Source organism: Lolium perenne, chromosome 2 (assembly GCF_019359855.2).
Source record: "Lolium perenne isolate Kyuss_39 chromosome 2, Kyuss_2.0, whole genome shotgun sequence".
Taxonomy (NCBI): Eukaryota; Viridiplantae; Streptophyta; class Magnoliopsida; order Poales; family Poaceae; genus Lolium; species Lolium perenne.
This window is the reverse complement of record NC_067245.2, coordinates 99,176,027-99,320,205: the sequence shown is the minus strand read 5'-3', so window position 1 is coordinate 99,320,205 and position 144,179 is coordinate 99,176,027. Positions and strand designations below refer to the sequence as shown.

Here is a 144,179-nt window from a genome sequence, read left to right as displayed (position 1 = left end):
ATTCCGGCGCCAACGTGGAACCTGCACAACACAACCAAAGTACTTTGTCCCAACGAAACAGTGAGGTTGTCAATCTCACCGGCTTGCTGTAACAAAGGATTAACCATATTGTGTGGAAGATGATTGTTTGCAGAAAACAGTAGAACAGTATTGCAGTAGATTGAATTTCAGTAAAGAGAATTGGACCGGGGTCCACAGTTCACTAGAGGTGTCTCTCCCATAAGATAAACAGCATGTTGGGTGAACAAATTACAGTTGGGCAATTGACAAATAAAGTGAGCATGACCATGCACATACATATCATGATGAGTATAGTGAGATTTAATTGGGCATTACGACAAAGTACATAGACCGCCATCCAGCATGCATCTATGCCTAAAAAGTCCACCTTCAGGTTATCATCCGAACCCCCTCCAGTATTAAGTTGCAAAGCAACAGACAATTGCATTAAGTATGGTGCGTAATGTAATCAACAACTACATCCTTAGACATAGCATCAATGTTTTATCCCTAGTGGCAACAGCACAACACAACCTTAGAACTTTCTCACATGTCCCGGTGTCAATGCAGGCATGAACCCACTATCGAGCATAAATACTCCCTCTTGGAGTTACAAGCATCTACTTGGCCAGAGCATCTACTAGTAACGGAGAGCATGCAAGATCATAAACAACACATAGATATAACTTTGATAATCAACATAACAAGTATTCTCTATTCATCGAATCCCAACAAATGCAACATATAGAATTACAGATAGATGATCTTGATCATGTTAGGCAGCTCACAAGATCCGACAATGATAGCACAATGGGGAGAAGACAACCATCTAGCTACTGCTATGGACCCATAGTCCAGGGGTAGACTACTCACACATCACACCGGAGGCGACCATGGCGGCGTAGAGTCCTCCGGGAGATGATTCCCCTCTCCGGCAGGGTGCCGGAGGCGATCTCCTGGATCCCCCGAGATGGGATCGGCGTTGGCGGCGTCTCTGGAAGGTTTTCCGTATCGTGGCTCTCGGTACTGGGGGTTTCGTCACGGAGGCTTTAAGTAGGTGGAAGGGCAAGTCAGGAGGGGGCACAGGGGCCCCACACCATAGGCCGGCGCGGCCAGGGGGTGGGCCGCGCCGCCCTAGGGTTTGGGCACCCTGTGGCCCCACTTCGTTTCGTCTTCAGACTTCTGGAAGCTTCGTGGAAAAATAGGCCCCTGGGCGTTGATTTCGTCCAATTCCGAGAATATTTCCTTACTAGGATTTCTGAAACCAAAAACAGCAGAAAACAGCAACTGGCACTTCGGCATCTTGTTAATAGGTTAGTTCCAGAAAATGCACGAATATGACATAAAGTGTGCATAAAACATGTAGATAACATCAATAATGTGGCATGGAACATAAGAAATTATCGATACGTCGGAGACGTATCAATGGGATAAAACCTACATCCATGTGGAGGAGGACGAGGAGGAGGGACCCCTTCGAAGATGAAGATGAAGAAGAGGAGGAGGAACACAAGAAAGAAGAATATGATGATGAGGGAGAAGAGGATCACAAGCACATAACCAATGTTGAATTCAAGGGGAAGCTTTACCCCCTCCTATACCTCTTATTATAGTGAGGGTGGTGTCTCCTCCTAAGAATTTTAAGCGCACTGCTCGCATGAGTACTAGCGGAAAAGCTCCAAGAAGCTACGTGGCCTCTAGAAATCTTGCTGCTAATTTTCATCGCAGGGAAAAAGCAAAGGAGGAAGGTGTTGGAGATATGCCCAAGAGGCAATAATAAAAGTGGTTATTATATATCTTTATGTTTATGATGAATGTTTATATACCATGCTATAATTGTATTAACCGAAACATTGATACATGTGTGATATGTAAACAACAAAGAGTCCCTAGTATGCCTCTTAACTAGCTTGTTGATTAATGGATGATTAGTTTCATAATCATGAACATTGGATGTTATTAATAACAAGGTTATATCATTATATGAATGATGTAATGGACACACCCAATTAAGCGTAGCATAAGATCACGTCATTAAGTTATTTGCTATAAGCTTTCGATACATAGTTACCTAGTCCTTATGACCATGAGATCATGTAAATCACTTATACCGGAAAGGTACTTTGATTACATCAAACGCCACTGCGTAAAAGGGTGGTTATAAAGGTGGGATTAAGTATCCGGAAAGTATGAGTTGAGGCATATGGATCAACAGTGGGATATTGTTATTTTGTACCCGCGTTGAGCATGAACATTATATCCGGATCTTGTTTAATGCAAGACGGTTATTCATTCAAGTCTGAGAATAATGGTTGTTCTATTTTTATGAATAATATCTTTTATGGTCGAGCACCTGAAAAGAATGGCTTATTTCTGTTAGATCTCGATAGTAGTGATACGCATATACATAACATTGATGCTAAACGAATTAAATTGAATGATAATTCTACTTATATGTGGCACTGTCGTCTTGGTCATATTGGAGTGAAACGCATGAAGAAACTCCATACCGATGGATTACTTGAATCACTTGACTTTGAGTCACTTTATAGATGTGAAGCATGTCTAATGGGTAAAATGACTAAAACTCCATTTTCTGGTATTATGGAGCGAGCTACTGACTTATTGGAAATCATACATACCGATGTGTGCGGACCAATGAGTGTAGCATCACGCGGTGGTTATCGTTATGTTCTAACCTTCACAGATGATCTGAGTAGATATGGGTATATCTATTTCATGAAACATAAATCCGAAACTTTCGAGAAGTTTAAGGAATTCCAAAGTGAAGTAGAAAATCAACATAACAAGAAGATTAAATTTCTACGATCTGATCGCGGAGGTGAATATCTGAGTTATGAGTTTGGCATGCATTTAAAGAAATGCGGAATACTTTCACAATTGACACCGCCGGGAACACCTCAACGAAACGGTGTGTCCGAACGTCGTAATCGAACTCTCTTAGATATGGTTCGTTCTATGATGTCTCTTACTGATTTGCTGTTATCTTTTTGGAGTTATGCATTAGAGACAGCCGCATTCACTTTAAATAGAGCACCATCAAAATCCGTAGAAACGACACCGTATGAATTATGGTTTAATAAGAAACCTAAGCTATCGTTCCTTAAAGTTTGGGGTTGCGAAGCCTATGTAAAGAAGTTACAACCGGACAAGCTAGAACCCAAAGCGGAGAAATGCGTCTTCATAGGATACCCTAAGGAAACTATAGGGTACACTTTCTATCACAGATCCGAAGGCAAAATCTTTGTTGCTAAGGACGGAACCTTTCTTGAGAAAGAATTTCTCACTAAAGAAGTGACTGGAAGAAAAGTAGAACTCGATGAGATTGATGAATCTTTACTCGTTGATCAGAGTAGCGCAGTACCGGAAACTGTTCCCGTGCCGTCTACACCGGCAACAGAGGAAGCTAATGATAATGATCATGAAACTTCGAACGAGGAAACTAGTGAACCTCGCAGATCGACAAGGGAACGTGCCACTCCTGATTGGTATGATCCTTGTCTAAATGTCATGATTGTGGACAACAATGATGAAGACCCTGCGACGTATGATGAAGAGATGATGAGCCCAGATTCCAACAAATGGCAAGAAGCCATGAAATCCGAAATGGGATCCATGTATGATAACAAAGTATGGACTTTGGTAGACTTACCTGATAGCCGCAAGGCTGTCGAGAATAAATGGATCTTCAAGAGAAAAACAGATGCTGATGGTAATATTACTGTCTATAAATCTCGACTTGTTGCAAAGGGTTTCCGACAAATTCAAGGTGTTGACTACGATGAGACTTTCTCACCTGTAGCGAAGCTAAAATCTGTGAGGATTTTGTTAGCAATAGCTGCATTTTTCGATTATGAGATTTGGCAGATGGATGTCAAAACGGCGTTCCTTAATGGAGACATTGAGGAAGAGTTGTATATGGTACAACCCAAAGGTTTTGTCGATCCTAAAAATGCTGACAAAGTATGCAAACTTCAGCGTTCAATTTATTGACTGAAGCAAGCATCGAGAAGTTGGAACCGACGCTTTGATAAGGTGATCAAAGACTTCGGGTTTATACAGTGCCATGGAGAGGCCTGTATTTACAAGAAAGTGAGTGGGAGCTCTGTAGCATTCCTGATATTATATGTAGATGATATATTATTGATTGGGAATGATATAGAACTATTAAGCAGTGTAAAAGGTTATTTGAATAATAGTTTTTCAATGAAAGACCTTGGTGAAGCATCGTATATATTAGACATCAAGATTTATAGAGATAGATCAAGACGCCTAATAGGACTATCACAGAGTACATACCTGGACAAGATTCTAAAGAAGTTTAGAATGGACGAAAGTAAGAAAGGGTTCTTACCTATGTTACCAGGCAAGGTCTTGAGTAAGACTCAAGGACCGGCTACGGCAGAAGAAAGAGAAAGGATGAGTCAGATCCCCTATGCTTCGGCAGTAGGCTCTATTATGTATGCCATGCTATGTACTAGACCGGATATAGCGCATGCTGTTAGTTTGACTAGCAGATATCAAAGTGATCCAGGAATGGAACACTGGACAGCGGTCAAGAATATCTTGAAGTACTTGAAAAGAACTAAGGATATGTTTCTTTGTTATGGAGGTGACCAAGAGCTCGTTGTAACAAGTTACACCGATGCAAGTTGGAACACTGATCCTGATGACTCTAAGTCACAGTCTGGGTACGTGTTTATATTGAATGGTGCTGCAGTAAGCTGGGCAAGCTCGAAGCAGTGCACGGTGGCGAAGTCTTCAACAGAATCAGAGTACATAGCGGCTTCAGAGGCTTCATTAGAAGCGGTATGGATGAAGAGGTTCATTGTAGAGCTCGGTGTGGTTCCTAGTGCATTAGACCCACTAGTCATCTACTGTGACAACATGGGTGCCATTGCCAATGCACAAGAACCAAGGTCACACAAGAGGCTGAAGCATATCAAGCTGCGTTATCACTCGATTCACGAGTACATCGAAGATGGAGAAGTAAAGATTTGCAAAGTACACACTGATCTGAATGTAGCAGATCCGTTGACTAAAGCTCTCCCTAGGGCAAAGCATGACCAACACCAGAATGCCATGGGTGTTAGGTTCCTTACAATGTAATCTAGATTATTGACTCTAGTGCAAGTGGGAGACTGTTGGAGATATGCCCAAGAGGCAATAATAAAAGTGGTTATTATATATCTTTATGTTTATGATGAATGTTTATATACCATGCTATAATTGTATTAACCGAAACATTGATACATGTGTGATATGTAAACAACAAAGAGTCCCTAGTATGCCTCTTAACTAGCTTGTTGATTAATGGATGATTAGTTTCATAATCATGAACATTGGATGTTATTAATAACAAGGTTATATCATTATATGAATGATGTAATGGACACACCCAATTAAGCGTAGCATAAGATCACGTCATTAAGTTATTTGCTATAAGCTTTCGATACATAGTTACCTAGTCCTTATGACCATGAGATCATGTAAATCACTTATACCGGAAAGGTACTTTGATTACATCAAACGCCACTGCGTAAATGGGTGGTTATAAAGGTGGGATTAAGTATCCGAAAAGTATGAGTTGAGGCATATGGATCAACAGTGGGATTTGTCCATCCCGATGACGGATAGATATACTCTGGGCCCTCTCGGTGGAATGTCGTCTAATGTCTTGCAAGCATATGAATAAGTTCATAAGAGACCACATACCACGGTACGAGTAAAGAGTACTTGTCAGGAGACGAGGTTGAACAAGGTATAGAGTGATACCGATGATCAAACCTCGGACAAGTAAAATATCGCGTGACAAAGGGAATTGGTATTATATGTGAATGGTTCATTCGATCACTAAAGTCATCATTGAATATGTGGGAGCCATTATGGATCTCCAGATCCCGCTATTGGTTATTGGTCGGAGAGAGTTCTCACCCATGTCCACATAGTTCGCGAACCGTAGGGTGACACACTTAAGGTTTGATGTTGAAATGGTAGAACTTGAATATGGAATGGAGTTCGAAGTATTGTTCGAAGTCTCGGATGGGATCCCGGACATCACGAGGAGTTCCGGAATGGTCCGGAGAATAAGATTCATATATAGGAAGTCATTTTATAGATTTAAAATGATCCGGAAGATTTTACGGAAGGTTCTAGAAGGTTCTAGAAAAGTCTGAAAGAAATCACTAAGGAAGGAGTCCCGGAGGGACTCCACCTCCCTATGGCCGGCCAACCCTAGAGGGGGGAGTCCACCTTGGGCTCCACCAAGGGGGCCGGCCAACCCCCCTCATGGAAGGGGGGAATCCCACCCCAAGTGGGATTCCCACCTTGGGTAGGTTTCCCTACTACATGGAAGGTTTTGGGTTGGGGTCTTATTCGAAGACTTGTAGTCCAACACTTGGGGGTTCCACCTATATAATGAGGGGCCAAGGGGAGGGGGCCGGCCACCCTAAGACCACAGCCTGGCCGCACCCCCTTAGTGGCCGGCCACCCCCTCCCAAACCCTAGCCGCCCCCTTTCTCCTCCAACACTCCCGCACGCTTAGCGAAGCTCCGGCGGAGTTCTCCACCACCACCGCCACCACGCCGTCGTGCTGCCGAATTCAAGAGGAGCTACTACTTCCGCTGCCCGCTGGAACGAGGAGGTGGACGTCGTCTTCATCAACACCGAACGTGTGACCGAGTACGGAGGTGCTGCCCGTTCGTGGCGCCGTGATCAAGATCTTCTACGCGCTTTTGCAAGCGGCAAGTGATCGTCTACCGCAGCAACAAGAGCCTCATCTTGTAGGCTTTGGAACTCTTCAAGGGTGAGCCTCGATCATCTCCTCGTTACTACCGTCTTCTAGATTGCATGTTGGCTTGGATTGCGTTCTCGCGGTAGGAAATTTTTTGTTTTCTATGCAATGAATCCCTACAGAAGGATCAACTCAGGAGTGGAAGCCTAGTAAAGGCAAGTTAGAAGATAAGATTTAGGACCTTGCCAAGAGTACTCGGGAATTCAAGCAAGCCTATAACCTCATGATGGCCTTGCTTCGGAATCTTCAAGACCTTCAAGATCCTAAGGAGCCGGAGAAGAAGAAAAAAATAAGATCTACATCAACACTCAAGCTTGGGGGAGTTATATCAAGTCTTTTATACTTTCTAGTTTATCATATCGTTTTTAGTTTGTCATCTTAGTTTGGTTTTTATTTCATCTAGTAGTTCTCAAGTCTCTCATAGTTTGAAAAGCTCTTAGAGCATTATCATCTATCTTTGGTCAAGTTGTTTTTAATGAAATTTGAAGCATGGTGTCATCCATGATTATTTTCAATGGAGATTTATGGGTAACACTCATGCAGATGTGTTCCTCATATTTAGAAATTTCAATCACATCTTATCTTGGACTAAATTAACTTGAGCATGTTGGACCTGCATAGAATTTTGTTAGTATGGCTTGCAACAAAGGAAAGATCCATGCAAGAATTACTAAGCATTATAAGAAAAATAAAATACCTTGAAGTTGTGTTGGAGATGTGGTCTTGGAGAACAAATAGTTAGGAAGAGGAGATAACAAGGAAGTATGAGATATTCTTGTGCTACTTGGTAATCAACGGGTAAACTGGTTGTCATGGATATTTGATACATCCCAAATGTATCTACTTTTCCAAGCACTTTTCTCAATGATTTACTCCGGAATCTCACCATACTTGGTTAAAAACTACTTGATGTGATGTTGTTTTTAGCAAAGTCTCCTTTTTGTCAAGTTTTCGCAGGAAATAAAATTGGGGAAAAATACCACGGAAGTTTTTCACCAAAAGAAGGGACCTAGAGGTGTGGATCACGAGAGGGGAGCCACGAGGCCCGAACGAGGCCAGGTGGCGCACCCTACTTCTTTGGGCGCGCCACCCAGGCCCGTTCGGACCTCGGTCGTTGTAACATCCCAAAAATTTCAAAATAAAACAAATGAACTTCCCTAGTTCCAAATTTTGGAACCAACAAAAACTTTTATTCAATTAAGTTTGATCCATAGTAATCTTGCTTAATCCTTGTGCTATTGCCATGATTGCTTGTTATAGTACTTTGAATAATCTTAAAACCTAAACCTCACCCTTCTTTTCACCACCCTAGTTAAAATAAAATAAAAGGAAATTAAATAAGAAAAAGGTATATGTGCCTATGGCTATTTTTACAAATCTTTTACCTAGGACTTTTTACCTTGTTTAGTGGTTTTGAAAACATCAACAAACCTAACCTAGTACCTACCAACCAAATCAAGTGAGAAACAAAATTCAAATAAACATATGCATAGAGGCATATGTGGCACTTAGCCATTTTTACCAAATCTTGACCTATGCCCTATTTGCCTTACCCAAATGGTTGGAAACCATGAGTAACCCTAACCAACCTATTTGAAACCCAAAACTATGATCCTTTGGATCAAAGTTAAATAAAGAAAAAGATTAGAGAAATTGCAAAACCCTCACATATGGCTTATGGCCATTTTTGAAAATCTTTAACCTAGGCTATATAAAATTGTGCCAATGGTTGGGAAACCCTTTTAAACTCAATAGCATCCTTTTTGAATCAAAGAAACCAAAATCAAATCAAATAAAAATCAAAAACCTAGTTGCATGTGATAATGGTCACATGTGACAATTTTAACATCTTACCCACTTTGAGCCCTTCTATTAAGAAATTTTCAAACCAAACCCTGCCAACTCTTTGCACCTCATCCAAGACCTCATCAAGATGAACACTTTTGATGTTGACCACTTTGACCAGAGAGTTGACCATTGCGTAGTACAAGGGTGCCAAGTGGCAACATTGAAACCAAATCTAGATTCCCTCCAATTTTCGAATCTTCACAAATCTTTTCCAAAATTCAAACCAAGACCACCAATGAGTGCCAAACATTATGTAGACCACTCCCATGCAGCAAGTTGGTCAAAATTCAAACCCAAGTGAGACCATTGCATGTGACATTTTAGTTACATAGAGTAAAATTAGGGTACCACCACTATTCCAACCACCTTGTACCTCCTCCCCTTTTTCTAGCTTGAGCTCATCTATAGTGCTTGGTACCTCTAACCACTCCCTTTGACATCACCCCTCCTTGCCATGATCACCCTTGCACACCACTATGCAAAGTACATGCATGTGTCACATACACTTTGCCAAAAATGTTTTCTACAAGCTCTAGACCTCTCCAACCAGGATAACCTTGTCAAGTAGTCTGGTCTCACCCTACTTGACCAAGCCATGGACCCAGAGACCAAATTATGGCACCGGAACACCAAGGACATCACCATGCCGGCCACCATGGTCACCACTTTGTCACATCTGCTCCCTCTCTTCCCCTCTCTCTCTAACCATGTCACAGCTCTTCTCCCCACTCCCCTCGACCTGCTGGTACACGCCAATGCCACAGACACACACCACACCGGCCACCACGTACGCGCCCAGTCACGCCCAGGTCATGCCAGGATCGGCATGGACGCGCACGGACACCGCCAGAGCACGCCAGTACGTCGCCCGTCCCCGTTGATGTTGACCATACCTCGCCCTCTCCTCTCTCCTACACACTCACCTCGACGTCAGCTACCTCACGGACAACGCCGCTTGGACGCGCTCGCCCTGTAGCCGTCGTCACGGACGACGACTGTCCGCCGCCGTGCTCGGGTACACGATGATGACGCCGTCGCTCCTGTGCTCCATTTTCAACGCCCGGATGCCCGTCGTGTCCGCCTCGATGCCACCAACCCTACAGCACCCTCGCCCGTGACGCTAGCTCCCTGTAGACGCATCGCCGGTGATGACCTCACCCGCAGCCACGGCCACCACCTCGCGCTATAAATAGAGGCCACCCCAGCCCTCAGTTCTCACACCATTCTCGTCGCCTCTCTCCCTTGATCAAGCTAGCTAAGCCACTCCTCCCAATTCGGCCTCTCCCGCCGGAATTTGGCCGGAGCCCGCCGCCACAGTAGCTCCACGCCGGAGAAGATCCCGACCACCTCAACTCCTCTCACCACCACCAATCGAACCGCCGTCGTCTCCAACGTCAAACAACCGCCTCGCCGACGCTCGCCCGCCTCCAGGTAGCTCCCCGACCCCCTAGTCTGGCCGCCGCTAGGGTTACCTCTCGCCGGCGTTATGTCGAGGATGAGGATGACGGGTAGCCGTCCGATCATCGCCTAATCTAACGGTGGTGGTCGCGTACCGTTTCGGAAATGGCTACGAGCCACTGACAGCGGACCCCGCCGTCAGGCCCCTCACGCCCACGTGGCAGCTCAGCTGGGCCGGCCCATTTAACCTCTCCAGGGCCCAATCTCGTTTCCCGCCTAGCCCAGTACTTTGAATTTGAATAAAACCATTTCAGTCAAAATTCAATACTGATGCTGAATTAGAAATTGAATATTTTCAAAACCACTGGGCCAAATTTGATGAATTTAGTATTGTTGGAAAGCTTGTCAAAAGTTCTATCCAACCCCACTGGTCTCACCCTGAGTTTTGTTTTAGAATTAAAGTAGCAAAATAAACAAGGCAGGGACTTTTATGTCTTCAAACAATTGTTAAAATTCAACCAAAAATGCTTTTGAGTTGATTCCAACTCCAATAATCCACATTTCACTTACATTAATTGTTTCTGCAAAAATATGCCATGCTTACTTTGAATGATCATGGCCTAGTCTAATTAGAGGACTATTTGGCTATTTCTAGTCAAAGATATTGTCCAAAACTATTTAAAAATCTTATGGGAGTTTGTCTCTCACTTAAATCTTGTCACAAACATTCCATTATGAGATAGAGACTCTGGTCATTTAGTTATCATATGGTTTGTTTGATGATATTAAATCATCACCATGTTAGGATTAAAATGTATGAGGTGCTCCACCTCATTTAAATCATTTTCTTAAATGATAAGTATGAAGAGGTTGACTTTGGTCAACCTAGGTCATATATTATTCATGAAAGAAATTAAATCTTAATAAGTTAATGAGAGGAATTTATTTCTCTAAAGAAGGAGAAGAAACACCTAAATTTAGTATGAGAGGAAGTTATTGTTTCTTAATTAAGAAAACAAATCCACCAACTTAATAGTAGTGTTTGATGATAGCCTAGCTTGGGTGACTTATGTGTGAGCTTAGTATAGTATTAAGACTTGTTTGGTGATTGTATACCTCGTATTCAATTTTAGACGCTAGTACCGGAGATTATCAGGAGGAGGAGGTATTCTACCAAGAAGAAGGAGAAGAAGATCACTTTGATCATTTCCCCAACCAAGGCAAGCTAATACACTTGCAAAGTGCAAAGCTCTCAAGAGCAATGCATCACCCTCTTTTACTTTATGCTTAGTGGTCCTATCCCAAGTTTTTACAATGCAAGTTTTATTGATGTTGTTTTATCAGAGATACCTTTTGATTCATGTTTCACTTGGTCTAGAGTAGCACAAGAGTACCACCTTAGCCTAGAGCAAGAAAAGCTAAGTTAGCACCCCTCATGATTAGTGCTATTGCTAACAAATAAAACTTGACTACTCTAGATGGGAACTTGGTGAAGTGAAGTTGTTTTTGAATGATTTTTGAAAGGTGTTATGACTAAGAGAAGATGGTGATTTTTGATTAAAACTGATATTGGTTTGGATGCGATACCTTTCCAATTTACAAGTACCCCCACAATACCTGATTATGGGTAGGGCTTAGCTGGAAGTTTGTGTGTCTTAGTATGGGTTCCCTCTAAACAAGCGTCATCGGGGTTATGCCGAAAGCTGCCTCTACAACAAAAGAAATGATGTGATATGATGTGATATGAGGTGAATGTCCGGCCCAAGCCCTGTGCAGTTCCCAGGCTGACTGTCTGTCTTCACTGGGAGGCCAAGCTCATGGGGAGAGGTGCCTATACTAGGATATATAAGTGAAAGGTTAAGGTTGATGATCCGCGTACTGAGTTACGATGATTCGGTTATCCCGACGGATGTAATCAAATGTTGTGGCACAAGTGTGCAACCTGTAGAGTGTAAACCTATTCGAATAGCCGTGTCCACGATTACGAATGATTGGAAAGGCCATACAGTTTCCGGTGTCAGAATTTCTTGAAAAGGTTGAATGGTGAAGGGTGACTTGACTTGAATCACAACTGAGTTGTGGGAATGACACTAATGTTCCCACTTGAGTAAGTTAGGCAAATGAAGAGGTTTTGTTTACTAAAGTGCTTATGAAATAAAATTGGCTTTATGCAAATGAAACTAGAGCTTAGAACCCCCTTATTATAGTTGATACTACTTACATTAGTATTAGTTTGCGAGTACTTTAAAGTACTCACGGCTGTGTCCCTGGCTATTCAAATGGCCAGACTATGAAGAAGAGTACCGGAACCCGGAAGAAGGACAGCAGGACGTCTACGACAACTAGGATCACTCCTGACGTCAACAGTTGCCTGTGGAATAGATGGACTACTACTACGCTACTTCGCTTCCGCTATGTGTTTTGTAATTGATCAATAGATCAACTAGTATTGTAATGAGACTGGATCATGTGATCCCTTGTTGTAAGACAATTATGCGTTGTAATGAATGATGTGTTGTGATATTAATCTATTATGTCTCGCAAAAACAATATTCCTGGGATTGCGATGAATGGCATAATAGGCATCTGGACTTAAAAATCCGGGTGTTGACAAGTTGGTATCAGAGCCATTGTTGACCTTAGGAGACCCTAGTTAGAATGGACGTCTGTAAAACCTAGTTTCAAAACCAAAGAAGTAAATATTTGTGAAAAACTTATTCTCACTCTTATCCATAAGATCTTTTTCAGAATGAGGAATTCATGCTCTACTTTTTCTTTGTAGCACTATTCTAAAATTTTGCACACTGGAATACTTCTCTAATTTACTCCTCCTCTTTGTCATAGATGGAATACAAATGGGCGTGCTATCAGCTTGGTCATGGAGGAGAACTGCGGTTCGAAAAGGATTTGAAGCAACTAGTGGAATATCTAGGACACCCGTATCCCGAGTTCTTCGGAATACTCCGCAGCAACCACCCCGGAGAACCCCCTCGGTGGGAAGTTTCAACTGATCTACGAAGAAAGCTTGGAGCCCCGGTATGGGAAACCATCTAGTTTTCTGTAACGGGAAACACTTGGAAAGAAGGACTAGTCAGAGCTATGCAAGAAGCAATTTCCCGTCTGTGTGGACAAAATGAGAACAAGATCAAGAACACTCGCTTCATCTACTACCCAAGACATGACTCCATGGGAAGATCGATGACCATGCCACCACACCCGGAGATGAACCACTATGTAGCACACCAGGACTTCAGGCTGTACAAAACCCGCAGGGATTTGGACAATGCCCTCGCCTCTCGCCAAGCACATCACCCGTGAAGACGAAGAATCCACCCTGAAGAGTAGTATCACCCCAGCACTTAAGTAGGTGTGAGTTGTATCAGGATCCCCTTGTATCGTAGAACGAATGAATGGTTCTTCAAACCAACGGTGTGTTAGCTTTGTAATGTATGATGCTTGGTATGAATGAAAAAGTGTTGTTGGTGTTTACCCCCACAACACTACTCAAATTTTCAAGTTATGAACTTTTTAAAACTTTAAACCAAACAAACCCTAGAAATTTCCCTCTTATCTTATCATCTACCTCAATGATTTAGATGGCCCCACCAACCCGCAACGCCACCCAAGACGCCATGATGCAGATGCTACAGATGATGATGGCTGACCGGGAAGCCGAGAGAGTTGAACGCCAAGCCAACATTGCTGCACTGCAGCAGCTTGCTCAGAACAACAACGGCCATGGAAACCACGACCACCCGGGGTCAAAGTTGAAGAACTTTCAGAACACCAACCCACCCATGTTCAACAAGACTGAAGAGCCCCTAGATGCTGATGACTGGCTCTAGACAATGGAGAACAACCTAGAAGTTGCGGGAGTAGAAGCCGCAGAAAAAGTACTGTTCGCCACCCACTACCTGTCAGGACCTGCACGAGCCTGGTGGACAAGCGCCCGCGCAATGAATGCGGGACAGATGATGACCTGGGAAGACTTCAAGACTAAGTTTAGCAAATACCATGTGCCCCAAGGACTGATTAAGAAGATGAGGGACGAGTTCCGCGAACTCAAGCAAGGCAGAATGTCCGTGGTGGAATACCGCGACACGTTCCTCACCCTGTCAAGGTACGCCCCGGATGAGACCGACACCAACGAGAAGAGAAAGGAAAGATTTCTGAACGGACTGCATGACGAGATGCAAACTGTGTTAGTGAACATTCCGTTCGCTGACCTCGAAGCCCTAGTAGACTCAGCCATTCAGATGGAAGGGAAGCTGCATCAAGCCAACGAGAACCGCAAGAGAAGAATGATGAACCAAAATGGGCCCAACAATGCCCAGAAGTACCGCAACAACTCCTCTGGAGGATTCACCCCGAGATACAACAAGCCAGCCGCTCAGAATTATCGACCCAACTACACCAACAACAACGGAGGACCCCCGAAGCCCGGAGGAAACCACAACAACAACAGCAGCAACAACAACCACAGCAACCCCAACAACAACAACAACAACCACCCCAATGGCAACAACAACAACCCCAATACTGCCCCAATGACTGGAAGCAATGCTGTTCCCGTCAACCCCAAGGACAAGTCCACCATCAACTGCTATGAATGTGGAGTTGTTGGTCACTACTCCAATGAGTGCCCCAAGAATCTTGCAAAGATTGCCGCCAACACCGCTGCACCTGCTCAGCAACAGCGCCGCTTCGCATCCCGAAGGAACCAGAACAACCGCAACGGCCGCCTCTACCACATGAATGCAGCAGAAGCACAGGAAGCACCTCAGGCCCTGCCAAGTATGTTTTCCTGTTAATCCAACTGCTCAATCTCTCTTAGGAACCTAACTTTTCTTAAAATCTCGAGACGAGATTTGTTTAAGGGGGAAGGGTTTGTAACATCCCAAAAATTTCAAAATAAAACAAATGAACTTCCCTAGTTCCAAATTTTGGAACCAACAAAAACTTTTATTCAATTAAGTTTGATCCATAGTAATCTTGCTTAATCCTTGTGCTATTGCCATGATTGCTTGTTATAGTACTTTGAATAATCTTAAAACCTAAACCTCACCCTTCTTTTCACCACCCTAGTTAAAATAAAATAAAAGGAAATTAAATAAGAAAAAGGTATATGTGCCTATGGCTATTTTTACAAATCTTTTACCTAGGACTTTTTACCTTGTTTAGAGGTTTTGAAAACATCAACAAACCTAACCTAGTACCTACCAACCAAATCAAGTGAGAAACAAAATTCAAATAAACATATGCATAGAGGCATATGTGGCACTTAGCCATTTTTACCAAATCTTGACCTATGCCCTATTTGCCTTACCCAAATGGTTGGAAACCATGAGTAACCCTAACCAACCTCTTTGAAACCCAAAACTATGATCCTTTGGATCAAAGTTAAATAAAGAAAAAGATTAGAGAAATTGCAAAACCCTCACATATGGCTTATGGACATTTTTGAAAATCTTTAACCTAGGCTATATAAAATTGTGCCAATGGTTGGGAAACCCTTTTAAACTCAATAGCATCCTTTTTGAATCAAAGAAACCAAAATCAAATCAAATAAAAATCAAAAACCTAGTTGCATGTGATAATGGTCACATGTGACAATTTTAACATCTTACCCACTTTGAGCCCTTCTATTAAGAAATTTTCAAACCAAACCCTGCCAACTCTTTGCACCTCATCCAAGACCTCATCAAGATGAACACTTTTGATGTTGACCACTTTGACCAGAGAGTTGACCATTGCGTAGTACAAGGGTGCCAAGTGGCAACATTGAAACCAAATCTAGATTCCCTCCAATTTTCGAATCTTCACAAATCTTTTCCAAAATTCAAACCAAGACCACCAATGAGTGCCAAACATTATGTAGACCACTCCCATGCAGCAAGTTGGTCAAAATTCAAACCCAAGTGAGACCATTGCATGTGACATTTTAGTTACATAGAGTAAAATTAGGGTACCACCACTATTCCAACCACCTTGTACCTCCTCCCCTTTTTCTAGCTTGAGCTCATCTATAGTGCTTGGTACCTCTAACCACTCCCTTTGACATCACCCCTCCTTGCCATGATCACCCTTGCACACCACTATGCAAAGTACATGCATGTGTCACATACACTTTGCCAAAAATGTTTTCTACAAGCTCTAGACCTCTCCAACCAGGATAACCTTGTCAAGTAGTCTGGTCTCACCCTACTTGACCAAGCCATGGACCCAGAGACCAAATTATGGCACCGGAACACCAAGGACATCACCATGCCGGCCACCATGGTCACCACTTTGTCACATCTGCTCCCTCTCTTCCCCTCTCTCTCTAACCATGTCACAGCTCTTCTCCCCACTCCCCTCGACCTGCTGGTACACGCCAATGCCACAGACACACACCACACCGGCCACCACGTACGCGCCCAGTCACGCCCAGGTCATGCCAGGATCGGCATGGACGCGCACGGACACCGCCAGAGCACGCCAGTACGTCGCCCGTCCCCGTTGATGTTGACCATACCTCGCCCTCTCCTCTCTCCTACAGACTCACCTCGACGTCAGCTACCTCACGGACAACGCCGCTTGGACGCGCTCGCCCTGTAGCCGTCGTCACGGACGACGACTGTCCGCCGCCGTGCTCGGGTACACGATGATGACGCCGTCGCTCCTGTGCTCCATTTTCAACGCCCGGACGCCCGTCGTGTCCGCCTCGATGCCACCAACCCTACAGCACCCTCGCCCGTGACGCTAGCTCCCTGTAGATGCATCGCCGGCGATGACCTCACCCGCAGCCACGGCCACCACCTCGCGCTATAAATAGAGGCCACCCCAGCCCTCAGTTCTCACACCATTCTCGTCGCCTCTCTCCCTTGATCAAGCTAGCTAAGCCACTCCTCCCAATTCGGCCTCTCCCGCCGGAATTTGGCCGGAGCCCGCCGCCACAGTAGCTCCACGCCGGAGAAGATCCCGACCACCTCAACTCCTCTCACCACCACCAATCAAACCGCCGTCGTCTCCAACGTCAAACAACCGCCTCGCCGACGCTCGCCCGCCTCCAGGTAGCTCCCCGACCCCCTAGTCTGGCCGCCGCTAGGGTTACCTCTCGCCGGCGTTATGTCAAGGATGAGGATGACGGGTAGCCGTCCGATCATCGCCTAATCTAACGGTGGTGGTCGCGTACCGTTTCGGAAATGGCTACGAGCCACTGACAGCGGACCCCGCCGTCAGGCCCCTCACGCCCGCGTGGCAGCTCAGCTGGGCCGGCCCATTTAACCTCTCCAGGGCCCAATCTCGTTTCCCGCCTAGCCCAGTACTTTGAATTTGAATAAAACCATTTCAGTCAAAATTCAATACTGATGCTGAATTAGAAATTGAATATTTTCAAAACCACTGGGCCAAATTTGATGAATTTAGTATTGTTGGAAAGCTTGTCAAAAGTTCTATCCAACCCCACTGGTCTCACCCTGAGTTTTGTTTTAGAATTAAAGTAGCAAAATAAACAAGGCAGGGACTTTTATGTCTTCAAACAATTGTTAAAATTCAACCAAAAATGCTTTTGAGTTGATTCCAACTCCAATAATCCACATTTCACTTACATTAATTGTTTCTGCAAAAATATGCCATGCTTACTTTGAATGATCATGGCCTAGTCTAATTAGAGGACTATTTGGCTATTTCTAGTCAAAGATATTGTCCAAAACTATTTAAAAATCTTATGGGAGTTTGTCTCTCACTTAAATCTTGTCACAAACATTCCATTATGAGATAGAGACTCTGGTCATTTAGTTATCATATGGTTTGTTTGATGATATTAAATCATCACCATGTTAGGATTAAAATGTATGAGGTGCTCCACCTCATTTAAATCATTTTCTTAAATGATAAGTATGAAGAGGTTGACTTTGGTCAACCTAGGTCATATATTATTCATGAAAGAAATTAAATCTTAATAAGTTAATGAGAGGAATTTATTTCTCTAAAGAAGGAGAAGAAACACCTAAATTTAGTATGAGAGGAAGTTATTGTTTCTTAATTAAGAAAACAAATCCACCAACTTAATAGTAGTGTTTGATGATAGCCTAGCTTGGGTGACTTATGTGTGAGCTTAGTATAGTATTAAGACTTGTTTGGTGATTGTATACCTCGTATTCAATTTTAGACGCTAGTACCGGAGATTATCAGGAGGAGGAGGTATTCTACCAAGAAGAAGGAGAAGAAGATCACTTTGATCATTTCCCCAACCAAGGCAAGCTAATACACTTGCAAAGTGCAAAGCTCTCAAGAGCAATGCATCACCCTATTTTACTTTATTCTTAGTGGTCCTATCCCAAGTTTTTACAATGCAAGTTTTATTGATGTTGTTTTATCAGAGATACCTTTTGATTCATGTTTCACTTGGTCTAGAGTAGCACAAGAGTACCACCTTAGCCTAGAGCAAGAAAAGCTAAGTTAGCACCCCTCATGATTAGTGCTATTGCTAACAAATAAAACTTGACTACTCTAGATGGGAACTTGGTGAAGTGAAGTTGTTTTTGAATGATTTTTGAAAGGTGTTATGACTAAGAGAAGATGGTGATTTTTGATTAAAACTGATATTGGTTTGGATGCGATACCTTTCCAATTTACAAGTACCCCCACAATACCTGATTATGGGTAGGGCTTAGCTGGAAGTTTGTGTCTCTTAGTATGGGTTCCCTCTAAACAAGCGTCATCGGGGTTATGCCGAAAGCTGCCTCTACAACAAAAGAAATGATGTGATATGATGTGAATGTCCGGCCCAAGCCCTGTGCGATTCCTGTGCCGACATCTGTCTTCACTGGGAGGCCAAGCTCATGGGGAGAGGTGCCTATACTAGGATATATAAGTGAAAGGTTAAGGTTGATGATCCACGTACTGAGTTACGATGATTCGGGGTTATCCCCGACGGATGTAATCAAATGTTGTGGCACAAGTGTGCAACCTCTGCAGAGTGTAAACCTATTCGAATAGCCGTGTCCACGGTTACGGACGGTTGGAAAGGCCATACAGTTTTCGGTGTCAGAATTTCTTGAAAAGGTTGAATGGTGAAGGGTGACTTGACTTGAATCACAACTGAGTTGTGGGAATGACACTAATGTTCCCACTTGAGTAAGTTAGGCAAATGAAGAGGTTTTGTTTACTAAAGTGCTTATGAAATAAAACTGGCTTTATGCAAATGAAACTAGAGCTTAGAAACCCCTTATTATAGTTGATACTACTTACATTAGTATTAGTTTGCGAGTACTTTAAAGTACTCACGGCTGTGTCCCTGGCTATTCAAATGGCCAGACTATGAAGAAGAGTACCAGAACCCAGAAGAAGGACAGCAGGACGTCTACGACAACTAGGATCACTCCTGACGTCAACAGTTGCCTGTGGAATAGATGGACTACTACTACGCTACTTCGCTTCCGCTATGTGTTTTGTAATTGATCAATAGATCAACTAGTATTGTAATGAGACTGGATCATGTGATCCCTTTTTGTAAGACAATTATGCGTTGTAATGAATGATGTGTTGTGATATTAATCTATTATGTCTCGCAAAAACAATATTCCTGGGATTGCGATGAATGGCATAATAGGCATCTGGACTTAAAAATCCGGGTGTTGACAGTCGTCGTCTCACCTCCCCCGTTCGCGAGGTGCCTTATATACCCTAAAAACCTACCCCTGGAAGGACATGACGTTTCACGAAACAGAGCACCGCCAAGACCACGATCTTTGTTTTGGGAGTCAGATTGATCCTGCTCTCCACCCCAGAGAGAGGGATTTCGAGGGCTTCTTCATCAACACCGCCACCGATGAAATCACCAACCATCATGGACTTACTCTCCATCACCATGAGTGAGTAGTTCTTTGTAGGATCAAGAGGTGGATGGGTTTTGGATGAGATTGATCATGTAATCCTCCATATGTATCGAGATTTTAGGTGTTCGTCTTGAAGATATTCTTTAATGAGTGTTGGTATACCTTTGTTATGTTTAATGCTTGCTACAAGGGCCCGAGTGACATGATTTCAGTACTAAACCTATATTGCTTTATCATATATATGAGGTTGGTATTTATCTACAAGGTGTATTACTTGTTATTATGTTGACCATGTGAATCCCTAAGGTGACAAGTGGGGGAAAACAAGGGGAAGATGTAATAATTCGAGGGTTATGTGTGTTCATGAATCTTAATGGTTCATGAATCTTAATACTTTGTTTCAGTCTATTCGAAAGGGTAGACCTTAATTTCTTGTAGTTCCAAGTTGACCCCGGTGAAATGGGCAAGCATGAGAAAAGATGTTATGCAATTTCTCTTAGTTAGTATGCATAACTATATTTGGACCACACACCTACACACAACTGAATTAGAGATGAGTGATATGTTAGTTGGATTACATTACATGATCAATATCATACATACATTACCCCATTGTTGCCTTATGCCTACGCTTTTAGCTACTGAAAGTTTCACATATATTACTTCTTCCGGTGAACACTAGAAAGCTGCTGCTTTTATTTACTGTTTGCTTTTACTGCTTTGAATCAACTGCTATAAAATCAACACTTGCTTTGTGAGTTTATTGATATACATGCGTGATTGAGAGTGATGTCTCAATTGCTAAGCTCTTATTGGTATTCTTGTGTTTCCCTTGAGTCGAACTATAAATTTGGGTACAAAAGAAGCCTGGTGACCAGGTGTATACATGAGCATGCATCCATTGGTTGACACGTGTCACATCTAGCAATCCACCATTACCATCATTGTTGGGTTAGCAAACCACATCAGCACTAACAACACTTCCAAATCACGTAGGACCCACCTTTTTGAATTTAAAATAGTGGGCCAGATGCACTTTCAAATCACGTAGGACCCACGCTAAGTACGCTTAGCGATGGATAAGACAACGTCAAGGCAATAGATCCAATTGACGAGAACCGGATCTCAACACATATCGTGTGGCATCTAGAGGGTGCTCACGTATACACCTAGTCACCAAATCCCCTCTCAATTTGGGTAATACTTCCCATCGAAGATTTCAGCGACCCCCTATACTTGTGGGCATCAACACATTTTCTGGCGCAGTTGCCGGGGAACCTAAATTTATTGGTAAGACGACTTGGTATCATTTAATTGTTGCACTTATTTGGTTCTCATCATGGGAAAAGATAAGGGACCTGCTAAGAAGGTTACCATGCCCTCCACTACAAGGTGATGAGCGCAGACTGTACACTGTTGGAGAACCCCAAGAAGAAGGTATGATGAGCACATTAGCAAGTTTGCCCTCAGTAAGAAACCAAGGTTTAATTGACAAGTAGGAGAAAGGCGTGGCTTCTGAATGTGTTGCTAGCTGACTAGTGGCAGGGCGCACTACCGGCATCAGCAACAATGTGAAACCTGCACACAACACAACCAAAATACTTTGCCCCAACTTACAGTGAGGTTGTAAATCTCACCGATTTTGCTGAACACAAAGGATTAAACGTATTGAGTGGAAAGAGATGTTGGAAGTAATTAAAGAGAACAATGCTTGCGGAAAGTAAATAGAACAGGATTGCAGTAGATGAATTTATCAGTGTAAAGGAAAGGACCGGGGTCTACAGTTCACTAGAGGTGTCTCTCCATAAACATAAATAACATGTTGGGTGAATAAATTACAGCTGGACAATTGATAGAATACCGACCATACATGACAAGATGATTGCTATGAGATTCGTTCGGGAATTACAACATAATACATAGACCGTAATACAATCGCGTCTATGACTAATAATCCACCTTCCGGTTATCGTCCGAACCCCTTCAATATTAACTTGCAAGCAACAGATTATTGCAAGCAACAGATTATCGCATTAATCAATGTGTGTAAATTAAACAATAGAATTATCCTTGGATAAAATATTGTTGTTTTATCCCTAGTAGCAACAACATATCTATAATCTTAGAAGTTATTGTCACTCTTCCAGAAAACTAGAGGCGTGAACCTACTATCTAGCATAAATACCCCCTCTTGGAGTCACAAGCATCTACTTGGCCAGAGTATCTACTAGTAACAGAGAGCATGCAAGATCACAAATAACATATGACAAGAATATATAATCGATCTCAACATAGTATTTAATATTCATCGGATCCCAATAAACACGACATGTAGCATTATATAAGGATGATCTTGATCATGTAGGGTAGCTCACAAGATCTAAACATGAGGCACAAATTGGAGAAGACAACCATCTAGCTACTTCTATGGACCCATAGTCTAGGAATAAACTACTCACGCATCACTTCGGAGGTGGCCATGGCGATGTAGATGCCTCCGGCGATGACTTCCCCCTCCGGCAGGGTGCCGGGAAGAGTTTCAGAACCCTCACGAGCTAAGGTCTGCAATGGCGGCCGTGACGGAACTTTTCGTGGATGAAAACTCGGGTGTTTAGGTTTTTCTCAAGATCGTGAATAAATAGGCAGAAGGGCGAGGTCGGTGGAGGCCAGGGGGCCCACACCTCCCCTTGGTGCGGGCCTAGGCCAGGCCGCGCCAAGGTGTGGTCTGGCCACCCTGCGCCACTTCTTCATCCCCCCTCTGGACTCTATCTTCGTTACGGAAAAATATTGACTTCGACTTTTATTTCGTCCAATTCCGAAAATATTTCCTGTACAACTTTTTTGAAATACAAAATAGCAGAAAAGAAGGAATTGGCACTGTGGCATCTTGTTAATAGGTTAGTGCCAGAAATAGTATAAAAGTGCAACGAAGTGTAAGAAAAACATATATGAATTGGTGTAAAACAAGCATGGAGCATAAAAAATTATGGATACGATTTGCGACGTATCACAAGGCAAGGTACGAATTTACCTTCTAGACCATATATTTCGCCTCAAGCTGCCACTACTCCTGTTACAAAGAATAAATCTATTGTTCATACTAGTTCACAATTATCTATTATGTCAAATAGTAATGAAAAAGATTTGCTGGATGTTGATAAGGATAAAGAAGGTGCGCCTGATTTATCAAAGCCTATGTCTGATGAACATATGGAATCGGAATCTGAAGATGTGATGAAATTTTTAATGAAAACGATAAATCTCTAAGTCCTAAAATATCAAATGCTAAATAAGATGATATCTTTACTGAAGCTTTTATGAATGCCGAGCTAGATGATTTGGATGAATTCGAAGCTAGCTTAAGTTCATGCTTAAATGATTTATTTACTGATGCTAGAAAAACTGAAGCACCTGCGATTTACATTAAAGATAAAGACTATGAATTTAATGTTGAGCCTGATAAATAGAGAGATCAGAAGCTATTAAGTTTAATGGTAGAGAGGATGAACTTGCTTGGGAACATTTAATAAATCTTTCTAAGCTATCAAATTTGTTTGGAAATATTGAAATCCAAAAGCGCTATTACTTCTTGAAATTGTTTCCCTTCTCTTTAGGAGGTGAAGCAAAAGCTTGGTTTAATTCTTTAGCACCTAACTCTATTACTAGTAAGGAAGCATGCATCTATTTGTTTTGTAATAAATATTTTTCTGCTAGTAAAATACATGCTATGGTTGAAGAAACTATTCACTTCGCTCAAGGTAAACAAGAAGGCATTCCTCAAGCTTGGGGGAGATTTAGTGCCCTCAAGAGGAAGTGTCCAGCCTATGGATTAAAGGACAACCAATTACTTGATATATTTTATAATGGGCTAACTGAAGGATCAAGATCTTATCTAGACAATATTGAAGGTAATATTTTCAGGGAAAGGACTGTGAAAGAAGCTAAGGAATTACTGAATACCATCAGACAGAACCACGATGATTGGCATATTTAAGAAGATATCTCATATGGAAGAGGTATGCATAAATTATCTAATGAAGTTATGAAAGAAGCTTCAAAGTCTCTCAAGGAGAAGGGCATTAAAACTTCTAAGTTGAAGAAAAATTATCTGAAGATGGTTATAAATTTTGTACTGATGGACCATGTTTTCCTATTAATAGAAATAAAATTACAACGAAAGAAGTGAAAAAAGTAGAAGACACAAATTAAAGTAAGTTTTAAATTCTTATGGTGTTCTTAGTGTCTACTCCATGTTCCAAGGTCACGAACATATAGTTAATGCAATGCTCTGATACCATCTGAAGCGATTTGACCATGTAAAGGTTGAATCTCTGTGAGATGCTCATAGTTGTCCATAACCGGGCACATGGCTAAGTACTTAGTTTGATACTAACGAGAGGTTGTACACTTTCCCAACACGACTTAGGCAACTCGTTCTACCATGACACTCAATTGTGATATGGTCGGGAGAAAACCAAGGAGAGACCTTTATGAAATAGAAACCCGAGCCCTCGGGACGAGACCATGCCAACCTACACCCCTTCTACATCAGGCAAAGCCAATATGATATTTTGATGTAAAGTTGTCAGAATCGTGATTCCGAATCGGGTCGGAACCTGGTCTAGTAGGATCATAAACCGTAGGATCTTAACTCTTAGAATCATAAAATCTTAGTCGATGAATCATTTTACTTAATTCGGGTTGTAAAGTCGTAGAATATTATAGTAGAATCGTGATTCTGACAACTATAGATGTACTTGAAGCTATTAAACTACAAACCTATCCAATCACATTGAGGCTAGGGTATATCTTTCAGCAGGTAGTGTGCAAAGCATAGGTCCATAAAGATGACCCCTATACTTTTCCACCAAAACCAATAGTATCTAAATTCCACAACTAGGTGATCCATTAACTTAAGTGGTTTTGTCACAAGAAACCATACTCTTTCAATATCACGCATCATAACATGAAATCCCATACCACTTATCTAAATTCAGTACAACTAAGCAAACTACAATACATTGGCAACAAAGTAAGATGCCATGAAATCATACGGCTACCGTACCTTGGTTACATTACATATGGTGTAGCATAATATTGTGGAAATAATTCTACACATGCATCACCACGGAAAATCCAACAACATACATAGGAACATACCAGGATAATGAAAGTGGCAGTTGCCTTGTTGATAGATGGCGTATAAGCACTCTTCAGACTCACATGGGTTCCACTTCGAGCAATCTAAACATTGAAAACAATTTTGAAAGATCAGGATAAGACGACAAGATGGGGAGGGATGAATAGAAGCTATATAAAACAATATCCATATTGAAATTAACGAAGCAAAAAGGTACATATATTGGCAAATAGCTACCCAGTGGATAAGTACTATGAATCACAACATTAAGAAGATGGCGAGAGGAGAGCAGATGAAAGTGTTGTCATAAATTAGATACAATATGAAGGACATGTTGTAAACAACAATGGTCAAAGCACTCGAGTTTTCAGATGACAAGTTGGACTGCATTTCTTCAACACACTGAGCATATCAAATAGAGTATGGAAACAAAATAGTAACGGGATAAAAAGTAAAGCATAGAAGTACACATGTTTGTTTCCCAGAGTTCGAGTTGTTGATATCCGCTCTATGCCTCCGTTGAGAGGGGCTCACATGCACCTATATTCAGCTGACATAACCCATTGGCATATACACCATATTCTTCGTTAGCGCAAGCTCACCAGCTCCACCTGATCATAATGGGTAGATATTCGATAGGTGATCTCCAGACCTCTCTATGGCCAATCCACACCATGGATTCTCATGGAAACATCATAGGAGATGCTGAATCCAGAGTAGGTTCTTGATCTTTTTGGCCGCAGCCTCCTTTATGTTTTGTGCTCAGCCAAACCAATGAAATCCTTCTATCCAGTTGATATGATTGGATAAATGAGAGAAAGAGTGGTGAATTGCAAATGTAGATCACATAATCTTATCTTCTCGGTTCCACCAACCTTGCCCCGGGGAGGCATGACACTATTTACATGCGCGAGGGAGGATCTAGCCATTGCATAAAGTGTTCGTATAGCCGTTGTAGAAGTCTTTAACATTCAAGACAATGCAACAATAACACGCTGCAAAGTGCTTGGGAGATATGGACAGTGCAACGGTAACAGTGACGGCTAGTCCTAATATTTTGAGGTTATCCTCGTAGAGGTTGTCCTCTCTAGCTAGCTGATGAAAAAGCAATTACGCTTCAACCATGTAAGACTCAATAGCAGCGATGAGTTCTTACTCAGAAGTATCAGTGAATAGACAAGAAACGCTTATCTCAACAAATGTCCGCGGCAGGACTTTTCATTTTCGTAATTTTTTTTTGTGGATCCGTATTGTCATTAGAGGCATTGCGTTGTTGGAGAGCCTGAGTGTAATTAATATCTCCGTGATACTAATATATTACCATTATCGGAAAAAAATGCAGTTGTGTTTCAACCACGTGGCAGTGTTTCAACATATTCAGATTAGTCTCACACACTTGAGGCCTTGTTTGGTACTAGAGTTTTAGTTGGGATTAGCGGGGATAATCCGCTTGAAATTTTAAATCCCCACTTATCCCCAATGCATGTTTGGTGCTAGAGTATGAGAGAGTTTAATCCCCACTTATCCCCACTTTTTCCCCAAATTTTAGTGTAATTTTTTCAATCCCCAATACTCTACCCCTACCTAGTGGATTGGGGATGGGGTTTTGTGGGGATTGGGTGACAGCAGTAATTCACCCAATACTCTAGAGTATTATCCCCAGTAATCCCCACTGATACACTAGTAACAAACAAGGCCTGATGGGATTTCTTGGGGTTTGGGTATTTTGTGTATAGATAGGATACGAATGATGTTTTTAAAAGGACGAGAAACCCTTTTAGTATGGTTTTCTCTATGACTCAAAGCTTTCGAGGCGCTTTATGATACGTATTTTCTCAAACAAAAGAGGGAGTATGGGACACGAAAAAGAAAATAATCTGCTTGAAAAATCCAAACATTACTCTTTAGAAGAATCCATCCAACTATTCGATGAGTCGATGGACATTCCAGACCAGGAGTTTCATACTCTGACGAAAATAATTAAGGTTAATCAAAGAGGTATCGCGTGCTTGTTGACACACCTCCACGCCCTCCATGTAGCCGACGCCAACACCCTCGCCACGAGCGCCTCCGGGTCCGCGCACAGCTCCTCCACCTCCGCCGCGCGCCGCCTCAGAGCCTCCTTGAGCACCTCATCGCCGGCCCCATAGTCCAACGCGCGCCTCCTGAGCCTCTCCGCCAGCCCCACGAACTTCTCCGCGAACCGCGCGCCGATGCCCTGGCCGGCCCTCGCCGCCGCGTCCATCGCCTCCGCCCTCGCGGCGTCGGTCTCGGGCACCCCGCCGCCGTCCATTTCCTTGGCCACGTGCTCCAGGAACTCCGTCGCGGCCGCGCGGACGAGCTCGCCGCCGTCCTTGTCCTCCACCGTAACCCCCGAGGCCGTCCTCAGGTCCCTGTCCCGCAGGCGCCGCGCGTCCGCCGCCAGCGCGTGCGCCTGCGCGCGCCGTGCGTCGCACCACGCGGCCTGGCTACGAAGCTCCGACACCAGGGCCTCCTCGCCGGCCCTCGAGGCGAACACGTCCGCGCCGTGCCTTAGGTCCTCGCCGTCCTCCTTCATCTCGCTGGCGCGCCTGACGGCGGTGTCCTCGATGGAGTCCACCCAGTCCAGCTGCGCGATCGTGGGGAACTCCGCCCTGCCCTGCAGCGCCGTGCTAACATCGGACTGCATGGCTCTCAGGCACTCCTCCACGCGTGGATCGACTACGCCGTCGTCCACCATGGACCTGATATCCTCGTCCGTGTACCGCGCCGCCGTCGCCATATTCGCGTGGATCGAGAGTCCGAGATCGATCTGTGTCTGATTTTTGTTTTTCGAGCCAACCTGTTTCTGCTATTGGTGGCCCTCGAGCTGGGTATATGTAGACAGCGGACGAGACCCCGAGGCAAAGGCTGTAGTGTGCGTACGCGGCCGAATTCAAAATACGAGTCCGATTGCTGGACGATCCACTTCTTCATTAGGCCTCGATGGCCGGCGTACCAATCAGATAATTTGCTACAACATCAGTATACCTCGCGGAACCGTAAAACGCTTATGAGATGTACCGTTCTGCCCCGTGACTTTTTTAGTACATCAGAGGTTTTAATATAAACAGGGTTTTAGCCTGAGTCATCAATATCCAAAATCAAAACATAGATACTTCGAATTAACAACAATGTTGCAATCAAATGCATAATCCAGACGATGTAGCAAATGGTGGAAGCTCGGGTAAAAATGATATGTCAGATTAAGCCATTGCCATCCTCGCCGCCGCCACCACCACCGTTTTCTAGAGCACCCACGTCATTGTCGTCGCCACCAACCCCAACATCACCACCAACACTAGCAGCTCTAGCCGCATCTTTTCTTGCCTCTGGATCCATCATCATCATCCGGTTCTTCTTCTTTTTCTCCTCGAGCCGGATCTTTCTATCCTCAAACTCCACCTTCCTCTTCTCAAAGTGGTTCCCGCTTCCTTATTCTACCGAGTTTCTTCTTTTCGTCCAACTCCTTTCTAACTTCCAATTGCTCTTCCGCCATTTTCTTTGCTTGGCCTTCATCACCTCTTCGATCTTGTTGGTCGATCTTTCTTGCCCAGCCCTTCTCTTCACCTCTAGGTTCACTTTCCTTCTTCCATTTGGCCTCCATTTGTTCTTCCTCCTCTCGGTGCATCATCACCATCATCGTCATCCAAAGAAGTGGGCCCGCCTTTTCGTCGAGGAGTCTCATGGTCCCACAATTTCCACTTCTCACTATGTTGTAGCAACTTCAAACAATGGCGAAGGTAAAATGGTTTCTTCTTGCTTGCAGCCATATCCTTGTAGCTCTCTTATACAATGCGGTCCTACATACACAAACCAGGTTGGTAATCTTAGATTGAACTCACAAATAGCATGTGACATTGAACAAGAGCGGACAAAATAGGATGAACTCACGTAATCATCATACACCCACTAGGAGGTGCATTCCTCACTTGCTCCAAACAAGCACTCCAATGGGAACAACATTGCTTGATCGCATCAGAGCGGCCTAGGAGAGATCTCATGCAGGTTGATCGTTCACTGGTCATTGGCCTCAACCAATCAAATTTGTCCTCAGTACTTTGCTAATACTTCTTTCTGGTTTGATCGTTGCCAATCACCGCGTCTCGAGATACACTCTCCCATTATCGCTTTGCAACACATCACCGGACAAACTATTTCTAACCCGATTTCAGTTTCTAAAATCATCAAAGAGGGCAAAAAGATAAACCTATTTGTGTTGATAATGCTTTCGCATAGGCATTGGGAGCGGTTGAAGTTAGGGAGAGGGTTTCTAGAGGGGGCGCGGGGCCGCGGGAAAAGCTAGCCTTTAGCTTCGTCTTCAGTGGAGGCCCAACGATTTGGACCAAACCCAGGGCAGGCGCAATCGAAGGAAGGCTCACAACGTGAGCACCCTACCATTCACACTTCGTCGCACCGGCGGTAGCCACGGGCATGTCCATGATGGTGCCAAAGACAAGAGTTGGGGGAGCAATGAGAGGCAGTGATTGGACCCCCGCGATGACATGCTCTGGTAGCGGAGGGATGTCGGAGTCCATGGCGTCGAGCGGGAGGCGGGGGTGAGAATGACGCCTAGGCGAGGAGATCCGCGACGGCAGCTCGTGCGTGGCAACTGAGATATTATCGCGCCAAGTGAACCGTGTGGATGCGCAGAACTGAAAACCTAGCCCTCGAAACCGCGTATATGCGAATTTCCGAGCCATGTTTTGGGTTTACGGCAAAAAAAATCTGGGTCAGCCAATTTTGCGGGATGCCAAAACCAGGGCACTTATTTTGCAGGCCAGGCCCATTTTACTAGAGATGCTCTTAGTATGGCCCATTTTGAGATTATGCCCTCGCATCACCGGGCTTTTAGTACAGTTCTGTATCACTGTCTGGTCTTACACGATATTGAAGTACAGAAATCTGGATGATACCTGAAAATCAGCTAGATGGTGATTAGACACACTCAAAAGAATTTAATATACTCCCTCCAACAATAGACACGTTCGAATTTAGACAAACATCAGACATCCTTTTATGGACACTGGATAAGTAGGGATTAATTCATTTGTAACATGGTTATTTATATACATTGTTCTTTTTGGAAATTAGATCCTGCCAATTTTCCATTTCAGTAAATGATAGGCGAGTTCTGCTAGGTTGCCATACAGTACGAAGTTTACATTGTCCACTTGTTGTTATAGCATTGAACTCTTGCGCCTGCACTTCATTGAGTTTGACTGTTTTGCTCAAATAGTGCACACACAATCTTGTTTTGACGTGACACAGAAAACGGGACGTGACACAGGAAAGCAACATGAGTTTTGCAGCAACGGGACGATTAAGCAGCACTTGCAGTGAAATGTGCACAAACAACACACAAACTGTAGTTACTATACACACAATAAACATCAATCAGGAATCCTAAAGGGCCCTACTATTCAGTTTCTCTACCACCGAGTCAGCTGTGTCGACTGACTACATAATCGATCAGAAAGAATGAAAACAATAATCTGATGCACATCAGCAACAAGATAGGGGATGATCTTGGCGCCAGGAGAAAGAAAAGAAAAGAAAAGGCAACATATGGGGAGCAGCTTGAGACTGGGATCATCTCATGAAAGCGTGCCTTCTCGCCCCTCTTTCATTCACCTGAAGCTGTGGCGACTTGGGCCTGGTCACCTGCTTCGTCGACCTGCGCACAAACATCAGTTGTAGGCTTGTGAGATGACCAAAACTCAATGGAGATGACATTATATGGTGGTTTATATGCTCACCTTTGTGGACGGAACGGTCTGTCAAACTTTGGGAGGGGCCGTGCTTGTGGCACCATGGTCCTCCTTAGCTGCTTCAGCGCCTTCTCTTCCTCAATCTTCACGAACAGATTACAATGTGGTTAATCGCTAGACCAGAAGAAGAAAAAAAATGTGCTGTTGCACCACTGCAAGATTTTGAGGAACATATGGATGGATATGTACCTTTTGCGCAAATTCATTCTCCTCTCGCAATCTCTTGTAACTGATCTCCTTCTCCTTTACCTGCATCGCAATGAAATGGCCCATGAAACCTCCTAATCAATCTAATGTTTTCAGAGGTATCGACCGATATTTCCCAGCTCCACAATGAATGATAGAAAGAGCACACTGGCAAAATTACTGACCATGGTATCAAATTCTGATCTGTGAATTGCCCTCTCATCGACATGCAATTCAAATTGTTGCACTTCAGTAAGAGGTATCCGCTCCTTCTCTGGAAGAGGAATAGGGTCCCTGCAACAAAATGAAAAGACTTAATTAACCTCCTCCAAGATAAATCTCTCCAAGATAAATCCAAGAGGCCTTAGAACAAGAGATTGCATATGCTACTCACTCCTTCAGTATCGGTTGTGCCCTGACAAGTCTCTTCTGAGCCTCTTCCTTCGCTATCCTCTCTCTTTCTTCCATTAATCTTTGCTGCTCCACTTCATGTCTCACCAAGCTCTCCAGCTGAAAACCTTCTGGTCTCGTGCATGGTTTCGGTTCAGGCTTTGGTGGCACCTGAGTGGAAAATATAGCTGTATGTTAAGAGATGGCCTGCAACCAGCATATACTCAGCATATATCACGCTGTACATACCACTGGATAGTCTGTGGTGTAGGGGTAGGGATTAGCTTTGAATTTTCTGGCCTTCTCTTCCTCCAGTTTCTTCTGTAAGAGTTGTGCCTCTAGTTGCCTCTCCTTATCATGACCTCTTTCCTGTAACATGGGTACACTAATGTTATTTGCTTGCAGGAGAGATGGGGAAGAATGCCAATGTTGTAGATTAGAAACACATTTCACACACATCTGTATGTAGATTGAAAGGGTTGGGTATCGTCAGTCTTGGCACATCTTTCTTGTCGTGATACGAGGAAGATTCAGAATATAGAGAAAGCTGCAAAATAGACCGTACATTACAAAAGGCAAGAAAAAATCCTGACAAACTTTTCGTTTTAGTACATTATATAAAAAAAAGGTCCTTGTATTGCCCTGGTATGACACCCACCTTGTCGAAAAGATCCGTAACTGCTGGAGGACCCAAGCGGTCATCGGTACGGAAATGGAACTCCTTGGGCATTGTTGCCTGAGACTTTGGATGGGCAAAAACACCGATGTCACCCTTGCTCTCAAGAATCTGCAAGGAATGATGTGCATCAGACTGATGCCCCAGAGCATAGTACAGTTAAATGTATAAGCTTCAAATGTGATGAAGACCTTCTTGTTCAGCGGCTTGGCCTTGAACTTGGGGGCGTTCTCCAATTCCTCGAGTTCCAATTCCTGAGAACTTTTCGCCCTGTTTAAGCTGATGTTAGAGCTGAATATATAATGTTGCAATACAGCAAAATGATTATTGTTTCTCATTAAGTACCTTGATGGCCTTGCACGCAGTGCTGTCGCAAGTTGTGGGGGTTTCGCTGCAGTCTGTTTAAGTGACCTATTACCATGACTCTACAAGATTGAAGAGTTTAACTTTCAGTACTGGTCACAATTTATCTTACTAACACCATGTACCGTACTACTATGCTTACCTGCACAGTTCCCACTGAAGAAGCTTCTGAACACGTGTCCGCATGTCGAGACGCTCTTTCCATCGTTTTAAGGTGAAACTCCTGCAGTCAATGCAAATGGACAGTTTAATTAGTGGACAAAAATGGTGTTCACAGTGTACTTGTTACGAAAATCGAAAGCATACATTGAATTCAGGGAGATGTGGAGCTGTCCTTGGAAGAGGAGGGAACGATGGAGCTTCAGAAATCTGAAAGCAGAAGCAGCAATAGTTAGGCTTCATGCCCTGAAGTATGCAATTAACTAAGTCAAAGCACAAGCTCAGGAAAAAGCTCACTTTTTTGTTAAATGGCCGTGCTCTGAACTTTGGGATCTTGGCCAGCATTTCCTCCTCTAGCTCTGAAGAGTTCTTCATCCTCACTGCTCGGACCCTGTGGGTGGTCTGAAACTCAGGTTCCTTCGGCCTTGTTAGCGTAAGTTTGGGCCTTCTCTGTAACTTAGTTGCTGCATCCTCCTGCATTGTGCATGCAATCGGATGTAAGACTCCTAATCAACTACCAAGTACTAATACTGTTTTCATCGACAAATACTCAGAGGTAACAAATGTAGGCAATTCATCAAACTCTGGGCTACTAGTGGAGATATCATGGCACCAAGAGAACAAATTATAGATAAACCTGTGAAGTGCATTGTGCATCTAGATTCAGTGTGCATACAAACTGCAATATGGAAGTAAAACTCCTACTCCAGTAGACTTCCAGTACCCATTATCAACATCAAATGCTCCCAGATTCATAAGCCTACGAAATTTATCAAACTCCATACTGCTAGTGGAATATGATACACCAAGAAAAACAAAACAGGCAACCTACTCTCACAGAATACGTGGAAAGGGATACTTGAACATACATTCGGCATTGATCTGTTGTGGTGGCTGCCCAAATCTCTAGTCCCCGACTCGAACTTTTTTACCATTTCAGCTGCTGAAATATATGGAGTTCCTTCCTGAAAAAAGAGCAAAACCTACAGTAAGTACAAGTTCACAAATAATAAAATTACATTACACTTGCAGTTTCATCTGTCCCCATGAAACACCAAACTGAACTTTCTTTAGAGTCAGGCGAGGATGTCGTCACCTTCAGAGAGTGTGTGCCATCATGGTGCTTCCTCATGGACAACCAGGATGTCATCTCAGTGCTTCCTGCTAAACCACCTTTTCCCTTGTGTGGCAGCACCCGAGTCTTGACGTTTAATATCTGGCCACAGCAGGAATTCATAAGTTGACAATAACAAGAATTTCCAAGTTCCATCTTCAATACTACAAGTTCCTGACATAGTACCTGTCTCGTCCTTCCATCATCTAGTTTCTGCTTCTTCACAGCCTGATGTTCTTGCGCAATATCATTTGCAACAGCAGCTGCCTTTCCGGCCACCGCATCACGAGCACCCCTAAGAACCAAACAAGACCAGAACATCAGTAAGCAAAACCATCTCAAAGATTGGATAGCAGCATGTTACAAGCCAGTAAGTATATATTTCTCCTACTTGATCACACTCTTCTTCAATGTCAGCAAGGACTGCGTCAGATTCGAGTGCCGCGCGCTCTTCGGCCCAGTGGATGCGTTGTTCCCCTGCACCTTGGGAGTGCGCAACTCGCTTTTCATCGTTGACTTGACGCGACTCGGCGCAGGGTTGGCAGCTTCCGCAGGTGCTGGTGGCCTCTGAATCTTCGGGGTGCTAGACCCACCACCTGCTGCTAAAAACACGGCCATGTTAGTCTCATAACAGAGCCGAGTTGCCATTCATCAAAGAAAATACTAGCTCGCTCACATTTTGCAGCCGCATCTTTGGGCAGAAGGAACTCGAAAGACTTTGGCGACTCCTCCATCTCTTCGGCTGCGGGCGGCGACTCCGACATGGCGTCCGCACAAGGAGCAGCGCTGATCAAGGCAAGCAGAGACATTTCACATGTCAAACACAAAACAAGGGAGAAATTGTTGGGTTTCTAGTAGCCAATTTTTCATGTACAAGGGGCAAATTGAGTTTCTACTAGGCGATTTTTCATGCAAGTACAAGGGACAGATTGAGTTTTGTAGTAGGCAAATTTTCATGTACCGACGGAACCAAATGAAGTTCCAATCACAAGGAGCCGGAGATATATGTATTATTTTAGAAAAATAGAAAGTGTCGAGCGCTTACCCATCAACGCTCCCTGCGAGACAGGTGCTGTTGCCCGCGGCCTCCTCGGTCGCTTCCTTCTACAGCCACAGATACCAATAGGATGATGGGGGACGAACAGGGAACGAAACGGTCCAAATTAGGGCAAAATCGGAGCAATCTAATATTTCCCCTATTTTGGTACCTTGGGAGACGGGGCCGGCGGGTCCTCCGCGTCGGCGAAGTCGCAGAGTCCGTCGATCTTGACCGCCGCTCTGGACTCCTTGATCCTCGGGGCGAACGCTGCGCACGGCGGGGGAGGGGATGAAGTCAGGGTAAATTCCGCGGATCGGCGCGGGGAAGACGGAAGGAAGGGGACAGGGGAGGAGGAGGGAGCGGGGAGGGGGTTGCGTACGTGAGGGCGCGTGGCTGGCGCCGGCCTCGAACCAGCGCTCGGCGGCGCGGACTTGGTCGTCGGTCTCGTCGGCGACGAAGTCGAAGTACTTGGGCGCGCGGTACTCGTACGCCTCGTCCACCTGGAACTGCGGCGGCGGCGGCGGCGGCGAGGGTTTCCTCTCCGTCGCCATGGACGGGCGGAATATTCTAGGGGTAGGGGGTAGGAGCACGCGAGCTAGGGTTCTGTCGCTCTCTCCTGGTGTGGTGTGGTGGTGTCTGCTCTGATGTATGGTTCTGATTTGGGAAGTGGGCGATGCGGGCGGGGGGATCGGAGCGGAGGAAGAGGCTGGGTACGTTGGAGAGGGCCGCAACGGTCGGGAGATTTCAAGTGTTCACCGACTGCCAAACGGGCAAGTCTTAACGGAGAATACTGCTGGTTGCTGGATCTGGGTGCTTCCTGCGCAACGGCTATTTTTTGGTAGTGGAGCCCAACCAGATTAATGCTCTAACAACTGGATAAGTAACTTTTTTTTTAGGGACCAACGATTAAGGAAACGGGTAGATGAGGTCAATAGGATCGATCGGTCGGGCCAGGCAAGAATCCCTGTTACCCTTGGGGTTTTCATCCAGTGAGAATAATCGCTAAACAAGCTAATAAAAGTCAAATCCAGAGATAACTTCACAAGAAAATCCTCCTGGATATGGTATTCAATCCCAATGAATACTCACGTAGACCTCTGTCTATTTTTAGGTGTCAAAAGTTTGTCCAAATTCCAATGTATCTACACACCTTTAGTATAATATAGATACATCTAAATTTAGACAAATCTTCCGACATCTATTAATAGATGCAAAAAAAAAAAAAAAATCAAAAGTTTTGTGCCACCTCAACTGTAAAAGTTCACAAAATTTTCAGGTATAACTTGCAAGATTTTGTTGGATATGGTATTCATGTGTCTCTGATGTCATACATGTACTATGTCGGTAGCAGTTACATTCGAAAATGGGCAGGAAATATGTTGTCCAGGTACAACACAACAAATCAAACAAACAGATGACAGCATAAGCCGCTGAGAACATCTAGCGGAAAGGGGGTTCTAAAGATAAAAAGAGTTATGTACACTCAGCATCAATTATACACTGAATCAGAACATGCAAGAATTCTGGATTGCCTGGATCAAACGGAGTTAAGGTCTTGCGAAACCTGGTTTTGCCACCTGCACCAATGACAACACAGCTATCACCTCCCTGTGTGTTTCGGGTGTATATCAAGATGGGAGAAAATGTGCCTCTAAACCAACCTGGTAAGAAGGAACCTCGCCAGAGGGCTTACGGTAGGAGCAGCCAATGGTGGCATACTAGCTGGTTTTCTGTTGCTTACAGGCTCAGACGGAGGCTCGGGTTTCTTTGTAAAAATTGACACTGCTGTCTCATGCAGACTTTGCAACGACGGATCTTTCGAGCTGCAAGAGAGGTATCATGAGGCACAATAAGCTGGAGAACATTGAACAAAAAGGACGGAAGCGTACACAACAAGTGTGAAGGCCGTACCTCCCTAGCCGATGTAGTAATCTACCAACCAATGCCTCACATGATCCAGGCATCTCATGTTCTAGATCCATCAGAGAACTGAGGACTGCATGGACAACAGGATCCTCAAACTTGTCACCAGTAGTCTGCAACGGGATAGCAAGCAGTCCAAAGTTGAGAGACTTTTCAGGAGTGACAATACTGTAATATACTCCAACAGTAATGGCACAGTAAACTATTTTAGGAATTTGATTATCTTTATATTCGGTTTGGCTAGTAGGAGAACAGTGAATGAGTTGAACAGCACTTTGGTCTTGATGAGATTTTAGAGATACAAACGTAAAATTAGTTTTTTACCACTCTACTCCAATAACCGAGCCACTTAGATTGGAAGAAGGGACATGCCTAATATACTTTACCTCTTTCAGAGAAGGACTTATCAATGATGAGAGTGCAGGTGAAGCTACAGAAGCTCGAGAAGCTGATTGCCCATCAGCTGGCTGCCGTGATTTGCGACCTTTTTGTGAGTCAACATTCTCACTAGAACAAAGAACATAGTTCTGTTAAACAAGGATACATAAATAACACAGGAGCAAGTCAAAACAGTGCTTAAACTAAGCTTCAAATACCTTCGAACCTCATGACTGTTTACCCCAGAAAATCTAGGTTCATGTGATTCCTTTTCATGTTTGTTGATAACTGGTCTTTCCCTAGCATTACCCTTTCTGAAGCCAGCTTGTAGAGCAGCCTTTGCCTGCATATATTTCTCAAGTGCATTATAATTATGAATTGACCATACAAGCGAGAATTTGGCAACAAAATAATTCATGTGCATTACCTCCGCAAGGTTAATAGCACTATCCTCAAGTGAAGCATTTGATGGTTTTTCTTGTATCCCAAGCCTTGACCTTGACGATCGTGGAGTTTCTGGTTCTTCACTTTGATTCCTAACAACTGTCCCACTGATAGACATATCTTCATATGAGGAGAATCTGCTGGGAGGCTAATGAATACGACGGATCAGATGCTGCTGCTTACTTTATGTCTTATTTTTAGGGCAAGGTAGGACTGTGAATATTAAGAAATAAAATTGGTATTAATGTACCTTAGAATTGTGGTTAGGAGCTGCTGAGTGAACCTGAGAAGCTCTTGGAGAGCGTAACACCACAGTTCCAGACCCACTTACAGATTGGTCATTCTGGCAAGAACCCACAGTTAAAATCAGCATTAACTATTAACCATTTACAGATTGCATGATTCTGATTAAGATCTTACCTCTTCTGTAGAACTTTCTAGTCTCCCATGATCAGTCTGAGCTTCTTTAGACATGTTTACTGAGGGTGATTCTTCAAATCCAGTCCCAGATGTTCTCCACTGATTTTCTCGATCAGCTGTACGTTTTATTGTATTTGGATTATGAGACGTATCAAATCTAGCATCTTTGGTGGAGGTTATTTGTGGTGGTCTTAAACCACCTCGAACAGTTCCTGTGCCCTCCGATCTCTCAGGGAAATCCCAGCCAGCAGATTTCCTAACTGTTGCTTGACTATAGTACGAGAAAATTAATCAGGCGCACGAACACAAAACAAAGTTTATTTGTAACTATTTTAATAAACATACCTGGAGGGAGAAGCTGCTTGTTTTGTATTCCTCTCAACCTTGATAGTACCTCCATAATCATCTTCTTCAATCTGTGGGTGACCATTTTGTGTGGCATCGATACTGCCTTTTACGGAAAATTTTGGCCGCTCTCTGCCAATATCAGTAATAGAGGCACACAAAGAAAATGATATAGATATCAATACACTTCAATTATCAATCAAACAACTATGTGTTTTACGACGAAAACATAGATAAGAAAAGAATCACATACCTTATTCTCTCTAAAAGTTTTGGAGTTTTTCTGGCATTTTTTATAAAACGATGCTTAAGAAGTTCCTTAGCATTAGGCCTCTGTGAGAATGTAATATAAAGGAAAAAAAAAACATTTAAGCAAATGGCAATGTTGACACAGACTATAAAATTGACTGGCTTTTCATCTTAGGCATGATTACCTTATTAATTAATCTCAAATAAGATGATCAAAGGACTCACAAAGAAAACTTATTCTGAAGTTCAGCATAGCAACTAAATTGGCAACACATCTACGTAGAATTATGTACGAAATTTACTACTGCCTGCAACAAAATACCCACAAAGCCTATGTATTATCCCTGTTTCTCCACAAAGCTTCCTTAGATCACATTTCATCCCCTGTTCTATAATTACATCTGGCAGAATTGGAGCCCTTCGTGGCATATTGTGATGTTAGTCATCCTAGTGGGACTCCCAAATCAATGGCCAGTACAGAACGAGTGATGTCGCAATGGATAATGGGAAATTACTAAGAGAAGTGTGACACTGCATATATTCAAAAGAACAAAGAGTGTGAACAATTCTCGGTAACTTTGTTTTTGTGAATATGGAGCTTTTCTATTAAACAAGTGCAGCGGAAGTTCTTCCTTGTACTGTTAGAACAATGAAACAAGAATATTACCTCTGCTGGATTCTTCCTTAAGCATAGTGACACAAACTCTTTCATTGGTTTAGAGAAATGGTCATCAAGCTGCATGTTAATAAATATACCACTTATGTTCTCGCAAAAAGTGAATAACAAAAGCTTCAACAAAATGCAATGAAGTTACTAGATAATATTGTAAAAAGTACTCAAATGACACCTGAGGAGGATTTTCACGAGGTATCATGAAAAGAACTCTCATGGGATGAATATCTGCCAAAGGGGGTTCACCTTTTGCCATTTCTATAGCAGTTATACCTAAAGACCAGATATCCGCCTGCATTGAGACACAAGTTTATTTAATGACGTTCAGTAAGAAGCAAAATGCTTAACAAATGTGTAAAGCACCTTTTCATTGTACCCATCAGAATTTTGAATAACCTCAGGTGCCATCCAAAAGGGAGTTCCAACAAATGTCTGGACAAATGAAAGCCATTAGGCATTAGCAACATACCATGCTATATTCTGATCTGATTTATGTGAACTGAAAAACAAATCACATTTCTTGTACATAATTCAAAGGACGAAGCAAGTTCCCTATATTAAGCTAAACGACAACATTACAGTCAAAGGGACTTTCATCTAGTGCACACTCAGTTGGTGCAAAGATGTGTGGTTGCACAAATAGAAAACATAACTAGTGTTATTTCCCTGAACCATCCACGTGTTCCCCTTTCTTCCCTACTTTCTGCCTCTCTTAACAGCAAAATCCATGTCAAGTAAGATGCACAATCATAAATAAGGCTGATTTTTTCCCTCCTGCCCGGACCAATGAGATCCAATCACCCACTTTCGCACTCACCAGATGTTACCAAGAGTAGGCCACCATTCTCCTGCTCGAATTCCATTATAATAACTAATTGTGATTGTAAATGGAAAATGAAGAGCAACACAACATGCAATATTAGTTGTTTTATTGATGAAAAAAAGGATGGCTAATTTGATTCAATGACCAGAGTTCTGAGAGGATATACAGCCCAGGACGACGAACAAAAATGTGTTCATTTTCCTCAAACTTTAGAGGGGCTCATTTAAGACTTAATCGAATGATTACCCAACAGGTAAAAAGAGCTTGTGTTTCCTCTCGAGAGATAGAGGTAGGCAAGAGAGATTTCCGTCGTTTGTAGATCACTCGGATAAACGCATGAAGTGCAACATAGCCTCAGGCCACAAGCAAGGTTCCTTACTCCAATGAAGTTGTAAAGCCAATCTAAGCATGAATTGCAAACAGGCCTGTTTGGGGTCCAGAACCATCTATTTGGGCAATTTGCTCCGTGTAAACCAGTTTACGAATAAGACTACTGACCAAGTCATACAACGATACAACATGGTTTAAAAGGGAAAACAACATGCATAAAAGTCATAATTGGTCATTATTAGTCGGTTCACCATGAACAGCCAGCTATCAGTTTCCTGAAGCAGTGGAAATCAGTATTTTGCTTTGCATGGCTGGTTAGAGGGCTGCAGCACTACCACCAAGGTACCCTATTTGTATCCAATTAAAGGCCAGCCCACATGCACTCCACGAAGGACAGACTACTAACAATGTCAACAAAGGTCCAATCACCACGCTGGGGAGATGACATACTCGTACTAGAAGACATAATTTTAAAAAAGATGTGGCGATGAACAAGCTACATTCAGTCAAGCTGGATAGGATCAGCAACTTTTGTCCACAATAGAAACTGACAACTTACACATGCAAAAATAAGAATTATTCAGGTGAGTGCAACTATGGTAAATACCGAGTGCAACTACGGTAAATACCGCTCTTTTTCAAAACTTCCATTTATTAGTATAACAACTATACATACAGCCTAGTCAATTATATCTGTAGCTGAGAAGAAGTCGACAGGTTACTGATGCATGAAGAAACACTGAATCATCTAAGGACATGACATTACATAATCATGGTTAAAACGGTACCTTTCTCCTAGACATTGTTTTAGTCAGCTGTGCAGAAACACCGAAGTCTGCAACCTATGGAGTACACGCAACTTTAGAAATATATTATATGCTACACAGTAATAACATTACAAAACATAGATAATCCACATGCTCTACAAAAGTGATACCTTCACATCTCCGCCTTCAGTCAAGAGGATATTGGCCGCTGCAAAACGTCACATGATGTTTTTATTAAATTTGTGTTATACTTGGTATTAAATAACGCAATATACAAAATATATGCACTGGAGACAACGTGCCAGTATTAATCAATCCATAATGCTTGCATAGTAGGCCATCCTTCTTTATTCTAAAATTGACTCCTAGCGCCGCGTCCATATTAATAACTAAAGGATGACAACCAATGGATTAATTATAGAAGCACTTAAAACCGTAAGATCACATGCATCACTGATGTGTTCAATCCTTAGGAACAACAGGCAAACACCTTTCTCTGACATGTGAAAAACAAGTGAACCAAAAGGCTCTAACTTACACGCAAACGAATGGATCGCAAAGGCCGGTAAAACTTTGTGGCAGGCATACTTATATATGGTTATCATTCATGCCTTTTCTTCCCTTTCATTTCTAATTCATGCATGAGTAATACGTGTATGTGCAAAATCATGGGATAGAGATAAGACCCATGAGTAGGAACTGTTTTTCGATTGCCAAAAGATCTCTTTGAGAAGTTGTGTCCTTGCCAGCAGCCTTTGATACAGTGCAAATATGATTGGTTGTTTGCCCATTGGACACAGGAGAACACGGTGATAGGTAGGGTTCAATCTGTGATTCAAGGTTAAGTGGTAAACGTACAGAGGATCACAAGAGGACGCTGTTCGGTGCTCATATATTCCGTTTCACATGGTTCTTCCCAGTGCAGGTTAAACAAAGTGGTGCTAGAGCAGGCTACGGTGGTGATGCCATCCACGGCAATAGAGGCGGGAATGGATTATCAACTACAAAGGGAGATCTAACATACGGGATGAATCTTGAGTTCCTCGATAAATTTCCCATGATCACCGGAAGCAAACACAGCTTAGTAGTAGGATCAGTTCCAGTTTACGTACTAAGAAGATTGATGCTGCTTAGGAGCTAGCCTTCTAGTGGTTACCAGATTGGCATTTTCTCAAAGCAGTAGTCAATGTTGTGATACAAATGCAGTTGAGAAAGAAAACATTAAAGGAGAGGAGTAATCAAGACCTTTAATATCACGGTGAATCTTTCCTTCAGAATGCAGATATTCAACTGCATGTAATAAGTCCCTTAGAATGCATGCAATAGATATTTCATCCAGAGGAGGGCCAGCTTGAAGCTACATATGGAGATATAAGTTGGAGCAACATCACAGTTTGAACCAACTAGTTTGCACTGATTATGAAACTGCAATGATTCATCAAATACACATGTATCTACTATGTACATGGTGTTAAGTATTGTGTTCTGTCAATCAAGATACAGAATATACAAAACATACTAGGTCAGCAACAGAACCACCAGCCATGTACTCCATTACTATCCACAGTTTGGTTTGATGAAGATAAGAACCATAATAGTCAGTTATATATGGACACCGGCATTGTGACAAAACGGATATCTCCTGCAACATGAAAGGAATCCTTTTAGGAAAAGAACTTTCTGTATTAATTGCACCATAAGTTGATACCATGATAACCTAGTACTCATAAGTTAGAAGAACCTTTTGGATATCTTCAATATCATCCTCACTGCATAGAATAGGTTAAAAATATATTAAAAAGTTGAATGAATATCTTGAATTCAGTCACCAATATGAAATAAGGTTATCCTTCAGTCTAGATTTTTTGATATTACAAAACAAACACATTTTCATGGCAAAAGTTACTTCGGAAAAATACAAACGTCCTAGAGTAAACAGAGACATGGTTTAAATAGCAGGAAATAATGCAACCAATAACACGGGTAATTATAGTGTAAATCCTGATAAAATTAATGTGCTACTTCAAGAAGCATAGACTCAAAATGAAATTTAGGCTAAGGACTCACGCTTCTTCCAGATCAATAACTTTGATTGCAACCTCCTTGCTCAGTTCTTTGTCAAACCTATGAATGAACACAAGTAAACATTCCATAAGCATTAAATTATTTCATCCCAAATAAAAGAAAAGGATTAGAAATAGAACTCATGGGCTACATATGGCTCAGCAATGTCTACTGATATATTTGAAAATATCCTCTATGGAAATAACATGTTGGCCTCTATGTGCATAATATGAGAAACGAATAACACAAGTAACACAACAGTACACTCATTTAACGTACTGACACTAGACTGGATAGCAAACTCTGACAAACTAGACCAACTCAAGTTTCGGACAGCTACTATATTCACTAAGTTACTGACGACCTAAGAAGAAGCATTTCCTACAACAATTGTCTCCCACAGGCCAAATTTATGTGCTTCAGTCCAATGCAGATAAAACCTAGATTGTAATAGCTCTAGCATCATTTCAGGACAATCAACATAACATTTGAACACTATGTATTTGAAAACAACACTTGGTTGTGCAATCACCACTTAATTGGCTTAATGAACAGGAGATGATGAAACAGAAAAATACATCACAGGGTAGAGCTATCGAACATGTGGCTTACTTTGTTGTTTCTACTACAGTAATCAGATGCAGAAAAATCAGTGCACGCACACACTGTTTCTGTCACTTGACTACTAACTCAAGAAACCCGCATTCGGTGGTATTGTGCGAGTGACTGAGTTGTGAGCTCATCGCCAATAACACATCATTAACAAGCTTTTACCAACATACAAGTATAAATTTTCTTCCTAAAAAAAGAGAACCAGCTTCAGCAAATTCACAACTCATGGGCTACATATGGCTTAGCAAATGTCTACATATTTGAAAATATCCTCTATGGAAATAACATGTTGGCCTCTATGTGCATAATGTGCAAAACGAATAACACAAGTAACACAACAGTACACTCATTTAACATACTGGCACTAGACTGGATAGCAAACTCTGACAAACTAGACCAACTCAAGTTTCTAACAGCTACTATATTCACGAAATTACTGACGACCTAAGAAGCATTTCCTACAACAATGGTCTCCCACAGGTTAAATTTATCTGCTTCAATCTAATGCAGATAAAAAATTATTAGTTCTAGCATCATTTCAGGACAATCAACATAACATTAGACATGGAATCAAAATAACCATTATGTATTTGAAAACAACACTTGGTTCTGCAATCACCACTTAGTTGGCTTAATGAACAGGAGATGATGAAACAGAAAAATACATCACAGGGTAGCTATCGAACAAGTGGCTTACTTTGTTGTTTCTACTACAATAATCAGATGCAGAAAAATCAGTGCACGCACACACTGTTTCTGCCACTCGACTACTAACTCGAGAAACCCGCATTCAGTGGTATTGTGCGAGTGACTGAGTTGTGAGCTCATCGCCAATAACACATCATTAACAAGCTTTTACCAACATGCAAGTATAAATTTTCTTCCTAAAAAAAGAGACCCAGCTTCAGCAAATTCGCAACTGGGAATGATATTCAAAATACGGACGGATTCTCGCACTAGATTCAATAGAATCGCAGTCAGGTACCCTGCCATCTCACACTAAATTAGTACAGATGTGTGTGCCTATCTGATGTAGTCATAAACTTGACCCGATTAGTACTGCTTGTTCCCCTAAATCCCCCACCCAGCATTCACGACGAACCCTTTCCACGCAGATCCCGAACAAACCACCAATGGCACCTTACTAACAGGACCAAATCAGTGAAAACCGTCACGAGCGGCACTAGATTGGCCACTTGATCGCCACAATCCTGCCCCCTGATGCCCAATTCGACATGAGCTGTACGAGTCCCCAATGCCGCTCGATCAAACGCGAAATGGACGGCTGCCGCCGAGACATACCAGCTAAAAATTCTGCGTGCGAGGGAGGGCAAAAAAAAAAAAAAAACTATGTGTTCGTGAGCGGGGATCAGCGAGCCAACCCTCTGTAGACATCGCCGAAGGAGCCGCGGCCGATGAGGTCGCGGTTGCTGAAGCGCGCCTCTGTGGCGGCGGCCATCGACGCGGAGTCCGACATCCTTCCCCGCCCCTCGCCCTGAGATCTCGCCGCCGCCGCCGCCGCTGCCGGGGCTAGGGTTGTTGGGGGAAGAGGAGACCGCCGGATTGGTCGTCCGCCGGGGCTAGGGCTTGATTCGGGGGTGTCGCCTACCCTGTCGTCGGCGGCTCGCTGGTTCCGGCTTGGACCATTTTTACATGTCGCGAGATTTGGTGCTGTTCATCTGGCCGGGCGAGTTGGAGTGGCCAAGGTGGTGGGGCCGCGTGGAAGAGCTGGAAGGTGGGGCCCTGGGGTCAGAGGCAGGAAGGGTTACTGCGTCTGCATGGTGGGGACGGCATAATGCTATGTCCCACCTCCGTGGATCTGCTCTGCAACGAGGTGGCAAGCGCCTTTGACAATTTTTCCTTCGATTCGATTTGCGCATGAGTAATGCTAGGTCTACGGACAGTTTCTACAAAAAATACTTACGGACTCACTGCAGGCAGGTGAACGTGGTCCGATATTTATGCAAGGAACAGAAACTCCACCAATCAGCTCACTCCAGCTCATCCCGTAGGATTCCCGTAGCCTAGACTGTCCGTAAGTCTAGGATTATTGTTTGCGCATGCCTTCTAGGTTTTTAGAATTTAGTTTTTAGTTTTTGGCTGGCTTATAAGTCATAAAAGTATTTGTAATTGTTTCTTACACATTTAAACATAAGACACATTAAAATTTTAATGTATAGAAATATAGTCACACAGCTTTAAAAAAAATTATACTTTGCTTGAAATGTAATTTGACAAGAAGCTATAATTTTAAGCAACCTAGCTAATGCATGTGTGTTACTATATAAAAAAGTTTCTATTGATATAGAGACATGACAGTTATTACCATGTGGCAACGAACATCATTTCCATTTTCCGCCATCTCATGTGATTTGTGCATTGCTTAGAGAAAACTAAGATGTATAGATATTGATCAAAATGTACTATGTGTGCATATGAGTGTAGAAACACATGCGAAAGAAACCCTGGCGTCTTTCTCTTATTCTCTCTCCTTCACAACCCGTTCCTCTCATGTGGTTCCGCAATTTCTCTATCCCCGCACTGAGATGACAAGGCGTAGTCCTTCACCCTTGATAAACACTCTTAATCCAGCTCCATCTATAGTATACCATCCCTCTCTCCTGCTTTGTCACCCCAAGTCGTTCCACACTCAAATACCACTGAAAAGAATATACATAGGGAAGGTACTTCATAGTGACCATGCCGGTACAATACACTATCTCATCTCACCTCATTTTACCGTGCTCACTGAAGGTATCCATGAGCATGGATGTCGCCCCATATCCAAACCCGCCAGGTATCTATTGATATCCATACGCACTATGTACATCTACATAACAATGTTATCCATACGCACTATGTACATCTACATAACAATGTTCCAGCAACACTTCAGTAAATAATAGCAATATATGATAATTATATGGGCATCTCAACAACAATAATAGGAATATTACAACAACAAATATTTCAACCACTTGGTACTTAAAATATAAAAAAACTCACACGATCACACCACAAAATATATAATTATCTCATCTCAATCTCATGGAACATAGCCAATGCTTTTTTATTACAAGTTTCCAACACAACAATTCATGCATTGAAAAGATATAACAAAAGATAGCATAAATGATAAGTTGAATCGTGGGTAACTGAAGAGATATTACAAGTTTCACCCATGGTATACGGGTATCTGTTGGATATCCAAAGAGCGAATCCTCTACATGTGCCCAGTGGCAGAGGTACAACAATATTTCTGGGCGGGCCAGGCTGCACCAAAACACTGTTTTTTTTTTTTTAGAAACGAGAGCTTTCTTGGTCCGGCCCAGCAAGAATAACGAAGGACGGGATAAATCTTGGGCGGGCCACATCCCATGTCGGCCCTAACGTAGCTCCGCCCCTGCATGTGCCATCACGTGAGTTAGCGGATATCCATCCCATGAATCATGTCGATGTAACTATCCTTCCATACCAATATACCATTGCCGGCTGGCCGGATATCCGTGGACACCGGGATCAGTGGATAAAATGCCATTTGTATCTCTCTCCATCCACATACCACTACTAGTGCATTGACTTGTGTTTTGTTGCGAACATTTGCACCTAGGTGAGGTATCTTGCCGTCAAACCACCCTTGGTGTGAACTCGATGGTAAGATCGTTAGCTTGGACATGCCATATCATCAGCCATGACACAGCCTCGCCATCTCAATCTCCATCGATCCTTTCCATCCTCCACGTAGTGCCCGCTAGATTGCCATGAGGACTTGCGTGGTCGCCTCTAGTAAGTGTGATCAAAACATGAATTTTATATTATTATCGCATATTTCAACACATGACTAAAGAAATTGGGCGTTGTAATACGTAAAAAAAAAAACCCGAGCTTGCCAATTGCCATGAGGACTTGCAGGCTAAAATATTGGTAAGAGCATGTCTAACAGACCCCTTAAAAGGGGTAAACCCGTATAATAACCGCCACAATACGGGTTTCGGCTCTACCCGGCCGTCTAGCACGCCCCGTAAAAATGGTCCCCGCTCCGATTTTTGCTGTTTTGGATTACGGGACGGGTCTTCGCCCCCTACTTGTGCGGGGTGGGAGCGGGGATAGTGGGCCAAACCGGTATCGTCCACTCCACTGCGCGCGAAGGGTTTCGCTGAAGCCAACCGCCGCCGCCGCCCGATCTCCTCCGCCCCGCCCTTCCCGGCCGGATCCCGCTGCCATGAATCGTCCGCAAGAGCCGCCTACCGCCGGCGGTGCACCTCCTTCGGCCGCGGTGGTTGATGTCCCCTTCGGAGGTCCGCCGAACGCCGGCGTCGTCTCGGCCATGATCTCCGCCACCATCCCGTCGAAGAGGAAGAGGATTCCGAAGCAATTCTTCGAAGCACCTGCGGCGGCCGCAGCTTCGCCGGTCGAAGCCCCGCCGACTGCCAAGAAGGGGGGCAGGATGAAGACCAAGGCGGCCGGGCCGAGGGGCGCCGCGTCGGCCAAGGTGCGGACAAAGGCAATTAGCCGCATCGGCCTCGCGCCTCCACCGCCCTCTAAGGCCACGACCCCTCCTCCCTCCGTTCCGGCCGATGCGTCGCCCGCGCCGCCGCCACCCACCATGGACGTAGACAAGGTGTTCGATGTTGAGTCCACAACATCCTACATGGACATGCTCAACGAATCCGCGGTGAATTTGGACACCGGTATCGATGCATTCGATGGGGAGTGCAACGTCGAAGATATTGATGACGAGGAGGAGGATGAGGGTGACGAGGAGGAGGTGGTTGAGGTTGATCCGGCTGCTGCCGGTTCTTCGTCGACGCCGAAGCCACGCACGGCGAACTACAGCGAGATCGAAGACGTCATCTTGGTCCGTGCTTGGAGCAAGGTGGGGATGGATGCGTGCACCGGAGTGGACCAAGGCGGCAAGCGCTATTGGCAGCACATTGAGGATCTGTACCACCAGCTAAAGCCTCGCACCAAGAGCATGGCCGATAGATCCTACCGCTCCCTTGAAGGCCGATGGAACATAATCCAACTCACTACTCACCATGGATGATGAAGCGGAGGACATGAGTGGGAGAAACGCCGACAAGCCCGAGGGCAACAAGAAGGCCAGGGAGAGGGTCAAGGTAGTGTTGAAATATTGGGCCCACTTTTAGTGGCCCAAATTAGATTTCAGTTTTTCCTATAAATCTCAAAGCCCACATAGTGGCAGCCTTGTGAGTTTGAGCCCAAGTTGGTGGCAGCTCACTAGGGAGTGGCAAGAGGTGGGAAGTTTAGTCCCACATGGAAAGTTGGGAGGAAGTTAGACCACCTTATAAGGTGGGTTGTTCCACCACTAGTAAGTGTGTGAGAATAGGAGTGCTACACGCGCGCTCCTCCTCCTCCTCCTCGTTCGCTCGTCTCGACTCGACGCGCCGCGCCGCGCCGCGCCGCGCCGCGCTCGTGGTGAGTGGATTGAGCCTCGAGCCGAGACTTTCCTTACTTTTTGCAGCTCAGGAAAACGAACAGAGTCCTAGACGGACGCGTCGCAGTTAGTCGGTTCGGGTCGCTCCCGGATCGTGGGCTATCTGTAACCGACTCGAAACGTTCGTGCGACGTGGGACGCACGTGGGCGTGGCCCACGTTGCCTAGGGTTTCCCGAGCCTATATAATCTCCTGCCCGGCTACCGCAGAAACACATCCAATACACGAGTTAGGGTTTCCACCTCTCTCTGCTTGCGCCGCCATCGTAGCCTACTCCATCCTGCGCGCCGACGTGCATCGGCGAACGGGAGAGCAGGTCTCCGGAACCGCTCGTCCTTGCGATCCTGTACGGGAGAGGGCGAATTAGGTTTTTGGGAAGCGCTCTGCGCGACTGCTCAAGCTCTTCATCACGGGTCGCCTTCCGTCCAAGTCGGGCGGTGCTGCCTACCGTCGTCTTCAACGCCGTCTACTTCGACCCGTCGTCCCCATCGTCAACAACGTTGTCATCAACAACATTACTGCTGCAACATCATCTGCTACACCTCCACCGCCACCACCACCAGATCGGTACGTGCGACATATCTCGATCTGTTTATCGATGGATACTTTACCGTTTGCGCTGCTGCTACTCATGTTGATTAATGCATCTAGTATGTTTGAGTTTCACATGTTAGTAGTTGTTGTCATCATGTTTTATATTCTGGAATTAATCATGGAAATTGTGCCTAATTATCCAACAATCCAAAAACCTAATTGTAGGCAATTTCCTGAGTTAACAATGGCTGGTTTTGCTGATGCACTGAGGCCGGATAAGTTTACCGGTGTGCACTTTAAGAGGTGGCAAGTTAAGGCCACGCTCTGGCTTACTCATCTGAAAGTGTTCGAAGTTAGTGATGGTTTACCTGAAGGAACTATATCTGACCAAGATCAGAACAAGTTCGAGGAAAACAATACTCTCTTCGTCGGATGCGTTCTGGGTATTCTTGCTGATCGTCTGTGTGATGTGTACATGCACATAACAGATGGTAAAGAGCTCTGGGATGCACTGAATGCTAAATTCGGTGCAACCGATGCAGGCAGTGAACTATACATCATGGAGAGCTTCCATGACATCAGGATGGTAAACAACCGTTCTGTAGTCGAACAAGCTCATGAGATACAGTGCATTGCGAAAGAGCTTGAACTCCTTAAGTGTGCCTTACCTGACAAGTTTGTGGCTGGATGCATCATCGCTAAGTTGCCCCCTTCATGGAGGAACTTTGCCACAACTCTCAAACACAAGAGACATGAGATATCAGTTGAAAATCTGATAGCGTCTCTTGATGTTGAGGAGAAAGCTCGGGCTATAATACTGAGAAAGGAGAGGGTCAGTCTAGCGCCAACATGGTGCAGAAGAAACCCTACAGCAAGAACAAAGGGAATAACAAGCCCTCCTTCAATAAGCCTATGAAGACTACAACCTTCAAGAAGAAGAAGATGATAAACAAAGCAGATCTGAGCTGCTTTACCTGTGGAGAGGCTGGCCACTTTTCTAAGGACTGTCTAGAGAGGGCAGACCGCAAGAAAAAGGGGAGGCAAGTCAACACGGTGACCCCTAGCAATGCTGATGGGTACGGTAATCTCTTTACTGTTCTTTCGGTATTTCAAACTCCATGTTGGTGGATTGATACAGGTGCTAATGTTCATGTGTGTGCTGACATATCCATGTTCACTTCTTACCAGGTCGCCCGGGATTCTTCCGTCTTGATGGGGAATGGGTCACATGCTTCTGTTCGTGGTGTTGGCACGGTAGATCTGAAGTTCACTTCGGGGAAGATCGTGCAACTGAGGAACGTGCAGCATGTCCCTACTATGAACAAGAATCTCGTTAGCGGCTCCCTTCTATGCAGAGATGGGTTTAAGGTTGTTTTAGAGTCGAATAAAGTAGTTGTTTCCAAGTTTGGACAATTTATTGGTAAAGGCTATGAGTGCGGAGGCTTGTTCCGCTTTTTGCTTTCTGATTTCAGTAATAAGTCTGTGAACCATATTTGTGGCAATGTTAGTGATGATACCAGTGTTTGGCATTCTCGTTTATGTCACATTAATTTTGGTTTAATGTCTCGGCTGTCCAGTTTAAGTTTAATTCCGAATTTCACCATTGCCAAAGGTTCTAAGTGCCATAGTTGTGTGCAATCAAAGCAACCTCGGAAGCCTCACAAGGCGGCCGAGGAGAGAAACTTGGCACCTCTAGAACTCATACATTCTGATCTATGCGAGATGAATGGTGTGTTGACAAAAGGTGGAAAGAGATATTTCATGACATTGATTGATGATGCGACTAGATTTTGCTATGTTTATTTGTTGCGAACTAAAGATGAAGCTTTAGACTACTTTAAAATTTATAAGGCCGAAGTTGAAAATCAACTAGAGAGAAAGATCAAGCGTCTCAGGTCGGATCGTGGTGGCGAATATTTTCCTAAAATCTTTGATGAATTCTGTGAGGAACATGGCATTATTCATGAGAGGACGCCTCCCTATTCACCCCAATCAAACGGGGTTGCCGAGAGGAAAACCGCACGCCGACCGACTTGGTGAATTCCATGTTAGCCACTGCTGGTTTATCAAAGGCATGGTGGGGGAGGCTTTGTTGACTTCATGTCATGTCCTGAATAGAGTTCCTAACAAGAATAAAGATAAAACCCCTTACGAGGAGTGGGCTGGGAGAAAACCATCACTTTCGTATTTGCGCACATGGGGATGTTTGGCGAAAGTCAATATTCCAATTACTAAGAAGCGCAAACTTGGACCAAAGACAGTGGACTGTATCTTTCTAGGTTATGCTCCGCGGAGTGTAGGATATAGATTTTTAGTAGTTCAATCCGAGGTACCTGATATGCATGTTGATACTATTATGGAATCTCGTGATGCAACATTTTTTGAGAATATGTTTCCTATGAAAGATATGCATAGCATTGCTAGAATTTCTACTGAGATAATTCCTGAGTCCAGTACATCTAATGAGTATTTTGAACAATCACATGAGAATGTTACTGAGAAGGATGACAATGAAGCTCCTAAACGGAGCAAGAGACGAAGGATTGAAAAATCCTTTGGTGATGATTTTATTGTGTACCTTGTGGATGATACTCCCACGTCCATTGCAGAGGCATATGCATCTTCAGATGCAGATGACTGGAAAGAAGCTGTCCATAATGAGATGGACTCGATTCTTTCTAATGGAACTTGGGAGTTGTCAGAACGACCCCATGGATGCAAGCCTGTAGGCTGCAAATGGGTGTTCAAAAAGAAGCTAAGACCTGATGGTACTATTGAAAAGTACAAGGCACGGCTTGTAGCGAAAGGCTACACATAAAGAGAAGGCGAAGATTACTTCGACACCTATTCACCTGTCGCTAGACTTACCACCATTCGAGTACTACTATCCATGGCTGCCTCCTATGGTCTTATCGTTCATCAAATGGACGTAAAGACAGCTTTCCTTAATGGAGAGTTGGAAGAGGAAATCTATATGGATCAGCCTGATGGGTTTGTAGTAAAAGGTGAAGAAAGAAAGGTGTGCAAGTTGCTGAAATCTTTATATGGCCTGAAACAAGCACCTAAGCAATGGCATGAGAAGTTTGACAGAACTTTAACTTCTGTAGGCTTTGTTGTCAATGAGGCTGACAAGTGCGTTTACTATCGCCATGGTGGGAGCGAAGGTGTTATACTATGTTTGTATGTGGATGATATTCTGATATTTGGTACAAACATGAAAGTAATGCACGAGGTCAAGTCTTTCTTGTCAAAGAGCTTTGATATGAAAGATCTGGGAGAAGCTGATGTGATTCTGAACATCAAGCTGATTAAGAACGAGAGTGGGATTACTCTAACGCAATCTCATTATGTTGAGAAGATCTTGAGCCGGTTCGGCTATATTGATAGCAAGCCTTCTTCAACACCTTATGATCCCAGTGTGACACTACGCAAGAACCGGAGGATTGCCATAGATCAATTGAGATATTCTCAGATCGTTGGCTCACTCATGTACTTAGCGAGCGCAACTAGACCCGACATCTCTTTTGCTGTTAGCAAGTTGAGTAGGTTCATGTCAAACCCGGGTACTGATCATTGGCATGCACTTGATAGGGTCATGCGCTACCTATGTGGTACAATGAGTTATGGGATTCACTATTCAGGACACCCAGCTGTGCTTGAAGGATATAGTGATTCGAATTGGATCTCAGATGTAGCTGATCTGTACGCCACAAGTGGGTATGTATTTACCTTTGGAGGTGGCGCAAAGATCATGGAGATCTTGCAAGCAAACCATATTGACGAGGTCAACTATGGAAGCAGAACTTACTGCTTTAGACACAACCACTGTTGAATCAGAATGGTTGCGTGAGCTCTTGATGGACTTGCCCGTGGTTGAAAAACCTGTTCCGGCAATCCTTTTGAATTGTGGCAATCAAACTGTAATTGTCAAAGTGAACAATTCTAAGGATAATGCGAAGTCATCAAGACACGTCAAGAGACGTTTGAAGTCTGTCAGGAAATTGCGAAACTCCGGAGTAATAACTGTTACATATATTCAAACAGACAAAAACCTGGTAGATCCCTTTACAAAGGGACTATCACGTAATGTGATAGAAAGTGCATCGAGGGAGATGGGTTTGAGACCCGTTGATGTTATGCCATAGTGGTAACCCAACCTTTGTGATCGGAGATCCCGTGAATTAGGACATGGGAAGAACAAACTAGTGGTTTAATTGAGGAGAGTATTATGTAACCCTCTCTATGTGAAGATGCACAACTCTCAATTGCTGTAAGGCAGGTTGGCAACAAGCCTTAATGTGTTTATGTTGGCTATTTTAGCAAAGATGCTGTCCTACAGAGCATTCTTGAAATAACACACCTATATGAGTCCGATTGTTAAACGTCGCAATCTATGAGATTTGGGTGATCTCTAGTAAACTCATGAAGAGACCATGAAGTATGACGCATATGCTTCACCCGCGGGGTAGGCTACTGGCAGCCATGTACTGGTCATGACTTTGAGTGAAACCCTGTTCACGCAAAACTTGCAATTCAAGGCTTAGTCCATTGTTCAAGTGTGATTGGATGTAGCTTAAGGTTCTAGGCGGAAGTTCAACTTAACAGTCTCCGCTGAAACACTGGTATATAAACAAGCAGCGATTATTGGTAAATCTCTAAATGAGGATTTGAGATCTGGTGGGGGATTGTTGAAATATTGGGCCCACTTTTAGTGGCCCAAATTAGATTTCAGTTTTTCCTATCAATCTCAAAGCCCACATAGTGGCAGCCTTGTGAGTTTGAGCCCAAGTTGGTGGCAGCTCACTAGGGAGTGGCAAGAGGTGGGAAGTTTAGTCCCACGTGGAAAGTTGGGAGGAAGTTAGACCACCTTATAAGGTGGGTTGTTCCACCACTAGTAAGTGTGTGAGAATAGGAGTGCTACACGCGCGCTCCTCCTCCTCCTCCTCGCCCGCTCGTCTCGACACGACACGACACGTCACGACGCGCCGCGCCGCGCTCGTGGTGAGTGGATTGAGCCTCGAGCCGAGACTTTCCTTACTTTTTGCAGCTCAGGAAAACGAACAGAGTCCTAGACGGACGCGTCGCAGTTAGTCGGTTCGGGTCGCTCCCGGATTGTGGGCTATCTGTAACCGACTCGAAACGTTCGTGCGACGTGGGCGTGGCCCACGTTGCCTAGGGTTTCCCGAGCCTATATAATCTCCTGCCCGGCTACCGCAGAAACACATCCAATACACGAGTTAGGGTTTCCACCTCTCTCTGCTTGCGCCGCCATCGTAGCCTACTCCATCCCGCGCGCCGACGTGCATCGGCGAACGGGAGAGCAGGTCTCCGGAACCGCTCGTCCTTGCGATCCTGTACGGGAGAGGGCGAATTAGGTTTTTGGGAAGCGCTCTGCGCGACTTCTCAAGCTCTTCATCACGGGTCGCCTTCCGTCCAAGTCGGGCGGTGCTGCCTACCGTCGTCTTCAACGCCGTCTACTTCGACCCGTCGTCCCCATCGTCAACAACGTTGTCATCAACAACGTTACTGCTGCAACATCATCTGCTACACCTCCACCGCCACCACCACCAGATCGGTACGTGCGACAAATCTCGATCTGTTTAGCGATGGATGCTTTACCGTTTGCGCTGCTGCTACTCATGTTGATTAATGCATCTAGTATGTTTGAGTTTCACATGTTAGTAGTTGCTGTCATCATGTTTTATATTCTGGAATTAATCATGGAAATTGTGCCTAATTATCCAACAGGTAGAAGGCGAAGCAGCTAACTTCTGGGAGAAGTTGGATCAACTCATGAAGTCCAAGGAGGCATTGACGATGAAGACATTGGAGACCAAGCTCCTCATCACCGAGAAGAAGAAGGAGGTGAAGCTTGCCAAGGTGCAAGCAAGGCGGGAAGATGCCAAGTTGAAGACCGAGCTTGACATGAAGATGATCGCACTCAAAGAAGCCAAGGCCATGAAGGAGCTCTTGGCCGAGGAGAGGGATATCATGATGATGTGCACCGACGGCATGGACGAGGATCAGCTGGCGTGGTGGAACGAGACGAAGGCGGACATCATGACGAGGAAGAAGGCTTCGCGTGAAGCTCGTGAGGCAAGTGCTCAAGGTGAGTCTCCGGCGAGTGGTGGCGCCGCTGGCGATGGTCTCGTTGATGGTTGATCACATTTGGGAAATTCCGTGGCTTGAACATTGCCTATGATCGTGTTGTGATGTTAAAAACTATGAATTATGCATCATATATTTTGGTTGTGCTATGTTTGATCTGAAATTATTGTGCAAATTGTTGTCTAAAACCCTGTTTTGAGGGGCCGAAAACTCGGACGAGCTAGCAGAACCCGTATCGTATGGGTTCTGCTAGCTCGTCCGAGTTTTCGGCCGGCGAAAAGTGAATACAGGGCCCTCTACTCGCGTTTTAAGGGGCGAAAAAATACGGGACCTGTTAGACATGCTCTAAGCTTTGGATGATCTTTGTCTAGAAAATGGATTATAGGATTCAAAATAATAGGATGTAATTTACAAATGAAAACATGAAAACATATGGTAGCATAGTGGTTCGGAGAAAACAAAAAAAAAAAAGCAAGTCCACCTGTCATTTTCTTAAGCACAACTGAAATATTGGTAAGATTCTTATTTTTCTTCTATTAATTCAGACACAGGCCACACATGGCACATGAGACAGTAATCATCAATGACCGGTAAGTTTCATGATCCTTGAATGTCGCGCGAAGCCTTGCAATCTTGATTCCATAGCACGAAGAATAATTTCAACTGACACCGAGGAAATAACAGATGGATTTTTGTGCATCAATGACCTAGTTGCCCTGTTAATGCAGGCCAAGCCGCGGAAGGCCTATGCTACAGATTTCCTTTGTTTTGATCTCCTGCTGAAAGGGAAAAAAAATCAAAACAAACCCTGAACTTGGGGGGTGAAAGATAAATGGAACCCTGAACCCCTATCCCTGAAATCTGCACACTAAACTCTCTAATCCCAAACTATTTTTGAACCTTGGGTAACTTTCAGCTAAGGATTCGTTGTGTGGCAATTCAAAATCCTAATGGTTGACTAGGTGGCTCTGACCGAGTTAGGCATCACTTTTGTTTTTGTTCATTCCTTTTTTATGGATTTTTTGGCATTTAGAAATATGAAATATGTTTTTTTGGGTGGAGGGAGCCGAATTGAATTTCCCATCCATTAAGTGTGGCACTTCAGTGCATGCGCCAAGAAACATGTAAGATATAACAGCGCCATGATATTTTATCTACAACTAGAAAATAAAAATCGTGCTCGAAGCACTCTCACTTGATCTTACCAAGATACAGTATACTGTAGCACATAAAGCAAACGCATACCAACATCTCTTTGCTCAAATTAAATATGTTAGAGGATATGGCGAGTTGTTTCCTACTTCACCACGGGCATAAAGAATGGGCGCCAACGCTGCTCTTCCCAGTAAACAAGCAACAGACGGCAATGCCGACGCAAAATCTCACTAGTTCTTGCCAGTAGCCAAGTAGAGAAATGGCCCACGTCCACAATACCACATCCCGGAATACATAAACATAGTACAAACCACAGGAAATTTAAGCAGTACGAGGGAGCAACATAAAATGCGACGCATATCAAATCCAGAAATAAAAACAGTAGTAGATGCAAGGTTCAGGCGGCGAATGGCGAATGATGGTGGGATCCTGAATGCATCAGTCACAGCACGATGGGGTCAGAGGCCACGGACCCTTTACCACCTTTGTGCTTGAACCTCTTGACCTGCACGCAGCGTCGGTTGCTCCTTCGGAGCCCGCCGCCTCGTCTCTCCGCATACTGTCGCGTTCGCTTCCGCCCCTTGTCCCCTCTCTCGTCCACATCCTCCTCGCTGCTCTCGTTCTCTTCCGGTGCCTCCTCTTCCCCAGGCGTGCCAGAAGCATCCCCCACCTCCTCCTCCCTCGGCGTGTCACAACTTGCCGGCGTAGGATGATCGCTGCCGGTCTGCATCGGTTCATCAGGCATATGCTCCCTCGCTGGGCTACCTGTTGTGTCGGTGGCTGCTTGTTCGCACACTGGTATGACAGGAGGGTGTGGTGCAGTCAACTCACGTCGTGAGGTCCCCCCACCTTGAGCATCAACGGCCACATTGCACTTGCTCAGCCTCCATTCGACTGCCTCCTCTTCCCCAGGCGTGCCAGAGATGTCCCCCTCTGCCTGCTCCCTCGGCGTGTCACAGCATTCCGACGCAGGTTGATCGCTGCCGTTCTGCATCCCTTCATCAGGCACAGGCTCCCGAGCTTGGGCCGTCGCTGGGCTACCCATTGTGCCAGCGGCCCCTTGTTTGCCCACCGGTATGACAGGAGGGTGTGGTGCAGTCAAATCAGGTCGTGAGCTCACCTCACCTCGAGAATCGATGGCGACATTGCCTTCAGTCAAGTGAGAAGCTGAGAATGGGAGATGGGCGTGACTGAGAGGAGAGGCGTTCGGCTTCCGGGAGCCAACGCCTGAGTGGTGGATGCCGGGAGAGTAGGCTTTTGTTTGGGAAGCATGCACCCCTTGTTGCCGTGACGTTGCAACGTTGCCTTTCTTGGCTCTTCTTCTATAAATATTGATGCGCCTCCCAGGGTCCATTCTCAAAGAAGAAGCCTCGCGTAGGTCACGGATCCGAGCATTGTCCTCCTCCTCGCTGCTCTCTCTCCATTCAACTGCCCCCTCTTCCCCAAGCGTGCCAGACACGTCCGCCACATCCTGCTCCCTCGGCGTGTCACGGCATTGTGGCGCAGGTTGATCACTGTCGTTCTGCATCCCTTCATCAGGCACAGGCTCCACAGCCTGGGCTACCGTCGTTTGGTCATCTGTTGTGCCAGTGGCCGCTTGTTCGCAGGCTGGTATGACAGGAGGGTGTGGTGTAGTCAACACAGGCTCTGAGGTCCCACCACCTCGAGAATCGACATTGCCTTCCTTCAAGTGAGCAGCCTCGAGTAGTTCACGAATCCGAGCAAACGATGTTGCTACCTCGCTGCGAAATGACTGTGGCTCCAGAAATCGCATTATGGTTCCGAACTCCTCCTTGATGCTCTCCACCTACAGTTACATGGAAAACGACAAGGTCACTTAGGTTGTGGACAAAGTTCGCCCTCATATGCATTATCTTTATGAACTAGAGCTTACCACTGTCCGCAGATTGAGATCATGAAATTCCTGTGCCGTGTTAGCTGAGGTGAAAACACGTTTGGTAGTATTACAGGTGGCAGGAACTGTTGTATGATCATGGCGAGTAGCACTGACCAATTGCTCGAAAAGTTTGATCTCCGATGCATATTCGAGGCTCCAATCCACTGATGCTTTCCACTGACGTCGTTGGTGCCCAAGAACATCATTGAGCTGATGTTGTTCTTGACCAAACTGACGAGCAAACCGATCTGGGACATGTACTTCCCTCACGTTAAAACTGATCAGCCACGTTCTGGAGCAGCAGACGATATCAGGTGCAACACAGATGTTGGGAATGGATGCAGGATCCATGTGCTTATAAGGTTCCCAGTTGACCTATTAAAATACATACTCTGTAAGGTCAAATTCAAATGGCAAGTACAAAGGGTAATGCATGGCTGTGAATACAAAAAGGTAAACTCACATCCGATACTCGAAGATGACTGAAAGCTTTTCTGATATCTAAAACTTCATTTGCCGGTTGGGAGATTGCACGCTTTCTCCACCTGCACACTCGTGGGAAGACGTGTGCTGGAGCATCATCCGTATCAGGGCGCATTTCTGGAATATATTCATATATCCATCCCTTTATAGAAACCCAAAATTACATTAGATAATTTCCGTACTGGAACAGCGTCACAACTCAGAACAATTCGATTTTCGAATAGAATTATAGAAAACGGGGAAGGTATTTTTTTTTACCGAAACGGGGAAGGTATTTTGCTATGTACTATCCTGCCATATTGTTTCTATCAACTTTCATTCTCCTGATGAATTCTTTCTTGTTTTAAGAAGTGTCAACCATAAGGAACTTCGTAAATTTTTGGACAACAACCATCAGCGAAAACTGTATATATGCTCTGTACATCAATACATGATATTACGTCACATTTTCCTTTTTCTGCTTCTATTTGTCACTGCATGTAACATCATCGCTATTCTACTATTTTTTTACAATGCTGGAATATATTCACACATTCACCCTGCCCCTTTGCAGGTGCTAGAATAGGTTAGGATTGACCACAATTGTGGGTTCGTGTTATCTCATATATATAGACAATTACAAGATATACATGGAAACAAACCAATCACAAATCTCAACCATAATGGCCTGATTATAGAATATCTCAGGCACAAAGTATGGAAGGATATAACCGCATATCCTAGATGATGCGGTATGCCTAACATCCCCCCGCAGTCGCAACGGGAGATTCTCGGACGCTGAGACTGGATCGGAAGTCCAAGAATAGCGGCGATGGCAGGCCTTTGGTGAAGATGTCCGCAAATTGCCGTGACGAAGGCACATGAAGAACTCGGATGTGCCCCAACGCAACACGATCTCGAACGAAGTATAGATCAAATCTCGATGTGTTTGGTGCATTGATACTGCACGGGGTTTGTGGACATGTAGACAGCACTCACATTGTCATAGAAGACAACAGTGGCGCTGGGAAGGGGTCGATGAAGCTCCTGTAGCAGCTGACGGAGCCAACTAGCCTCAGCGACAGCGTTGGCAACGGCTCGATACTCGGCCTCGGTGCTGGAGCGGGAGACAGTATGCTGCCGCTTGGAGGACCAAGGATATCAGATTGTCGCCAAGGAACACACAGTAGCCAGAGGTAGAGCGATGAGTGTCCGGACAACCAGCCCAATCTGCGTCCGTGTAAGCAACCGGGCGATCAGTGGCTGAGGGAGCAAGCTGGAGACCGTGCCCTTCATGTATCGAAGGACCCTTTTCACCAAGGATAGGTGTTGCTCGCGGGGATCATGGATGTGCAAACAGATCTGTTGGACAGCATAGGCGATGTCCGGGCGAGTGAATGTCAGGTACTGTAGAGCGCCGGCAAGGCTGCGGTAGACCGAAGAGTCAGCGACGGGAGGACCAGCAGTAGCGGCAAGTTTAGGCGAAGTGTCCACGGGTGTCGAGGCAGGATGGCAAGAGCTCATGCCAGCACGCTCGAGAATGTCGAGAGCATACTGAGTTTGAGATAGGAACATCCCATGTGAATCACGTCGAACGGCAAGGCCGAGGAAGTGATGAAGCTCACCCAAGTCAGTCATGGCGAACTCGGCGGAGAGAGCGGTGATGACGCGCTCCAGCAAAGTCGAGGACGAGGCCATAAGAATGATGTCGTCGACGTAGAGCTGGAGATATGTCGTGCCGAAAGTACCGTGAAGAGTGAAGAGCGACGTATCCGACTTGGAGCATGTGAAGCCGAAGGCGGTGATGAAAGTTGCAAACCGATGGTACCACGCGCGAGGAGCTTGCTTCAAACCGTAGAGGGCACGGTTGAGACGGTAGACATGGTCCGGTCGTGTGGAATCAACAAACCCTGTGGGTTGATGGCAAAACACCACCTCGGAGAGACGACCATGAAGGAAGGCATTTTTGACATCGAGTTGTCGAATCTGCCAACCGGAGAAGAGGGCGACGGAGAGAATAACCCGGATGGTAGCTGGTTTAACCACCGGGCTAAAAGTCTCGTCAAAGTCGATACCGTGTTCTTGAGAGAAGCCACGCAAGACCCAACGTGCCTTCTAGCGATCGAGGGAGCCATCCGGTTTGAGTTTACGGCGAAAAAACCATTTGCCAGTGACGACATTGGCGTTGGCAGGTGGGAGGACCGCGAGCCAGTTCGGGTCTTTGAGAGCATCGCGAACAGACTTGGGAATCCGAGAAGGAGCACCGGCGATGTCGACGTTGAGGTAGAGACGCGGTCAAGGGCCGATGATCTTGCCGGCTTGACGACGTGTGATCATCTGGCGAGCAGGCACGACAGGGGCGGGCGAAGGCGAGCGCGACGAAGCCGTGGTCGAGGAAGACGTAGCAGAGATAGCGCCCAAGGCTGCCTCGTCATCGGAGGGCGCGGGAGACGAGCAGCTGCTGTGCGTGGGCAACGCGTCCTGGTGGGCCGGCCCAGGGGAGGCCGCGGGCAAACCAGAAGAGGCCGCAGGCAAGCCAGGCGAGGCCGTGGGCGCGGGCGACGTATAAGGCGAGGACGAGCGGGCCAAGCCAGCGGGCGAGGAAGGGTCAGCCGACCGAGGCGCCATGGCGGGAAGGCGTGGCCCAGTTTGCATGGGCACTAGAACCGAGGGGAGCACGTCGATCGGCTCCTCAGCCGGAGTCGTGGCGATGTCGTGTTGCAGGTTAGTCACAGAGAAATTTGGTGCAAAGGGGAATTGAGTTTCATCAAAAATCACGTGACGCGAGATGATGATTCGGCGAGACTCAAGATCCATGCACCGATAGCCACGATGATTGGAAGCATACCCGAGGAAGACACATGCGACCGAGCGATGCGAGAGTTTGTGAGGCATAGTGGCAGCGCTGTTCGGATAGCATAGGCAACCAAAGGTGCGTAAGTGAGAGTATGTCGGAGTGGCGGAAGAAAGAGCGAAAAGGTGACAGGGGCGGTGAGAGCTTTAGTGGGGAGCCTATTTAACAAATATGTGGCGGTGTATAGAGATTCTACCCAATACTTAGACGGCATGTTGGCTTGAAAAAGTAGAGTACGAACGATGTCATTGAATGCGAATAATGCATTCGGCTTTACCGTTTTGGGGAGACGTGTAGGGGCATGACAACCGGAGAAGAATGCCGTGTGCGGGGGGAAAGTCCTGAAGAGAGCGATTGTCGAATTCACGTCCATTGTCCATCTGAATAACTTGTATCAAGAGGGAAAATTGTGTGGCAACATAATTGCGGAAATTAGACAATAAAGAGAAAACTTCAGACTTGCGCCTTATATGAAAGGTCCATAGATAATGAGTAAAATCCTCCAAAATGACCAGAAAGTATTTGAAACCATAGACACTCTCCACAGGTGATGTCCAAAGATCACAATGAATTAATTCAAAAGCACGACGACCTAGTTGACAAGCATGACAAATACTAGAGTTTGTGAGAACTTTATTAAATGGAAGCTGCGTGGACGATGCAAGACGTTGAAGAGCTCCATGACCAGGGTGACCAAGACGCCGATGCCAGAGGATGGAGTCGGTGGTGGAGATAGTGAGGGCGCACGGCGTGGAGGTGAGTGGGTAAAGGTCACCCGTGCTACTGCACCTGAGAATCACCAGAAAAACCTCACGGGTCAAATTCAACTGAGCAATAATTATCAGTGGTAAATTGACGAACGGAAATGAGATTTTTGACAATACGTGGAGTAACAAGGACATCAATGAAGAGTGAGAGTGCAAGAAGAATTTGGAGTAGAAAGAGAGACATGTCCAGAGTGTGTAACGGGAATAGAGGAACCGTCGCCAACTATGACATGAGAATGAGGTGGCGAGGAGGAGATAGATAGGAAGTTACCGGCGTCCGAAGACATGTGAGCAGCAGCTCCCGTGCATGCGCCAGACAGAGGGAGCCTGCAGGCTCATGGTGTTGAAGTAGCCGGCGAGAGCGGAGGGGTCCCAGGTGGGTCCTGATGGAGAGTTGTAGGCCGGGTAGTTGGGGTAGGAGTACATCGCAGGTGGCGCAGGACCAGGGAGCGCCATGTAGCCCTGTGGCGCGGGACGTGCTGCCTGACCGGGGCGAGGGCCGAGGAGACCAGCCGGGGTAGGGTAACCGACCGGCGGGTAGACAGGCACGCCGGACATGGACCAGCCATGGGGTGCATGTGGATGGCGCCGGTCCACGGGTTCTGCAGGCTAGGGAAGGGCGCGGCGGCGCCTCCGCCGGTGGTCTTCCGCTTCTTGCCCTTGTAGCCAGAGCCAGAGCCGGTGTTGTTGACGGGGTACGGCGGCGCGGGCGCGGGAGCCGGACCTCCACGTTGTTGTCCGCCGCCGATGGGAGGGGCGGAGTAGAAGGTAGTCGGCGATGGAGGAAGGTGGGGAAGGGCGTCAGGAGAGGTGCAAGGGAGGCCACGCCCTGGTACCTCTCATCAAGGCCCTTGATGACTCCAGACGAGCGCATCGTCCGTGACCGGCGCTCCGACGTCAGCGAGCGCATCGGCGGCTGCTTTCTGCTCCAGGCAGTAGGCAGTGATGGTCTTGTCGCCTTGCTCGATGTTGCGGAATTTCTGCCCGAGGTAGCCAGCGCGAGCCTCCTGGTTGTCGCGGAAGAGGGCGGTGATGCTCGTGAAGATGGTGAAGGCGATGGGACGCTCGGTCATGACCATGTCGACGATGTCGGGGGCGATGGAGCCGTACAACCAGCGCAAGACAGTGGCGTCGACGGGAGTGATGGTCGTTGTGAGGTGGTCAGCAAGGGCATTTGGGTGACGGCAATAAGAAGAAAATTGTGCCACTTGAAAAAGTTGGAGGCTTTGAGGTCTAGGGTGGTGGGGATGAGGGACTTGACGTTCTGGACAGCTGTGGCATGTGCCCAAAGAGAGGCGCGAGGATGCTCAGCGGCAGGGAGGGGAGGGTTGGATGCGGCGGCGACCCTTGGAGAGGGAGGGGAAGAGGTGCGGTGGGGCTGGGGAACCCTAACGCGGCGGCGGTACAACAGGGGTGCGGAAGCGTGAGATTGCTTTTCTGATACCATGCTAGAATAGGTTAGGAAGTGGGTTCCGTGTTATCTCATATATATAGACAATTACAAGATATACATGGAAACAAACCAATCACAAATCTCAACCATAATGGCCTGATTATAGAATATCTCACGCACAAAGTATGGAAGGATATAACCGCATATCCTAGATGATGCGGTATGCCTAACACAGGTATGCCTAACAGCAGGGACTCAAAATACATTAGAACTGTTTTCACAATATAACAGTAGAGCATGTGAAGGAAAAGGGGAAAGAGTTTTATTCTTTCCAAATATCCAATGCCTTTTATCAATTGTAAAACTCCGGCTGTAATCATTCTATTTTAAGAAGTGTTGCTTTATGGATGATTATCATAATGAATGTATTAGGATCGCAGCTCAGTTCTGCTTTTCCTGCTCTAATTCCTCTGTGCATGTGTATATAGCTCTTTTTAGTCTGCAGTAACATTAGAGAACCAATCGTCACTCCCTAGACAGATGGTGCTTGCCCAGCACGCTCATGTTTGAGGCTTGGCCTCCACAGGACGTGTTCACAACTGTCTTGTTAACTAAAACACCATCTGGTGCTAGTGCCTGTTGTTTTTTAGTCTACAGTAACATAATCACTGTCTCTCACAAAATATAACACTAACAATTTCATTCAACCTGGTATAAAAAAAAAAATTTTATGCAACTAAGGTATTATGAAGTTTCATAGAATTGGTAAACATTTCCTCTTCTAACTGAAGTAAGATAGGAGTGTTCACATACCATGAGCAGAGCCGCGCTGCCGGTTAGTCTTTTTATGGCGGTAGACATCACTGTAGAGAGAGCCCTATAAAGATGAGCAAGAGCAGCAGCGCCCCAAGCGTACTCTCGTACCTTATCGAAGTCCGACAAGAGCGGTAGGTACTTTGGGGAGACATAGCCCCTTTCTTTCTCCGGAAACAGAGTTGCTCCAATCAAGTACAGTAGATATGCTCTTGTGCCGTACACAATTTCTTCATCAGTGGGATGCTCTGAGAGCTGGCTAAACTTGGAGTGTAACCAAGAGAGCTTCACACGACTACCCTTGTAGTGGCTGCAATCAGGAGCTTGACCCAAGTATTGCAAGAAAAGCTGTTCTGATGACATGTTGAGCACAGCACCGGTGGTCACTGCATGGCCTACCACTGGAATCCCCAGTATGTAGGCTGTGTCCCTGAGTGATGGCGCCATTTCAAAGTCATAGAACCTTGCTGTGTTTGTTTCTTTGCTCCACAGCTCGCAGAATGCCCTGAGCACAGGCTGCACAGCGCAGTCGATGATCAGATCTGCCGTGTGTATCAGATTGCCGAGCCCACTGGCATCGACTATTTGTTGCTGTTGTTCGTTCAGCTTCCATGTCTTGAGCTCCTCTGTCGTCTGACACACTAATAGTTCACGACTATGCTGCACGATTGAGCATCTCACATTAGGATTTGAACATAAATTATACATGCTAGAACCAAAGGAAGGTTTGGCAAATTGCTATCACTTGGTTTGTGAAAATAACTACCTGATTGCAACTTTTGCCTTTTGGTACTGCCTCCCGGGATTCCATTTAGTCCTGCATAGGGATAAATCACCTTAGTTATTTCAAATAAAATGAAGTATAAGAAATTTTCATGAATGGGGTCACAACAAAAAGATACTATGTGATAAGTGCATGCCACATAAGAATCACACACATGATCTGTTCCTAGATTAAAGTACATTGTGAACTTAATGGGAGATCTAACCAGAGCATACAGGGTGCACATAGTGAAAAAATACATTAGCCAACAGAGAATCAGAAGTTTTAATCTTGATACCAGCAAACCAATTAGTAACTTTTTTTGGTTTTTTTCCTCCAACATTCTGAGGTTTTACAGTACATAGTAACATGAAGTCGGTACTAATGTAGATCCAAGATTTTCAATAGTTTGACCTTGAGATTGAATATAATCACCAAAACAAATTATCGGAAGTTCGAGTAGTAAAAAGGGAAGCAAACACAGATTCTACTCAACAAGAAAATGAGATTGGTTGACAAGACAATGTCTTAAAACAGATGAAAATTCAGAATCACAGAAAAGCATAAACAACAGCAACATTTAGCTAGGAGTTATTTCCACCAACATGCAAAGTAGGCAAAATGATTCATTCACAGTGGTATTTCTTGCCGACATTGACACAGCACATAAGAATCAGGCCGTTCGACAGACCACAGACACACAAGGTATAAAAGGGCATACTAACTAACCACACAAAGAATATCATAATTTTTTCTGTAGGGAAAAAATATCATAGTTGAAATAAACACAAAGAATGCACTACTAGGAACTAAAGGAAAATCCAGCCCAAAATTAACTATAAAATGGAGAAGGAAAAAAAGGCCCCTTAGGTAAGATGATGCTTGTGTCAGATAAGAACATGGTCCAGTCATTTATCACAGCAAAATAAGATGAGAAAGAGGGGGAACAAAATACCAGAGAAACGCGTCTGGCCATTACGGTTCCCCTTCTGGACTGAACATCCGGACCAATTTTTACCCCTCGCTCGCTTCACAACCCAACCCAGAGTTGTGCAGCTTCAGAGAGGGGAAAGATGGGGGAAAGGACCAAAACCCCAAAAACCCTAACGTCACGAGGGGAATCGGGATGGAGGCCGGCGATCATTCATTGAGAGAGGGAGAGAGAGCAAACCAGGGTGAATCGCAGGAAGACGAAGACGAAGACGGTAGTGGAGGATGAGCAGCGGATTTTGGGCGACGGACGGACTGCTCTCTCTTTCTCTCTCTGTTCACCGTAGCACTGGCCACCCTGACCCTTTTTGGGAAAGGCTCAACAATGAATGCCCTGCCTGCTCGCGCTGACATGTGGGGGGCAAGACGCCTTGTGAATCCGAAACGTGGCACCGATGACAACATGCAATGCAATGCAATTTTATTTATTATTATTTCGTAGAGGAACTTATGCCATTTCCTGAATGGTTCTAGGCTGCTAGCAGTACTCTCTGCTTGACAACGCCCACTGGTGTCTCACCGGATTGTTGTATCTAAATTAATTGATTTCAATAGTGTCAATTAATTTGGATCGAAGGAAGTAGTGTAAAATCAAACAATTTCATACCTCTCCACTGTCCCACCAAGATTGATGTTGAATGATTAATGGTATATCTATGAAAAAAATGCTATATATTTTTTAGCGTTTGCCAGCAAACACACGGCCAGATTGTGCCTTTGTCGGCAAACGCCAGAAAATAGTCCCATAGCAAATTTTCCATAAATCTATCGAGCAGTCCCGTCTTGATCATGGTAATTTCCCTAGTTTCTCCCAAAGATGAAGTATATCCTGTGGATATTCATGATTGGATTGGAGGATGCGCTCAGGGTATGATCTTGGATCGGATTCAGCGACCACAGCACACGATATTACAATAGAGGGTGCACTCCCACCGCACATACACTGACTGCGCTTGAGCGCATCTGCAATAGCTTAGATGAACTTGAGAGGGTATCACATCTAGTCTAGTGCATGCATACCGCAACAAGGTTGTGGCATCCAAAGCCACACGACACGAGAATAGATAAGCTATGCAAACTGCGCAAGGCTAGGTTTTGACCCGCTACGAGCAGATGTCTGCAATCCTACATAAAACAGCTAACCGTCCACGGCAGCCTCAGAACAGGCCCGGTTGTCCACTACTTTGTACAATGCCAAGACTGACCGGGGAATGCCGGTCTCCATCAGAGGAAGATTGGGTTGGTTTCCTCGGCACCCACCCCGTCCACGTGCTTGAACATTTTGAGCTGCACACAGTGCCTTCTGCTCCTTCGGAGGCTCTCATTGCTCCTCCGGGTTGGAGCTTCATCAGGTTGTTGCCGCCTCCACTCCGTTGATCCCGGCGAGCTCGAGTCTGGAGAGGAAGAGGACTCTGTTGTCATATGCGAGATTTGCCATGGCTCCATGATCTCATGTTCCTTGAACGATTCCCTTCCGTTTGGCGGAGGGACAGTGCCATCCCCATCCAGCACACTGGCAAATCTGCTACTAGCCTCATAAGGTACCAGCGCACCTTGATACTGGTTTACACCGGAATCCTCTGGGCTTAAAGGATCTTCAAGGTGTGAAGGTTTTCTTGCCCTTTTTCTTGAGTTATTTGCTCTGGCAGCTACATTCTTGCACTGGGCTGCTTCATCTTCCCTTGGACTGCTCTGTGCTGGGGAGTAAGTTTTGATCATCGTGCTCACTTTCTCTAGGAAGCTTGCAACCTCTGGAGGGAGTACCTGTCCCTCCAGATAGCGATTAATTACAGGAAGATCATTTTTTAAATCTTCAACCTACAACCGACATCAAATGATCACATCAAGGATCGCCACATAAGAAAAATGTGAAGAAATAGATTCTTATCGGGGGCTTACCATCATAGAGAAGTTCTGAGACTGAGAGGCATTCCGGCTGCCCCCTGTAGTACTCTGTCCGAACTCATTCGGGAGGGAGTTGATATTAGTTTCTACAGAAGGCATGAAACGACAACCAACCAATTGATGGAATTCCTCAATCTCACGAGCATACTCAACCCTCCAGTCCTTCGCTTTGCTCCAAGTTCTTCTTGCCCACAATGGCACCTGATGGAGACGACCCTGCTCCCTCCCAAACTGCCTAGAAAATCGGTCAGGTACGTACACCTCTTTTATGTTAAAGCTGATTAGCCATGTCCGGGAGTAGCAAATGTTATCTGCTGCAACACAATATCCTGGAACGATTGCTGGGTTTATATCCTTGTAAGGATTCCAGTTGACCTGAAAAAATTATTAAGATAAAATAACTCAACAGCAATTCAAATGTATGTATAAATTTATAAAATAGGTGATCTGGACCTACATCAGACAACTGAAGGTGCTCAAAATCCTTTCTCCATTCCATGACTTTCTTTCTCTGCCCACGTGTTGCTCCTCCAAAGTTCCATCGGCATGCCCGGGGCAGCAAGGTGTTCTGATTCTTTTGTTGGGGTTGAGTTAAAGGAAGATACTCATAAATCCAAGCCTTGGAGAAACAAGAGAAAGCTCTAATTAGTGAATAAGATGGTACAAAATTAGAGAGAACAACATAATTACACAAGAGAAGGTACCATGAGTAAAGTTGCACTGCCAAGAAACTGGGTAGTGGCATTTGGTGTTACTGCAACAGACAATCCTCTGTACAAATGAGCAAGGGCTGCAGCCCCCCAAGCATACTCATGTATCTTCCTAAAATCCCCCAAAAGTGGTAGATATCTCGGGGATACAAAGCCCCTCATCGTGTCAGGAAACAAGGTGGAGCCAACCAAATATAGAAGGTACGCTCGGGTGCTAAATGCAATGTCATTGATGGTGGGGTTTTCAGGCAGTTGGTGGAATTTCCTGCACAACCAAGTCAATCTGATCAAGCCACATAGTTGCTCTCCGCTTCCAGGGCTCTCTCCTAAGTAATGCAAGCACATGCGATTCACAGCTTCATCACCAATGGGCTCTGATGTCACCACATGACCAGTCACTGGAATTCCAAGAATGTATGAAACATCACGGAGTGACGGAGCCATTTCAAATCCCATGAAATGTGCAGTATTTGTTTCATTGTTCCATCTCTCACAAAAGGCTGTAAGCAAGGAACGGTCAATGGTAAATCCTGTTGTAAGAGCAAGATGACCAAGACCACTAGCATTGACTAGTTGTTGTTGCTCATCAGTTAGAACCCATTCTTTTAGTTTCCGTGTCTGCTGGCTTGGTAGCAGAACACCATATCGCTGTAGAAAAAAAAGAGTTTGTCAGTATGTAGTTTTGCTCACGGCGACCGAGTGAAAATGGAGGAAAGAGTGACATACTGTCCATGTTTGCGAGCTACCAACCGCTCTTCTGCCATTTGGTTTTTGTTGCTGTGTTTTCTGACCCTGGGATGTGAGGTCCATCTTATCCTGGAAACATGATAATGAAATTAAGGTAATTGTTCCACATCCGTTATTGTTAGAAAAAAGGTAGACCGAACAGGGATGTTGTCATTTGTGCAGTTACCAGCTGAGGCAAATGATGTGTAAGCAATAAAAAAGTAACAACAAACTGGAAGCAGAACATGACGTTAAAATAGTGCATGTCTGACAAGAAAAACACTTAGTTTCTTATAATTGTTAAAAGTGAAGACCGACAATCACCAAATTGAAATACACCATTTCTGGTGTCAGTCTGAGTAACAATTGTATTTTCCCTTAAGTAATCAGCGGTTGGGACAGGCATGGCACATCTTTGGATGCCACTGGTACCTTGTAACTTTTCAAGGTCCACAAACGAACTCTTCTACTCCCTCTGGTCCCTTTTAGTTGACTCGGATTTAGTACAACCTTATACTAAATCCAAATCAAGTACTCCCTCCGGTCCAGAAAGAATGTCTGACATGATAACTTGCAAAAAGATCCTCAAGTTTTCTTGTCTCTTAACCCGCACTCCACTTTTTATTAGGCAGACCACATGCAGTTAATTAGCTCTGTGGCTTTGCCGGGAATGGATTGGCCCAAGCGAGACAACTTCGCATGTGACGCAGACGTACTGTGTGCTTCTTTTCCTGATTTCAGAAGGACTTAAATGCAAAACGTGTTTGTAATAGGCTCCCAACACTTTTTGTAGATCGGAGGGAGTAAAAGAGATCAGAGGGAGTACCAATATTGTTCTTGGCCTGAACTAATGTTGCTCTGGCTGTCTAGCAAAACAAAATAAGAGGGCAATTATTTGGACACTTGTAATGACTTCAAACTTTATGTAGTAAATGTTCCAGGTGTTCTACAAGAGTTGACACCAATATCATGCCAAGATCATATTTTCCTATTTTTTTGGTTTCATTTTGTCCAAGCAAGTTAGCTCTACAACCTCTGATGACAAATTGTTGTGCAAACGAGTTTCAGAACCTGAGTCAGCCACAGGAAAGAACAGGGTCGTGAGATGAGGATCACGGCATCTCTAAGAGTGAGGTTTCAAAGTGGGTATTGTTCTTGGGGCACTAGTTTATCTTGCAGAATGTGAGCCCGATGAAACCAGGTCAATGAATCTGGATAAGTGACCCAACTACAATGCTATTTGATGCAATATAATAATTTAAGCGCATGTGATGTGCAAAAGGAGAAACCCAAAATATAACCTTTGCTGGTGCATAAGTTATCACCGAGTAGGCAGATCCAGTTTTTGATAAAGGTGATATAGCGTGGAATTTTTCAATGCTCTCATGGCATATCCAGAAAATGGACACGATATGGGCAAACAATAAACAGAGTGATGATATGTTGTCAAATAGTAGATTGTTTTCCTAGAAAAAAGCCTTTACATAAATAAGTCCCATGAAACCTGTGGGGTCAACAAATCATGCAGCCAGGAGGACTGTGTTGTGCTTGTGCATCAGTCATCGCAATAGCTATTATAGGTGAAACACATGCAAAACAGCAAGAGACGTCCATCGAAAAGAAAAATTATAGATAAGCCAAATGAATCACTGATGCACCTCTTTTTTTCATGTGATTTTAGTCAAAGCTTCTGGTGGAAGCTATGGTATCAGGGTATGAATGGAATACAAATTTACCTCTAATCGACATGCTGATGGAAGGTAAACAGAGGAAAAATAACATATGTTTTAAAGATGTTTTGATAGTTCGATCTTGGAGCATATGGAATCACAGGAACAGAATTATCTTTGAGAATGAAAGCATCAACCAGGACAAATGTTATAGCATGTTCAGAGAATATTTCTACATGATGATGCACAGAGCTAAACCTAGTTTGAAAGAAGGAATGCGGCAATGTATTGATAATTTGTAGTTCTTTTTTTCTGACTCCATGTAAATATTTGCCTCTTTATTACTAAAAAAATGGCACAGTAGGGCGTAGGGGTCTTCCCTACTGTATGTGCTTTAAAAAAATGTCATGATTAAGAGTTAAGACTGATCCAGAACTATTGCACTTTACAAGTTACTACCATCTCGCCACCAAAATTAAATAAAATCAAGTTTCATGCTTTGGTGTTGGGGTTGTTGAGGAAATCTCATATTGAACTGGGAGAGATAGTCTCAATTGGCGTTGGGGTGAGCTGGTGGCCTTCCCCCAAGTAACTAAATTGCACAGTATAGTAGAGCACTGCATCTGCAAACTAGCCCTAAATAAAGTTTTGGAAAGTCGGAATAAAAAATTGGGAATATTTGAGTTTCAGTGTCAACTTAATTCTAGAAAAACTTTCAGTATCAAATTTAATAATTGATGACTAAGAACACAATGCAACACAGTTCTTCTACCTACCGTGAGAAGTCACAATCTGGTAAGTAAGCGAAACCATACAAAGCCACGCCCTAAACTTATTATCACCACCACATCCAACGATCCGAATAAACCACAAGTCAGTGCCACGGAAATGTAGCAATCACAACCGTTTGGCAAATGCTAAATCAGGCGTCGCAAGCACTTGCCGCCAAGGACCATGCATGCATGGCACGGATAGGCAATGCGATAACCTCACACTGCCTTATCCTCACAGCATTCCACTATCGATTCACGAAGCCCCTTTCCACGGACCCCAGTAAATAAGGTTGCCGAGAAGTGGCGTCGATGGATCTGAAAACGAGGCCACAGTTCACCACAGCTCGACAGGGATGTTGAGGAAAGATGAGGAGTTGAAGAGTACCTGCTCACCGGCGAGGAGCCGGGATGCGCCGCTCGCCTTCGCCGCCGGCGATTAGGGCACCCCCTTTCCCTTTCTTGGGCGGAGTCCTGGAAAAGGAGAATGAAGCTGGCGGGGCCAGTATCAGGGTTCTAAGATGGGCAACCCGGCCGACCGTCATTAGCTACGATATATAACTTTATAGGTTTCAATTAACAACAAAGTGGCTGTAGTTTAGTGGTGAGAATTCCACGTTGTGGCCGTGGAGACCTGGGCTCGAATCCCAGCAGCCACATCAAATTGGTTTTGCCAGGCCGCTAATGTTATTCATTAAACTCCGTACTTGACAAAATTTACTTTCGCCATGCCGCTGATGCTCTCTCTTAAATCCCTAAGCAACAAAAATGTTTTTGCCACCCAGCTGATGCAAATCTTTGTAAACCCCTTATGCTACAACTGTACACATCATCAACTACGCTTTGAAACTGCTAAAAGGTAGAGTACGATGATACAAATCATGTGGGTGCAGAACGTGGTGTCGGAAGTTCTGGCCTGAATTCTGCTGTGTTATGTCATTCAGTCATTCACATCTCGCAAGTAACTTCCCCAGATTCCTTATGAATGAAATCATTATACTAGGCTGGTCCTTCCAAGTAAGTTGGTATATCGCTGATTTCATGTTACAGTTTTAATAGCTGCGTGACAATTTCAAAGATCAGAACAAGACCCAAAGGATTGCTGACTACACAACCGAGTACTTTCCAACGCGGTGTTGGAAGTTCTGGCCTGAATTCTGCCGTGTTATGTCATTCACAAATCACAACTCACAAGCAACTTCCCCACATTGCTGATGAATGAATACTATGCTGATCCTTCATGTAAATTGGTATATCGCTGATTTCAAGTTACAATTTTAGTAGCTGCGTGACAACTTCAGAGATCAGAACAAGACCCAAAAGGATTGCTGACTACACAACCGAGTACTTTCATATGGTAGTACTCGTTTTGAGCTAAATAGTCAGTCAAGTGATTGTGGTATTTTTTTTTTAAGTATCAATGAGAAAAACTAGGTTATAATTCGTCCATAGGCATCTCCTCCTATCACCACTAGCTTGTTTTGCACACAAATGGGCAAACATTGTTAGCATCACGCTTAAGCTCAACAAACAAAATGCAAAAGCTAGAAAAAACTCTCCTAAAATCCCTAATCTCCATCCATATTGGCATCAGTTCCGATCGATTTTCACCTTCAATGATAACCTCAGTGTACCCTCTATCTCTTCCAAGGATTGCTCGATCTCTAATCGGTAGTGTGTCCATTGTACGAGTATTAGCAGCATGCTCATACCAAAATCGCTTGGGCTCTTACAAAATTACCTTGGTTGTATCTCACTACGAGACCTACCTCCTGCCATATGTTCCTGGATGAAACTAGCACCAGTATTTATTTTGACCGTTCCCTAATCAGGTGGCTTCCATCGATCCTTCATTCTAGGAAGCTTCTTTGCCTTTTCTCTTCCTAATTGGGCTAAATCCAGTCACTGACCGACTCCCTTCACCATGTTTATGTTTGCGAGAATTTCTCTCATTCCAGATAGACCAGCAGACACATATGATTATACTCACTTCTCCCTCCTTCAAGTTGTTTATTAGGTCTATTGCCCAAGACTCCGGATGCAAAGTGGGTGTCATTGTGGTATACATAACTAGACAAAAATATACATAAAAATAAGCACCACTAGAATGTTTTGCCCTCGTGACAGGTGTCTGCTATTTTTCTCTCAAATGTTGTAAATGTTACATATGTTACATTCATTCGTCTGTGGTGTCCACACTACGGAGTGCAGACTTTACATTAGCTAGTGAATCAGCAACATAGCTATTGTACAATTTCCTCGGCCTACAAATAACACAATACACTGCAAAAGTTTCCTCAAGCTTGTTATCTACAAACCCATCCTCTTGGGCCTCAGATAGGTCGAACCTTTCTTTAGGCCTGGCATAGAAACTTGCTGCTGCTGCTTGGCTCTCTTCCGTTGCTCCCTCTCCTTCTCTATGCGTGCATCCTCAGCTTGTTTCTGCCTCAGCTTCTCCATCTCCTCTTCCATGTTCGTCTTCTCCTCCTTCTGCCTCTTCTTGTGGTCAAGCAGGGAGGTGTCGGTGTCCTTCACAGAGAAAAACATAGGTCCCAGCTCCGCAAGCCATTGCGGGTCGACTGCGCTAACACACTGCATATACTCCTTGGTCGTCAGGACAAGCTCATGGTAGACAACATAGTCAGGGGTGTAGCCGAGACCGTAGAGCGCACTGCTCGGGTGCAGGTGGCATGGCATCCCATTCCGGCAGTTGACATACTCTCCGATGCCCTTCAATCTTGCCGAGTTATGGAAGTACGCAGAGCAGATAGCTTTCCTCACCACGTCCCATTCCATATGGCATGATGTCAGTGGGATCTTCAGGGCTTTCAGTATGTCTAGCAATTGAGATCTCACTTCCCGAGCCTTACGGAGACCCTTGACATGGAGGAAATGGTCATTGCACCAGTCTCCTCGATATTGGTTTGACTTCCATTGCAGGTATACATTCAGGAGTGTTAGATGGTCAGACTCCGGGACAAAGAACTTCTCCCTAGCAGCATCGCTCTCCTCTGCTCGATCCTTTGGCCTGAAGAAAACTGAGGGCACCGAGAGCATGGATACGATGGTTAATACTTCATCAAGGCACTTCAACTGCTCCCCCATGAGAAGCATCTTTGCTAGAGTCGGGTCCAATGGGAACTCCACCATCTTCCAACCTATTTCAGTAAGGCCACCAACATTGTTCAAGGCGCCCAATACCCAGAGCTGGTACATGGAGTTGAGGATATTCTCCTGTGGGGGTGGGTCCATAAAGTCAAAATCAAGCAAGTTTTCGACTTTGAGGGATTTCAGTAACAGAACCACATTGCCCAGGTTAGTCCTTTGAATCTCTGGCACAGGGTTAGGGAGCATCTCATTCTGGTAAGCTGACTCTGTGAACAGTCTGTAGCATGTGCCTGGACCAGTTCTTCCTGCACGTCCTGCACGCTGGTCTGCAGCTGCTCGACTACACGGAAAAACCTGAAGAGCATCCATGCCCATCCGTGGATTGTAGACCTTCATCTTTCCGTACCCGCTATCAATGACATAGAAGATACCATCTACTGTGAGGGATGTCTCAGCAATATTGGTAGCAACAATGCATTTACGAGTGCCCTCTTCTGCCTTCTGAAAGATCTTGGCCTGCAAGTCAGCCGGCAACTGCGAGTAGATTGGCAAGATGGAAAGCTTTGGTACAGTTTTGGTGGACGATGATATTAGCTGCTCCATGCGCTCAGCAAGAGCATAGCAGGTAGTCTCGATTTCTTCCTGCCCTGTCATAAAGATGAGGATGTCGCCAGGGCCACTCGTTATGTGGATTGTCATGGCCTGCTTCACGGCTGCTTCCACATAATCTTCACAAGGTGATTTGCTGAACAAGATATTAACTGGAAATGTCCTGCCTGGAATGTTAAATACAGGTACACTGCAAACAAAGAGAAGATATTAGAGGCTTTGCAGAGAAAGACAATGGATTCAAATCTTAACTACAAAGAAAAAATAACAGCTTACCCTCCAAAGAATTTTGAGAATTTGTCTGCATTTAGGGTTGCAGATGTGACAATTAGCTTAAAATCCCTTCGACGTGCAACAACCTTCTTCAATATACCAAACAAAACATCGGTATTGAGGGATCTTTCGTGTGCTTCATCCATGACGATGACACTGCATAAAGAAGGGGGAAAGCATTACTACAACAAGCAATATTTAACACTGAGGTGTATGCATATCACAAGCTTTATCAGCAATACGAGAGAACAAGGGCAGGTTAACAGCATACCGATATTTGTCGAGGTCGGCATCTTTCAAAGTTTCACGGAGGAGCACTCCATCTGTCATATACTGCAAAACAAATGGAAGAGGAAGTATAATGTGTCAGAAATTCCAAGCTAAAAACCGAAAGTGAATTTTTCTGGGCATGTGGCTAGCTATATCTAACCAGAAATCGTAAGCTAACACAAAAGTAGCACGTAATCTAGTGTTGGCCCTGTATAATCAAGTTCAATTAACACAAGTAGTAGATATAACACATGTTGGCGCGAACTAAAGGACAAGCAGAAGTGTACCTTTATTACAGTTTTAGCAGAAGTGACGTCCTCAAATCGAATAGCATATCCGACTTTATTACCAAGTTCAGTTTCCATTTCTTCACTAACCCTCTTGGCGACACTCATGGCAGCAACACGTCTCGGTTGGGTACAGCCAACAACACCAGTTGTGGTATATCCATCCTCATGCAGATACTGAGTAAGTTGAGTAGTCTTCCCAGAGCCAGTTTCGCCAACGACCACAACTACTTGATTTTCACGCACAACCTGCTCCATTGCAGCAACATAACACCGGTTATTCCACATTGATGCTACCATGACCATTTGAAAGAAACTAAATACAGCAATAGGTAAAAAATCCAGATAAAAAATGATGCCTAAAATATACAAGGTATTCGAAAGGAATTATCTTCCAGGCTATTCCAATCAAACAGTGAGAATTTTTATATTTGTCCTTTCTAAGCATAGGTGATCTACTGATCTCCACTCAACACATATTCCGAATTCCTGAACCTTTTGGATGCTGCCTGATTCACAAGTCACAATATACGGAAGTAATCGTACAGCTTTGAGATATGAGTGTGATTAGTAGAGGAAAGTAAGAAGATCATGCAAATATGGCATAACTTAAACAGTCATAACAAGTCCACAAAACCAAGTACAAACCTGTAGCAGGTCATCTCGGACAGTATATATGGGAAGATATTGTCTCTGTTGAGCAAGAGATTTAGATTTTGCAAAATCACTGACAGCTTCTGCTTTTTCCTTCAAGTGTTGTGAAAACTTTGCTTCCTCCTTGAAATCAATTTCACCTTGATCACCAACAACTGCAGTATCTGCATCAACCTGATATTGGACCACAGAGTAAAACATATGGACAAGTGACAAAACCTTTAGAGATATACAGAATATATGGCAATAGTTTACCTGTTCAGACGTTTTCTCAACACCCAATATATTTCCAAGACTAGATCCAGCAAGCTCCCAGAAACGCTGCCGTGACTTGTTTTGGCTCTGCTTTTCACGAACTTCCCGAACCAAAACAGAACCTTTTCGTGCAATGATAGCCATATCAGATGTTGGATCCTTCAGTGGCATTACAGGCTCTGCTTGTTTTGTGTATACAACTCGCCCATCCAGGAACGGAGGTTTGGTATCTGCCAAAAATAAAGCCATCAACTTGTTAAAGTTCAACTGTGTGTATATACTAAAAGCGGGTAGGAAAGATTGTACAAGAGAAAACATTAAGGTCATGTACGGGCCAGGTCATGTACTATTCGCTTGAACCTGACTACTCTGTATTAAAACAAAGTAAACATGGAAGGGATGTAAACATGTGAGCGGTTCGATGCTTTATGTGATGTAGGAAGCTTTTGAAATGAATGATCCTCTGAATTAAACTTCAGATTGAACACCTATATCTACTAGTCAATTAGCCAGCACATACGAGCAAATGGAGATGGAAAAGAAGATAAATAGCCGCAAGGACTTGTTTAGTTTAATAGCATTGCACTGGTTCACTCACATTACAAAAGTATTTGATTTTTTCATCACTTCAAGAGAAGGAACATTCCATGAAACCCTAAGGCACAAGAAATGGAGGATGGTTTCGTAAAAGGTTTGGTGTGATGCTTGTTTTAGTCGCAACTATTGACACTGCAAACAGAAAATCGCAAATAAGAATTTGAGACAGGGAAAGAACATATACCATGAACAAGAAGCATTACTTTACGCTCATCCTCATCATCAAATTCTGTCTGCACCTCCGTCCCTCTAACAGCACCAGATCTCAACAATTGTCTGTCCTCCCACTGAGCATTATCAGCAGTCATCTGGGATAATTTCTTGCTCTGAGAGAGGGTCATCAGACTACCATCTCTACGTGTCTGCAGACAATAAAAATAGTTAACAAAAAATAGAGTACAACATATATTATCAAAATCGAGAATGACAGACTACCACATTCACTGAAAAGTAACTGAAATATATGATACTCTTGCATTGGCATATTATCTGTACACTATTCCATACAAGTTTGATCATCCTGCAAAAAGTTATGTGAGTTATTTAATCAGATTAACATAATTTCCTGCTGATGAAGCACTTACTTTCATTATGTCCAATGCATCAGGAACCAGAACTTAACAGAGGAACATACCAGAATTGATGAACAAGGCAAATAAAAGCATATATCTAAGCTTCGTTTGGATGTTCGATTTGAGGCGAGGTATTGGGCATTCGGGAGTTCCCAGCCCCGAATACCATGATTCCAGGCATTTGGCGGGCCAAGGCATTCGGCCTGGGCATTGCCGCATGATATCTAGTTTCGGGCCGAACGGCAAAATAGATGGGGAGGCAATGTCGAGGGGTTAGGCTGGAGATTGGGTGTGTATTCGCTCGCTTCGCTCGACCTAGCACCCCTTCGCTCTTGAATCAGCAGCAGCAGGCGGAAAGGCTTAGCTCGCTCCAAACCCTACTATCGTTGCCAGCGGCGTGGGTACCCCGCCCCTCCCGCCTTCCTTCTTCGGCTCAGAGCCGATTCATCGTTCTCCACCCGACCGTCGAATCCCCGCAGCGATGACTCTCTCGTGGTATCTCTCTCTCTCTCTCTCTCTCACCCCGCTCATTCTCTGTCTTGTCCGTGTGGAGGCAATCACAAGTGCTCCGGCGGCCGGCGCACATACCTTCCGAGCCCCGGCAACCTTTGGCTGCCACAGGTTTGTGCAGCAGGTCCCCGTCCTCTTCTCAATCTGTTGTCCGTGACCTACGTCTGGCGCACGTTCCTTTGTCCCTATGGATTTCTGCACTTCTGGAGCTCCCCATGGATGTTAGAAAGGAATGGCAGCTGATGCTGCCTTGCTTCATTTGTGCTTGCTAGACTAAAGCTTGTAATCCGTATGAGACTATGTAGTTTATATATGCTTCGCACTTTATCATCTTTATGTGCTTGCTTTTGATGGATTATGAATGGAAGTTTATATTATGTTGTCAAACTATTCGATAAAATTATTGTTCGTACGTACTGTTCTCAATATATTTATTTGCTTGTTCATGTGACTACAAAAATATTGTGCCCTTTGTGTACAAAACACAGTGGGATGGTCGAATTGTCCTAGGACTGAACATCACTTTTACCATCCAAACAACATTTGGCATTCAACTTCAATATCTACTCTGGGTTCCGAATATCTAACACATCCAAACAGAAATATTGGCATTCACTCTCAATATCAATATCCTAGGTATTGGACATTCAACCCAGCCTCCCAATGCAAACATCCAAAGTTCCAAACGAAGCACTAGTGTCTTCCTACTCATTTTAACATGTATGTAAAAGGTGTTACACGATATCTGAAGCCAGAATACATGACATTTACTAGATAACATTCTTACTAGAAGATGAAGTGCCAGGCCCTACATGCAGTCATTTGCCATATACACAAGCAGTTTTGTAGTTCTCTACTACTCTGTAGTTGTAATAATATGTGCTATTCCTATTCCTATGAATAAGAGCTGGTGAATGTTAGAATGGAGTACTTTGAAGTATCGCATATCTAAAAAGACACGAAATTTACCAATTTTTTTGGTAATTGTGCTTCCTTCTTTTTGTAGGAACTATCATCTGCAACATAATTATCACCATCGAACACGGCGTTGTTTTCTTCACAATCATACCTGAAAGAATTCGTGAAGATTAGACGAATGACTAATTACACTTGGTTTTCTATGACGATATAAGAATATAATTTGTGAAGATTAGATGAATGACTAATTAAACTTGGTTTTCTATGATGATATAAGAATAGTAAATTGCTAGAATCATTTATCAACACTACAACATAAGGAATTTCTACAAGGATAAGTACCATGCACGGTCAGCATTATAATCCATCTCTTGCATCATTTCCTCCGTAATCTCATAATTCCTATCAGCAGCTGAGGGGCTTCTATCAGCTTCAGCATCCTGGGATAATAATAGGGTAACGGTTATAGGCCATAATGACCACGAATTGAGAAAAAAAAATCAGACTTACTAGAACCTATAAATATTAAGTGACTTGAGAAGAATTATATGACTTACATTTGAGAAGGTAAGCTGGTGAGATTTTCCACTAGAACTTGAATAAGAAGAGCCTTTTGACGAACCCGAAGCCCGTACAGGAGTAGGCGAGGGAGAAATATGATCCCAAGGGGATGCTGCGCATTTAGAAGAACATAGATAATACGAGTGTGGGTAAGTTAGTCTGGTCACCGAGATATGAAGTAATACACTTACATTCACAGAAACAAAGGGTAAATATCACACAAGATCTAGCTGTACCTGTAGAACGGGGTGTGTTCCCACCTAGCCAAGGAGACACCAAACGTGCATCAGGGGATGCAGCAGCCAGCATAGGAGATCGCGTTGGGTGATATCTCTGCGAGCCAGGACGATCATCACGGTAGTCCCGACGAGGTGTATCTTCCCACTCCCATCTGCCACTATCCCAATCAGATCTTGCTGCAATCGCGACCACACACGTATCAGCTTGCATGTTATAAGCTAGCCAGAACGAAACATGACAAAAAATACTATACCAACAAAGTACCAGGTGTTCTTGAGCTTCTGGAGCTATAGTCATCCCGACTTCTTTTGTTTGTGTAGTCAACGGATGTAGATCTGTCCCGTTCATTGCGCCTACTATTTGATTCCCTGTCATCGCGGTATCCTCGCTTTCCGCTGCTACTATAGCCAATAGATGCAGATGTCTCGCGCTCACCGCGTGTGTCACGGGATCCTCTGTCATCGTGGGAATCGTATCTAGAGCTGTGGCTCTATAAGCAAAAAAACAGAGAAATTTTATGGTGTTAACTAGGTTAGTAAGGAGAACATAAAGTAATAAAATTCTCGACACAGCGAAGTCTACAAGAAAGCAAGAGAAAGCAGGATAAATGGTATTATCTGACCTGATGCCGATGGGATTCATCTCGATGTCTGGGTGTAGAGCCCCTTCCGTTCTCATCAGTGATTGTAGATTCTGAACAGAGTATAAAGCTTTAGTTGACTGATGACAAACAGCATCACTGAAATTGGTTCCTGGAGGAGTGTATGTATATGGCAACAGATCAACAGAAGAAGAAGAAGGTACCTTTGGACGACGTTTTCTCACTGGAATTGGTTCCTCGGTAGCGGCGAGACACGGTACCACGGTCGCCACCAGACAGGCTACTCGCATCATTTTCCGTAGATCCTGGCTTCTCGTCTTCATCCATAGAAGAAGCTGCCGCCACTACCTTCTGAGGAGGCGGCTTGAATGCATTGTTGGCATCCTTTTCACGCTTCCTGTGAGCTAGGAGATCCAAACCTGCCAAGAAAGCAGCTCAAGATTAGCTCACTCTTTGCGAATCCCGGCGAATTGAATTACTAGCAAATAGCTCTAGTCTAGAATATGCTATGCAGAAGCATCGTACCTAGGGCAGACTTTCCGGGCGGCGGCCGGTACATGACCCTGTCCTTGTTCGGCAAGATGAGGCCCTGCGCCGTGTCATCCTCCGGACCTAGGGTACTCGTCGTCGCGTCCAGGTCGAGATTCCCTTCGGCGCTCATCGTGGCGAGGCGCCGCTGGAGCCGGAGAGGGGGTAGCTTGCGTGAGGATGCTGGCGCGAGAGGGGGCGCCGCCGGGTCGGGAGGCGGCAGCGGGGGCGGCTCGCTGGTGGAAGAGCTGCGGCGGCGGGGTAGAGCGGAGGAGCGGCTCGGTGTGGGGAGACCTTTTTTTTTTACCTTGAGTTAGAAGAGGCGGTTCCGGACGGGTCGGTTCGGCTCGGCTCGGCTCGGATGGGATTGAGGCAAAGGCGCAGAGCCAGGAGTCCCACTACCGAGCTTGACACGGACCCTGCTATGTCCACAAATAAGTGTACTTCTAGCTTTTGTTCTAACACTATCGAGTCGGGCTAGGTCTAAAAAAAGCCCGATCGTAAATTTCCAAGCATAAACCTGGCCCGGCCCAAACTTTGGGCTTACAAATTAGGCTCGAACCCAGCCCGAATAGAGAAAAACCCGGTCCGGTCCGACAAGCCCGGCCCGAAGTAGGCTTAAATCTAGCTTTCTGCAAGCTTGAGCCCGGTCCGACGTTCGGACTCCAAAATTAGATCCGAACCCGGCCCAACATGCAAGCCTGGCCCGGGGCCGGGCTGCCCATGTCCACTTGTAGTTTGGATGTATAGAAAGTTGGCATGGAATTGAAAATTCCAAATATGTGATAGAAATGAATTAGCTTCCAATTTAAATTTTGTTATTTGGATGTGCTTGGAATTTGCTGTTAGAATCAAAGGTGTACCTAATTCCAAATCTTGTTTGGATGTGCAAACCATAGAACTTTATGTGGTGATTCTGTTCAGACCTATATTGTTGAATTTACTTGTAATGCTTGCAAATATTATAGAGGAACAGATAAGAGCCCTCTTTATGTTTCCATATTATTTAAAATGCAAGCTACTCATCATTATATGCATTGGTTATCGCTAAGTTGTTATTATTTATTCATACATAAAATGCCAATGCATAGGAAGAGAGTTAGACTTAAAAGGTAATGGTTTCAAATTTTGTGGTATGTACATATGCTTTCAAATAAAACTTAGTTTGAGCACACCTTTATGACCATATAAAATTGTAAAATAAATTTACCTATTATTACATAGTAATTAGTTTATAAGTTTTAATAAAAATAAAATAAACTATGGGGAGTAAATGAGAAAGATGAGCAATGGAGAAGTTGCCAGTCGAATCATTGCAAAGTCTATATCATTAAAACTTTTTCTACACTAAAACAAAACAAAACGAGTATTTCCTTTATATATATGTTCGTTTTTGATAAAATGGTTTCCCAACAATTACTGGAGTTTGCATCTTGGTAAAAGCTATTATCTGTTTTGGATAGGTATTGGAGTATCATGGAGATGAGAGTATTTCTTTGTTTTAGATGTGAGACATGATATTATTAGAAAGGAGAAGAGGAAGAGAACTAGCAAAACCACAATGTTGGAGATGCCCATGCATCTCCCTCTTCTTTCAACTAATTTCAAGTAAATCATTTCAAACTATGTTCTAGTTATACCTTCATGATCCCTTCAATTAAATCATTTCTTTTGCACTCTAGTTGTAGCAAGAGGGTTTCTTTTTGGTTTTCTCTCTGGTTTTCAAATAAAGTACCAAGTTTTACCCATTTGTATGTTTAAAGTCGAGATACAAAAGGGGTTCCTGATTTCTACACGCTACTTTTTAGTGCATAATTTTTCTTATTTTTTTGGCAACTTCTAAAATCATGAAAAATTTACTAAGGCTGCAACTTTTCATCCTCTATATGCACAAAAATGGTAAAAATTCCTGACATGTTTAGGTGGTCGAAATAAACCCGTTTTTTGCGGCTAAATATCTGTCCAGATTCTGCCTACTTGTGTTTGAACCGTTTCTTTAGGTTTCAAAATGATTTTCCTTGATTATTTTGATATGCTAGGAATGTGTACGACACAATATGCTTGTTGGACTATCTAGGAATTTTTTGTCTTTGGTTTATATTGCAACAATTATCCTACTCTTGTACCACTAATGTCACCCCATAGAGAAGAAATGGAAGAAAGTTTTGTGCTGATTTTTTTTGACAGAGAATAAAGGAACACAACACCAAGAGCTATCCAAGAATGGTGAAGACCATGAGCTTGGGGATGCCCAAGGCACCCCACTGGACCTATTAAAATCTCGGTTTGCAAACCTCTAAATTTTGTTTTTTGAGCAACATGAATTGATTATAGAAACTTGGGGCGTCTTTATCTACTTTTATGCTTAGTTTTGCATGTTACCTTGAGAATAAATAAAACCGCCATGATAGATCTGTTGCAATGCCTAGGAAATAGCTACTAAAACAAATTATCCCTTGATTGAATGCCTTGATGAGAATGAGTTGTGTGCTATTAAAACAAACAAGAATAGAAGTAAAAAAACTGAAATTCAAAGTTATGATTAGTGTTGCTAGTTCAAATATTTTGATGAATGATAATTTGCTAGTGCCTTGTTTACTGCTACCTTTTGCTCATATACATGGATGTTCAGTACTAAGGAGCCTTGTTTGATAATAAATGATTAGCACTATGGACATTATGGCATGCTTTTAGATCTTTTTGTGAGCCCAAATTATCAAAACAAGCTAATCCAAACACCTCAAACCAAACACCCACCATACCTACCTATGTGGCACTTGCTACTCCAAGTATAATACAGTGTGCTATGCCTCCAAATACTTCAAAATATCTCTTTTGTGTAGTTTTAAGCTCATGAGAAAGTAACGCGTGTGGTGATACCACTATGAAAACTTATGTGTTTGACAAATTATGAGTAGGTTGTTAAGTAGAAACCATGCTAACATGGGGAACACTTTCAATAGTGCACTTTAAGTTGTTTTCATGTTTAACCCGTTGGGTATAGGTTGATCATGTTGTGTGAAATAAAAGGGGTTATCATGCAAAAGGCTGGAGTATGCATATATGTTAGAGAAAATCATTAGGCCGCTAATGGAAGCCCTGCAAAACAATCATGGTGAGAGTTTACATCATGGGTGACGAGGGGTCACCTCGACAATATCCATGGATATGGATTTAGGGTTTAGGGAAAAGTGGTGCGTTGGTGGTTTCGTCGATTGGTCGGGCAAACAAGGCTTATCCGACAGATTGATTATGAGGCTAAAGCACCGTAAACTAGAACAAGCTAGGGTTTACAACCAAGATCCGATGATGTAAGAGCAAGATCTATATCCCTTGTTTTGTGTGTTTGATAACAACACTCGAACAATTCTAACCGTGCACAAAGTTTGTAATTGATAGGTTTGCAAGGTGTACGGTGCCCTCGCCGAACACATTATGATCAGAAGACCAAAGCGTAGTTTTTAGGCTTTCTGGTTTTGTGTGTGTGTCGCGAGGTAACATGGTAGGAGAGGAAAAGAGGAAAAGGCTGTTTTAGCCATAGTGGTACTACCGGTACCAGGAGCGGTAGTACCGCTACCCCTACTGGTACCGCCCTGAGCTACCGCTCTGAGGATTGCACATCAGATTGACCCACATAACAAGTTACGGTACCGCCCAAGGTACCGCTCAAGTACCGTAACACGTTACGGTAGTACCGCTGTGGTACCGCTCCAGTACCGCTTCGAGTCCAGTAAGGTTTGGACCCTGTTGCAGTACCTCGAGCGGTACCGCGAGCGGTAGTACCGCTATGTGTCCACGTGGACAAGTTCTGTGGGGATTCGAACTCAGAGCGGTAGTACCGCTCATGGTACCAAAAGCGGTGGTACCGCTTAGGCAAAAACAGCACATAACGGTTGGATTTGGAGGGACCTATAAAAAGGCCCCTTCTTCTCCAGCCCGATTTAGCTCTTCTCTCTCTCTCCTCCATTGTTGCTGAGCTCAAAGTGAGGGGATCTCCCCATCCACCCAACCAATCTTGCTCATACTTTGAGGAGTGGTGGAGGAGACCCCGATCTATCATTCTACCGAGAGAAAGTTCGCCAATTCGTGGTACTCCTTAGTGGATCTTGGTGGTAGGGTTCCTATGGTGGAGCATTGGTAGGGTTCCTATGGTGGAGCATTGGAGAAGGGTTCCTATGGTGGAGCATTGGAGATGTGCAGCTATGGAAGCTAGCTTGGTGATGTACTAGCTCCATAGGGTGTTGGGAGCATCCTTATGTGTGGAGCTCGCCCCAACCTTGTGAAGGAATCACCGCCTCGACCGGTGCCTTAGTGGAAGAGGGAGAACACCTTCGTGGAGCTCTCTCGAGGAAGAAGGTGAGGCCTTCCTTCGTGGTGTGGCCGTCTAGTCTCTTGTGTGAGACTAGCACCTCCTCAACGCAGACGTACTTCCTATTGTGGAAGGAACTGCGGGAAATAAACCTCGTCTCATCTCCGCGCCCCCGGTTGTCTCGCTCCTTACTCTTAATATCTTGTTGATTCCTTTACTTGTTGCACTTGTCCTAGTATCATTGTAGGAACACCGCTATCGCTAAAGCTATCACCTTTACCTTCCGTTGCGCTAAAATTGAAAAAGGCTAAAACTTGTCGTAGCGCCATTCACCCCCCCTCTTGTTCGCTACGATCCATTCAGATGATCTCCCACTGGCTCCTCCTAGACTATATAAGCGGCTAGGTCTCAGAGTCCAATTCGGGTCGGTTTACGTATGTGACTTACCTAACTAAGAAATACGTTGGCTTTGTAGTGGGTTTTCCTTATTCGACAAGCTTCGTCTTGCGGGCTCAGCTTCCATCATCATGGATTTCTTTGCAATACACACCAGGGTGACACAAACCTTAAGACCAATTAGGCATACACATGTCAGTAGCCCCCAAGATTCTACTTGAGTCGTAGACTCGAGTAGAATCTCTAGATCATGACCTTCTTAAAAATAAACCCGAATATTCGATTGCTATTATTTTTCACATATCATGAGGATTTTGGCAAACGATTCTAGTGCTTCTGACGGATCGGGAACTAGTTAATTGCTCTTGGACAAAAACTTCGAAAGCCTACTTCAAACTCAAGTCCCCAGACTCGAATTCGGTATATGATACGTCTCAAACGTATCTATAATTTTTGATGCTCCATGCTTGTTTTACACCAATTCATATATGTTTTGTTGAGAGTGGATTTGGTGTTCGGGGGGTACGTGAGCACCCCCTAGATACCGTTGGATTTGCTTTTAGATTCACCCTCCCGGAGTAGATGCTAACGGAGATCAAACAGCCGTCCCAATCCCAATCTTCTCGTTCCCACCCTGCTCCTACCTCAACAACGAGAGCTAAAGTGGAATCGGGTGTCCCTGCGCGCGACGCTCCCCCTCACCGTCGTCCTCGCCGCCGGCGCGTCCTTCCTCGCTGTCGTCGCCCAGCAGGTGCTGGCTTCCTCCCCTCCTATGTAGCGGCGCGCTCGAGCTCGGCTGCTCTAGCGAGCGCTCTACAGCGGTCGAGGTCGACGGTGGTCAGCGACCACCGGAGTGCGGGGAACCGGGGCGGCGCAGAGGTTGGCCGTCCTCCACCACCGCGCGTCGTCCGCCGCATGTCGATGCCCGTCCTCCACCACCGCGTCGTCCGCGGGAGTCGAAGATTGGATTTGGGGCCGGGATCATGCGGACGCGGGGGCCCCTACCTCGCCGGCCTCTGCTCCGGCCTCCCCTCCCTTGCCGACCGTCGCCGCATCCGCCGCCCCACCTCCACCTCGCCGGCCCGCCCCCGTTTCACCGAGGCATCCGCACCGCTGGCCCACTGCACCGAACGCAGCCTTCCCCAAATTGTGCATGGTCGGTGCGGAGCGGAGGTCGGAGGAGATTCCGATAATTCCTTGATGCGGCTGATGAAGCGGAGCCCCTTGAGCGCGCGCTTGGCGCCGGCGCGGGACCGATTGACCCGGGCCTGGATGCGTCCCCGCTCGCGGGCCGCCATGGCGACCTCGCGCTGCAGCTCGCCATGCGTGGGCGTGGGGGCACGGGGGGAGGGGAGGGCGCCGGCGACGGGGACCGGGCGGCTCAGGGGTGCGCGACGGGATGGAGGCGGCGCCGTAGAGCTCCACGAGGTCAGCCGCATCGACACTGTACAGGCGTCGCTCGATGGCTGCGACCATCTCCGCGAGGCTATTGAGCATGAGGATGAATGCCCCCGCCGTCGGCGAGGAGGTGGTTGGTGGCGACGGTCAGCGAGATGGAGGGGGTCTGGATGAGGCTCAGCGACCGGTCGACGCGCGTGAAGTCGGCAGCGGCGAGGGGCACGGCGGCGTCGGCAATGACGAGCTCGGCCCCGGCGTTGCTGCAGGCGACCTGGGGGATGTTGGTCGCCGGGTCGAGCTCCACGGTGGGGATTTTTATTCCCAGATTAAATATTGATCGAATCGTGCCTGGCTCCTCCTTTCCACCTCAGCACCTCACGGCAAGGACTAACGCCGTTAGACACGTGTCATTTCGTGGGGGCGTGCTCACGTACCCATGTGATTACCGAGCTTCATCCGATGTTTTGTTCATACTTCGTTGCACTTTTATATATTTTCCGGTACTAACCTATTAACAAGATGCCACAGTGCCAGTTCCTTATTTTCTGTCTCATGTTTAGATCTTGTGAGCTACCCTACATGATCAAGATCATCCTTATGTTATACTACATGTTGTGTTTGTTGGGATCCGATGAATATTGAATACTATGTTGAGATCGATTTTATATTCTTGTCATATGTTATTTCTGATGTTGCATGCTCTCCGTTGCTAGTAGATACGTTGGCCAAGTAGATGATTGTGACTCCAAGAGGGGGTATTTATGCTCGATAGTAGGTTCATGTCTCTAGTTTTTTGGGAGAATGACAATAACTTCTAAGATTGTAGGTGTATTGTTGCTACTAGGGAGAAAACAACAATGTTTTATCCAAAGGTAATTCTATTGTTTACTTTACACACATTGCTTAATGTGATAATCGGTTGCTTATTGCACCTTAATACTGGAAGGGGTTCGGACGATAACCGGAAGGTGGATTATTAGTCATAGACGCAGTTGGATTACGGTTTATGTATTATGTTGTAATGCCCAAACGAATCTCATAGTAATCATCATGTCATGTATAGTCGGTATTCTGTCAATTGCCAAGTGATAGGTCTCAAACGTATCTATAATTTTTGACGCTCCATGCTTGGTTTACACCAATTCATATATGTTTTGTTTACACTTCGTTGCACTATTACGTGATTTCCGGTAATAACCTATTAACGAGATGCCACAGTGCCAGTTCCCTGTTTTTTGTTGTTTTTGTATTCCAGAAAAGTTGTAGAGGAAATATTCTCGGAATTGGATGAAACAAAAGCCGAAGTCAATATTTTACCGAAACAAAGACGAAGTCCAGAGGGGGGTCGAAGAGGCGCAGCAGGTCGGCCAGACCACCCTTCGACGCGGCCTAGACCTGGCCCGCGCCTAGGGTAGGTCTGGGCCCACGAGGCGCCACACCGACCAAAATTCTTCGCCTATTTATATATCTTCTCGAAAAACCCTGGATACCCGAGCCTCCATCCGCGAGAAGTTCCGCGCGGCCGCCATCGCAGAACCCATCTCGGGGGTTCTGAAGCTCTTCCCGACACCCTGCCAGAGGGGAAATCATTGCCGGAGGCATCTACATCGCCATGCCCGCCTCCGAAGTGATGCGTGAGTAGTTCACCCCTGGATTATGGGTCCATACCAGTTGCTAGATGGTTATCTTCTCCACTTTGTGCTTCATGTATCGATCTTGTGAGCTGCCCTGCATGATCAAGATCATCTTTATGTAATCCTATATGTTTGGTTTGATGGGATCCGATAAATATTGAATACTATGTTGAGATTGATTATATATTCATGTCATATGTTATTTGTGATCTTGCATGCTCTCCGTTGCTAGTAGAAACTTTGGCAGGTGGATACTTGTGACTCTAAGAGGGGGTATTTATGCTCGATAGTAGGTTCATGCCTCTAGTTTTCTGGGAGAGTGACTTTATAACTTCTAAGATTGTAAATGTTTTGTTTCTACTAGGGAGAAAATAACAATATTTTATCCGGGGGTAATTCTACCATTTACTTTAGACACATTGCTTAATGCGATAGTCTGTTGCTTGCAACTTTATACTGGAAGGGATGCGGACGCTAACCTGAAGGTGGATTATTAGTCATAGACGCAGTTGTATTACGGTCTATGTATTATGTTGTAATGCCCAATACCAAATCTCATAGTAATCATCTTGTCATGTATGGTCGATATTCTGTCAATTGCCCATCTGTAATTTGTTCACCCAACATGCTATTTCTTTATGAAGAGACACCTCTAGTGAACTGTGGACCTCGGTCCTGTTTCCTTTACTGATAAATTCAACTACAATCCTGTTCTGTTTACTTTCTGCAAACATCTCCTTCCATTCGATACGTTTAATCATTTGTGTTCAGCAAACCGGTGAGACTGCAAACCTCATTGTAAGTTGGGGCAAAGTACCTCGGTTGTGTTGTGTGCAGGTTCCACGTTGTTGCTGACGTTGGTAGTGCGCTCTGCCACTAGTCAGCCATCAACATCTTCAGAAGTCACGTCTTTCTCCTACTTGTCGATTAAACCTTGGTTTCGTACCGAGGGAAAATTTGCTGTTGTGCTCATCACACATTCCTCTTGGGGTTCACCAATAGCGTGTTTGCGTACGACGAGCACACACCATCACCCAGCTGTAATTTGTTCACCCAACATGTTATTTATCTTCATGGAGAGACACCTCTAGTGAACCATGGACCCTGGTCCTTTCCTTTACACTTATAAATTCAACCACTTCAATCCACTGTAAGCTATATTCTCTTTTATTAATGCAAACATCTTCTTCCACTCGATACATTTAATTCTTTGTGTTCAACAAAATCGGTGAGATTGACAACCTCATTGTAAGTTGGGGTAAAGTATTTTGGTTGTGTTGTGTGCAGGTTCCACGTTGTTGATGACGCCGGTAGTGTGCCCTGCCACTAGTCAGCTAGCAACACCTTCAGAAGTCACGCCTTTCTCCTACTGGTCGATTAAACCTTATTTTTTTACTGAGGGAAAACTTGTTGATGTGCTCATCATACCTTCCTCTTGGGGTTCCCCAACAGTGTGAAGTGTACGTACGACAAGCACACGCCATCAATCTCTTTTCTGGCGATGTTGGCGTGGAGAAAGAGGATTTATGCAAGGGAAGTCTCTCATCTCCAATCTCTTTACTTTTTTATAGTTTTTCTTAATTTTATTTATTTTGTTTTGTTTGCTTTATTATATAAAAACACACAAAAATAGTTCCTTTTTTATAGTCGTCTTTATATCAAAAACATAAAAAATAGTTTCTCACAGAGTTGTTATTTTGTTTCTAGTTTATTATGTTGTACTCTAAGTACGATCTAAAGGACCTATCTGTAGGTAGCGGTTCTATAGTTCGGAAAGATAACATTGAAAAATTCTTCAATCATGTAAGTTGGCATAAAGATATTGAGGATAAATCCCTAGTAGAACTTGCTCCTAAGTATGAAAGTGTTGAGCTTATTTAGTTCAAATGTTGTAGGTTAGATTTGTTAGTCTTAATCCTATAATGCAGCAAATGTTTTTTAAACTCTATGAAGTTGAGGATGATGAAAATAAAGATTTTATCCTACAAACTTTGCTTAGAGAATTTAAAGATGTTGTTATAGAAGCTAGGAAAGTTTTTGATCGATTTAAGATGCTAGGCTCATGTGTAGATATGTTTGGTACACTTGAAAAAAATAGACAAAACCAAAAATAGTAGAGAAAATAAGTTACCAATACCTTTCAAACTATTAGCAATGCATGAAGCTTGAGAAACGAATTTTTATTGGATTATTTCTGAAAATCCATTTGATGAAAGTAGTGAACCTAAAAGTCCTGAGAAAGGGTCTTATAAAACTTATATTGACAAAATACAAATCCTTGTTGAAAATACTTCTTCCATTAATTTTGATGCTTCTTCACTTGATAATATTTGATGCTAGCTCTTTTTCTGCGCCTAGCTGAAAAGCGTTAAAGAAAAGCACTCTTGGGAGATAACCCATGTTTATTTACTGTAATTTTTCTTTTTGTTGAGTTTTGGAAGTTATTACCTCTGTAATAACCTCTTATTATCATTTTTATTCGTTTTGTGTCAGGAATAGCATTTAATAGGAAGAAAGTAAGATTTGGGGAAGTTGTTGTCCTGAAAACAGATTCTGTGTTGTCACCATAAAAATTCGTATAAATAGTCATAGTGGAATTTTGAGCTGCCATTTTTTATGCATATGCTCCAGGTTATTATATCACTTTTTTAGTTGACCACTTTTCAAGATAAGCAAGAGAAGATTAAAAAAATCAATCATTACCTGTTGTTCTAGTTTGACAGATTTCTGCACTATTTGCATTTGCCTGTTAAATCTCTTTTTTTGAGTTCTTTTGATCAAAAAGATTTTTGAAAGGTTGCTACAATATCTTATTATTTAATAGGTGTTTGATATATGTTAGTACTGAACACAATTGGATTTGTTTATTTTTATTGTACTAATGTTGTTAATGAAGAATTATGCGAAATTTTTGTATGAAGGAAGTTTTCAAGTGTAGAGAAAGAAGAATGATGTGATGAGATGAAGAATGGACAAAAGATCAAGCTTGGGATGCCCCTGCACCCCAAGACATATTCAAGAGGTACAAGCATGAAATCTTTGGAATGCCCAAGGCATCCCCTTTTCATCAACAAAGCAATAGGTCATCTCTCTATGCGTTATATTTTTATTGCTTCATACACTATGTGTTGTTTTTGGAGCGTCTTTATTTTTGTTTTTTTTTGTTTTTTTTTTGTTTGCTTTAGAATATGTTGGATCCCGACACATTTGTTTTGAAGAATGACCCGCTCTGTTTTAATTGCATAGAATGCTCTAGTTTTCGCTGTTATTGTTCTGTGAGTGTTCTAGTTTTCTAGTACTCGTTTAGCTCTTGTTCTTTCACTTGAATTTTGTTCAGAGCTCATTAGTATTATTTATGTATATATGATTATCCCTCTGGTCTATATTGATTTTCATCTCTGAGATTTATTTCAAATAATTTGATTGGTGTTGGATACGAGTAAAATGTTTCATGTCTATACTGATGCAAAAGGAAGCTTATCTAGACTGTTATGTTGGATGTTATTCTTGATATGCTTAGTATTTATTGTTTTAGCATGACTTGTTTCAAATACCTGAGAGTGCATAATGTGTCATTGAAAGAATCATGTGTTGTTTCCATCATAAAAGTATAATATTGTGGTATTCTCCTTTAACGTTTTATTGGGTTGATTTGGCGCATGCTTATAGCATGTTATGACTATAATCAGTCAACTAAAGCCTCTATGATCATTTAGTTATTGACTTCTAATATCACTTTATGTTTTGATTGATAATATTTTATCGCTATGCATGATTATGGCCATTATTGCTCTGTTAGTTGGTCGCTCACAGTCTTTTGCTAGTCTCCGCTTGTACGGAGTATGAACTCTACTCGTGCATCCAACCACCGATAACCAAAGTTTGCCAATTGTGTCCACCATATCTACCTACTAGCATTATTACTATTCCAAGTATATTCATCATGTTTTTATTTATCTTCCAAATTAAATTTTGGCATGAGAATATTAGTCAGTAAAGCTCTCACGAATTTAATGGCACATTTACTTTCTTACGCTTAATAAAATTGATCATTGTGACTATCTTATGAAGTTTATATGTTTGCAAATTGCAAGTTGGGAGTTAGCATAACCATGCTTTCATGGAGAACGCTTTCAACATTGCACTTATTCATATTTAGTTGATGTCATGTTCTTTTGTTTGTGGATGCCTAGCGGTGCGAAATAAAATGGAAACTTGTAAGTCCATGGAGTTTGTATATGAGTTAGAGAAACGCCTGGGCCACTAATCTAATCCATGCATCATTTATGGTGGAAATTTACAGTGAACCATAGTGAGCATTCTATGAAGCATTTTCAATAAAAAAGTTATACCCATAGTAAATAAAAAGATTACTGAGATGCTCATTATTTGTTTGTCTTGTCATTTTGGCATGGGATTGCTCCTACAAGAGTACTTCCATATCATCGGGCAAGAGGTACCCCGTTGGTGGTTCTCGATGATACATATATACTTACAATGACAATAACTTATTTGGGACCTAAGTTGAGTAGCATGAGGTTTAGGTACTCGTATTCAAGGGGCATGAAATTTTCAACTTGTGATTTGTCAAGCATATAGCTCATATTTGATTCACATTAAATTTAACCATTCAAGATGCTTATGATAGGGGCAATGAGAGCTCAAAACTATTGAGTACCATACTTTTTTGGAAGGTTTATAAAACTTGTGAATCTTGCTAACTCTGCAAAGAGTGTTTCTTTTACTTTTATGTTGAGTCTCCATCTTCTGCCTTATGCACCAATTAAGAGAGCATAGTTGTCATTCTTAGTGCAATGTGCATACCAAAATTATTATTGATTGATTCATGATTATGACTATTGCTTGTTCTTAGATTACTTGTATCTAGTCACCCTCCTAACTTTAAAGGTGTCCTAGCATTTATATTTTGCTATTTCATAAAGGACATGTTGAGTACCACTTTGCTATGTTTTATCTATGCTCATAAACAAACAGTTTCTTTCAATGCACTATTATTCGTGATTCTTTGTTTGAGTTACTCTTCATGTTATAATGCTAAGTTCTATTGAATTATATCTATCATGCCTATGTTTAGAGTACTTTGATCCCAGCTCACAATGCTTTATAATACTTGATCAAGATTGTGTTGGCTTCATGTCACCTCAAAAATTATTTTGTTATCACTTACCCACTTGAGGACGAGCAGGAGTTAAGCTTGGGGATGCTTTATACGTCTCAAACGTATCTATAATTTTTGATGATCCATGCTTGTTTTACACCAACTCATATATATTTTGCTCGTACTTCGTTGCACTTTTATACATTTTCTGACACTAACCTATTAACAAGAGACCACAGCGCCAGTTTCATGTTTTCTGATGTTTTGTATTTCAGAAAAGTTGTACAGAAAATATTCTCGAAATTGGACGAAACAAAAGCCAAATTTAATATTTTTCGTAACGAAGATAGAGTCCAGAGGGGAGTCGACGGGGGGGGCAGGGCGGCCACGCCAGCCCTAGGCGCGACCTGACCCTGGCCCGCGCCTACAGGTGGTGTGGGCCACCCTGTCCACCACCGACATCGCCCCTCCGCCTATTTATTCACGATCTCGAAAAAACCCTGAATACCCGAGCCTCTATCCATGAAAAGTTCCATCGCGGCCGCCATTGCAGAACCCATCCCGAGAGGGTTCTGAAGCTCTTCCCGGCACCGTAAACTAGAACAAGCTAGGGTTTAAAACCAAGATTCCATGATCTCCCGTTGGCTCGTCCTAGCCTTTATACAAGAGGCTAGGTCTCCGAGTCCAGTTTGGATCGGTTTACTGTTGACACGTAAAGCACACGCCCGTTGGGAACCCCAAGTGGAACGTGTGATGCGTACAGCAGCAAGTTTCCCTCAGTAAGAAACCAAGGTTTATCGAACCAGTAGGAGATGAAGGCCACGTGAAGGTTGATGGCGGAGGAGTGTAGTGCGGCGCAACACCAGGGATTCCGGCACCAACGTGGAACCTGCACAACACAATCAAAATACTTTGCTCCAACGTAACAGTGAGGTTGTCAATTTATACGTCTCAAAAGTATCTATAATTTCTTATGTTCCATGCTACTTTTATGATGATACTCACATGTTTTATACACACTTTATGTCATTATTATGCATTTTCCGGCACTAACCTATTGACGAGATGCCGAAGAGCCAGTTGCTATTTTCTGCTGTTTTTGGTTTCAGAAATCCTACAAAGGAAATATTCTCGGAATTGGACGAAATCAACGCCCAGGGTCTTATTTTTCCACGGAGCTTCCAGAAGACCAAAGAGGATACGAGGTGGGGCGACGAGGCGCCCAGACCACAGGGCCGCGCGACCTGGGTGGGGCCTGCGCCGCCCTATGGTATGGGGCCCTCGTGCCTCCACCGACGCTGCCCTTCCGCCTATTTATTCCCTCTGTCGCGAAAACCCTATTACCGAGAGCCACGATACGGAAATACTTCTAGAGACGCAGCCGCCGCCAATCCCATCTCGGGGGATTCAGGAGATCGCCTCCGGCACCCTGCGGGAGAGGGGAATCATCTCCCGGAGGACTCTTCATCACCATGATCGCCTCCGGACTGATGTGTGAGTAGTTCATCCTTGGACTATGGGTCCATAGCAGTAGCTAGATGGTTGTCTTCTCCTCATGTGCTATCATGTTTAGATCTTGTGAGTTGCCTATCATGATCAAGATCATCTATTTGTAATGCTACATGTTGTGTTTGTTGGGATCCGATGAATATGGAATACTATGTCAAGTTGATTATCAATCTATCATATATGTGTTGTTTATGTTCTTGCATGCTCTCCGTTGCTAGTAGAGGCTCTGGCCAAGTTGATACTTGTAACTCCAAGAGGGAGTATTCATGCTCGATAGTGGGTTCATGCCTCCATTGAATCTGGGACAGTGACAGAAAGTTCTAAGGTTGTGGATGTGCTGTTGCCACTAGGGATAAAACATCGATGCTTTGTCTAAGGATATTTGTGTTGATTACATTACGCACCATAATTAATGCAATTGTCTGTTGTTTGCAACTTAATACTGGAAGGGGTGCGGATGCTAACCCGAAGGTGGACTTTTTAGGCATAGATGCATGCTGGATAGCGGTCTATGTACTTTGTCGTAATGCCCTGATTAAATCTCATAGTAGTCATCATGATATGTATAAGCATTGTTATGCCCTCTCTATTTGTCAATTGCCCAACTGTAATTTGTTCACCCAACATGATATTTCTTATTGGAGAGACACCACTAGTGAACTGTGGACCCCGGTCCATTCTTTTACATCTGAATACAATCTACTGCAAATATTTTTCTTTACAGTTCTTCGCAAACAAACATCGTCTTCCACACTATATATTTAATCCTTTGTTTACAGCAAGCCGGTGAGATTGACAACCTCACTGTTACGTTGGGGCAAAGTATCTTGATTGTGTTGTGCAGGTTCCACGTTGGCGCCGGAATCTCTGGTGTTGCGCCGCACTACACTCCTCCGCCAACAACCTTCACGTGGTCCTTGACTACTACTGGTTCGATAACCTTGGTTTCTTACTGAGGGAAAACTTGCTGCTGTACGTATCACACCTTCCTCTTGGGGTTCCCAACGGACATGTGCTTCACGCGTATCAAGCTCTTTTTCTGGCGCCGTTGACGGGGGCGTGAAGGAAAATTACACCACAGAGATTTCTAACTCCCACGTCAACTGCACGCCAGCAGCTCTTTTTCTGGCGCCGTTGCCGGGGAGATCAAGACACACTGCAAGGGGAGTCTCCTACTGCCAATCTCTTTACTTTGTTTTTGTCTTGCTTTACTTTATTTTATTTACTGCTTTGTTTGCCTTCTATATCAAAAATACAAAAAAAATAGTTACTTGCATTACTTTATTTACTATCTTGTTTGCGTTCTCTATATTAAAAACACAAAAAAAATAGTTACTTGCATTTACTTTATTTTATTTCATCATGTTTCCTCCTAAGTTTACTCTGAAAGATATACCGGTAGGACAAGGGTCTATCATTGGAAGGGATAATATAGAAGCATTTTTCACTCATGTTAGTATGGATGAAGATTTTGAAGATAGACACTTGGTAGAACTTGCTCCTACTTATGAAATTGCTACTGCTTGTTTAGTACACATGTTGGAAACTAGATTTGTTAATCTCAATCTTATAATTCAACATATGTTTCTTACACTCTCTGATATGGAAATGGGAGAAAAGAGAAATTTTGTTTTAGATGTCCTTCTTAGAGAATTTGCTGATATAGCTAAAGAAGCTAGAAAAGTTTTTATTAAGCATAAGAGGCTTGGTTTGTTCACCGATTTTGCAAAAACACTTGAAAAGATGGACATGGATAGAATAAAGTACACTAATAATGTAAATGATGGGGGAGATTAAAGTACCAATACCTAGTAAGCTCCTAGGAATGCATGAAGCTCTAGAAAATAACTATGCTTGGCTTGTTCCTGAAAATTTGTTTGATGAGAATAGTAAGCCTAAGAGTAATGAAAGAGGAGTTCCTTACATAAACAAGATACAATGCATAGTTGAGAAAACTCCAAACCCCTATGTTGATGCCTCATCTCTCGATAATGCTTGATTCACACTTTCTGCGCCTAGCTGAAAGGCGTTAAAGAAAAGCGCTTATGGGAGACAACCCATTATTTTACTTCTGCACTTTTGTTTTATATTTGAGTCTTGGAAGTTGTTACTATTGTAGCAACCTCTCCTTATCTTTATTTTATTACATTGTTGTGCCAAGTAAAGTCTTTGATAGTAGGGTTGATACTAGATTTGGATTACTGCGCAGAAACAGATTTCTTAGTGTCACGAAATTGAGCAGCCCCGTCTGTAGGTAATTCAGCAAAATCTGCCAATTTACGTGCGTGATCCTCAGATATGTACGCAACTTTCATTCAATCTGAGCTTTTTCATCTGAGCAAGTTAAGTGCCCCAGAAAAAATCATCTTTACGAACTGTTCTGTTTTGACAGATTCTGCCTTTTATTTCGCATTGCGTGTTTTGCTATGTTTGATGGATTTCTTTGTTCCATTAACTTTCAGTAGCTTTGTGAAATGTCCAGAAGTGTTAAGAATGATTATGTCACCTCTGAATATGTGAATTTTTGATTATGCACTAACCCTCTAATGAGTTTGTTTTGAGTTTGGTGTGGAGGAAGTTTTCAAGGGTCAAGAGAGGAGGATGATACAATATGATCAAGAAGAGTGAAAAGTCTAAGCTTGGGGATGCCCCCGTGGTTCATCCCTGCATATTTTAAGAAGACTCAAGCATCTAAGCTTGGGGATGCCCAAGGCATCCCTGCTTCATCGACAACTTATCAGGTCACCTCTAGTGAAACTATATTTTTATTCCGTCACATCTTATGTGCTTTACTTGGAGCGTTTGTATGTTTTTATTTTTGTTTGTGTTTGAATAAAATCAGATCCTAGCATTCTTTTTTTGGGAGAGAGACACGCTCTGTTGTTGCATATGAACACATGTGTTCTTAGCTTTACTTTTAATGTTCATGGCGAAGGTTGAAACTGCTTCGTTCATTGTTATATGGTTGGAAACAGAAAATGCTTCATGTGGTAATTGGTATAATGTATTGAATAATTTGATACTTGGCAATTGTTGTGCTCAAATAGATCATGTTTAAGCTCTTGCATCATGTACTTTGCACCTATTAATGAAGAACTACCATAGAGCTGGTTAAAATTTGGTTTGCATGATTGGTCTCTCTAAAGTCTAGATATTTTCTGGTGAGGTGTTTGAACAACAAGGAAGACAGTGTAGAGTCTTATAATGCTTGCAATATGTTCTTATGTAAGTTTTGTTGTACCGGTTCATACTTGTGTTTGCTTCAAACAACCTTGCTACCCAAAGCCTTGTATTGAGAGGGAATTCTTCTCGTGCATCCAAATCCTTGAGCCAAAAAACTATGCTATTTGTGTCCACCATACCTACCTACTACATGGTATTTCTCTGCCATTCCAAAGTAAATTACTTGAGTGCTACCTTTAAAATTCCATTCTTTGTCTTTGCAATATATAGCTCATGGGAAAATAGCTTAAAAACTATTGTGGTATTGAATATGTAGCTTATGTATCTTATTTCTTATAGGTTGCTTGTTGAGCGGTAACCATGTTTCTGGGGACGCCATCAACTATTACACCTTGTTGAATATCATGTGAGTTGTTATGCATGTTCGTCTTGTCTGAAGTAAGGGTGACTTATCATGATCAAATGGTTTGAGTATGCATATTGTTAGAGAAGAACATTGGGCCGCTAACTAAAGCCATGAATCATGGTGGAAGTTTCAGTTTGGACAATAATCCTCAATCTCTTATGAGAATATTATCTGTTATTGAATGCTTATGCATTAAAGAGGAGTCCATTATCTGTTTTCTATGTTGTCCCGGTATGGATGTCTAAGTTGAGAATAATCAAAAGTGAGAAATCCAATGCGAACTTTCTCCTTAGACCTTTGTACAGGCGGCATAGAGGTACCCCTTTGTGACACTTGGTTGAAACATATGTTATGCAATGATAATCCATGTAAATCCAAGCTAATTAGGACAAGGTGCGAGCACTATTGGTATTCTATGCATGATGCTTGCAACTTATAGGATGTCTTATGCATAACACATATGAATTATTACTACCGTTGACAAAATTGTTTCTATGTTTTCAAAATGAAAAGCTCTAGCACAAAAATAGTAATCCATGCTTCCTCTGCGAAGGGCCTTTCTTTTACTTTTATGTTGAGTCAGTTTACCTACTTCTTTCTATCTTGAAGCAAACACTTGTGTCAACTGTGTGCATTGATTCTTACATACTTGCTTATTTGCATTCATCATATTACTTTGTGTTGACAATTATCCATGAGATATACATGTTGAAGTTGAAAGCAACTGCTGAAACTTATATCTTCCTTTGTGTTGCTTCAAAACTTTCTACTAAGAATCTATTGCTTTATGAGTTAACTCTTATGCAAGACTTATTGATGCTTGTCTTGAAAGTACTATTCATGAAAAGTCTTTGCTATATGATTCAGTTGTTTAATCATTGTCTTTACCATTGCTTCGAATCACTGCATTCATCTCACATGCTTTACAATAGCATTGATCAAGATTATGATAGCATGTCACTTCAGAAATTATCTTTGTTATCGTTTACCTACTCGAGGGCGAGTAGGAACTAAGCTTGGGGATACTTGATACGTCTCAAACGTATCTATAATTTCTTATGTTCCATGATACTTTTATGATGATACTCACATGTTTTATACACACTTTATGTCATTATTATGCATTTTCCGGCACTAACCTATTGACGAGATGCCGAAGAGCCAGTTGTTGTTTTCTGCTATTTTTGGTTTCAGAAATCCTACAAAGGAAATATTCTAGGAATTGGATGAAATCAACGCCCAGGGTCTTATTTTTCCACGGAGCTTCCAGAAGACCGAAGAGGATACGAGGTGGGGCGACGAGGCGCCCAGACCATAGGGCCGCGCGGCCTGGGTGGGGGCCACGCCGCCCTATGGTGTGGGGCCCTCGTGCCTCCACCGATGCTGCCCTTCCGCCTATTTATTCCCTCCGTCGCGAAAACCCTATTACCGAGAGCCACGATACGGAAATACTTCCAGAGACGCAGCCACCGCCAATCCCATCTCGGGGGATTCAGGAGATCGCCTCCGGCACCCTGCCGGAGAGGGGAATCATCTCCCGGAGGACTCTTCATCACCATGATCGCCTCCGGACTGATGTGTGAGTAGTTCATCCTTGGACTATGGGTCCATAGCAGTAGCTAGATGGTTGTCTTCTCCTCATGTGCTATCATGTTTAGATCTTGTGAGCTGCCTATCATGATCAAGATCATCTATTTGTAATGCTACATGTTGTGTTTGTTGGGATCCGATGAATATGGAATACTATGTCAAGTTGATTATCAATCTATCATATATGTGTTGTTTATGTTCTTGCATGCTCTCCGTTGCTAGTAGAGACTCTGGCCAAGTTGATACTTGTAACTCCAAGAGGGAGTATTTATGCTCGATAGTGGGTTCATGCCTCCATTGAATCTGGGACAGTGACAGAAAGTTCTAAGGTTGTGGATGTGTGCTTGTGACGGTAAAGCACTCGTCCGTTGGGAACCCCAAGAGGAAGGTGTGATGCGTACAACAGCGAGTTTTCCCTCAGTAAGAAACCAAGGTTTATCGAACCAGTAGGAGTCAAGAAGCACGTTGAAGGTTGATGGTGGCGGAGTGTAGTGCGGCGCAACACCAGGGATTCCGGCGCCAACGTGGAACCTGCACAACACAACCAAAATACTTTGCCCCAACTTAACAGTGAGGTTGTCAATCTCACCGGCTTGCTGTAACAAAGGATTAGATGTATAGTGTGGATGATGATGTTTGCGAAGAACAGTAGAACAAGTATTGCAGTAGATTGTATTCGATGTAAAAGAATGGACCGGGCTCCACAGTTCACTAGTGGTGTCTCTCCAATAAGAAATAGCATGTTGGGTGAACAAATTACAGTTGGGCAATTGACAAATAAAGAGGGCATAACAATGCACATACATATTATGATGAGTAGTGTGAAATTCAATTGGGCATTACGACAAAGTACATAGACCGCTATCCAGCATGCATCTATGCCTAAAAAGTCCACCTTCGGGTTAGCATCCGCACCCCTTCCAGTATTAAGTTGCAAACAACAGGCAATTGCATTAAGTATGGTGCGTAATGTAATCAACACAAATATCCTTAGACGAAGCATTGATGTTTTATTCCTAGTGGCAACAGCACATCCACAACCTTAGAACTTTCTGTCAATGTCCCAGATTAAATGGAGGCATGAACCCACTATCGAGCATGAATACTCCCTCTTGGAGTTACAAGTATCAACTTGGCCAGAGCCTCTACTAGCAACGGAGAGCATGCAAGATCATAAACAACACATATATGATAGATTGATAATCAACATAACATAGTATTCCATATTCATCGGATCCTAACAAACGCAACATGTAGCATTACAAATAGATGATCTTGATCATGATAGGCAGCTCACAAGATCTAACAATGATAGCACATGAGGAGAAGACAACCATCTAGCTACTGCTATGGACCCATAGTCCATGGGGTGAACTATTCACACATCACTCCGGAGGCGATCATGGCGATGAAGAGTCCTCCGGGAGATGATTCCCCTCTCCGGCAGGGTGCCGAAGGCGATCTCCTGAATCCTCCGAGATGGGATTGGCGGCGGCGCCGTCTCTGGAAGGTTTTCCGTATCGTGGCTCTCGGTACTGGGGTATTCGCGACGAAGGCTTTAAGTAGGCGGAAGGGTTGGTCAGGGGGCATCACGAGGGCCCCACACACCAGGGCCGCGCGGCCAAGACCTGGGCCGCGCCGCCCTGTTGTGTCGGCGCCTCGTCGCCCCACTTCGTTTCCCTTTTGGTCTTCTAGAAGCTTCATGGAAAAATAAGACCCTGGGCGTTGATTTCGTCCAATTCCGAGAGTATTTCCTTTGTAGGATTTCTGAAACCAAAAACAGCAGAAAACAACAACTGGCTCTTCGGCATCTTGTCAATAGGTTAGTGCCGGAAAATGCATAAATATGACATAAAGTATGTATAAAACATGTGAGTATCATCAATAAAGTAGCATGGAACATAAGAAATTATAGATACGTTTGAGACGTATCAAGCATCCCCAAGCTTAGTTCCTACTCGTCCTCGAGTAGGTAAACGATAACAAAGATAATTTCTGAAGTGACATGCTATCATAATATTGATCAATACTATTGTAAGCATATGTAATGAATGCAGCGATTCGAAGCAATGGTAAAGACAATGAGTAAACAACTGAATCATATAGCAAAGACTTTTCATGAATAGTACTTTCAAGACAAGCATCAATAAGTCTTGCATAAGAGTTAACTCATAAAGCAATAAATTCAAAGTAAAGGCATTGAAGCAACACAAAGGAAGATTTAAGTTTCAGCGGTTGCTTTCAACTTGTAACATGTATATCTCATGGATAGGTGTCAATACAAAGTAATATGATGAATGCAAATATGCAAGTATGTAAGAATCAATGCAAAGTTAACACAAGTGTTTGCTTCTAAGATGGAAGGAATAGGTAAACTGACTCAACATAAAAGTAGAAGAATGGCCCTTCGAAAAGGGAATCATGGATTGCTATATTTGTGCTAGATCTTTTATTTTGAAAACAAGAAACAATTTTGTCAAAGGTAGTAATAAAGCATATGTGTTATGTATAAGATATCCTACAAGTTGCAAGCCTCATGCATAGATTACCAATAGTGCCCGCACCTTGTCCTAATTAGCTTGGATTTACATGGATTATCATTGCATAACATATGTTTTAACCAAGTGTCACAAAGGGGTACCTCTATGCCTCCTGTACAAAGGTCTAAGGAGAAAGCTCGCATTGGATTTCTCGCTTTTGATTATTCTCAACTTAGACATCCATACCGGGACAACATAGACAACAGATAATGGACTCCTCTTTAGTGCATAAGCATTCAACAACAGATAATATTCTCATAAGAGATTGAGGATTGTTGTCCAAAACTGAAACTTCCACCATGGATCATGGCTTTAGTTAGCGGCCCAATGTTCTTCTCTAACAATATGCATACTCAAACCATTCAACTCATGATAAATCACCCTTACTTCAGACAAGACGAACATGCATAGCAACTCACATGATATTCAACAAAGATAGTTGATGGCGTCCCCAGGAACATGGTTATCGCTCAACAAGCAACTTATTAGGAAATAAGATACATAAGTACATATTCAATACCACAATAGTTTTTAAGCTATTTTTCCCATGAGCTATATATTGCAAAGACAAAGAATAGAATTTTAAAGGTAGCACTCAAGCAATTTACTTGGAATGGCAGAGAAATACCATGTAGTAGGTAGGTATGGTGGACACAAATGGCATAGTTTTTGGCTCAAGGATTTGGATGCACGAGAAGTAATCCCTCTCAATACAAGGCTTAGGCTAGCAAGGTTGTGTTATCACCAGATTTTAACCAAATCAGAGGTGGGCCGTGATTGAGATGGGCTTAGCGAATATGCATCGAAATTATTCATGAATCGGCCTTGTATAAAGAGTTTGGGCCAAATTGCCCGTGTATCTGTAAGTATAGTAGGATACGTGTCGGTTAGGATTAAGAGATAGAGTTTAGCTCGTACACGGTTAGATTTATTCCCAAGTTAGAAAGTCTACGGACTATAAATATGTATCTAGGTTTATTGAGAAAGAGGACGATCACGTTCACAACAAACCAATCTAGGCGCATCGCCACCCCTTGTTTCGAGGGTTTCTTCCGGGTAAGCGCTATGCTGCCTAGATCGCATCTTGCGATCTAGGCAGAATCTTGTTTATTCGTTGTTCATGTGTTGCTCGTACTGAAGCCTTTTTGATGGCGAGCAACACCGTTATCATGGATATGTTAGGGTTAGCATCGGTACTTTCTTGATGTATTTGATTAGTCATGCTACCCCTGGATATCTAGCCACCCTTGTACCGATCTTAGGTGCAAGGGTGGCACCTTGCTTAGTCATTGTTTAGTAGATTCGATCCGTTACGATTGCTCCTTGTTCTTCAAGGATTAGTTTGATATCTACATAGTTAGGCCTTGCCAACGGGTTGAAGGATCCAGTAGCATGTAAGGTATAGTTTGCTAGTCCTAGAGAAGATGTTCCGGGAATCAGCTCCACGTTGGTTTTTAGGCCATGTCTAGGGCTGGTTTATTATCATCTTTCGTGTCTGCCAGGCTCAATTACGTGTAGGACGTTCCGGTTATGTGGTGAAAACCCTAGATCATCGTAGATCGTTTTAACCTAATATTGATCAAGCAGGACCACCATGTTATCGTAGATCTCATGCGAATCATGGGTGGATCGGCTCCTTGAGCCGATTCACAGGACAACCTGAGAGCCGATCGAGGCTCGTATTTAATGTTTACGTGTATGCCATGCAGGAAACTAGTCGAAGCAATCCATCACCTTCCTAACCAGGTATAGGTCAGGTAGCACGCCCTTGCACCAGCATCGGACGTGCGTGCCGGAGCATTGCGGGCCGTCGCCCGAGGGACCAGGGCCCACCAGCAGTCCTGGGAGCCTCCCGGATCTTCGTGTTGCCCGTCGCTACTCGTCGGTGGGTTTTGGTGGTCAACACATTCTGGCACGCCCAGTGGGACCTTCTTCTACATCAACTGCATCAACATCCGCATCAGAGATGGCCGAAGATCCAGTCACGTACGAAGAAGAAGTATGACGAGATCAAAGCTCTCTTCGAAGCCGACCTCATCGGCTCTTTCTAGAGGACCCACTCACACGGCATCAGGTGGAAAGGGTTCTCAGCTGAAGGCACTCTCGATGGAGTGGACCTGTCTACTCCTTCAGAAGAACGCACCAGGTCTCTACGTCAGGAGGTTAATCACATGGTAGCTCATTCGCTACACCGCCATTCTGAGAGCCTGGTGAACACTTTGGAGCGTGTCGCGCTTCGCGTGGTCCAGGAAATCATGAAGCATCAGTACTCTCCATCAGGACCTGCCCTAGGGACTCACCAAGGAGATATAGCGTTCCAGACCAGACCACAGCTGCCGTTCGCGCTAGCAGCACCAGAACTACCGAGTTCACCGACATACGTCGTCTACAAGATCGATGGCGATCCTAGTGATTACCAGTTCTTGTACGAACCGCCCAAGGAGATCCCGCACGGATATATGTGCACATATGTGCCAGACTGCAATAACTGGGCACGCACGAACCAGGTTGCAGTAGGAGGGATTTCTGCGGCAGCAGGAGGAGTTTCTGGATCGGATCCAGAGAAGCAGGCGTGGCTAGCTAAATATGCCACTCCAGTTCGGCACCGTGGATCAGATCAGTGCAATCTTGAGGGACCAGTTCGGCATGGTGCCGAAGAGGAGGGCAATCAGCTATTCCAAGCCGTACCCCAACGAGTATGATTTGATCCCACTACCACCCAAATATCGGCTCCCTGAATTCTCCAAGTTTAGTGGATCGGAAGGCTCTAGTTCAGTTGAGCATGTGAGCCGATATTTGGCGCAGTTGGGCATGATCTCAGCATCAGACCCATTACGTGTGAGGTTTTTCGCGCAATCTCTCACAGGATCGGCTTTCGGGTGGTACACCTCGCTGCCACCAGATTCAATCCGGACTTGGAAGCAGATGGAAGAACAGTTCCACATGCAATATCACTCAGAAGATTCCGAGGCTGGCATTGCCGATCTGGCACAAGTACGACAGAAGCACGGAGAAACGGTATCGGAATACATTCAGCGCTTCAGGACCGTCAGGAACCGATGCTGTTCGGCTCGTATGAATGAAAAAGAGGCAGTCGATCTAGCAGTGGTGGGTCTCGCATCGCCGATCAAGGATATGGCTTCCCAAGCAGAGTACACTTCACTGGCGCATATGGTTCAGAAACTACCCAGAGTTGTACCAGGACAAGTTCAAGCGCTCGGTAGTCCTGGCTGAGACAGAAGAAGATGAAGACTCTGCAGGAGATCAGGAGGTGGCCGTGGCTGAATGGACTCGGGGGGCAAACCCCGTGTCCTGCAAATGGCTTAAACCACAAGGTCCTGCAAAAGGGTTTGACTTCGACGTAAGCAAAGCTGAGCATATTTTCGATCTATTACTCAAGGAGAAGCAGCTGAAGTTACCCGAAGGCCATAAAATCCCTACGGTGCAAGAGATGAATGGAAGGCCATACTGCAAGTGGCATAACTCGTTCACCCATACCACCAACGACTGCAGGGTGTGGCGTCAACAGATCCAAATGGCGATAGAACAAGGCCGTCTAATTTTCAGCCAGTACACCATGAAAGTTGGCACGCACCCCTTCCCTGCCGTTAACATAGTGGAGTGCACTTACCCCGGGAGCTGCCAGCCAGGTTTCTCGTTCAGCATTAACATGGTAGGACCTGTGCACCACCCTGGTAAGGACAAAGACGAGAGTAGCCGCTCTCGTGGCAAGAACAAAGAAGAGGCCGTTCCACGCGACCGGCCCCAACGTAATGACAAGCGCTACATCACAGAGGAGCAAGTGAGAAATGTGCGATACCAGCGACCTCTCTCCGAGCACCTCCTCAACAAATATGAGCGTCAGTACGACCAGCGCCGGCGATATGACAGCAATGACGAAAAAGATCGTCGGTCTAGTGTGGATAATAGGAAATATCGTCGGTATGATCGAGACGACGAAAGATATGAGCGCCGTGCCAAGGAAAAGTCAAGAGAGCAGGACGACGTGGACAGACACTGGGATTGTCCTTTCTTCAAGCATTGCTGGGATTCAGGGATGAGCCGATTGCCTACAATCGGCAACTGCCCAGAGTGTAGACAGAAAAAGAGGGACACAGGAGACGTGTCAGTGTTCAAGCGTCTAGGGCCTCTCCCGTCTCGGAACAAGCAAGCTGAGTCCTCTCGGGTGGAAGATCTCGAGGAGTTAGAAGATGAAGATGAAGAAGAAGATAGATACCATCGGCCAAGGTGGTGCCCTGATGGACTCAGCCATTCTCAAAAGCGTAGGGTTCAACGACTATGTAGCGTAGAGGAAGCCGAGAGACGATACCTGCACGCGTTAAGGAAAGCGCGGCCTGATCTGGCCGCGAAAATTCAGCAAACTCTGGACGAGGAGGGTCGTCCACAGAAGAAAGAGTGGCGCCCCAAACAAAAGAAAGCCGATGATAAGACATCGGCTGGCACGAACATGGTGTTCATTCTTCCATCGGAGTTTTGTGCTCCGGGAACAGAAGAGGCGCCTATAGCACAGCTTGACTGTGGCCCACGACCAGTCATCTTTGAGAAACCACGAGAAAGGAGCTACAGGCATCTGAAGGCCCTGTACTTAAGAGGTTATATCAACGGGCAGCCTGTCAATAAGATGCTGGTCGACACGGGAGCGGCAGTCAATATAATGCCATACTCCATGCTACGTCGCTTGGGACGCTCTAGCGCGGATTTGATCAAAACCAACGTCACTCTGAACGACTTCAACGACCAAGCATCAGAAGCATAAGGCATTCTAAACGTGGATCTAACTGTAGGCCGAAAGACCATCCCTACGTCATTCTTCATCGTCGACAGCAAAAGCACCTACGCTGTCCTGCTAGGGAGAGATTGGATCCACGCTAACTGCAGCATTCCATCCACGATGCACCAATGCTTGATACAGTGGGATGGAGATGAAGTGGAGGTCGTCCATGCAGATGATTCAGCCGAAATCTCAACGGCTGGCATGAACATTTGGGAAGCGGGAGGCCAAGAGCCGCTCTCCGGAATCAGTTTGGATGGCTGTGAGTCCATCAACGTGACAAAAACGGGGTGAGGCTGGTCTTATCCACCGGCCTGACAGTATAGCAAGAGCAAAGGCAACGGACATACGTGGCAAGGCCGATCCCTGCGATCGGCCCCAAAAAATAAAAAGTGATGATTTCGTCTCAAGCATGCCACGTAGTCGTAATAAAGCACGAACAAGATGTAAACCTTCATTGAGCAATTCAATCAAAATGGGGGCCGATTCCGGCAATCGGCCCATACTATCCTCGCCATACGTTTTGCCTGTGTTTAACATCGATCTAGCAGGCGACGGAAAGCTAGGGTATGGGTTTACATCGGCTGATGAACTAGAAGAGGTTGACATTGGTCCTGGGGATAAGCCACGACCAACTTTTATCAGCAAAAAGCTAGATCCACATCTCAGGAGCCAGATGATAGCTCTGTTAAAAGAATACCCAGATTGCTTTGCATGGGATTACACAGAGATGCCTGGGTTAGACAGGAGCATCATTGAGCATCGGCTCCCTCTCAAGAAAGGATTTCGGCCGTTCCAGCAACGTGCACGTCAGATGAAGGCCGACATCCTAGAAGAAGTCAAGAAAGAGGTCGAGAAAATGTTGACCGCCGGGTTCATCAGGCCGTGCAGGTACGCTGAATGGATTTCCAATATAGTACCTGTGCAGAAAAAGGATGGCCGATGGCGCGTTGCCATAGATTTTCGAGATCTCAATAGAGCCACTCCAAAGGATGAATATCCCATGCCGGTAGCAGAGACATTGGTCAATGCGGCTGCTGGTCATAAGGTCTTAAGTTTCATGGATGGCAACGCCGGCTACAATCAGATTTTCATGGCTCCAGAAGATATACACAAGACTGCATTCCGACTACCAGGTTCAGTGGCCTTGTTTGAATATGTAGTCATGACTTTTGGACTGAAGAATGCCGGTGCAACGTACCAAAGAGCCATGAATTACATCTTTCATGATCTGATCGGTAAATTGGTGGAAATTTACATCGATGACGTGGTGGTCAAGTCTGTCTCCGTAGAAGGACACCTGGAGGATTTACGACGCATTCTGAACCGAACCAGAAAATTCGGGCTAAGAATGAATCCAAAGAAGTGTGCCTTTGGGGTGACGGCCGGTCAGTTCTTGGGTTTCTTGGTTCATGAACGTGGAATCGAGATCGGCCTGAAAAGCCAGGAGGCAGTGTGCACCATGCAACCACCTACCACGAAGAAGGAACTCCAATGCCTCATCGACAAAATCAACTTCGTCCGAAGATTCATCTCCAATCTGTCGGGACGAATTGAGCCGTTTATGGGATTGGTAAAAATTAAATCTGATGATGAGTTTCACTGGGGGGCAGAGCAGCAGCAAGCGTTTGACGAGATTAAGGAGTATTTATCGACACCGCCTGTGCTGGTTCCGCCTCAGCAAGACAGACCATTCTACATTTATTTATCGGTAGCTGACACTTCCATCGCGTCAGTGGTGGTGCAACTTTATGATGGTCTGGAAAAGGTGGCTTTCTACCTCAGCACAAGGATGTTGGATGCAGAAACGAGGTATCCTGAGATCGAGAAGTTATGCCTCTGCTTGTTTTTCACCTGCACCAAGCTTCGTCACATCTTTCTGACGGCAGAGATTATCATCATATGCAAATCAGACGTCGTCAAACATATGTTGTCGGCCCCTGTTTTAAAAGGCCGACTTGGTAAATGGATGTTTGCATTATCGAAGTTTGATCTCCGGTATCAGCCTGCGAAGGCAGTCAAGGGACAAGCGTTGGCCGATCTCATTGCTGAATGAATCAATACTAATATAGCAGCACTATCTGTACGTGCATGGGCTATGTTTTTCGATGGATCGGCTTGTGACGATGGTTGTGGCATCGGCATTCTGCTCGTGTCGCCTCGGGGGGCAACATATTCCTTCTCCATCAGGTTATCTACTCCTTGCACCAACAATGTCGCTGAGTATGAGGCAATACGCAAGGGAATGGAGTTGCTTTTGGAAGCCGGGGCAGAAGCGGTGGAACTTTTTGGAGACTCTAAGTTGGTGATTTCCCAGCTCACGGACGAATACAAGTGCGAGAGTGAGTCACTCTTCCCATTATGGATGGAATGCCGTGAGCTGATGGCACAATTTCGGTACATCAACTTCAATTGGGTCCCAAGATCCCAAAATACCGAGGCCAACGATCTCGCACAGATGGCGTCAGGCTACAAGGACATACCAGACGGGTCAGAAGTTCAGGTGCAGTTCCTGGAACAGGATGACTGGAGAGCCGATATCTTCAATTACTTGAAGGATCCGGCTCGGGGGGCACCTAAACGGATAAGGTACAAGGCCATGAAATATGTCCTTATAGGAGATGACATGTTCTACAGGACGTTGGAAGGGTTACTACTCAAATGCCTGGGACCAACCGAGTCTAATCGGCTCTTACACGAGGTGCATGAAGGCGCCTGTGGAACTCACCAATCGGCTCATAAGATGAAGTGGCTGATCAGGCGATCAGGGTTTTACTGGCCCACCATGCTTGAGGACTGCTTTAGGTACTATAAAGGGTGTCAAGCGTGTCAGATGTTTGGGAAAATTCAGATGGTGCCCGCATCAGCAATGAACCCCATCATCAAGCCTTGGCCATTTCGAGGTTGGGGCATGGATATGATCGGCAAAATCCATCCTGCATCGAGCAAAGGCCACGAGTGGATTTTGGCCATTACAGATTACTTCACTAAATGGGTGGAGGCCGTCCCTATGAAGAAGGTAAAATCGGAAGATGTTATCAAATTTGTGAAAGAACATGTCATTCATAGGTTCGGGGTTCCCTAGACTATCACGACCGATGGAGGATCGGTCTTCGTTTCTAAAGAGTTCGGAAAGTTCTGCGATGACATGGGGATTAAGCTGATCCGATCGTCTCCATACTATGCTCAAGCAAACGGGCAAGCTGAAGCGTCCAACCAGAGCCTTATCAAGCTGATTAAGAGGAAAGTTGACGAGAACCCTAGACGTTGGCATGAGGTATTGTCGGAAGCTTTGTGGGCCTATCGCATGTCATGCCATGGAGCTATAAAAACTTCGCCATACCAGCTGGTCTATGGGCAGGAAGACGTATTGCCTTGGGAAATTACGGCTGGATCGAGACGTGTTACGTTTCAGAATGATCTAACAGCTGAAGAATATGCAGCTCTGATGAGTGATACTATTGAAGATTCAACGGAACTCGGACTTTGGTCATTGGAGAAGATTAAAGAAAACAAAGCCATGGTAGCCCACGCATACAATAAGAAGGTGAGACCAAAGGAGTTTCAGGTTGGTGATCTAGTATGGGAAGCTGTGTTGCCATTAGGGACTAAGGATAAAGAATATGGTAAATGGTCTCCTAATTGGCACGGTCGTACAGAGTCGACCAGGTGTTGAAGGGTAATGCATACATGCTCGAGCAGCTGGACGGTGTTAAATTCCTAGTAGCTATTAATGGTCAACACCTCAAGAAATATTTCCCAAGCATGTGGGATGATGGACAGTGAAGTATGGGGGCCGATGCATAAAATCGGCCAGTAATTTTTTTTATATACTAATCACAGCCGATGCACAGACATCGACTTTAGAAATATGGATACCAGCACAGCCGATGCACATACATCGACTTCAGAATAAAAAAAGCCGATGCATAGCCATCGACTCTAGAGGAACAAGCTCAATTGAGCACTTAACGGATTATTTTCAGGCCAGAGACCGTGGCATTGGGATGATTCTCCCATGGGATTCACTGAGGAGTTGAATCTGTGCGTTTGAGATCTAAGGACACGGATTGGACCTGTTTGGACGGTAATTTGGGGGATCTGATTTTATTCTCTCAAACGAAGGTTGCAGATTACCATATAAATAGGCAACTGATTTGGCCTTAATCGCGTTTCATAGTAAAGGCCGATCCGCTGCCATCGGCTCTTTGCGCGTTGACTTACTTGGACAATCGGCCAAATTGATGTGAAGCAAAATCGGCATAGAAACATTTTCTTCATTAATAGAAGAGATTTCTTACAGAGAAAGAGCCGATTGCTCGAGGGAGGAAGAACAAAAGAAGGGTCTATTGACCAATTTGCTACTACTACTAGTCCTACTCTATGGGCCATCGCTGCCCTCGTCGTCGCCATTTGTGGTGACCCTGCATACCACTGCATGTTGTAGTATGCCAGTCGTTGATATAACATTCACGAAGTACCATTCCGCAAATATTACATCCCTCAGAGTAGTACAACAGAACATAGCAGGTCCATAACTCATTCCATTAATATTACAAACATGATACACATATTCTCTCGGAGCTCCTCTTGGGTCCTAAGAGGAATACTCCTGGGTTCGAGGCGAACCCAACTTAGCTTACAATATAGCTGTCTCATCAAGTTATACATTTATTCACGAGCAGCTAGTATTAAGAGTTCGGGCTGCTTGGCTACTACTACTACTCGAGATGTTTAGGCTTGATCTCCTCCGGAAGCCTCCCCGGATCCGTAGACGATGAGGTAGTCTACGCCTTCAATACCTCCAGAGAGGTCTGGTTCTTCATAGCCGATGATCTCGGCTCCTTCATTATTGTCGTAGTCCTCCTCCAGATGATTCAGACAATCTAAGCAAGGGATTTAAGATTGGGATGAGTACGAGCGTACTCAACAAGTTCATTATAGATAAGAGGTGTTTAATGCACTAGCTACGATATTAGACCAGAAAGTCTAATACCAATGCAAGTTTTGATAAACATTTCTTCAAGAGATTGCTTTTATTTCCAAGAGCTATGTCCGTCAGCCTTCACCGGTTTACTAGAACTTCATGGAGCTCCTTTCCGGCCGCGTTCGCAGTTCCTTATCCCGGAACAGGGAGTGACAGGTCACAGTTCTTTACACTCTGTAGAGGGGTGTTGCTTTACCCATAAGAGATCTTAGCCTTGGTGCCAACTGGGCAGCTTTCCCGTCCACACTTCCTTTGGTGTGAGGCCCGGTATAAGGTCTAGCCAATCATGTTCCTCCGCTACCTCGAACACCCACCCTTTGTTGCATACTCCGACCCTGGGTCCACGCCGGCCCCATTATTCCCATAGATTTCAGGGTGGACTCCGACCACGACGTCAATGCAGGGCTCTACCATACATTCCTACGCCGGCAGATGCAACCCATCATAGACCTCATTACCGTTGGGACTTCTACGGGTTCCCACCCCTGCATCAAGTCTCGCAAGATCATGTGCACCCGGTAATGAGCATCCGTTGATGAACGAGAGGTGGAAACACTTTTGACTACTCCGTCCCACTCCGGATCTTATGGTTAACACGGGTGTTACGGCACAAGAATCACTGGCGACATTTGTTGTTTAATCCTAGATGGATATAAACCCTTGCAATGGAACCTCCACCATATCAATACAATCCATGGTTCCATTGCCCACCACATAGTCATATTCATAGTTATGAAAGTAGTGGTTTTGATTTTTATGCAATAGTGATAACCATAATACTTTGCAAGTAATTTGATAGAAATACTCAAATGACATGAGCAAGTGATGAACTTGCCTGAACACTGGAAAGTTTTGTAGTTGGATGGTGTGGACTGACCCTTGTCCTCTGTCTCTGAAAAATAGCATCATTGTCCGGTAAGGGCAATGGTTAAAGAAGCAATTATGCATGATTCCAGTTTTAGGGTTTGTTCCCCCCTTCCGATGTCGTTATTATTTTATGTGAGAGTTTAATACTAAGAACAATTTGGAGATTCTCTATTTAGGGTAAATACAACCTTGAAATATTGTCAAGGTGTTTTTATAGTCCAATTACATTAATGGACTTATTTTCTTTATTGAAAATAATATGTGTGATTTAAATTATTATTTAAATCATCAAATTAAGACTTATTCTTAATTATCTTCAAAAATTCTCTTTGATATTTTATTTGGATAGAGAATTTTATGCTGATGGATTTTCATATTTTTAATTATTTTTTTAGAGCTCTTATCAATTTTCTATTGAATTTCAAAGTTTCTGGTTTTTATTTGAATTGTGAAAAGTCACAATTGCCCCTGGGCCCACCTGTCAGTGGAGCCCAGCGGGTTGGGTTAGACCAGCTCGGGTCCAACTGACCCGAGCGGTCACTCACTCGCTCACCTCCCCGTGCCGCCTCGACCTAACCCTAATCCCCTTTCTCTCTGGCGACCTGCGTCGCCCTCACCGTCGCCGGCCGATTCCGGCGGTCTCCGGCTGCCATGGCCCTCGCCATGGGGCGCAATCGAACCGCCGTGTGACGGTGATCCTTTCCATCCGCGTCGATCTGGAGCAGACGCCGCTCCCGCTCGTCCTCGACCCTCTTCGCCATGGCTAGGGTTACGGGATCCGCGTGATCCCGCGGCTCCCAGAGCTCCTGGCATGATGGCGCCGCCGAGGCTGTGCTGCCATGGTGGGGTGGTGCTGTGGCGCCGCCATGGCCTGGCTTGGCCTGGCGCCGCCGTGCCCTGGCGTGTGCCGCCGTGGCCGCCATGGTTGTCTGCCTGCTCGACCCCGGGTACGTTCGCCATCTCTCCCTCTCTCTCGTGTACTTGTTCTTCTTCCTCCTCCCTTAGTTCTGGTCACAGCTTCTCCTCCTCGTGGAGAGGATAGCTGTGCTCATGCTGCTCTGTGGCCGTGCTTACTGCTGCTGCGCTGCTGCGTGTGCTGTTTTGCTGCTTATGCTGATGTGCTGCTTGTGCTGCTGTGCAAGATTGCTAAGCTATGTGCCTGTGAAAGCTTGCTTTACTTGCTAGAATTCTTCCCTGTGCCTCTGTTCTTGTTTCTATGCTTGCCTGACACTCATGTGTATTCATATATGCTTCAATGGCTTAATTGCAGTATGCAATTATTGCAAATTTGCAAGTGCCTGAGCTTCTGTGGCTAGTTCTTGTGCTCAAATTCATGAGCATGCTCATCTGAGCATTGCTGTTGGCTTAATGGTATGATTCAGTGATGAGCACTAAGTGCTTTACTTGTTTAATGGCTCTGATTATTGTTATGGCTTGATTATGTGTGTGTGCCATCCTTGTCTAGCTTGATCCAGTGGTACATCATGTAGTTGATGTGCTTCTGGATACAATTATAAATCATCCATTTGATTATCTGTGAAGCTATAGTTGATTAACTGTGGCCATTTAGTTATCTGGTTCATGCTCTGCTGCTCAGTGATGCTCTAACATGTATTGGCATGCAATAGCAAGCCCTGATGATCATTTGATCATTTCTTGTTTGTGAATTAGTGGGTGCCCCTCACTGTGACTCACTGGTGCTCATTCAGTGCTATATGTGCTTCCTACAGACTTAGTCTGGGTGTGCTGGTGCTTGTCCAAGCATCAGTGACTGTGTGCAATGATCCTTTGGATCATCTGCAAGACCCTGTGCATCAGTAGCTTATCTGTTTCATTTATCTGCTTAATTTGCTTTGTTATTTGGATAAATGATGTGAACTGTGACACAGTGATGATCATATCAATTGATTTGCTTGGGCTAGAGGGATGCCAACAATTGTTGGGGACCCTAGCCCATTCTGAACCCACTTGGGTGATGATGCATGTGTAAGGCTTAACTGTTTGGATTGATTGTGTGGTTGAGGTAACCCTGACAGTAAATCCTTGCTGTTAGGGTGGCTCCCACCAGTGTTGGCTTACTGTGGCTCACTAGATGCTTTCTGGTTGATCCTTTTATTGGATTGCCAGTAGCTTTTGATGTTGAAATCAAATAGACAGTGATTTGTCTATGGTCTGATGGCTTAGCTAACTGTAGGTGCTAAGTGTGTAGCTAGGCTAGCTTTGTTTTCATCTCTTGCTGGATTTCTTCAGCTATGCTTGATTTTCATAGCTGTTGTTCCCATTAGATGATTTACTAGTGGCCTTACTACCTTTGCTTGCACCATATGGCTTAGTAGCCAGATGATGATACAACTTGGGTATCACACCCTTTTGCTTGTGTGTGATTGGTGCATATGCTTATATATGAACAAAACCATCTGGTTTGTTCATGATGCTTGGTATACCTCACTCCAGCTCCTAGAATTTGATGTTGGTGTAGAGGTTTTGCTTCTGGTGGTTTGTTTGCCTTGCCCTGCTCCTCCTTGTGGCTTGATGATTCTTGGTTATTTGCTGTGGTGGTGAAAATGTGTTGAACAGCAGTAGCTGTTCAAGCTGTTCTTGTGTTCTTGGCTGTTCTTGGTGGCTTACCAGTGCAGTTCTGTCAATGGATGAATCAAGTGACTAGGGTTTTGGCTGTGAAAAGCTTTTATATGGCCAGCCATGGCTTCTTTGGTCGACAGCACCACATCTCACCCTGGTGACTCACTGGTTGTGTGTGTTGCATGCACACATGCAACATGCCTTGTGTGCTGCCTGTGTGTGTGTGGCTTGGGACTTGAGCTGTTGAGAGGATCAGCTCGGCTGGACCTTGTTCATATCCACTCTTCACAATTTATTTGCTAACCTGCCAAGTGGCTTTGCCACTTGGCTTAATACTCGGATTGTTGTGTGTGTGTGCAGGGATCAAATGCTGATCAAGATGAACTCAAGATCATCTGGATCAAAGAATTCATGAAGATCACAATGTAGTTTAGGTCATTTAAATACCTTGTAATTTTCCTTTTTCTTTTTCTATTTCATCAATTCTTGTAATGTGTTGTAAATTCATAATTCTATTCTGAATATTGTAAAGACAATGTATTATGTGCATGATTATCAATAAAGCTCAAGTTTCTCTCTATTGAGCTTTATGAAATTGTTGTATCATTTATATTCTTGATTAATGATATTTGTTTGTTAAATTATCCCAAGTTTGAATTATGTGATAATCATTTGATGTTTGAATTTGAAATTCAAATTCAAATTTGGTTTGAATTCATCCAAACAACTTAACTTATAATTCAATCATGCAACTTATGATTTCAATGCAATTCCACTTCTCTCCTCTCAAAACCCTAATTTAGACAAGTAGGAACAAGTTCATCGCACTCTCGAAACCCTAACCCTGTAGGATGTCGAGAGAGAAACCTGTCCCCCTTCGATGCAGTTTTGTTTTAAAAGCGCGAAATTTCCCCGTAAATTACAATGCCATGCACATCCCTTTCTAAAATCTACCCCTCGATCGTCTCTAAACCTGGGACATTACAGCCTTTCCCCCTTAAAGAAAACTTCGTCCCGAAGTTGTGGTTGTAATACCTGAAAAGTTCTGGGTATGTTTTCCTCAGGTCTTCCTCCTTTTCCCAGGTGGCTTCCCTCTCGGGATGATGCTTCCATTGTATCTTGCAATATTTTATGGCTCGATTCCTGAGTTGTTTCCAGTTTTCCTCGAGAATCTTTGCTGGCTTCTCAATGTAGGTCAAATCTGGTTGTAACTCGAGATCTTCATGTGATACTGGTTCATCTGGGGTCTTTAAACACTTTCTGAGTTGCGACACATGGAATACGTTGTGAACCTGAGATAACCTTCCCGGTAGCTCCAATTCGAAGGCTAACCCTCGGTTCTGACTCAGAATCTTGAAAGGTCCGATGTACCTAGGGCTTAGCTTTCCTTTTACTCCAAATCTCTGAAGTCCTTTCATCGGGCTCACCTTGAGATATACCATGTCTCCAACTCGTGGCTCCCATGTTCTTCTCTTTTGATCGGCATAACTCTTCTGTCGGCTCTGGGCTATCTTGAGCCTATCTCTGATAATGTCAATGATTTGTTGCTTTTCCTTGACATAATCAGGGTTGAACTCTTTGCTTGCTCCGGCTTCATACCAACATATCGGTGATCTACACTTTCTTCCATACAGAGCTTCAAACGGTACCATCTTGATGCTGCTTTGATAGCTGTTATTGTATGAAAACTCTGCTAGTGGTAAATGTTCTTCCCATGATCCTCCGAAGTCTAGGGCACAAGCCCTAAGCATATCCTCTAGAATCTGGTTAGTTCTTTCCGTTTGTCCACCTGTCTGGGGATGATAGGCGGTACTATAGTCCAACTTGGATCCTAAAGCTTCGTGTAGTTGTTTCCAAAATGCTGACGTGAACACGGATCCTCGATCCGACACGATCTTCTTGGGCTCTCCATGTTTACTCATGATCTCTTTAATGTAAAGATCGATGAGTTTCTCTCCTTTGTCCTGCTGATTTACCGCTAAGAAGTGTGCACTCTTCGTCAACCGGTCCACGATTACCCATATCATGTCCTTCTTTTTATTGGTCATGGGTAGTCCGGTGATGAAATCCATTCCTATCTCCTCCCATTTCCATTCTGGAATGGGTAAAGGTTGTAACTTTCCTGCCGGACTCTGGTGTTCTGCCTTCACTCTCTGGCAGGTATGGCATTCCGCCACGTATTGTGCTATTTCTGTCTTCATATTATTCCACCAGAATAACTCCTTGAGATCCATGTACATCTTGGTACTTCCCGGATGTATGGAGTATGGTGTTTGATGGGCTTACCGGAGTATTACTTCCTTGATTTCAGCAATATCCGGAACACAAATTCTCTTCTGGAACCATAATGATACCGATTCTCCGCGGTGAAATTCCGATGGTCTTCCCTCATCTATTATTCTCATCTCCTCCACGATGAATGGATCGTCCAGCTGACCCATCATTATCTCATTCTTCAGGTTGACATTTAGCTCATCGGCTACTTGTAAAGCTGATAGTCCTTCATGAGCTTCCTTCTCCCAAAGTTTTATTTGGGCTTGACTTATTTCCTTCCTCAACTCTGGTGATAACTCTTGTTCCACTCCTCCGGTGCTCTTCCTACTCAAGGCATATGCTACAACATTGGCCTTTCCTGGAGTGTAATTGATGGTCAAATCATAATCCTTGATTAATTCTAGCCATCTTTTCTGCCTCATGTTGAGTTCCTTCTGAGTAAAGAAATATTTGAGACTCTTATGATCTGTATAGAGCTCACACTTGGCTCCATAGAGAAAATGTCTCCAAGTTTTGAGTGCAAATACAACTGCTGCTAATTCCAAGTCATGTGTTGGATAGTTTACTTCATGAGGTCTGAGTTGCCTTGATCCATAAGATATCACTTTCCGATCTTGCATGAGTACGCAACCCAATCCATGCTTGGATGCGTCACAGTACACGGTGTAATCCTTGCCAATTTCCGGAACCGCTAACACCGGTGCTGTGGTGAGTTTCTCCTTCAGAGTTTGAAAACTCCTCTCACACTCCTCTGACCACACGAATGGTGTGTTCTTTGTTAACAGCTTTGTCATTGGTCCTGCTATCTTGGAGAATCCTTCAATGAATCTCCGATAATATCCTGCCATTCCTAGGAATCCTCGGATTTCCTTGACAGTCTTGGGTGCTTCCCATTCTAGAACTGCTGCTACCTTGCTCGGGTTAACAGCTATTCCATCTTTACTAATGACATGACCAAGAAATTCCACTTGATCTAGCCAAAATTCACACTTGCTAAACTTGGCATAGAGTTGATGTTCCCTTAGTGTTTGCAACACTAACCTCAGATGTTCAGCATGTTCGGCTTTGTCTTTGGAATAGATCAAGATATCATCAATGAATACGATGACAAACTTGTCTAGATATGGCATGAAAATCTTATTCATGAGATTCATGAAAATTGCTGGGGCATTGGTTAATCCAAAAGGCACTACAAGGTATTCATGATGTCCATACCTTGAAACAAAGGCAGTTTTCGGAACGTCTTCCTTCTTGATCTTTATCTGGTGATAACCGGATCTTAGATCAATTTTGGAAAAGACTCCCGCGCCTCTAACTTGATCGAATAGATCTTGTATTCTTGGAAGTGGATACTTGTTCTTGATTGTGACATTGTTCAAATTCCTGTAGTCTCCGCACATCCTTCTTCCTCCATCTCTTTTATCCACGAAGATCACAGGTGATCCCCATGGTGAAACACTCTCTTGAATAAATCCTTTTTGTTCCAAGTCATCCAATTGCTCCTTAAGTTCTTTCAACTCCTTTGGCCCCATCTTATATGGTGCTTTGGCAATCGGAGCTGTTCCTGGAATTAGGTCGATAGTGAATTCTATCTCCCTATCTGGTGGCATACCTGGTAATTCCGTAGGAAACACATCCTGGAATTCATTCACTACAGGTATATCCTCTAACTTCACCTCCTTCATGCTGTTCAACTGTAGCTCAACTTCAATCTGTGTATGTTTGTCGCCTTGGTAGATCATTCTACTTCCATCGGGGCTTTTCAAAGATACCGTCTTGTTCACACAATCGATCAATGCTCCATTAGCTTCTAACCAGTTCATACCAAGAATGACATCAATGTCCTTCATCGGTAAAATGAACAGGTCCGCGTCAAACGTGCACTTATTGATCATGATGACTTGTTTTTGTTTGGTATGGGTTACTACTATCGTTCCCCCCGCGGAAAGTATAGTTATGGGTGTATCTAACTTAGTGCAACTAATCCCATGTTTGATGATGAATTGCTGAGAAATGAATGATGTAGTTGCACCAGTATCAAACAGTACTTTGCCAGGATGAGTGAGTATCTGGAGCGTACCTATCACCGCCTGATCGGAGTTGACCACCTCCTCCAGACTAGTGCAGTTCAGCTTGCCGAAGGGTTTCCTGTTCTTCCAGTTCCCTCCATTGTTTCCTCCTCGGCTTGCTCCCCCTCCAGACTGACCTCCTTTATTCTTATTCTTAGGGCAATCCCTAAGCATGTGTCCTTCCTCACGGCAACCAAAGCAAATGATCCTGGGCTTCTTACAATCCTTGGAGAAATGCCCCGTACCTCCACAGCTACGGCACACAATCTTATTTGCAGTCTGAAATGCTTGGTTCTTCCTGCTACCGTAGTAGTTGCTGTTGTTGTTGTTGTTGTTGTTGTTGTTGTTGTTGTTGTTGTTGTTGTTGTTGTTGTTGTTGTTGTTGTTGTTGTTGTTGTTGTTGTTGTTGTTGTTGTTGTATCTTGGCTTGAAACTCAAGCCAGTATTAGGCTTGTTACTGACATATCTCTTAGGCTCAAACTTGGCCTTCTTCCTCTTTTCCTCCTGCATTTGTTTGAAATCATCTTCCAGAGTGATGGCGGCATCCACCAACTCTTGAAACTCCATCGCTCTCACCATCCGGAGCTGTACCTTGAACTGGGGACTTAACCCCCTCAAAAACCTCTTCTTTTTCTTGTCCTCGGTGTTGACTTCTTCAACAGCATACCGGGACAACTTTGAGAATTCCCTGACATAAGTCAGGATGGCCTTGTCCTTCTGCTCGAGACTTTCGAATTCTCGATGCTTCAATTCCACAATACTTTCAGGGACATTGGATTCCCTGAACTTCCTTGCAAACTCCTCCCAGGTAAACACTTTTCCAGCCGGATAAACGGCTACGATATTGTCCCACCATGATGCGGCAGGTCCACACAACAAGTGTGTAGTATAACGAACCTTCTCCTGGTCGTTACAACCAACAGTATTGAGCTTTCGCTCGGTGTCCATAAGCCAGTCTTCCGCGTCCATTGGCTCGGGCGCGTATGCGAAAGATATAGGCTTGGTGTTCTGGAAGTCTGCTAAGGTGACTCCCTGATTCTCAGGTCTTTCTACCCGGTTCTGCTGTAGCAACTCCTGGAAGAATTTATTCTGCTGCTCCAACGTAATACGTTGCCTCTCCTCCACCAATTGCATGTACTGGACAAAATTCTGCTGCGTCATGGGTGGTGGTGGTGGTGGAAACTGATTCCTGGCTGCTTCATCAGCCTCTTCCTTTTGCTTTGCTTCGCGCTCCATGCGCTGTGCTTCGGTCTCCTCACCTATTGACAAGGTATCAACTTGTCAATGCCTATGGATTGAAGGCTAGGGTTTAGTTAGAAGTAGAGGGCAAGTAGATCTCGAAGGTTTCAGCCAAAAAGTACTCGATGATTATGAAAACTAGGGTTTGTAATAATGATTCGATTGCCTCTTCGTCCCTCGACTCCTCCTTAATATAGGAGGCGGAGCCGAGGGTTTCGTTTTGTACAAGTTACAGAGTCCGGGACGGTATCTAACTCATCCCGCCAGATTTACAAATAACACTTCCTATTACAACTCTAACTTTCCTTAATATATCTTGGGCTCCCGAATCTTCTTTATTCTTCGGGTATTGGGTCTTCAGTAAACCCCGGGTACTATCTTCGGCAGGCCCATTTGGGATGCCTATGTCAGTAGCCCCCGAGATTTTGCTTGAATCGTAGAGTCAGGGAAAATCTCCACTGTTTATTTTTACTCGAGAGCTTTAACTTTTTTATATTTCTTCACATAAAATTCTATATTGTACAGGGATACTGGTAGTTGGGGCTAGTTCATCTGACGGATCAGGTACTAGTTAACTGCTCTAGTGGCAATCCGCAAAAACCTACTTCGAGATCACGTCCCTGGACATGATTCCGGGATACTGGTGTAAACTTCGACAGGTGCCGCTTAAGGTCTTACCATTCTGTCGAGTCCCAGTCAAATTTATCGAGTACCTAACGCGTCCGTTAGGATTTTTCTTCGTATCTGTTGATACGGATAAAAGTAGCAGAGCGCAGTCTTCGGCGGTGCCACGCCCAGCAGAACGGATCCGGGGTCTTACCTTCGCAAATTTGCGGCATTCAGAAATTGATCGCAACTTTGGCGTTCTGAGAATATATTGTCGAGTGCTTTTCCGGCTGTTGGAATGGCACATTTTATCGAGTCAAATATGACTTATATTGCTCTCCCGATGGGAGTATATGTAGAGTTAATTATAACTCGAAATATACTCTCTTGCTTTTCTATCTTTTCTTTGTTAATTTCATCGGGCACGCGAACAGCGTTCCCGATGGGAGTAGCCCCCGAGGCTACAACCAAAAACTTGTGCTTGGTTGTAGGCTCAACATTTTAGTCCACCTTGTCACTATATTGTCATTATTTCCCAATATGATCTCTCTTCTTCTTCTTTTTTATCTCTCGGGTGCGCGAACAGCGCTCCCGATGGGAGTAGCCCCCGAGGCTACAGCCAAGGACTTGTGCTTGGTTGTAGGCTCCCGCAATTTCTATATTGCCATACTCGAAATTTTACTTTTTATCGAAGTAGCCCCCGAGCATTTGGGCAAAAACTTGTATTTGATCAAAGGCTCCCGAAGTATTTAATAACTTCTCCTGTCGCCAATCTTCTTTTATTTTTCTTGTCGGCATGCTTCCCTTAACCAAATTTACTTCATCTCTGTTAATAGTCGTGATTTTTCTGCCTTGTGGGTCCATTGTTTCCACCACGTTGACACGTCGTGCAAGTGGGGGACACACGTCCTCCGCTTTTTCTGGCGCACGTACAGTAACGCCTATCTCAGTAAAAATACCTTTTTACCCTTTTATCTAGAAGATCTTTTTTCACCACACGATTTCTTCATCCAACGGTGCATTGATTCGCCTGATTCTTATATAAACCTTTCTTCAACCTCCGTTCACTCCTTCGCTTGCGCCGCACATCTGTCCCCCTTTGCAAAAACTTCCCCTGCGCCCAACTCTCTCTGATCTTCCGCACTCACGAACATTGCTTTTTCCATTGCCGTTGATGCCACCGCGCACGCGACTCACTCGCCACAGCACTCCAGAGTCCAAGATGGCCGCCGAAGATCTTGAGTGGGAGAGATCTAAAATCTCCAACCAGGACGTCAACATGCTGAAGAGGCTTGGCCTGATGAAGAAAGAAGACGCCATCCGCTTTCCCAGCGAAGAAAGCTACCCCAACCCTCCAATGGAGTACCGGGTTAGTTTCGTTGATCACCTCATCCGCGGCCTTTCGGCCCCAATTCACGATTTCCTCCGCGGCCTTCTTTTTGTTTACGGGATTCAACTGCACCAGTTGACCCCTAATTCCATCCTCCACATTTCCATTTTTATCACACTGTGCGAATGCTTCCTTGGAATCCCTCCTAATTGGGCTCTGTGGAAACGCATTTTCTGCCTCCGCCGCAATGGCTCCCACAACGCCACCTATAACATAGGCGGCGTTGTTATCTGTGTCCGAACTGACGTTGATTATTTCGACGTCAAGTTTCCTGATTCTGTCCAAGGATGGCGCAAAAGATGGCTCTACATTCACGAAGAAAGTGCCAACTCTGTGGAACACAACATAATCCCTTTCGACGGAAGTGCCAAAATTCAGCGCCGCCGTTCCTGGGACGCTGAAGCTTCCGAAGAAGAGAAAAAGGCGACAGAAGCACTTATGTCTCGTATTCATCAGCTTCAAAATACTCGAGGCAAAGAACTATCTGGTGTTCAAATCACTGCCTACTTCCTTAGGATTAGAGTGCAGCCTCTTCAGGCTCGCAAAAATCCCCTTTGGACGTATTCCGGAGAAAACGACGCCAATAGAGTCTCCAGTGATCTTTCTGCAAAGGACTTGGAGAAGTTGATTCGAAGAGTTTCCCGCTTGGCCAAGAAGGATCCTATTCCCTCCTCTTGTCGCGTGGAACCATACAGCTCCGCCAATCCTCTCCCCGAGGTATTTTGTCTTCTTGAGTTTCTGTCTTGTTCCGAACTTTCCTTGCATCTTATTGTATTGATATCTCTGTAATTTTTTCTTTTGTCGCTATTTTCTTGCAGAACCATCCTACTATGGCTTCCCTTCCTCCTCTTCCTGAGGATGGAGAAGTCGAAGAACAGGCTATCATTGCCGAAGACACCCAAGGTTCTTCTATTCCTGAAAGTGAAGTCGCGGGTTCTCACAAATCTGCGGCTTCCCATGAAAAAGAAGTTGAATGCGAAGCCGCCGAGTCGACGCAATCCCTTCCTCCTGCTGTTTCCCCAAGGAACAAAAGGAAAAGGAATGATGCCGAGGATTCTGGCACTTCTAAGGCTGAAAAAGTTGTTCCTTCTCATCCGAAGGCAGCTTATGATCCTTATATTGAATCCCTCGTCAGCTCGTAAGTCACCTTTATTTCTCCCTTTTTCTGTACTCGATGTGTTTATCTTGTCTTACTTTTTATGCTGCTGATTTTTGATCAACAGTGATGACGAGGAGGAAGTACCAACTGTTGACGTGGCTCCTCGGACAAGCACGTCACATACTGTACTTGCCTCAGACACGCTAGTTGAAGGAGAAGAAACCTCGCCTCCTCAACAAAACGTCGTCACCACAACTCCGCCATCAAGCCCCCTTGCTCCTTCACCAAAAAGGACAAGGATTGAAACAATTGATAAACCTGCCCCTCAACTGGGCAGCTCGTCGACTCTGCTCTTAGATGATGTAAGTTTGTCGATATCTATATTTTTTCTATTTTGCTTTTTCACGCCTTCACTCTCTTTTTCATGCCGATGTTTCTCTTGCTATGTTCTTCTTTAACAGCCCATGATCAAAGAGCTTCTCCGAATCGGATCCCAATTTATTGGGTACCGTGAGTATGCTAGCAGAGCCGAAGGTAACAACTTTATACTTGCCGTTTTTTCTTGACTTTTTGCTCCTGTTGCTTGTCGCGATTTTTGATCTTTCTTCTCCCCTTTTTTTTATATCTCGATAGAGAAACTTGCAGAGGCCAACAAACGTGCTGACGCACTTGCTCAAAAACTTGAGCAAAGTGAGGCGGCTCGCAAGAAGGCCGAACTTGTTGCTAGCGAAGCCAAAGCCGAGGCTGATGAAGCCAAAGCAAAAGCTGCTAGTGTCGAGGAACTGCAGAAAAAACTTGAGGATGCTGAATCTGCCTTAAACGAGCATAAAGCTGCACATGCTTCTCGTGAGCAGGGGATCCTCAAGCGCCTGAAATCACAAAGTCGACGCACTCACAGTAATATTATTGATCCCTTCTATTTTTATGAAAACCGCTGTTTCTTGTTGTTGACCAACGTTTTGTTTCCTTGGCAGACCAAACAAACCAAGATTTTGATCTGGAGAATCCTGTCAATGACCCTCTCCTTGACGCACTTACTTATCTGGAGCTTCATGGGTCCGAAATTCGTGAAGGCGTGGCCAATGCGAATGCAGGATTGTCGGCGCTATTCCCCTACTTCTTCCCGAAGAAAGAGGAGCCCCCGACTTTCCTTACCCTTGCCAAGACTTTCAATTCACCAGAAGATCTTGGACTAAAGATGCGTCAGGAGAACATGAAGATTGCTGTCGAAAGCACTGTTGCTCTAGTTGCTGACAGCCAACAGACTGTTGATTGGACGAAAGTTGGCGACACCGAGCAAATAGAGCAATCCAGATGGAGGTCCCTGATTAAGGCAGCCAAGCCCAACACGAAGAAAATCTTGGCTTATCTCGGGATCAAACCAGCTTCGACTCCTAGCTCATCAAGGCCGGGGGTCTAGTTGCATGCCTCTTTGTTTTTACTTCTCTGTTTCTTTTGCTCTTGTCGCCAAAGTAGTTATTTGGCGACACGTACTTCGTTAGCTCCACTGTAAGGCCTTTGTAATTATTTCGAAAGATTAATGAAAACTCTATCTTTTGCTTCTTGATTGATGTTGTCTTTTAAATTTCAGTTGGTATTTGATAACTACACTCCATCTTCCACTCCTTCCAATGTTTCGCCTTCTTCTTCTCGCTCAAAGAGAACTCTTGCTGATGCTACACCTGTCGAAGATTCCTTGCCGCGAGAATTGGATGAACTTCGGCAGCAGCTTCAGTATGCAAAGAAGCAAACACTTGTGATGATGGAAAAATCTCGCAAGTCATCTGAAGCCGAAAAAATTGCACTTCAGCAAGCTCGTGAGGCCATGGCTGCCAAGGAAAACGCTGCTTCCGAGGCTGAAAAGGCGACTACTCGAGAAAATTTCATGCTCGAGTTGATGAATGAAGCTAGTGCGGATATGTCGGGTATGCTTGTTTCAACCTCAATATCTTCCGTCTTCATGCTACGTCTCTTAAAATTTTCTGCTCCGTTATTTTAATAGGTTCCTTTACTGATGCTGTTGCCGAAGAAGAGAGGGTAAATACTAGGACGAACCTCCTCGTTAATCTTTCCCTTGATCATGGTTCTTTGTTTTGGGCTACCCCAGAGAGGACCCGCCAAATTGTCAGATTTCAGGATCGCGCTTCTCAAACTCGCGACTTTCTTGACTTCTGTACCAAGACCCTGTCCATGGTTTATAATTCCATGTTTCCTCGGAACGTTCAACCAAAGACTCTTCCCGGGTTAATGGAGAAATTCAAGGATGCCCACAGGATCCATGATTTTGTCAAAGCTCAACCGTAGCCGGCGCCGCATTTGCTCTTATCATGCTTCGAATCTGTCACTCAAATCTTGACCTGACCCAAGTTGTTGCGAAAGTTCATCAGAAAGTAAAGCGCCGAAGAGTTGGTGTCGACCGAATTAACACGAAGGTTTCGCCTGTAGCTGAAGAAATGATTGAAGACCTTCTTCGGATGGATGCCGACTTTTTTGCCGATGGTCATTATGCTGATTTTCTTGGCGCTGCTCCTGAAGAAAACAGAGTTACCCTTGATGACATACTGAATCAAGACTAATTATCTTCCTTTGTAGATAACTCTTCTTTGTAACCCATAATTGTGATTATATTGTGAAGCAATCATTATATTTCTATATTTGTCTAGCTCCCGAGTGTTTCGGTGGCTATTTACTGTATTTGTATATTGCGAGGTTTTGAACCAAGGCATTTATTTAATATGTATTGATGGCGAATATCAGCCCCCGAGCTTCTTTATTGAGTACTATTTTGTATTTTCGTTGACTCACGAGGTATTTTAGTACCAAGGCAAGGCTTTTCTTTGTCGATGAACTATATTGAAATTCGTCGGGTCAAAGACTTTGAGCATGTCGATAAAGAAAAGTTATATTGACACTATCTTTATTATATTGCAGCACCGCGAGCCCGCCTCATTAAAAACCTTTCTCGGCCCCACTCGGTGCCCCGAAAAAGGAAAAGAGTGCGTCTGAAAACTCGCGGGCGTTTCAGTACATTGAAGTTTTACAAGGACTATATTTCGACTCTAGGCGTAGAACCGCCTGAGTTGCGCCACGTTCCAGGGGTTTTGCTCCTCCACCCCTGTCTTCTTGTCCTTTATCCTGTATGCTCCTCCTCCGATTACTTCCGTGACAATGTAAGGGCCAAGCCATGGTGACTCGAGTTTTTCATGACTTTTTTGCGTGAGCCGAAGAACTAGGTCTCCCACCTGAAAAGATCTTGGCCGCAAACGTCGACTGTGGTAATTCTTCAAGTCCTGTTGGTATTTGGTTACCCTTGATAGTACCTCGTCTCGAGCTTCGTCGAGTGCGACGACGTCGTCTTCCAACGCTATCTTGGAAGTTTCTTCATTATACTCTGTGACTCTGGGGGAGTCGTGCTCTATTTCTATTGGTAGTCCTGCCTCTGCTCCATGGACCAGGAAAAACGGTGTCTCCCGTGTCGTCGTATTTGGTGTTGTTCGGATGCTCCACAACACACTTGGTAGTTCTTACTGGCCGTGTATGTCGAGCTTTTTCCAGTGGTCCTAACAGGCGTTTCTTGATGCCATTGCAGATGATGCCATTGGCTTTCTCGACTTGCCCATTGGTTTGAGGATGTGCAACTGACGCGAAGTGCAACTTGATACCCACTTCTTTGCAATAATCTTTGAATTCGTGGGATGTGAAGTTATCGCCATTGTACGTGACGATGCTTGTGGGGCACTCCAAATCTGAAGACGAGTCCTTTTATGAATTTTACTGCGGATGCTCCATCTGGTGAATTTATCGGCTTCGCTTCTATCCACTTTGTAAATTTGTCGACAGCTACTAGCATGTACTCCTTTCCTCCTGGCCAGGATTTGTGTAACTTGCCCACCATATCAAGTCCCCATTGGGCAAAGGGCCATGACAATGGTATTGGTGTTAGTTCTGCTGCTGGAGAGTGGGGTTTTGCGGCAAACCTTTGACACGCGTCGCAAGTTCTTACTATTTCCTTAGCGTCCTCGATTGCTGTCAACCAGTAGAATCCTGCCCGAAAAACCTTGGCTGCAATAGCTCGACTACTTGCGTGGTGGCCACATATTCCTTCGTGTACATCCTTCAAAATTATTCTTCCTTCTTCGGGTGTGACACATCTCTGCAGGACGCCTGAAATACTTCGCTTGTACAATTCTCCTTTGACCACCGTGAAAGCTTTGGAGCGTCGAATTACTCGTCTTGCCTCAACTGGATCATCGGGTATTTCTTTCCTGAGGATGTACGATATGTACGTCTGCATCCATGGTATCTGTATCACCATGACCAGGTCCTGATCTTCTTCTTCTTCTTCCTCTTGCTTTTCCTTGGTAGCCCCCGAGGGTTTCTTCTCCTTCTTTTTTGATTTTGTCGATTTTGTAGATCTCTCTCGTTATCTCTTCCCAAAATACACTGCGGAACTGCAAGGCATTGCGACCCGATGTTTGCAAGGACGTCGGCTTCGTCATTGCTCAATCTGCTAATATGATTTACTTCGCATCCATCAAACAACTTTTCGAGCTCGTTGTACACCTCCTTGTATGCCATCATGCTATCATTGACTGCGTCGCATTGGTTCATGACTTGCTGAGCCACCAATTGTGAGTCACCAAATACTTTTAATCGAGTTGCACCGCAAGCTTTCGCCATCTTCATCCCGTGTATGAGGGCTTCATATTCTGCTTCATTATTAGATGCGTTAGGGAACGTCATCCGAAGGATGTACTTCAACTTGTCGCCTTCAGGTGATATGAGTACTACTCCTGCGCCAGCTCCTTCTAGTCTTTTGGACCCATCAAAGTTCATGGTCCAGGTTCTCGACAAATCTGGAGGTCCTGTGTTTTGCAACTCCATCCATTCTGCGATGAAGTCCGGCAGAACTTGCGACTTGATTGCTTTTCTTTTTTCATACGTGATGTCCCGAGGGGAAAGTTCTATCCCCCAAAGGGAGACACGACCCGTAGCTTCTGGATTGTTTAGTATATTTGACAAGGGAGCTTCATTGACCACTATGATCGGGTGTGCCGAAAAATAGTGGCGCAGTTTTCATGCTGTTGTGAGCACTCCATATGCTAGCTTTTGGTACTGAGGGTACCTTTGTTTTGATGGCGATAAAACTTCGCTGATGAAGTATACTGGCCTCTGTACTCCGTGGAGTTTTCCTTCTTCTTCTCTTTCGACAACTAGCACCGTGCTCACCACTTGGGGCGTGGCTGCAATATACAGCAAGAGAGGTTCCTTTTCCTTCGGCGCCACCAGAATTGGTGGTGTCGAGATTGTGCGCTTCAAATCCTCGAAGGCTCTATCGGCCTCTTCGTTCCACTGGAATTTATCTCCTTGCTTTATTAGAGCGTAAAATGGTAACGCTTTTTCTCCCAACCTGGCGACGAATCTGCTCAAAGTCGCGACTCGCCCAGTTAGCTGTCGTATTTCTTTCAACTTTGTTGGCTTCCTCATTGTTATGATAGCTTGTATTTTGTCGGGATTTGCTTCAATCCCTCTTGCTGAGACTAGAAATCCCAGAAGTTCTCCTGCTGGGACGCCAAAGGAACACTTCGTCGGGTTCAGCTTGAGGCAGAATTTGTTGAGGTTGTCGAAGGTTTCCTTGAGATCCTCGATCAGTGTTGTCCCCTCTTTTGACGTTATGACGACATCGTCGATGTACACTTGCACGTTTTTCCCGATCTGTGTCGCGTACACTTCGCATCATCCTCTGGTATGTTGCTCCCGCGTTTTTTAAACTGAAAGGCATTGTTCTGTAACAAAACACGCCGTAAGGTGTTATGAACGCTGTTTTGGCCTCGTCTTCTTCTTTCAATCTGATCTGGTTATAACCAGAGTATGCATCCAGGAAGGAAAGACGTTCACATCCAGCCGTGGAGTCGATAATTTGATCGATCCTCGGGAGGGGAAAGTGATCCTTTGGACAATGTTTATTGAGACACGTAAAGTCGACGCACATGCGAAGGACTGTCGTGTGTTTCTTTGGCACCATCACTGGGTTAGCTACCCATGTGGCTTCTGTAGATATCTCTTTGATAAAACCAGCTTCCTCCAGCCGATTTACTTCGATAGCATAGCTTTGCGGTTTGGTTCCGAAAACGCCGCAAAGGTTGTTTGATTGGTCTCGCTAATGGATCCATGTTTATGTGGTCCTCGGCCAGGTGCCTGGGTCCTCCTGGCATGTCACCTGGACACCATGCGAAGATTTTCCGGTGCTCACGGAGGAACTCGACGAGCGCTTTCCTATGCGATAACCATGTCGTTTCCGATAGATGTAGTCTTTATCTGGTCTGACGGGTGAATCTGCACCTCCTTAGAATTTTTCTTGGTATTGAAAGTTGATTCTTTACTTGGCCTTCCAACGTCTGGCAGTACGTCGTAATCGGTCATGCTTTTTGACGCTAAGTACTCAGCTTGCATCCCGAAAGTTTCTGATAGCCGATGAAAATCCTTATCGCATTTATCGGCTAAGGCAAAGCTTCCTTTAACTGTGATTGGTCCCTTTGGTCCAGGCAATCTCCACAACAGGTATGTATAATGTGGCACCGCCATAAATCTAGCATATGCTGGTCGTCCCAACAAAGCGTGGTACTGTGACGGAAAATCCACGACTTCAAATTCCAGCCTCTCGATTCTGTAATTTTCTCGGGTCCCAAACTGAACGTCGAGATTGATCTTCCCTAATGGATAACTTGGTTTCTCCGGTGTGATGCCGTGGAACCTTGTGTCTGTTGGTTTCAAGTTTGCTAAGGATATGTTCATCTTCCTCAATGTATCTGCATACATAAGGTTTAGGCTGCTGCCGCCGTCTATGAACACTCGGGAGACATCAAATCCTGCGATAACCGCTGGCAGAATAAGTGCTGACTGCCCTGGTCGAGGGACTTGCTGCGGGTGATCTGCTATTGTGAAGCCAATATCTTGTCCCGACCAATTAAGGTACTCAAGCTGTTGGTGGAGGCATTTTTCTGCCATAAACATCTGTCGTGAGATTACTTTCTTCGAGCTCTATTGGACGGCCTTCCCTTCGAATCATTGACACCGCTCCGTTGGAGTTAGGATCAACATAAGGTGGTGGTGGAGGTGCTGCCGCTATTCTGAGCCGATGCCGATTGTCGTCTGTAATCGCGGGAGGAGGCGGCAAGTGAATCTCGCTTCGGGTTCTCGAGGATTTCTCTCGTGTTGCCCGCGTGTTAGCATTCTCTCGCATATCTTAGCATTGCCTGAAAATTTCGACGGTCTTTCTGCAGGTGTCCCGACTGTCTTTTACCGTTCTTTGTCGAGGAAAAAGTGCATTTGACACGGCCCATTCATCATCTCTTCGGGGGACACGGAAGGCCTTGGGAACCTAGGCCCGCTATTTTGTCCGTTGTTGCGAGAATCATCCCCGTTATCGCCTCGCTGTTCATCGCTTCTCGATAATCATCTCTCGTTGCTTCCTCCCGTGATTGCCCGAAACCTGCCGAAATTTGCCCTGGAGTGTCATAGTTCGGGTACGCCGAGGAAATCGTCGCCTCGGTTGATAATTTCGACCACGGTCCTCCTCTCGGCGACTGTGCCGTTTGTTGTGGACAGCGTCTTCTCCATCTGCCCATCTGTTTGCTATGTCCATTAACGCAGAATCGTCTTTGGATTGGTCCTTCCTAAGTCCTCGACAAAATCTCCACGCCTGATTCCTGCGACAAACGCATCTATTGCTCTCTCGTCGGATATATTTTCTCGCCGAGTTTTTGATGATATTCCACCTTTGAATGTACTTTCTCATTGGCTCATCGGCTTTTGTCGACACGCTCTCAACTCCTCTAACGACGCAGGTTTTTTGCACGTGGATCTGAAGTTCTTGACGAACACATCCTCGAAACTTTCCCAGTTGTCGATAGATCCTGGAGTGAGTTTCTTTATCCAAGATCGTGCGGCTCCACTCAAATGCACCTGGATGCTTTGCATAGCTGTTGCCCTGGTTCCTCCCGTGAGCTTCACTGTCTCGAGATAATCAACTAGCCAATCCTCTCGGATCTTGAAGGCCGTCGAACTTTTTGAAGTTGTCGGGTAACTTGAATCCTGAGGGGACTCGAGTTTTTCGGACTCTCCTCGTGAAGCATGGCAGGCCGCACATATCTTCGTCATTAAGCTCCGGAGATTGCCGATGATCCCTTCTGCTTTGCCGCGCTCTATCGACCCTTGCTTGTCTGCCGTGTCTCTTGCTCCACTTGGTCCTTCGTCTTTGCCGCTGCCGCTGCAGGTCGTGGACTATTTTGCCGTGCCGCTCCTTCGGGAGGCGTTGATACAAACGCTGTCCCCATAGCTCCAACTCCTGCTACCGCCATATTGTATAGTGTTTCCCTTGGATCACCTGGAGGTGGTTTAGATGCAAGGATAAAAGCATGTGTCGCCATATACCCAGCCTCTGGTGTCTTAGGGATGATATTTCCTCTTGTATCTATCGACATGAAGGACATGTCGAGGTTTTGGACCAAGTGCTCTCTTTCTGCCTCGGGTATATGTTGCAACCTTGATCTTGCTCTGTTCCGAGCCTCCCTGTGGCTATCACCCGAAGTTCTAGATTGTCGACTTAAATCTGCCCTTCTCTCGCTGGATGCGTAAGCTGCCTCCTTTCTCTGTTTAACTTGGCCGTGTCTGCTTTTCCAATTCTGCGGCAGCTCGTGCGAGCCTATATTGATATGCTTGTAATTCCTCTGGTGTGGCCGTGGTAGCCATTGGTTCTGTACCGTTCATAGCTCTCGCGGCTCTGTCCCACGCTGCTTGTGAAAGTTGAACTCTATCTCGCGGCTCTGGCCCGACGTATTTGTTGCCCAGGCCTTGTCGCAGGTTGGAGGGATCGACGTATGGATTTCCCAGATCGTCGAAAGCCTCAGATGTTTCCTCTTGATCCTCAATGGCATAAACCTGATGATATTTTGTATTCAGATCTATGTTGGGTTTGGTGACATCATCGTTGAGATTGATGAAGACCTTGCCAACTGTGATAGACTTGTCGATGAAGTCGTAACTGTCGACATCGCTTGAGCCATCGCTTATATATGAGTCCGCAGATGACTCAAACGATATGTCGTTGAAGATCTTGGCGAGTTTCTCTCTTGCTCTGGTGCTGACGTAGCGTGTCGACGAAGTTTCTTCTTCTCCTGACTCAGTTGACGATGCATAGCTTGAAAAATCGGAATCGACCGCCGACGATCCCGATGAAATCGGAATCTCGACACGATACGATCCTTCCTTCTCGACGCGAAAGTGAAACCTTCCGAACGTCATCTCCATGGGCTCCGCCAGATACGCATATGCATCCAAACGGGAGGGTGGGTGAGGAACAAAATCGACAGGACCAGCAGCGATCTGTTTACCTCGATCCATAGCGTTGCTTGCGGTTGATGATGTCGAAGATCTTGAACGTGCCATCGAGATCAGATCCTTACGCCTCTAGTTCCCACAGACGGCGCCAATTGACAAGGTATCAACTTGTCAATGCCTATGGATTGAAGGCCAGGGTTTAGTTAGAAGTAGAGGGCAAGTAGATCTCGAAGGTTTCAGCCGAAAAGTACTCGATGATTATGAAAACTAGGGTTTGTAATAATGATTCGATTGCCTCTTCGTCCCTCGACTCCTCCTTAATATAGGAGGCGGAGCCGAGGGTTTCGTTTTGTACAAGTTACAGAGTCCGGGACGGTATCTAACTCATCCCGCCAGATTTACAAATAACACTTCCTATTACAACTCTAACTTTCCTTAATATATCTTGGGCTCCCGAATCTTCTTTATTCTTCGGGTATTGGGTCTTCAGTAAACCCCGGGTACTATCTTCGGCAGGCCCATTTGGGATGCCTATGTCACCTATCGCTCCCGACATAACCCCCTAGTTCTGCAACACAAGATGATACTCATAATTACTCCATGCGCAAGTTTTCTGAGCTCAACTTTGTGCACAGAACTAGTCACGCAATGGAAATCAAGAAGCAAATCCAAATCATACAAAACATATACCATGTATATACATACTTAAGTGGTCTTATTACAATTCTCATGTCGATGTGAGTATGCAAACTCACTTATTAAAGTATATCTACAAATTTCTACAAATATTACACACTACAATACACGTGGTACTTGTGTATTGTAGTCCTGCCTTCCTTGGTGGACTCTAGTCGATCTTCACTCCCGGTACATTCCAGGCTTCCATCCGGTCGAACGTGTCGTCCTCCTGATAGACCCTGGAACATAAGGTCTCCCCGTCGGCTGGTAGTCAGAATCCGATGATGATCCTAGGGAGAAATCAGTGTTCACAAACTGATCGTTAAGTGCATCATAGTCCACCCATCGGGTGTACTCCCCTGTAGCTCCACCATAAGTATTTCCAACATTTGTATCCGACTCAACCTGTGTCGGATACCCTCCATCAACTCCTCCATTACTAGGATAACTCTGGTTCTGGGTCGTGGCGTCCTCATTCATCTCTCCGTCATAATACACTGAAGTACTATGAGTTCCCGTATCATATCCCCAACGCCAACCCGTGGAGTTTTCTATAGGAGTCACGGAACGCTGATTGTTTCCGGATTCCTCTCCACCCTCTGATGACCCACAAGTATAGGGGGTGTATCGTAGTATCTTCGATAAGTAAGAATGTCGATCCCAACGAGGAGCAGAAGGTGTTGACAAGCAGTTTCGATGAAGGATTCACTGTAAATGCTCACAGACAAGTATTCATGGGGTTTTGATGTAACAGATGAATAAAGTACGAGTAAGTAAAGTGCGAGAGTAACAATTGCAGCGAGTGGCCCAATCCTTTTTAGCACAAAGGACAAGCCGGGTTGTTTACTTATAATGACCAAACGTTCTCGAGGACACACGGGATTTTAGTCTAGTGCTTTCGCTACATACGACTAATTAATCTTCATTGTTTTGATAAGTGTTGTGTGGGTGAACCTATGCTAATGTACCGCCCTTCCTAGGACTAATACATACTTGTGATTATACCCCTTGCAAGCATCCGCAACTACAAGAAAGTAATTAAGAATAAATCTAATCACAGCCTTAAACTCTGAGATCCTGCTATCCCTCCTGCATCGATATACCAACGGGGGTTTAGGTTTCTGTCACTCCGGCAACCCCGCAATTGGCAAACGAGTACAAGATGCATTCCCCTATGCCCATAAAGGTGAAGTGTCATGTAGTCGACGTTCACATGACACCACTAGAAGAATAACACCACAACTTAAATATCATAACATTGAATATTACTCAACCATAGTTCACTACTAACATTTAGACTTCACCCATGTCCTCAAGAACTAAACGAACTACTCACGAGACATCATATGGAACATGATCAGAGGTGATATGATGATGAATAACAATCTGAACATAAACCTTGGTTCAACGGTTTCACTCAATAGCATCAACAACAAGTAGAAATCAATACCGGGAGAGTTTCCGCTATCAAACAATCAAGATCAAACCCAAATTGCTACGGCGGTGACGAGGTCCAGCGGTGGAGACGGCGGTGATGATGGTGGAGATGATGATGATGATGATGATGGAGATGATGTCCAGCTCGATGACGGTGACGATGGCGTCGATTTCCCCCTCCCGGAGGGAATTTCCCCGGCGGATCTCAGCCCGCCGGAGAGCTCTTTTCTCTCTGGTGTTCTCCGCCCCGCAGAGGCGACTGTAACTCTTCGCGAGGTACCCCCTGTGGCTTAGGTCTTCGGGACGAAGGATTTCGCGAAGAAAAGGAGGCGAGAGGGGCTGTGGGGCCCCCTCCTCACCAGGTGGCGCGGCCAGGCCATGGGCCGCGCCGGCCTGTGGTCTGGGCCCACCTTGGGTCCCCTCGGCTCCCCCTTCTGGCTTCCTTCGTCAGCTGGAAAAATAGGATTTTTGGTATAATTTCCTTCCACAGTTGATCTTCCGAAATATTGCGTTCTGACGGTGCTTTTTCCAGCAGAATCCTGGCTCCGGTGCTCGATCCTCCAATAATGATGAAACATGCAAAATAGATGAAATAACATAAGTATTATGTCCAAATATGAAATATATCAATGAATAACAGCAAATTATGATATAAAATAGTGATGCAAATTGGACGTATCAACTCCCCCCAAGCTTAGACTTTGCTTGTCCCCAAGCGAAACTGAACTCAGTAAACAGGACCACATGTTTATGGAGTGAAGAGTCGATAAATAAAATACGGACAAGAAGCATCATATTCATTCACACAAGACATTCTAGTAAACAACTTCCTCATATAACTCAACTTGAAACAAGTATAAGGTAATCACAAATAAAGGTGCATAAGAAATCATAGTTGGTGATGGCAAACTTCGTTCTTGGTCAGAGAACAATTAACAGGTTATACTTATCTATCGAGCAATGCTCTCATGTTAAAGTTTATATTGCACAACTTGCATACTCAATCATAATAGTCTCCTCATGATCATTGATAACTTGCAAAGCTATATTCATTCAGATAAAACTTGTACTAAACAAGGAAAAGTAAAAGACATGATGAAACCAATCACAATATAATGGTTTGATCACAACTACTCAAATGCTTGCTTGAGATGGAGGGAAATAGGTTTACTGACTCAACATAAAGTAAAAGACAGGCCCTTCGTAGAGGGAAGCAGGGATTAAATCATGTGCTAGAGCTTTTTTAGTTTTGAAATCATATAAGGAGAATAAAAGTAACATTTTGAGAGGTGTTTGTTGTTGTCAACGACTGGTAGCGGGTACTCTAACCCCCTTGCCAGACAAACCTTCAAAGAGCGGCTCCCATTTTATTTTTATTTGGTATGGCACTCCTTCCAACCTTTCTTTCACAAACCATGGCTAACCGAATCCTCGGGTGCCTGCCAACAATCTCATACCATGAAGGAGTGCCTTTTTATTTTAGTTTTATTATGATGACACTCCCCCCAACCTTTGCTTACACAAGCCATGGCTAACCTAATCCTTCGGGTGCCATCCATCAATCACATACCATGGAGGAGTGTCTATTTAGTTTAATTAGTTTGGGACTGGGAATCCCATTGCCAGCTCTTTTTGCAAAATTATTGGATAAGCGGATGAAGCCACTAGTCCATTGGTGAAAGTTGCCCAACAAGATTGAAAGATAAAACACCACATACTTCCTCATGAGCTATAAAACATTGACACAAATAAGAGATAATAAGTTTTGAATTGTTTAAAGGTAGCACACGAAGTATTTACTTGGAATGGCAGAAAATACCATGTAGTAGGTAGATATGGTGGACACAAATGGCATAGGTTTGGGTTAAGGTTTGGATGCACGAGAAGTATTCCCTCTCAGTACAGGTCTTTGGCTAGCAAGGTTAATTAGCAAGCATAAGAGTTGAAGGAAACAAACAAATATACATGTGATAGAAACAATCATGCATCTTCCTTGTAAGCACAAACAATCTTAACTTCAGAATAATAAACTATGAGCTAACAAGAAAGAAAGACAATGAAACAACTACATGTATTTCTCTTTTCTATTTAAACCTCAAAGTGTTGTTGCTATTGACCAATGCTAAGTTTGCCAAAACCAAATAGATTTATTCAACGCTCCCAAAGTGATACCAATACTAAGATCAAGATCAATCATATAGTAGAGATTGCAAACTAAAATAAGATGTGCAATATGTAAATGATAAGACTTCTCATTAATATTCCATAACGATAACTCACACCAAGGGATACATAGATAACAAACTAAAGGAGAGATACTTCCAAACTGCAACCCATCTTATATGATAACTTCCCTACTCATGATATGACACTACTTGACAGTAAAAAGTAAAAGGTAGTGATGATGTGATACCGCGGCACTCCCCCAAGCTTGGAACAAACCAAGGGGATGCCAATACCGATGATGAATTACTCCTTCGGCGATGGTGGTGATGAACTCCCGTCATCAAACTTCCAAGGAAGAGGCTCTCCATCAAGAAACGACATCTTGGTCTCGGGGATCCTGAAACTAGCAGCACGGCTTATGTATTTAAACCCGTTTTCATACTCACAGTTCTGATTCTGAACGTCATAGAGTTGTGCTTGGAGCTTGTTGGTGGTGTCGTGAAGTGAGAGGATGTCGCCCCAAAGCTTTGCAGTTTCCTTCTCGTGTTCAGCAATGAGTTCAGACACAATCTTGTGGAAGATATCCACCTCACGCTCAGCCATCTTCTTGTATTTAAGGACCTCTTGTTCTAGCTTCTCCATCCTGTCTTCCAAGCTTCCTTCTCCTTTAGGACCCTGGACATCCTTGATCTGTAGTTCTCCCTCAACGAGCAGCAACTCCTTGGGGTGCATCCTCAGCTCCTCCATGTACAAGTTGCCAACATCCTTGCAGGAGCTGTCCTTCGGAGTTTCCGACGAAGACATGATGGCTCTAGATCCGAAGCAAATCCTGGCAGAAACAGCTCGAAACAAAACACGTCGAGAAAAACGATATACGGACCTCCAGGGGTCCGGGGGATTATATAGCAAAAAATTTCACGACATAAGGAAAGTACCAGGTCAAACCAGAGTCGGAAAGGGGCGACGAGGCGGCCAGCACATAGGTCGGCGCGGGCCAAGGCTTGGCCGCGCTGGCCTATGGCGGCACGCCCTCGTGTGTCTCCTCCACTCCGTTTCGATCTCGTAATTTTTCATATTTTCCAAAAACAGCAAAAGTATTGTTCGGAAAGTAAATTGCGAACTTTTCATTACCAGTACTGTTACCTATTCAAAGTCGAGTTCTGGCGGACTGTCAATTTGTCCTTTGATGAAAGCCTCCGGTGTTTCCACTCGAATAATATCAACATCTACATTATATGAATCACCTGAGATATAATGCTTGAGTCTTTGTCCATTTACCACTTGCGTGGCATTGCCTTGGAGAGAGCTAATTTTAATTGCTCCTGAACGATACACCTCCTCGACAACATATGGTCCTTCCCATTTCGAGAGTAATTTCCCTGCAAAGAATCTGAGACGAGACCGATACAATAGGACTTTATCCCCAATATTAAATTCTCTTTTGATAATCCTTCTATCATGCCATTTTTTAACTTTCTCTTTAAAGAGTTTAGCATTTTCGTAAGCTTCACTTCTCCATTCATCTAGAGAACTCAATTGCAACAACCTCTTATTGCCGGCAAGTTTAGGATCTTTATTTAATTCTCTAACTGCCCAATAAGCTTTGTGTTCTAGTTCTAAAGGTAAATGACAAGCTTTCCCATAAACCATTTTATAAGGTGACATTCCCATGGGATTTTTATAAGCAGTTCTATAAGCCCAAAGTGCATCCTTCAATTTACTAGCCCAATTCTTTCTAGTTTTATTAACAGTCTTTTGCAAGATAGATTTAATCTCTCTATTTGATAATTCTACTTGCCCACTAGTTTGAGGATGATAAGCGGAAGCAATTCTATGATTAATACCATATCTAGCAAGAGTTTTTCTGAAACCACCATGAATAAAATGAGAACCTCCATCAGTCATAATATATCTAGGAACTCCAAATCTAGGAAAAATAATATCTAAAAGCATTCTTAAAGAGGTCTCACCATCAGCACTTTTTGTAGGTATGGCTTCCACCCATTTACTAACATAATCAATAGCAACAAGTATATGAGTGTTACCTTCTGAAGAGGGAAAAGGTCCCATAAAGGCAAATCCCCAACAATCAAACGGTTCAATAAGAAGAGTATAATTCATCGGCATTTCATTGCGTCTAGAGATATTACCAACCCTTTGGCATTCATCACAAGATAAAATAAACTTCCTTGCATCTTTGAAGAGGGTCGGCCAATAAAAACCTGATTGTAGAACCTTTTGCGTGGTTCTTTCTCCGGCGTGATGTCCTCCATAAGCACTACCATGACATTTACTCAATATCTCCTGTTGTTCATATTCGGGAACACATCTTCGCAGAATACCATCCACTCCTTCTTTATATAAGTGTGGGTCATCCCAAAAATAATGCCTCAAGTCATAAAAGAATTTCCTCCTTTGCTGAGCTGAAAAGGTTGGAGGCAAGTACTTGGAAACAATAAAGTTAGCATAATCAGCATACCAAGGACTGTCTCGCAAGCTCACCTTTATTGCAGCCAATTGTTCATTTGGAAAACTATCATTAACAGGAACAGGATCATAAGCAATATTTTCCAATCTAGACAAATTATCAGCAACAGGATTATCAGCACCTTTCCTATCTACAATATGTAAATCAAATTCTGGCAACAGAAGTACCCATCTAATAAGCCTTGGCTTAGCATCTTTCTTTTGCATAAGGTATCTGATTGCAGCATGATCAGTATGTATAGTAACTTTTGAATCAACAATATAAGATCTAAACTTATCACAAGCAAAGACTACAGCTAACAATTCTTTTTCAGTAGTAGCATAATTTCTTTGAGCAGCATCAAGAGTTTTACTAGCATAATGAATAACATTCAATTTTTTGTTTACTCGCTGTCCAAGAACAGCGCCTACAGCAAAATCACTAGCATCACACATAATTTCAAATGGTAAGTTCCAATCAGGAGGTTCAACTATAGGAGCGGTTGTTAAGGCTTTCTTTAGAGTTTCAAAAGCTTCCTTACAATCATCATCAAAAACAAAAGGTACATCTTTTTGAAGAAGATTAGTAAGAGGTTTTGAAATCTTGGAGAAATCTTTAATAAACCTCCTACAAAACCCAGCATGACCAAGAACACTACGAATACCTTTAACATCCCTAGGATAGGGCATCTTCTCAATTGCTTCAACTTTAGCTCTATCAACTTCAATACCTCTCTCGGAAATTTTATGTCCCAATACAATTCCTTCATTAACCATAAAGTGGCATTTCTCCCAATTAAGAACAAGGTTAGTTTCTTCACATCTCTGCAAAACTTTATCAAGGTCCCGCAAGCAATTATCAAAAGAATTCCCATAGACAGAAAAATCATCCATGAATACCTCTACAATACTCTCGCAAAAACCATGAAAAATAGCAGACATGCATCTTTGAAAAGTAGCAGGAGCATTACATAAACCAAAAGGCATACGTCTATAAGCATAAGTTCCATAGGGACAAGTGAAAGTGGTTTTCTCTTGATCCTTAGTTTTAACAGCAATTTGTGAAAACCCAGAATAACCATCAAGAAAGCAAAAATGAGTATTTTTAGATAACCTTTCTAACATTTGATCAATAAAAGGCAAAGGGTAATGATCTTTTTTAGTAACTTTATTAACTTTTCGATAATCAATGCACATTCTATACCCTACAACTACTCTTTGAGGTATGAGCTCATCATTATCATTAGGCACAACAGTCATTCCTCCTTTCTTAGGAACACAATGCACAGGACTAACCCATCTACTATCAGCAATAGGATATATAATACCAGCTTCAAGAAGTCGTAATACCTCATTTCTTACCACATCCTTCATTTTAGGAATT

General features: G+C 44.2%; 5 protein-coding genes, 1 long non-coding RNA gene and 1 other non-coding gene across 11 annotated transcripts; 1 reads left to right on the top strand and 6 right to left on the bottom strand.

Annotated features, from left to right (window-relative positions):
- Window positions 1-30,321: 30,321 nt before the first annotated feature.
- LOC127333372 (protein TPX2) lies at window positions 30,322-35,485 on the bottom strand. 3 transcript variants are annotated; one of them, XM_051359765.2, is made up of 21 exons: window positions 35,117-35,485; window positions 34,907-35,004; window positions 34,744-34,802; window positions 34,375-34,484; window positions 34,090-34,300; window positions 33,885-33,993; window positions 33,681-33,800; window positions 33,454-33,549; window positions 32,882-33,058; window positions 32,732-32,794; window positions 32,568-32,648; window positions 32,408-32,487; window positions 32,254-32,332; window positions 32,045-32,173; window positions 31,844-31,933; window positions 31,636-31,755; window positions 31,391-31,557; window positions 31,182-31,290; window positions 31,000-31,059; window positions 30,799-30,893; window positions 30,322-30,716 (listed from the first exon to the last, which is right to left on the bottom strand). In XM_051359765.2, exons 1-21 carry the CDS (start codon window positions 35,286-35,288, stop codon window positions 30,632-30,634), a joined length of 2,310 nt encoding a protein of 769 aa, XP_051215725.1. In that variant the 5' UTR covers window positions 35,289-35,485; the 3' UTR covers window positions 30,322-30,631. The 3 variants fall into 3 exon arrangements, with proteins under 3 accessions (XP_051215725.1, XP_051215726.1, XP_051215727.1); XM_051359766.2 differs by having other exon boundaries at window positions 34,090-34,297; XM_051359767.2 differs by having other exon boundaries at window positions 34,744-34,799.
- Window positions 35,486-35,991: 506 nt separating this feature from the next.
- LOC127333370 (uncharacterized) lies at window positions 35,992-45,457 on the bottom strand. Its single transcript, XM_051359764.1, has 20 exons — window positions 45,148-45,457; window positions 43,157-43,213; window positions 42,831-42,858; window positions 42,609-42,731; window positions 42,335-42,446; window positions 41,260-41,297; window positions 41,111-41,164; window positions 39,533-39,601; window positions 39,345-39,461; window positions 39,164-39,232; window positions 38,501-38,580; window positions 38,248-38,379; window positions 37,903-38,173; window positions 37,733-37,825; window positions 37,466-37,630; window positions 37,257-37,381; window positions 37,047-37,167; window positions 36,649-36,773; window positions 36,399-36,560; window positions 35,992-36,314 (listed from the first exon to the last, which is right to left on the bottom strand). Exons 1-20 carry the CDS (start codon window positions 45,240-45,242, stop codon window positions 36,275-36,277), a joined length of 2,076 nt encoding a protein of 691 aa, XP_051215724.1. The 5' UTR covers window positions 45,243-45,457; the 3' UTR covers window positions 35,992-36,274.
- Window positions 45,458-57,204: 11,747 nt separating this feature from the next.
- LOC127333369 (uncharacterized) lies at window positions 57,205-67,287 on the bottom strand. Of its 2 annotated transcripts, none has more exons than XM_051359761.2 (6): window positions 67,140-67,287; window positions 65,972-66,022; window positions 65,206-65,865; window positions 59,380-59,541; window positions 58,914-59,291; window positions 57,205-58,826 (listed from the first exon to the last, which is right to left on the bottom strand). In XM_051359761.2, the coding sequence occupies exons 2-6, from the start codon at window positions 66,014-66,016 to the stop codon at window positions 57,462-57,464; spliced, it is 2,610 nt and encodes an 869-aa protein (XP_051215721.1). In that variant the 5' UTR covers window positions 66,017-66,022; window positions 67,140-67,287; the 3' UTR covers window positions 57,205-57,461. The 2 variants fall into 2 exon arrangements, with proteins under 2 accessions (XP_051215721.1, XP_051215722.1); XM_051359762.2 differs by lacking the exon at window positions 67,140-67,287 and adding an exon at window positions 66,924-67,110.
- Window positions 62,699-65,199, bottom strand: LOC139836031 (uncharacterized). Its single transcript, XR_011751797.1, has 2 exons — window positions 63,271-65,199; window positions 62,699-63,021 (listed from the first exon to the last, which is right to left on the bottom strand). It is a non-coding gene; the product is annotated as an uncharacterized lncRNA (long non-coding RNA).
- A 610-nt stretch (window positions 67,288-67,897) lies between the features above and the next one.
- Window positions 67,898-73,268, bottom strand: LOC127333368 (protein MAIN-LIKE 1). 2 transcript variants are annotated; one of them, XM_051359759.1, is made up of 6 exons: window positions 73,128-73,268; window positions 70,300-70,389; window positions 69,568-70,221; window positions 69,321-69,482; window positions 68,858-69,238; window positions 67,898-68,776 (listed from the first exon to the last, which is right to left on the bottom strand). In XM_051359759.1, exons 2-6 carry the CDS (start codon window positions 70,381-70,383, stop codon window positions 68,183-68,185), a joined length of 1,875 nt encoding a protein of 624 aa, XP_051215719.1. In that variant the 5' UTR covers window positions 70,384-70,389; window positions 73,128-73,268; the 3' UTR covers window positions 67,898-68,182. The 2 variants fall into 2 exon arrangements, with proteins under 2 accessions (XP_051215719.1, XP_051215720.1); XM_051359760.2 differs by having other exon boundaries at window positions 70,300-70,396; window positions 73,126-73,256.
- Window positions 73,269-73,326: 58 nt separating this feature from the next.
- TRNAH-GUG (transfer RNA histidin (anticodon GUG)) lies at window positions 73,327-73,398 on the top strand. The gene has a single exon. It is a non-coding gene; the product is annotated as a tRNA-His (tRNA).
- Window positions 73,399-74,822: 1,424 nt separating this feature from the next.
- LOC127333367 (pre-mRNA-splicing factor ATP-dependent RNA helicase DEAH7) lies at window positions 74,823-83,055 on the bottom strand. The gene is made up of 15 exons (XM_051359758.2): window positions 82,720-83,055; window positions 82,398-82,613; window positions 82,216-82,286; window positions 81,858-82,083; window positions 81,590-81,769; window positions 81,350-81,465; window positions 81,135-81,232; window positions 80,844-80,943; window positions 78,977-79,154; window positions 78,196-78,425; window positions 77,935-78,114; window positions 77,287-77,535; window positions 77,001-77,062; window positions 76,733-76,885; window positions 74,823-76,646 (listed from the first exon to the last, which is right to left on the bottom strand). Exons 1-15 carry the CDS (start codon window positions 82,853-82,855, stop codon window positions 75,050-75,052), a joined length of 3,792 nt encoding a protein of 1,263 aa, XP_051215718.1. The 5' UTR covers window positions 82,856-83,055; the 3' UTR covers window positions 74,823-75,049.
- Between the last annotated feature and the right edge of the window lie 61,124 nt (window positions 83,056-144,179).

Excerpts from the sequence above, each read along its gene's own strand:
- LOC127333369 (XM_051359761.2), bottom strand. The coding sequence starts at position 66,016 with ATGGAATCCCGGGAGGCAGTACCAAAAGGCAAAAGTTGCAATCAG. Across the intron at positions 65,866-65,971 it reads AAGGCAAAAGTTGCAATCAG|CATAGTCGTGAACTATTAGT; the intron begins GTAGTTATTTTC and ends TCAATCGTGCAG. Across the intron at positions 59,542-65,205 it reads GCAGCGCGGCTCTGCTCATG|GGATGGATATATGAATATAT; the intron begins GTATGTGAACAC and ends GTTTCTATAAAG.
- LOC127333370 (XM_051359764.1), bottom strand. The coding sequence starts at position 45,242 with ATGTCGGACTCCGCGTCGATGGCCGCCGCCACAGAGGCGCGCTTCAGC. Across the intron at positions 42,859-43,156 it reads GTTATTGATCTGGAAGAAGC|TGAGGATGATATTGAAGATA; the intron begins GTGAGTCCTTAG and ends TATTCTATGCAG. Across the intron at positions 41,165-41,259 it reads CTGAAGGCGGAGATGTGAAG|GTTGCAGACTTCGGTGTTTC; the intron begins GTATCACTTTTG and ends TGTACTCCATAG.
- LOC127333372 (XM_051359765.2), bottom strand. The coding sequence starts at position 35,288 with ATGGCGACGGAGAGGAAACCCTCGCCGCCGCCGCCGCCGCCGCAGTTC. Across the intron at positions 33,801-33,884 it reads ATGATGGAAGGACGAGACAG|ATATTAAACGTCAAGACTCG; the intron begins GTACTATGTCAG and ends TGCTGTGGCCAG. Across the intron at positions 32,649-32,731 it reads CACATCTCCCTGAATTCAAT|GAGTTTCACCTTAAAACGAT; the intron begins GTATGCTTTCGA and ends CATTGACTGCAG.
- LOC127333368 (XM_051359759.1), bottom strand. The coding sequence starts at position 70,383 with ATGGACCTCACATCCCAGGGTCAGAAAACACAGCAACAAAAACCAAAT. Across the intron at positions 70,222-70,299 it reads GTAGCTCGCAAACATGGACA|CGATATGGTGTTCTGCTACC; the intron begins GTATGTCACTCT and ends TTTTTTCTACAG. Across the intron at positions 69,483-69,567 it reads GCAGTGCAACTTTACTCATG|GCTTGGATTTATGAGTATCT; the intron begins GTACCTTCTCTT and ends TGTTTCTCCAAG.
- LOC127333367 (XM_051359758.2), bottom strand. The coding sequence starts at position 82,855 with ATGAGCGCCGAAGGGAATCTCGACCTGGACGCGACGACGAGTACCCTA. Across the intron at positions 79,155-80,843 it reads CACAATTACCAAAAAAATTG|ACACGTAGAGATGGTAGTCT; the intron begins GTAAATTTCGTG and ends TATTGTCTGCAG. Across the intron at positions 78,426-78,976 it reads AGTAATGCTTCTTGTTCATG|ATACCAAACCTCCGTTCCTG; the intron begins GTATATGTTCTT and ends TATTTTTGGCAG.